This window comes from Pipistrellus hanaki (genome assembly GCF_964339955.1).
Source record: "Pipistrellus hanaki genome assembly, chromosome: 9".
In the NCBI taxonomy this organism is placed as follows: Eukaryota; Metazoa; Chordata; class Mammalia; order Chiroptera; family Vespertilionidae; genus Pipistrellus; species Pipistrellus hanaki.
In genome coordinates, this window is record NC_140511.1 from 76,261,527 (window position 1) to 76,399,988 (window position 138,462).

The window sequence follows — 138,462 nt, forward strand, 5'->3', positions numbered from 1 at the left end:
CTCACTGCGGTCAGGGTCCCGGGAGGGACCACTCACAGAAGGAAAAACGTTGGCCCTGAAGTGACTGTAACCCCATTCAGTCTGCCTCCTTTTATTTTATTTATGTTTTTACAGAGAGGAAGAGAGAGGGATAGAGTGTTAGAAACATCAATGAGAGAGAACCATCAATCCGCTGCCTCCTGCACAGCCCCCACTGGGGATGTGCCCACAACCAAGGTACATGCCCTTGACCAGAATCAAACCTGGGGCCCTCCAGTCTGCAGGCCGATGCTCTATCCACTGAGCCACACCGGTTTCAGCAGTCTGCCCCCTTTTAAACAAACCCAATCAGGCTGGGGTGACTAGAGCGAGGTCGGAGTGATTCAGACAATGCTACTGAAAGGAAAGGGAGGTTGAAAAGGGACGACTGTGCAAAAACGCAGGCAGACAGAGGGATGTTCACAGCAAAGAGGGAGCCACGCAGACGCCCCCAGGAAGGACCAGGGAACAAGGAGCTTTACATATTAGCTGGTGTGCAGCGCGATCCAGACATGTGGTCTGAGTGAGTCTGTGACATGGGAAGACACGCAGGATGTACCGTAAAAGAAAAAGCAGGCCACACACACACACACACAGGGGCCAAAGGAGGTTTACAATTGTGAGTACACAAGACAGAGTCTATTCTTGTATTATTTATTATTGTCTTATTTCCCACACAGACAACTGTAAACCTCCTTTGCCCCATCCTGCACACCTCTCTATATCTTAGCTATAAATGGGCATATACATCCTTTAAACATAGATGTATGTCATATGTGTAATACTCATTTTGACCCAAAGCATGATCGTAATTATAACTAGAAGAAGAATGAAAAAAATTCCCTAATGTGTTGGCGGCGGTCATGTCGAACCGTGGGATTGTGGGTGGTGTGTGATACTCTCGGCAATAGAGAGTTTAAATTTTAAAAAGAGATCGGGGCGGTTGAGTTTCCCGCTCTCTGTTTTCGCTGTTTTCCCGCCAAGCCGGCCTCTCTGCTTTGCTGAGGAAACCCCGGTAAGGCGGCCGTGCTGCACCAGCCGAGCCCGGGCCTTCGTCACAGAGGCCAGGCCCCTCCAGGGCGCCCCGCACAGGAGCGGCGCCGCTCTTGGAGAAGCCAGCGGTGCCGAACGCCCTGCCCAAGCAAACGCCCCGCCAGCCTCACCCCCCCAGCCTCGCGGCCTCCTCGGTGGAGTCCACCCCCCCCCCGCCCCCCCACCGGTGACCAGGCCTCGGAAGAAGCCTGTGGGTGAACACGTTTTGTCTGACATTTCTGTTCGTCGTGTTTTGTTTGACGGCACTGAGGCCGCTGCACCCGGAGGGTCCTCAACGCCTGTGTCTCCGAGCAGAACGGCCCCTCCCGTCAGTGCCCTCCCCCCCTCCGGGTCCGACTCCGAGGGAGCGGGGGCCACCATCTGCCTTTGCCCGGCCTCCCCCTTCTCGTCGTCCCTCGGGGCCTCAGGCCGGGACATGGCCGGCCCCGGGGGAGAGAACTCCCTAACGGTCACTCTGCGGACGGGCCTCTGAAGCAAACGTGCTCCTGCCAGGCGGTCCTTCCGGAGAGGCCTGCCCATGTTCCCGCTCTGGGGAGCGGTGTTTGTTAAGATCTCATCTCAACTCCCAGGGTGGGGGGTCTCGGGGACCCACAGGGGCCGTCCCTTTCCTTCAGAGGTAAACTGAGCCGGGAGAGACCCGCCGGCCTCGGCCCGGAGCCGGCGAGGGCGAGGGGCTGTCAGGACCGATGCCCGGGCTCCCCAACTCCAGGCCCTTCTCACCCCGAGTCACACGGTTATCGCAGCAACACAACCCGGAAGCCCATCCCCCTGCCAAACCGGCAAACGCCTACTCACCCTTCGAGCCTCAGCCTGACGCCACCACCTCCAGGAAGCCTTCCTGGCTCTCCCAGGAGATGGATCAGATGCACCCCCTGGGCTCCCTCAGGCCCAGCTCCCTCGTGCAGGTCCCAGCTGCCTGCGGGGTCTTCCCGGGCCTGGGAGCCCAGCGCTGGAGAGGAGGGGGAGACAGGGTCTGTCCGTCCGTCCATGTGCTCGTGCCAAAAGCTCCCTGCCATTCGTTCGTTCATTCATTCATTCATTCATTTTAGAAGGAGCAGGTGCTGGGTGCCGGGTGCTGAGTGCTGGGTGCTGGGTGCTGGGTGCTGGGTGCCGGTGCCGGAGGGCGGAGGCTTGGGGTTGGGTAAGGAAAGAAAGAAGCCAGAGCGGGGAGATTCCAACAGCCCCGGGGCGTTAGAGACGGGCCCCTCCGGACAGGCCCCTGCCCCGTTGACAGGGAGCCGAGGCTCTGAGCGCTGGCTGTGGGGCCAGGACCCAGAGAGGCTGCGCTGAGAAAGGGGGGCCCAGAGGCCGGGGGCCTGGGGGTTCAGTCCCCACCGCAGGGCCGGTGAGCCGCGTGCTGGGGAATTCACCTCACCGCCCCCCCTCTGTCCTGCATCTGTGAAATGGGCCCGGCCAGGTCGGCCCTGCGCCCCCTGCTGGTGGCTCCTCTGCTCAGTCAGCACCAGCTCCGGCCGAGCGGGTCCAGCCTCAGTTGCAGAAGCAGCAGAAGAGAAATCATGATTCACACGCGCGTGGGGCTGTGGGGCAGTGGGGCTGTGGGGCCCTGGGCCGTGGGGCCCTGGGTGTGGGAGGCCTGCAGCAGGCCCGTGGCGGGGGGAGTGCAGGGGGTTCATTCAGGGCAGCTGCTGGGCCTCCAGGCTCAGCCCCAGGGAGGAGGCTGTGGGGAGGGGAGGCCGGAGCTGACCCGCCCTCACACTCTGGGGGGACCCTGAGATTCACATGCCCCTCACGACGCTTTGGTGGAATCTTCCGGAAGCCTGCAGTGCACACACCATCTTAGAGGGAGAGGATCAGGCCCAGGAGGGGAAATGACCTGCCCAAGGTCACCCGCCTCGTCAGACTGGAGAGCCGCTGCCGGCCTCCCCCTGCCCGCCCACCGGAGATGTCTGTCATTACACAGGCGGGGCTACGGCTACGGTTACGGTTACGGTTACGGTTATAACTATGGTGCCTGGAGCCCTCACTCTCAGCCCTGCTTGTGCTCGCTCCGCCCCTGCTGCTCTGTCCGCCCTGCCTGCTGACACCACAGCCCCAGCTCCCAACAGCGAGGGGCTCAGGGGCTCAGGGGGGCCAGGACAGCGGGGAGGACAGGCCCTGGAGGAGGCCCCACCCCCTGGGACGCGGGGACGTGGACACACTGAGCCACAGGGGAGCCAGGGCCCTGCCCAGTGCCCCTCCCCCCATCCCCCAGAGCCCTGGCATCGGCACCACCGCATTCAAGAGACCCTCCAGGTCCCGGAGCAGAGAACCCCACCCCCTCCCGTGTGAACCCCACCCCCTCCATGTGAACCCCACCCCCTCCATGTGAACCCCACCCCCTCCATGCCACAGTGAGGCTGGGGGTGGGGTCCCGGAACAGGAGCACTGGCTTGGGGTCACCGGCCCCTCGGTACAGACAAGCAGCTGAGGCCTGAGGGCCACGTGTGCTGTGGGCTGAGTGGGCCCTCGGCCGCCTGCTGGCCCCTCCGCTGCCCGTCCAGGTCCATCCAGTGCTCGCCCCTCCTTCCCCTGCCCAGCGCCCGCCACGATCTGAGGAGCAGGAGCACGGCTGGGGAGGGGTGCTGCACGGCCTGCTCCCCGCAGGGGCCCCACCCCGGCCCGGCCGTCACTGAGTCGGTCAACAAACTCTCCACGGCTCCTCCTGCCCGTCTCCAGGCAGAGGCACATCCTGGGGCCGCCGGGCACCCAGTCTCTGGGGACCATCCACACATCCGCTCACTCATTCATCATTCATTCATTCAGCAGTCACTGAGGTCCGACTATGCCCCAGTCACATGCAGGGTCTCCTCTCCTCCCCACATGCCTCCCTCTCTTCCTCCCTCCCTCTGTCAGCTCCCCCCGTCCCCCCTTAGCCCTGTGGCCCCTTTGCCCAGGCAAAGATGGGGTGCTGGGGCGTCAAGGAGCCCAGAGGCACCGAGGCCGCGGTGGGTGTCCCACGGACAGACGCACACGCCCCGCGGTTACCTGTGTGGCCAGGGCAGCCGAGCCGCCTCTCCAGCGGAGGCCCAGGAGCACTGGCACGGCCCTGGGGGCTGCCAGGCCCCCGCCCCCCGCCTGTGGCCTCCACCCGGCCGGGCGCATGGAAAACCCAGCCCGGCTCAGCTGACTTCCTCTCGTGTCATGGAAAGTGAGGTGACGACGGCGGGAAACTCCCGCCAGGGTCTGGGGTCTGAGTGGGGACAGGGGGCCTGGGGCCTGGAGGGGGGAGAGGGGTAACTGAGGGGTGTGGGCTGCAGGGAGGGGGGCTCGAGGAGGCAGAGGAGGGGGTCTGGGGGCTGCTGGAGGGGGAGGCTTGGGGGGGGGCAGTGCCCCATCCAGGGGGACAGGCAGGGACCAGCCCGAGGCCGAGGCGGGGACAGCAGCCCAGGCCCGGCTGCCTCAGTTCTCCAGGGACAGACAAGGGAGAAGCCGAGAAGCCGAGGCCTCGCCCGTGGGAGACCTGGAGGCCACAGGAGGCAGAGGCTGCGTTTGGTGAGCGGAGGGCGGAGGGTGGAGGGCGGAGGGCGGGGCCCGGGCTGTGGATACAGAGACGGGGCTCAGACCTCCGTGCTCACGCTGCAGGCCAAGGGGGTCCCTGCTGGGCCTCAGTTTCCTCATCTGTGACAGGAGAACGCCACCCCCTCCTCAGGGCGCTGGGAAGACGGGGAGGCGCCCCAGGCTCTCCCGGGGGCTCAGCACCAGCTCTTCGCCCTCAGACGGTGGTGGGAGCCATGGCGTCACCTGTGGCCGCTCCCGGCAGCTGGTGTGGCGCGGCTGGTGGGGCCAGCGAGTGCTCCTCCTACCCTGAACTCCCCCCCCCCTGCTCCCCCCCATCGCCAGGAGGGGGATCGTGGGGGGTGGGGGTGGGGGAACGGGTGTGCCTGGCGCTTGGCCTGGGACAAAGATGCGCCGCCAAATTAATGAATGAACAAATGAATGAAAATCCTGGGATTTCCAGGGTCCAGGACAGAGGGACGGAAGGACGGCCGTGAGGGCGGGACCGGTGCAGGGGGGAGTGGCGGGGGGGGGGGGGAGGCGCTGGCTCCAGGCCGCGGCAGTGTCACCTCCAAACCCTGCGAGGTGGGGCGTGTGACCCCAATCACACCGGGTAGGAGGGTCCCACTCCCTGAGCCCAGGCCTCCCCCGAGGAACAGACACCCCAGGCCGCCCCCCTGGCACGGCGGCAGGAAGCCGGCAGAGCCGGGCGGCCATGGAGCGGGGACAGGTGGTTTCACCGGGAGGAAGTTGACAGTTCAACCCTGCCCACGCGGCCGCCCCGCCCCTCCGAGGGAGACACGGCGGCCTCACCACTGAGCTCAGGCGGAGTCAGGAGGAGCCCTGCCATGGAGTCCCAGCCGCTGGCCGCCCTCTGCCTGCTGGCCGTGCTGGGTGAGTGCCCCGGGCTCGGGGTGCAGGGAGGAGGTGCCGTGCGCCCCTGGGTCTGACTCCCAGGCCCGCACGCACCTCTCTGGAGAGTCACCCGGCGTGGGGGGGGGTCCCCCCAGATCCCCGTCTGAGCCCCAGCCCGGCCTGCGCCGCCTGGAGCCCGGCCGGCCCTCCCTGCCCTGTGGCACTTCCCCCACCCCCTGAGGCCATGGGGGAAGGGCAGGTGGGCCCGTGCTAACGGGCTCTCAGCACGGAACAGGCCCGAGGCCCTCCTCCCCGCGGCTCCCCGCGCTGCCTCCCTGCCGGCGCACCGCGGGCTCGGACGGGACGGGCCATCGGCCTGATGGGGCGGCCGCCGGGCTCGGACGGGGACGGGCCATCGGCCTGATGGGGCGGCGGTGGCTGGGCCGGCGGGATGGCCGCCGAGTGCGCTGAGCGGTGTGAAGAGGCACCTCAGGCCGGGCCCTCCGGGTCAGGCCCGGGCTCAGCCAGCCCGCCGGCCAGGCCCGGCCCCGGCCCCCGAAGGCCCTGTGGGGACAGCCGGGCCTCCGTCTGCGGCGGGGGGTGGGGAGGCTTGGGAGTGGGGTCGTTGGCTCCGACCATGGCCTGCTGCGGGGCCGGCGCCGGCTTCTGAGCACGTGCACCGGGATGGCCCGAGGCTCTCCCCCGCCGCCTCCCGTCCGTGCAGTGCGAGGGGGTGCGGGGTGGGGGGTGGGGGAGCCGGCCGAGGTGTGTGTGCTTCTCGGGATTTGGAAGGAGCGGGGAGAGAGGTGGTGGGAGTGGAGGGAGCCAGCCGCTTCCGCGTTAGGGCCGTCCCGGGAGACAGTGCTGCTGAGAAGCTGGTGAGCAGGTGTGAGCAGGTGTGCGAGTGTGTGTGAGTAGGGGTGTGTGTATGTATGTATGTGTGTGTGTGTGTGTGTATGTGAGTGCATGTGTGAGTGTGTGCATGTGTGGGGTGTGTGTGTGTGTGTGTGTGTGTGTGTGTTTTCATGGACCAGACGTGCCTGCAAACGCTGTCTCACTGCTCACTAGTCAAACGCCGTCGCACCTTCCCCCGCTGCTGTACATGGAGCCGCAGGAGACACAGAAGCCTCTGTCCCGGGCGGAGGTCTGGGGCGCCTTCTGCCGCCCGGGGCCTCTGAGGAGCTGCTGCGGCCTCCGTGGGTCCGGGGAGTCCTAGGCCTGAACCCCACCTGCCCTTCCCCGTGGCCTCTGACCCTGCCGAGCAGGGGGTGGGGGGTCCTGCCTCATGGCCTCCCTCCACCTGATCCCGTCGTGGGAGGTCCTGGCAGGACGCAGGGCCACGGCCGAGGGAGCCACAGTTAGAGACCAGAGGCAACGCCTTCACCCTGAATTCGACAGGAACCGTCCGGGACACCAGAGCATGTGGTCTTGGTGTGTGTGTGTGTGTACACATGTGTGCATGCATGTGTGTGCACGTGTGTGTGTATGTGCTGGTGGAAAACAAACATTCCCGTTGCTCCGTGGGCCACAGCTTAGGAAATGCCTTTGAAGCCATTTCACTCTGTAAGCTCTCAGTGGACTGAAGTAGGTCAGCCCGCCGTGCCCATTTCACAGGGGAGAAGACTGTGGCCCAGAAAGTCAGGTGGCCAGCCCAGGGCGAAGCAGCTAGTGAGCAGCAGCTGACCAGCCGACCGGGCCCGTCACGGCTGCTCTGAGGGAGGCCCCTCTGGACCCGGAGCTGAGGGCGGAGGCCACAGGGCTGCTCCGCCAGGAGCGAAATGGCTGCAGACACCACTGCCACCCGCAGGTTTGCAGCCGCCAAGGCCTGGGTGCCAGGTCCAGGGCCGGAGCCGCGGCAGCAGCACAGGCCCATGGAGCCAGGCCGGCTGGGCCGTGCCCGTGACTTAGGGACCGTGGACAGGCAGATGCCCGTGGCCTGGTTGGGGTGACAGCGACATGGCTTCCCGCGGCTGCTCCCCTCGGCCACTGCCCCGAGCCCTAACCTGCCTGGGGCTCACCCGCTGGGGTGGGGGTGACCCTCAGGGTGGGCAGGCCCGGCCCCCAGGCCTCCAGAAGCCAGCTCGGCGGGAAGGGCCTGGCCCCGCAGTGCGGACTTGGGCCCACCAGGTGGGCTCGGGGTCTGTCAGCGTCGGTCCCCGCAGACGGGGTGCAGCGCCCGGCCTTGTGCAGCGCGCCAGGGCTTAGCTAGGGTGCACGCCGCGGGTGAGGAAGCAAGTCTGCGGGAAGGAGAGGAAGAGCTCCAGACGCTCGATCACAGTGACCACCATTATCCTCATCCCTGTCGTCAGTGAGAAGCGAGGTGAGGAGGGACTCAGAGGGAGGGGCCGGGCCCGTGCTGGCCTGGCCACACTCCTCCCAGCCCACCTGCCTGCTCAGGCTGCTCGAGCGTGCTCTCACCTGCACGTGTTTATTGAGCACCTACTATGTGCCCAGCTCTGTGCAAAGCAGAACGGGACGGATGCCTCCCCTCATGGGCCTGGAGCCGGGCCCAGGCTGACAGGGGAGCCCCGTTAGAGACACAGGAAGTGAGCCCCGATGCTCACAGCTATGGTGACAAGGAAATGGCATCGGCGGGGAGAGCGGCCGAGTTCATGAGGGGCAGCCTGGCATCCCAGCGAGGAGGGCGCGGGCTCCAGCTGCCAGCAGGCCTCCCGGCGCTGTCCGGCTGCAGAGCGGGGCCCTGCTGGCACTGGGCACAAGGGATCGGGCCCCCTCGAGGGGCGGAGGGACCAGGGGCTGTTCAGAGGGGTTTTCTCCAGTGGGACCAGGGAGGGATTCAACTCCGCCTGGCAACACTGACTGAACACCTACTGTGTGTGTGTGTGGGCGCACACGCATACATGTGGGTGCATGTGCACATGTGGCGTGCATTTGTGCTGTGGGCTGTGTGTGCAGGTGTGTGGTGTGCACATGGCTCAGGCTGTGGGGCTTGGAGCAGCGCGGATCTGGGTCTGATTTCCGGGTGGCCAGGCACAGCTGGCAGGGACACGTCCCGGGGGCTGGTCTGACAGTGGGGCACCCCGGCCGCCTGGGAAGGCTCGGAGCCATCACCCCTAACCGTCGGGCAGCCACTCAGACAAGTGTGGGCTGAGCCCCACTGTGCGCCAGGCACCGCTCCCAGCGCCGGGGACGAGGGCCCTGCCTGGTGGGTCCGACCTTGCAGTTGGTGTGATGGGGGCCAGACACAGACCAGTGGCCGGTGACTGCGGGGAGCGGGGGTCGGCGTTCGGAGTCCTGAGCGGCGGGGTCATGGGGCTGGGAGTGCCTGGGGCCCTGCTGTGCCTGGGAGGGAGCCGGGCCTCACGGGGAGATGGTGGAGGAAATCTGGCAGGGAGGGCGCCGTGCTGGGGTGCGGCCAGCCTGGGGGACCCCTGGCCGAGGGGCTTCGGGGAGGACGAGGCCGTTCTCCCCGCAGAGCTGGGCGGCGGGAGAGTGTGCTGAGCGCCCGTCTGTCCGGGACACAAGCCCCTGGCTGAACCCCGGCAGCCGCTTGGGGGTTCAGGTTTTGCAGGGGTAGAAGGTAAATGCCCGGTGATCCCCGCCAGCCAGGACTGCGGCGGGAACCCACACCCAGGGAGCTGGAGGCCCCAGACCCGCAGAGAAGCGGTGGGAGGGTCAGGGTCTGCGTTCTGAATGGCAGCTGCGGGCTGTGGCCGCTTTCTCTGTAACCATCGTCACCGTGAACCCCCTCGGGCTGGCCTCCCACAGGCACCCAGCACCCCGTTCCCTCTGGGGCCACAGCACTTCTCGGCCTCAGTTTCCCCTTCCTGACCCGCAGGGCGAGCAGGCTCTGGGGTCTCCCCGGGGTAGATGCCCATGGGGCCCTGTCAGGTGACGGTGACGGCTTTTCTGTCTTGAGTCCGCCATGAGCTGTGTGACCTCAGAAAAGTCACTCAGCCTCTCTGAACCCCGGTTTCCTGATCTTAAAGTGGGGTGAGCCTGGTCCCTTCGGCACGGGAACATGGGGGGGAAGATGAGCCGCCGTGTGACCGAGCCTCGGGATATGTGAAACTCTGAACAGAGAGGGGGACAGTGGGACACACGTGAGACACGAAACTCCTGCAAATCCAGTTAGCAGCCCGGCCACCGGGAGAGAGCCAGGGCGGATGGTGGAGGCCGCTCTGCCCACCGGCTGGCTCTCTGGCCGCGGGCACAGGCCCGGTGAGCGGGGAGAGGCCCGAAGCCGCTGCCCCCTCCGCGGGCTCCGGTCCTCACGCTCCCCAGCAGGAGCCCCATGTGATCCTCTGCGTGTTTCACACATGAAAAAGCTCCTAATCAGACACCCATCCCTTCTTCTGGGCTCGGCCGGGACACAGGACCGGGGCCCCGGACCCCTGTTCCCCAAGGCGTTGGCACAGACGCAGGTTGGACGCGGCTCCCTGCCTGGGGTCCGCCGGGAAAGGGGGTTCCTGACCTTCCAGAGGGCGGGAGAAGGCAGATCCAGGACGCCCACAGGCCGCCGGACAGATGGGGTTCACTGGAAATCCAGAGGGCCATGGATCATTGCTTTTTGTTGTTATTGTTTTTTATATATATATTTTTTATTTTATTGATTTTTTACAGAGATGAAGGGGGAGGGATAGAGTTAGAAACGTTGATGAGAGAGAAACATCGATCAGCTGCCTCCTGCACACCTCCTACTGGGGATGTACCCACAACCAAGGTACATGCCCTTGACCGGAATCGAACCTGGGACCTTTCAGTCCGCAGGCCGACACTCTATCCACTGAGCCAAACTGGTTAGGGCAAGTTGTTTATATTTTTTTTTATTGATTTCAGAGAGGAAGGGAGAGGGAGAGAAAGACAAAGACATCAACGATGAGAGAGAATCATTGATTGCTGCCTCCTGCACGCCCCACACTGGGGATCAAGCCCGCCACCTTGTCCAGAATCAAACCTGGGACCCTTTGGTCCACAGGCCGACGCTCTAGCCAATGAGCCACACCAGCCAGGGCGAAGGGATCACTGTGGATGGGAAATGGGCCATCTGACTTCCGTCCACACGACAGCAGGCGGCCGGTGGCCTTGTCTGGGAACAGTGATGCCGGCCCCACGGGATGAGGCCACCAGGGTTTCCGGGTGAGCGCTCCCCGCCCAGGCCCGAGCTGTGCCGGACGGCCGTTCCCGCAGGCCAGGCGGGCTGTGGGCCCGGCTCCCTCGCCAGCAGGGGCACAGCCGTGGCCAGTCCCTGTCCTGGAAGTCTGAGCCGGGCTGTGCCCCCGGGAGCCAGGAGCCGCGAGAGACAGTGGGCCCTGGTGTCTGCCCGGGGCACCGGGAACGGCCATCCCGGTTCCCTGGGGTCACGGAGGTTAAACCGTTTGGACTGAAAGCAGCAAACGGGACATTTCTGCATCGCAACCCAAGGCCCCAAAGCGTCGCTACCCTCACCGCGCGCAGAGCGTTCCGACGGCCTCCGTTCCGGTCCATCTCATTTTAAACAAATCGATGCTTTCGATACTGCTCATCGCTGCAGGGGGAGAGTGGGGGGGTGAGGAGAGAGTGGGGGGACGTCTGGGGATGAAACTGCCGCAGGCCACGGCTGCGCTGGTGACCGTGACCTACAGGGTGTCGACATTCACGGGCTTGTGCGCGGAGGAAAGTCCATCTCACTGGCGTCCATTTATAACAAAGTTTTAGGACGAGGAAGAAGGTGGCGGCCGGCTTCACGGCCCCCGAGGGTGCCCCAGGCCGCGGGAAAAGCCTGCGCCTCGGCCATCGCTCAGGGGAGGGAGCTGCCCTCCCTCCCCTGGCTCTGTCCGTCCCTCACCTGGCTCTGTCCCTCCCTCACCTGGCTCTCTCCCTCCCTCACCTGGCTCTGTCCCTCCCTCACCTGGCTCTGTCCCTCCCTCACCTGGCTCTGTCCCTCCCTCACCTGGCTCTGTCCCTCCCTCACCTGGCTCTGTCCCTCCCTCCCCTGGCTCTGTCCCTCCCTCACCTGGCTCTGTCCCTCCCTCACCTGGCTCTCTCCCTCCCTCACCTGGCTCTGTCCCTCCCTCACCTGGCTCTGTCCCTCCCTCACCTGGCTCTGTCCCTCCCTCACCTGGCTCTCTCCCTCCCTCACCTGGCTCTGTCCCTCCCTCACCTGGCTCTGTCCCTCCCTCACCTGGCTCTGTCCCTCCCTCACCTGGCTCTGTCCCTCCCTCACCTGGCTCTCTCCCTCCCTCACCTGGCTCTCTCCCTCCCTCACCTGGCTCTGTCCCTCCCTCACCTGGCTCTGTCCCTCCCTCACCTGGCTCTCTCCCTCCCTCACCTGGCTCTGTCCCTCCCTCACCTGGCTCTGTCCCTCCCTCACCTGGCTCTCTCCCTCCCTCACCTGGCTCTGTCCCTCCCTCACCTGGCTCTGTCCCTCCCTCACCTGGCTCTCTCCCTCCCTCACCTGGCTCTCTCCCTCCCTCACCTGGCTCTGTCCCTCCCTCACCTGGCTCTGTCCCTCCCTCACCTGGCTCTCTCCCTCCCTCACCTGGCTCTCTCCCTCCCTCACCTGGCTCTGTCCCTCCCTCACCTGGCTCTGTCCCTCCCTCACCTGGCTCTCTCCCTCATCTCGCTCTCTCCCTCCCTCACCTGGCTCTGTCCCTCCCTCACCTGGCTCTCTCCCTCCCTCACCTGGCTCTGTCCCTCCCTCACCTGGCTCTCTCCCTCCCTCACCTGGCTCTGTCCCTCCCTCACCTGGCTCTCTCCCTCATCTCGCTCTCTCCCTCCCTCACCTGGCTCTCTCCCTCCCTCACCTGGCTCTCTCCCTCCCTCACCTGGCTCTCTCCCTCCCTCACCTGGCTCTGTCCCTCCCTCACCTGGCTCTGTCCCTCCCTCACCTGGCTCTCTCCCTCCCTCACCTGGCTCTCTCCCTCCCTCACCTGGCTCTGTCCCTCCCTCACCTGGCTCTCTCCCTCCCTCACCTGGCTCTCTCCCTCCCTCACCTGGCTCTCTCCCTCCCTCACCTGGCTCTGTCCCTCCCTCACCTGGCTCTGTCCCTCCCTCACCTGGCTCTGTCCCTCCCTCACCTGGCTCTGTCCCTCCCTCACCTGGCTCTCTCCCTCCCTCACCTGGCTCTGTCCCTCCCTCACCTGGCTCTGTCCCTCCCTCACCTGGCTCTGTCCCTCCCTCACCTGGCTCTGTCCCTCCCTCACCTGGCTCTCTCCCTCATCTCGCTCTCTCCCTCCCTCACCTGGCTCTGTCCCTCCCTCACCTGGCTCTCTCCCTCATCTCGCTCTCTCCCTCCCTCACCTGGCTCTGTCCCTCCCTCACCTGGCTCTGTCCCTCCCTCCCCTGGCTCTGTCCCTCCCTCACCTGGCTCTCTCCCTCCCTCACCTGGCTCTGTCCCTCCCTCACCTGGCTCTCTCCCTCCCTCACCTGGCTCTCTCCCTCCCTCACCTGGCTCTGTCCCTCCCTCCCCTGGCTCTCTCCCTCCCTCACCTGGCTCTCTCCCTCCCTCACCTGGCTCTGTCCCTCCCTCCCCTGGCTCTCTCCCTCCCTCACCTGGCTCTCTCCCTCCCTCACCTGGCTCTGTCCCTCCCTCACCTGGCTCTGTCCCTCCCTCCCCTGGCTCTGTCCCTCCCTCCCCTGGCTCTCTCCCTCCCTCACCTGGCTCTCTCCCTCCCTCACCTGGCTCTGTCCCTCCCTCACCTGGCTCTCTCCCTCCCTCACCTGGCTCTGTCCCTCCCTCCCCTGGCTCTCTCCCTCCCTCACCTGGCTCTGTCCCTCCCTCACCTGGCTCTCTCCCTCATCTCGCTCTCTCCTTCCTGCAGTCACCGCCACCACTGCTGGCCATGGAGTGTCCTCCTGGTTGGAACTAGGTAAGGAAGAGCCGCTGGGGCCTGGGTGGCAGGGGAGGGAGCAGGGCTGTGCCAACTAAGAAATCGGTACCTCCGCCAGGGTGACCCCCCAGAGAATGAGAGAGAGAGAGGGTCCCCTACACATGCGCGCGCACACACACACACACACACACACACACACACACACGCTCGCGCGCACACACACACTCACTGAACATGCCCGCCGCACACGAATGTGCTCCATGGCTATGAGGCACCGCACACATGCTCGTTCTCATGATCATTGTTGTGACTCCCTCCCGTGTGCAGAAAGCACGCCCGTTCACGCACTTGCCAAGCCCCGTTTCCCGCCCGGTCCCGCCGATGCTTCCCGCTCTAGGACCTTTGTAACAGCGACCCCAGACCGTACCGCGGCCGACGGTCCTGCTTTAGCTCCAGAGGCCGGTGTTTCCCGGACAGGGGAACCTCGTGCTGGGTTCGACCTGTACCCGGGCCTCATAAAGGCTCTGAGAAGGCCTGCAGCAAAGAACGCTGTGAAACATTTTTTTAAGTCACCAGTCGCCAGACGCGTGTCCCTCAGACCTCTCTCTGCACATTTCCTGAGGCAGCGTCATGCTGAATGCACTTGGGGAACAATGTGGCTGAGGGTCCCACGAAGCCACCAGGAACAGAGGGCCGCAGGGGCCTTGGCGGGCTGGGGACTCGGCCCTGGAAGCACGTGGCACCCCAGCTCCAAGCTCCAGCAAGCCGCCGGGCCTCTGAGCCGCTTGGCCCCACCGGTAAAATGGGGAGAAAACCCTTCCTGGGTCCGGCTTCGGTGGCCAGCGCACTGGGCTGTGTCCACATCAGCTGTGGGACGAGCCCCCTTTGCTCCAACGAGCCACGTGGCCTGGGCCAGCCCCAGCCCCGTGCTCTGGGGCCCGGGTGCCCTCATCGGTGGGCAGAAAAAGGCAGCCTCCCCCAGAACAGGGAGGGCCCCACCTCACGCCCACGGACCACCTCTTCGCCTTTAAGAAAATATTTCTGGAAGGTGATGACGTTGCGTGGCTCGCGCCCTCACACGCAGGAAAGATGGCAGGGGAGAGCCTCCTCTCCATCTCTGACCCCGGCTCTCCCCTCCCCCGGCAGGCCCCGCGCACTCCTTCCCGCAGAGCTTTCCTGACTCGTATGCAAATGCAAGCATGGTCCTTCCTGCTTCTTCACGGAGCCTCAGGGAACCACACAGCGTGTCCCTACCTATGACCCGCAGCTCCATGTCCAGCTGTTCCCCTGAGAAAGGGGAACCCTCAGAGACAGGAGGGGTACAGGATGCTCTCAACCGCCCACACCGGGAAGCAACCCAAATGGCGGAGGGATACACGAGCTGTGGCCTCGCCCCACGGTGCACAATGCCACGGATGAGCCAGCCACACGCAGCCACACGCAGCCACAATGAGATGCCGCGTGAGGAAGCCAGGCGGGAACACACACACACACACACACACACACATGTGCCGCATGACCCTGCTTCCAACCTTCTGGAGCCGGCAGGCTGATCTGTAGTGACAGGAAGCAGATCGGTGGTGGCCCGGGGCTGGGTGGGGTGATGGAAATATTCTATTTCTAGAGCAGGTGGTGAGGGGGCACGCACACATGTACCTAATGCCACTGAGCACGTGCCCTCTCCAATGAGTGCATTTCACTGTCTATAAATCGCACCCCATAAAATTTATTTGAGAGAGAGAGAGAGAGAGAGAGAGAGAGAGAGAGAGAGAGAGAGAGAAAGAGAGAGAGAGAGAGAGAAAGGAGAGAGAAGCAGGCGCCCGGCCTCTCTCGGGTCCGTGGAGACGTCCCCGATCGGGCGATCCCGCTGGCCTGGTGCCCAGGGCCCTGCCCACTGACCGAGTCACCTTGGCTCAGAGGTCAGCACCCCAACCTTCCGACCCCGGCTTCGGGGGTCGCCTGGGCCAGGAGCAGCCCCAGCCTGAGTCATGGGGAGTCCCTGCTGTGCCCCAAAGGACGCGCTCACAGGGGCTGGCAGGCAGCCTGGGGGCAGGAGCCTGGCTGGATGGGGGGCCAGGCGGAGAGCAGGGCATAGGGTAGTGAGGGGCCCTTCCCAGCCTGACCCGCCCCTCTTTGACCCCTAGGGCTCCCGGTGAAATTGAACGGCGCCAGCTCCCCGTGCCACGGCCGCATGGAGGTCTTCCTGAAGGGCCTGTGGCACACAGTGGACAGCCGGAGCTGGGGCTGGAGCCCGGGCCGTCCGTGGCCCCCCAGCGTGGCCGCCCCAGTCTGCCGGCATCTGGGCTGCAGGGAAGCCTTGCTCCTCGCCCCCATCCCTTACTACAGCAGCCTCCCCAAAGCCTGGAACCACGTCACCTGCCACGGAAGGCCGGGCTCCTTCTCCCACTGCAACGCCAGCGAGGCCCACCAGGGGGAGCCCCTGAGCCTGGTCTGCGTAGGTGGGTTCCCTTGGCCTGGGCACGCCGAGGCCACCCAGGGCCTGTGTCCTGGGGCCCCAACAGGCGGGTGGAAGGGGGTCCGGTGGGGAACTGGAAGGGGAAGGCGAGGGATTCTGGCTCCTGTTCAAAAGGATGGAAAAGGCTGAGGACCTGCTAACTCCACTGCCTCCTCCTAACCTCCGTTTTCCCAACTGTAAAAGGGGCTGGTACCGCCACTCACGGGAGACTTAGAGACAACGTGTGGGACAGGTGGTATTTACAGCATGAGTTCCAGGTCCTGCTCACCACTGCCTGCTGCCCTCCGCCCCCCACACCCCCCTCTTCCCTCCTCCCAGATCTTCTCCCTCCCGGGCCCCTGCCCCTCCCTCACCCGTGTCTCCTTGCAGAGCCACTGAAGACGGCCCCTCCTCCCACAAGGCCTCTGCCCACAACCACCCCCGAGCCCACAGGTAAGAGGTTCTGAGGCCCCGGGGGAAAGGGTGTCGGATTTAGCGATTAAACACAGGGGGTGCCCAGTTAGATGCGAATCTGTCTAGTGGAACATTCGGGCCCTCACACTTCCCAGGGCCACTGGCCAGTCGTTCCTTTGTCCCAGTGTTGGAGCCAAGGGTCCAGGAGCAGGGGGGCCCATTGCCGGAGGCCCTGGCGCTCAGACGCACCCTCTGCCCTCCCCAGCTCCTCCCCGGCTGCACCTGGTGCCGGGGCGCGGGGGCCTGCGGTGCGCGGGCGTGGTGGAGTTCTACAGCGGCCGCCTGGGCGGGACGGTGGCCTACGAGGACCAGGACAGCACCGAGGCCCTGGGGGACCGCATCTGCCAGGCCCTCCAGTGCGGCTCCTTCCTGAAGCACCTGCCGGAGCCCGAGGCAGCCGAGGCGGCCGGGACCCCGGCCCCAGAGGCGCGCAGGCCCTTGCCCATCCGATGGAAGGCCCAGAACGCCAGCTGTGCCTCCCTGGAGCAGTGCTTCCGAAGAGCCCAGCCCTGGGAGGCCGGCCGAGCCCTCGCCCTCGTCTGCTCTGGTGAGTGAGACGGGCATCCCCAGATGATCGCCAGGCACCTCGCGATCCCCAAAGCCTGCCACACACAGGGCAGGGAGGCGCACTGTGAACAGGAGGGCGGCAGGGGGCACCGTCTGCCTCTGAGTGAGTGAGTGTGTGTGTGTGTGTGTGTTGGAGGGATGGAGGGTGGAGGGGTAGAGGGTGGAGGGTGGAGGGGGCTGTGGGGTCACTGTCCCTCAGCCACACCACCTCCATCTCCGCGGGAGGCCCTCTGGGGACGGCTCGGCACTCTCTCTGCCTGCGGCTCCCGGGCCTCCCGCTCCCACTGTCGCTGCAACCCCGTCCGTGTTGGGGCTGCCAAACTCCCCTCCCGGGAGGCTCGTCCTGCTCCGGCCCCAGCACAGCCACGCTTCCCGCTAGAACCTTCCCTCCTTCCCTCCACCCGCTCCACCCGCTCCACCCGCTCCCTCCTTCAAAACCCTCCAGGAGACCAGCCTCCTCCTGGCAGTTCCAGTCCCGAGGGCCGCCTGCCCCTGTGCCAGGGGTCAGGCCGTCTGCTCTGCTTTGCAGAGATTCCCATGGCCCGGGCTGTGACTTCGGGGGGGGGGGGCCCTCCTCCACCCTCCACCCCTCCACCCTCTCCCCTCCACCCTCCACCCTCCACCCCTCCACCCCTCCACCCTCTCCCCTCCACCCTCTACCCCTCCACCCTCCACCCTCTACCCCACAGCCCCCTTCGGGCAGCAACCTGCCAACCACACCCAGGGCCCGGCCTTTGACAGTCGTTCGAAGGAGGAGATGCACCAGGGCTTTGAAGGCAGATGTTGCCATGGAAACTGGCCAAAGCTGGTGCGATCACGGCTCCTCCAAAGGGAGCAGTGGGGCCCCGCCCTGAGAGTGAGCAGGAGGGTCCGCCTGCCCCTCCTCCGCGCAGGGCCTTCCTGGCTGCTGTCCCACCTGCCATCGGCCAGGACTTGGGCCTCAGTTTCCCTTTCTGAAAAGGCACAGAGGAGAGGGAGCGGACATGTCCACCTCCCCTGCTCTCCCCTCAGCGCCACGTGGGCAGGGCCAGCTGCTGGCAGCTGCCAGAGAGGATGCCCGGCGCAGGGAAGGGCAGAAGGTCGTCCCACAGCATGCCCAACCCCTGTGAGGTGGCCCCCGGCAGCCGGCCTGCGGGCCCGGGCCAGGGGCTTCCTGCAAAGCCGCCAACTCTCCTCCTTGCTTCCTCCCCCAGATTTCCAGCCCCAGGTGCAGAGCCGCCTGGTGGGGGGCCGCGGCGTGTGTGAGGGCTCCGTGGAGGTGCGCCAGGGCCAGGGCCGGCAGTGGGAAGCCCTGTGCCACAGCCCCTCGGCCAAGGGCGCGGCGCGCTGGGCGGAGGTGTGCCGGGAGCAGCAGTGCGGGCCCGTCAGCTCCTACCGCGTGCTGGAGGCCGGCGAGAGGGCCACGCGGGGGCTCCTCTGCCCCGAGGAGAGGCTGTCCCAGTGCCACCAGCTCCAGGAGCGGAGAGCCCACTGCAAGCGGGTGTTCGTCACGTGTGAGTGGGCCACAGCCCTGCGGGCGGAGGGCGGTCCTGGGCTCCCCCTTAGGGCCCGGTCAGGAGCACGTTTCCGAAGAACAGGCCCCCCAAAAGGAGATGGCAAACGGGGGGCAGAGGGGGCAGCAGTGCTCAGATGCAGTGAGCGGTGAAGAAGGTGGAGTCAAGCAGGGGACAGAGGGAGCGGATTAGCTGCAGGAGCAGTAACCGGGTAACAGGTTAGAGAGAAGTCACTATCGTATATGACCACGTGCTGGGGCCATGTACAATGGCGAGGGGTAGAAAGCTCAATAATTGGTTACGGAAGTGGCAAGTGACAGCTGTCAGGTGGTGAAAGGTCGAGGGGTGAATGTGTAGCCAGAATCCCAGAGGTAGCAGAGAGGCAGCCAGACAGATGCATGGGCTGGGGACTCCCTGGCAGAAGCCAGCCAGCAGCCACCCCCCGAGTGGACAGGTTTGATAGAGGGATGGGCCGCCCTGACTCCTCTGCCCCCCCTCTGCCCCCCAGGCCAGGACCCCAACCGGGCGGGCCTGGGCACCGGCACGGTGATGAGCATCATCCTGGCCCTGGTGCTGCTGGCTGTGCTGCTGGTCATGTGCGGGCCCCTCGCCTACAAGAAGCTGAAGAAATGTAGGTGCAGGTGCCCCCGCGACCCCCCTCAAGGCCCTGTGTGGGGGGATGAGGAGGGTCCCACCTCTGCTCCCCCCACACACCTTCCCCCTCACTCCCCCCTCCTCCCTCGCCCACCCCTCCCCCCTTCCCCACTGGCCTTTTTCTGCCCAAAGTGGCAAACAGGAAGTCAGGAAGCTGTAGTTGCTGATTCACCCACGTGGGGGCCCAGCTGAGACCCACTCCCGGCCAAGGGAGGGCGGGCCATTCTTTAGGGGTAACAGGCCCTGAGGGGCGCCTGCACAGCCTGACCTCAGGAGACAGGTGTCCTAGGCCGAGCTGCCCCCCGGTGTGCACGATGGTGACCAGCCCCCTCCTCTCTGAGCCTCAGTTTCCTCAGCTACCGAACGGTGGCTGCTCCCCGTGAGGCACGTACACAGCGGGCCGTGCTCCCTGACCTGCAGAATGCAGAAGCTCAGACGGCGTGAGGTTGAGGGGCTGCGAGGGCAGGCCGAGGCGCAGGCCGGCGGGTCCCCCCCCAAATCCCCCGACCCCCACCCGCTCCCAGGTCTTCCTTCTGGTGCGGAACGCTGAGCGGACAAACAGCGCCTCTAGTGTGAGAGGAGTGCAGCTTCCTGCCCAGCGAGTCAGAAATCAGAGGCCCCCCGAGTCCAGCAATGCCCCCGCCCCTCCCTCCCCCCCCCCTTCATCTACCGTCTGACGTGCTTTCCGGTCTGCGCCCAGGCCGACAGAAGAAGCAGCGCCAGTGGATTGGCCCGACGGGGCTGAACCAGAGCAGTAAGTGCCCGGAGGCAGGTCCCGGGGTCCGCAGGAACGGGTGGCAGGGATGGGGCTCAGGTGCAGCTGGCTGGCCCACCCAAAGCTGCCGTAGGTCTGAGCCCGTCCGAGGAGCATGGCAGAGGGGGGCAGGCTGGGGAGCGTGGGAGCAGGAGTCAAGCTCTGGGCCCCACTGGGCAGAGCAGCAGGTAACGGCGCCGCCTGTCTGTCTGTCCGTCCGCTCAGTGTCCTTCCACCGCGATCCCGGGACCACCGTCCGCCGGTCGCAGGTGGAGAACCCGGCCGCCTCGCACCTGGAGAACGAGTACAGCCAGCCTCCCAGGAGCTCCCAGCTCTCCGCGTACCCAGGTGGGCGCGGGGCGTCCCGCCAGCCGGGCACAGGGCACGGGCCGGGGCAGAGGTCACGGGGCCGGGCACAGGGCCGGGCAGAGGTCACGGGGCCAGGCACAGGGCCGGGCAGAGGTCATGGGGCCGGGCAGAGGTCACGGGGCCGGGCAGAGGTCATGGTCGCCCGAAGGGAAGGCGTCTGGGGAGAGGGGGGCCGGCCTGCCCAGCGCTCACGGCCGGGGGTGGAGGGATCCGGCCCACAGGCCACTCAGCCTGAGAGGCCACAGCGCAGGCTGTGCCCATAGCCCGTTCTCTGGGGCCTCACAGCCGGGTGGTCACCAGGCAGAGCAGCCGCCATGGCTGAGGGAGCCCTGTGAACAAGCTCCCTGACCTCCTGACCCCAAAGCCAGGGGTCCCCGCACTGCAAGTTCCCTGACCTCCTGAGCCCAAAGCCAGGGAGCCCCGAGTTCAGCATCCTTAGTCAACATTTCGCTGATTTGATCAAAACAGACCCAGGCCCTCTGATCTTCCATACCCATGGGCTGGGCTCGGGGCTCTGGGCTGGTGGGGGGCTCTGGGCTGGTGGGGGGCTCTGGGCTGCTGCGGGGCTCTGGGTTCCGGGGTGCTCTGGGATCTGGGCCCCGAGGGCTCTGGGCTGGTGGGGGGCTCTGGGTTCCGGGGTGCTCTGGGATCTGGGCCCCGAGGGCTCTGGGCTGGTGGGGGGCTCTGGGTTCCGGGGTGCTCTGGGATCTGGGCCCCGAGGGCTCTGGGCTGGTGGGGGGCTCTGGGCTGGTGGGGGGCTCTGGGTTCCGGGGTGCTCTGGGATCTGGGCCCCGAGGGCTCTGGGCTGGTGGGGGCTCTGTCGGTGTAGCTGGTGGGTCAGCCCCGAGGTGGCCTTTCTGCCCGCAGCTCTGGAGGGCGCCCTGCATCGCGTGTCCGCCCAGCCCGATAACTCCTCCGACAGCGACTACGACCTGCACGGGGCTCAGCGGCTGTGAGAGGTGAGCGCCCCCGCTGGCACCGCCCCCCCCGCCCCCGGATAGGCAGCAGCACTGGGCCCCTGCCTGCCCACCCACGACAGGGCTCCCAGCCTTGGCTCACGTCAGGGAAAGAATGAACATCCAGGGTGAGGGAGTGACCTGGCAGGCAGAGCGGGGACTCGCGACCTCCACACCACCTCCCTCCCTCTGTCCGGAGCCCCCCCGCCCCCGAAGGGTCGCCCTGACCCTGACAGTGAGCCCATCTTGGGGTGAGGTCCCGTCTCTGACCCGTGTCCTTCTCACCCACAGACCCAGGAACGGAGCGACATCGGGAGCCAGCCCGGGTCCGAGAATGCCCTGCCCTGCCTCTGCCGCTTGAAACACGTCCGACTCCTCCCCGCGGCCATGGACGAGGCCGGCCTCCCCCACCAGCCTGCCCGCCCCGCAGAGCCGCCCGGGGGAGCCCGCAGGACCGCTGGCAGCCTGGCAGCTGAGGGCAGAGCCCACCAACAAGCAGCCCCCCGAGTAGAGACGGGGGGGGAGGGGGGAGGCCCTGGGAACCCCACCTGGCCTGTGGGAAGCTCCTCACACGGCCCCGCGAGGGAGGACTGACGGAAGCACACACAGGGCCGGTGTGGGAGCCGAGGTCTCTGTGTATTTAACATGCTCTTTGTACATAACGGCTTTCCCGCTTCCTGAGGACCGAGTGCCCAGCTCCTCCGTCCCTGCAAGGCGAGCAGCCCTTGTGGTCAGAGCTGCCCCCGGACCCGGACAGCCTAGCAGGCCGAGGCGGCGGGAGCAGGGCGTGGTGTGGGCACCCCGACTCCACGTGGCCACCTCACCCAGCGCCCCAGCACCCGCATCCATGGCTCCCCGACAGCCCTGCTTCCAGAGCTGGCTGTCACAGCCCAAGGCCCAGGGCCCCCTCAGACCCTGCACAGGGGGCACCTGGCAAACCTGAGCCGACGTGGGGAAGTGCCAGGCTGCAGGGGTCACGGTCACCTCCTGCTGCAGTGAGAGCCGGGGCTGCGCTGTCCTGGGGCCAGAGAGCTGCTCCCAGGAAGTCTCTCCGTCAGCGGGGCCGGCTCCCAGCGAGTCCTGCAGTCCTGGGGTTCCTTAAGGAGAGAGGGGGGCGGGCGGGCCTCGCTGGCCCCGGGCATCAGAACCCCCGGGCACGGGCAGCAGCCTGAGGACGCCGTGGGTCTGGGCCCGCCCCCAGGGCCCAGCCATCCAGCCACCCTGGGGAGCAGCAGGAGCAGGGTGACTATTCGACGCTGGGGAGAGGGATGCCCTCAGTGCCAGGCCAGAGCTCTGCCCCACAACACCCTCCCCCAGTGCCCCAGCCCAGGACAGCCTGGGCCCATCCAGTGCTGGGCGGGGGAGGGTCCTCAAAAGGGAGGGGGGCCACTCGGGGCGGCAGAGGGTGTGCAGCAGGTGCCCACCACAGCCTCTTCGCCGGAAGCTCCTTCATCTCCTGCTTGGCCCATGCAGCCCGGCCTGAACCCCTGCCCCAGAGCTGCCCGGGGTAGACGCCTCCTTAGAGACCGCTTTCTGAGGGCAGCAGGTGGTGAATCCCAAAAGGGTCTGCCTAAGGCCCCGCCGGGAGCCCCCTCAGTTCCAGCCTTGGCGGGTGGGCCCAGCCCCCAGCCCCAGCCCCGGTCAGGATGACGCCAATCGGCAGGGAGCGCTCCCAGGGGCTCCTCGGCCCTAAAGGCGGCCTCCAGTGACCCGGCGCCTCCAGTGACCCGGCGCCTCTGGGTCCACTCCTCCTCACAGCCGCTGCCCGGCCAGAGCGGGGAGCCCTCAGCCAGAGAGGGCAGTGCTCCCTGTGCGGCCGGCTCCCCTAAACCGCGCTTCCACCCGGGCAGAGGCAGGCGCTCGTGCGCCTGATTCCAGCACAGCCTCCTCCTGTGAAGCCAGGGAAACGGAGCACCGGAAGCGAAGCCCTGGCTCCCCAGCACGTCTGGCTTCACTCGGCCAGGCCTGGGGCCTGGGTGTGCGGCTGGGAGGACCCCGCAGCCAAGGACACCGGATGGCCTCGCCCCAGCTCGCTCAGCCACGTCCTTGCTCACTCTGATCCCACCTCTTTCCCTCTCAAGCCTGCCATGTCCACGTCGCAGGTGTGACATTAAGGCAGAGAGGCAGGGGACCTCCGAGGCTCTAAACTTGACCTCAGGGTCCTCTGGCAGCCCGCTCTGCGCAGGAGGCCCACGGGCCCGCTGCGGTCTGGCGGAGAACTCTGTGATTTCCGTGGTGCATGCCGGTGGGGAGGGCTGCAGAGAGCTAGACTTGGTGTGGGAGAGCCGGGGCCAGAGGGGTGCCAGGCGCTGAGTGACCGGGGAAGCAGCTCTGACCCAAGTCCTTTCTCAGAAAGCGGCACTTCCCTCTGCATCCTCTGCCCCCCTCAGAGCAAGTGCCCTGCCACCAGGTGGCCAGCTCTCCAACCAGCCCCGGGCATTTGCGAGGCCAGGCCGGAGTCCAGGAGGCAAAGGCGGGACATGTGGGGCCCGGAGGTCTCCAGTGTGGGCTCTGACCCCGGGGCTGTGGTACCACAAGGCATGGAGGGGCCCCTGAGGCAGACAGAGCTGGGTGCCACTCCCGCCCGCACCCTTAGGCTGTGCACCCCCATCACTGAACCTCCGCCCTTGTTTAAAATGGGGGAGGGGCATAGGGCTGCTGAGAGGACCCAATCAGACAGGCACAATGACACATCACACCCACACAGCCCGGCTTTCAACAGGCTGACCGCGCATCCGCCCTCGTCACCTGGCAGGGCAGAGCGGAAGGCCCAGCAGAAACCTGGTCTCCGGGCTCCCGGAAGCCACTGTTCTCCCAGAAGGCCTTGCGATAACCCGCTGAGCTCAGGGGTGCTGGGTGACGGAGGGAGGGGGAAGGGGACAGGGCCCGTGGCAGGGACCACCCGCCTCCTCAGCCAGCTTAGCGGCCCGCTGCCCCTCGGTCCCCGTGAGAAACTGGGCAGCAGACAGCCCCGAGCGGGCTCCTGGACGGGCCGACAGCAGGTGTCACCACCCCGCAGGCAGGCGCCGGCCTCCCCTCGCACAGCCCGGCTGTCCCCCAAGGACAAGGACAGACAAGGACAGGCAGCTGCAGGCCCGGCGTGGCCGTGCCGGAGGGAGGTCGCAGGAGGGAGAGCAATGCTCAGAGCCAGGCCCGGAGGGAGGGCAGCGGGAGATAAACCAGAACAGTGGAGCTCTGGGCCCGGAGTTGGGAGGCCCTCAGGTGGCGGAGAAATCGTGCGCCCGCCCCCCAGCCTCTGCACTTCACCCCCGGAGCCACAAGGCCACACAGAGCTCAGTTTATTGGCAATTGTTTAGACAACACACACGTGGCCGTTGTCTAGGTCCACGCCGGGACCCCGGAGTCCATTAGTGATTCCTCTTCATAAATAACAGCAGCGAGAGCCTGGGAGGCCACGGGGAGAGCGGGCTCTGCCGCGCCCCCTGCTGCCCGCGGGCTGGAGCGCAGGCACCAGGAGAGCGGGTTTCCCTGACCGCCGGTGTGGGCAGTGGACATTTCAAGGCACATAGGACCCCCCACATAGCAGCTCCGGGTCTGCCTCAGGCCTGGCTCACTCAGACCCACCACGCCCGCGCTGTGTGCACCCCCGCGGTCTGTGGTCATGACTGAGCGCGCTGCCCCGTGTGCTGTGCCAGCCGGGGGCTGCGTGTGGCTCTACATTCTGAGGACGAGACATGCAGACCCGACTCCCACATGGCACCGGTGTCCTCGCACCCCTGGGGGGCACTGTCAGGGAGGGGGGGTGTGGGGGGCATTCCATCCAGGGAGCCAGAGGGAGGGATGAGGACGGGGCTGCTTCCAACGAGACTCAAGGCACTGACGAGTGGACAGCTGGGTGGGCCTTGGGAAAGGTCAACCGGGAGAGAGGGTGGCAGGGAGGCCATGAGCTCCTGGGCCAGATCTGCTCCCTCCCGTCCAGCCAGAGGGCCCACGGCACCCCCAGGCGAGGTCCGGGCCCCCTTCCCCGTCCGTCTTCCCGCTGCGCTGGCTCGGCAGCTGTCACTCAGCACACAGCACGCGTTTTCTCCGACACTAGCCCACCAATTATGGCTTTTTGACTTAAAAATAAAAAGGGTTTTTCCTAACTGTTCTCCCTGGAACCCAACTCTGACGATGGTGTGTGGGGCGGGCCATCCTCGAATGGGCGAGAGACACAAAGAGCTACACCCCGTGGGGTGGGCACCACATGGAAGATGCCAAACCAGAGGCGGGGTGAGCAGGGGCCCAGACCAGCTGCCCCAGAGCCATCTGTACTGTTCGGGGAGCGGAGGCAGGCACAGCCCACAGTCGCGGCTGCACAGCGACTCCTGCAGACGCCACGGGGGGGCGCTGGACCCCCACCTGGCAGCACCGGACAGGCGAAGGCAGGCAGCGCTCTGATCGCTCTGTGTCCTTCCGGGGTCTGCAGGCCCCCAGCCAGGCCCCAAGTCCAGGGGGGAGCCAACCCCACTTCCAGTCTAACCTCAAATCTCAGCATGGGGGGGGCCAAAGTGTGGCTCAGGCGGGAGGGGAGGGCCGAGGCCAGGGTCCTAATACCTAGGCCAGGCAGGACCCTGAGGTGGCGGGAACCCATAGGGAGGGGCCGGCCCTTGGGGGTAGGGAGGCTGAGGGGGGCCTGTGGGCTGGGGCTGGCCCGGGAAGGCGGGGAACTGGGGCTGTGTGGGGTAAGGGGGTTTCCCTCCCGCCGCGGGGTAGGAGGGCTGTTGAGGATAGCCAGGACTGCGAGCCCGGCCGCCCGCCAAGGGGTACCCGGGGCCAGAGGCACCAGGGGCGGACGCGGGATAGCCAGGCCGGGGCGGTGTGCTCCGCTGCGGGGACCAGGAGTAGCCCCCCGCAGCCCGGGGCCCCGGCTGGGCTGAGGGGAAAGGGGGGCCCAGGGGCCCGCTGTAGGAGAAGGAGGGCTGGGACATGACGGGGAAGGGCGCCGGCGGCAGCGCGCCCTGGGCGGTGGGGCCCATGGGCAAGCCGGGAGACGGGCTGTAGGGCAGCGGGTAGGGCAGCCCTGCCGCCTGCGGGGCCGGGGGTGGCTGCTCCTCGGCCGCAGGGGGGGTCGCCTGGGGGGCCGGGCGAGATGGGGGAGGCGGGCGGAGAGGAGGGGTGCTGGTGCCCGCGGGCTCCTGGGAAGCTCTGGGCTTCCTCACCACGTCCTGGAGCTTCTCCACGCGGACCCGGCGCAGGTGCGACAGCCTCCGCATGGCCGCGAAGTCCTCCAGGAACGTCTCCAAGGGCACCTCGCCCTCCAGGAACTTCTCAGCCATGGCCTGGGCACAAGGTGGGCGACAACCGGGGCTGCTGGGACCGAAGCCGCCCCTTTCCCCAACCCCCATGCCCCGCCAAAGGTGAGCTGTGGCCTTCCCCCCTCACTCCCCCTCCTCCACGTTCCCCACCTCCCCGGGCGCATCCCTGCTGACACACCCCCATGTGCTCCTTCTGTCTCCCACTGAGAGTCAGCTCGGGGCAGGGGCTGCTGGTCAAGGCCCCACGGCCCGGCCCTGGCCCTGTGGGGCCCAGCGGCTGCTGCAGGGACGTGCTGAGGGAGTGGTGGGCACTGGCTACTGGGTCTAGTGCAGCCGGCCCGGGGCTGGCAGGGCCTGGCAGCTTCCTCCCAGCGCACAGAGACAGAACGCTCAGAGGGAGCAGGAGAGGCTGGCCAGGCCCAGGTGGTGGTGGGGGGTGCCCCAGTCCTCGGGGGCTCCTGCTGCTCTGTCCTCAGTCTGTCCCAGTTGGCCAGCTGCCCACGACCTTGCAGTTGCTCACTCATTTCTGCTTCAGCCAGGGAGCCAGGGTTCCTGCTCTGAGTGTCCCAAAGACCCGCCCCTGGGACAAAGGGTGGGACTCATCTGTGCCACCTGCAGACACTGGCGCTCATGTCAAAGGTCACTCACCTCAGACTCCTCTTCGATCTTCATGCCTTCGATCTGCAGCAGGTCTAACAAGGCCCCCGGCTGCAGTGCCCCCGAGAATTTCTCTGCAACAGAGGGCGCAGGGGTCGGCATCTCGGCAGTGCCTCCGAGGCAGGTTTCGGCCCTGTGTGCGCCCGGCCAGGCCTCTGGTGGCTAAGGAGCTCAGCGGGCCCAGCCCTGCCCTGTCTCTCTGGGGAGCCACTGCACTGTCTGAGCTGAGCCTCACCTTCAAGGCCAGGACACGCCTCCCAGCCTCCCCGACGGGGTCTCCGGACGAGAGAGCCTCACGGGCTCTGAGGAGCACCGAAGCAGAGCTGGCCCAGCAGCCTCCCGGTCCCCCCTATGAAGTGAGTCACAGCGGACCACCCTCAGGGCACGGTGAGGAATGCAGGGCTGGGAGTGGGCCGAAGTCACTGGGCCCCCTGCCCTGGAGGCGAGCGGGCTCCCCTCTCAGCAGCTCGCCAGCCCCCCCTGACCGGGACCCCTCGGTCAGCCAGCCTACCCAGCTTGGCCTTCTGCTCCTGGCACCGCTCCACGAGCTTCCGCAGCTCCTGGTACTTGTCCGAGAGGTTGGAGCGGCTGATCTCCAGGGGCCCTTGGAACTCCAGGTTCCGCTCGGCCAGGCTGCGGTTGGTGGCCAGCGCCATCTCCCGCTCCAGCTGCAGGTCCTGGACCTGAGGGGGGGACACCTGGCTGAGGACCACCCCACTCAGCAGGCGGCAGGCTGGCCCAGGCCTCGGGGGAACCGCAGGCCTCAGCCCACGGCGAGAGCCGAAGGACCTGAGACAGCCTCCGACCGGCACCTCCCGAACAGACCATCGGCCGGTGGTGGGGACACGGGGACACTGGCGCAGGCCACAGCTGGCCCCAGGCCGGGATGGCGCACCATGGACTGAGCAGAGCAGGGGAGCGGGGGAGGGGGGGAGGGAGTGGGGAGGACCAATTTATAGGAAAAGCCGCAGGCTTTGCAGGAGGGAAGGGACCAAGAGCCCCAACCACTTTCCACAGGATTCAGAGTCAAGAGACCCACTCTGAGGTGGACCAAGGTGGCCCAGGCCAGACCACCGGCCCCAAAGGGTGAGCGAGCCAGGGACAGAGCGGGCACTGACTCAGGAGACGCTCCTGCCTCCTGGGCAGCGTGTCCTGCAGAGAACTGCGCATGAGCTGACAGAGGGGCCCCCCGGAACTGGGCTGACATTTCAGGGGAGTCTCTGGTTGGGTCCCAACCAGGGGAAGACCACAGAAAGGGAGATGAACTTGACCCCAACTCCCAGCCAGCATGCTCTCGAGCGCCCGGGACCCTCTGTCGGCCTTCACCAGCCCGCGCCAGCCCGCATTACCTCCGGGGCCTCCTGGGCCAGCCGGTCGATGGCCTCTGGGTCATTCTGCATCTCCTCCAGCTCCTGCAGGGTCTTGTCTTTCAGCGTCTCCATCGCTCCCTGTGGACACAGTGCCGTGTGACTGAGGGCAGAAGCCGGGGGAAGAGCCGTGTTATCCGTGCAGACTAACGAGCTTCCTGAGGATGCTCCCGCTAGGGCGGCTCCGGGGGTGGAGGGGTCCCCCTTCCTGCGTTCCTGCCGCCCTGCCCAGCCCTCTCCCCAAGGAGACCAACGCCCTCGGCAGCCAGAGGAAGCACAGATGGTGCTCCCCGAGGAGCCGGTGGGAGAGGCAGGCGGGGAGCGCCCCGCGGCCAGGGACGGAGGAGAAGCCGGCCCCGGGCGACACCAGCACCCACTCTGGCAGGCGCCGATCTCCATCGGAACCAGGATGCGTCCCCCTCACCGGACCTGGTGGGCTGCACCACCGCCGCCTCCAGTGCTGCTGCTGGTTGTGTTTAGGGCACCGCAGCCTCAGGCCCCCTCGGGGGACTCTAAAACTGTCGTGGACAGGGCAGGCTTAGGAGGGAAGCCGACGAGAAAGCAGAGGCGGCGGGATCAGAGGAAGTGCTACTTCCAGTCCCACTGTGGCCGGTGACATCGCACCTGAGAACGCGCTGCCCGGCCAGGGGCCGCCTCCGTTTCCCCTTCTGTCACAGAAAGGGAGAGGCGCCTCCGGGGGCCACAGCAGGTGAAGAGAGAAGCGGAGAGGCCTGACCGCACCCCCACTGGCCAGGAGAGACCCGCTTTCCCGCCGTGTCCCCGCGTAGTCGTGAGCGAGGGCCCTGTCCAGGCGCACAAACAGCCCCGTTTCGACACATCCCAGGCAGACCTCGGAGATACGCGGTTTGGTCCCAGGACTCCTCCCCCCGCTGCTGGAGGGCCTTGCCTTTGTCTGTAAGACACACACCCCTGAAACTCGACGGAGCAGGGTGCCTGTGCACAGCCCCCCCCCCCCCACCTGTTTATAGAGCCACCCAGGCAGGGTCACATGGCGGCTGCTATCTACAGAGGCTGGCGGATCCCCAGGTTTGCGGGAAGGACGTGAGTCTCTGGGGTGCACCCGAGCCCCGGAGACACTTGCCAAACATGCAGGTGCCTGTCAGGGTGCCAGGCGGGCCCGACGGTCTCTCCAAGAGGTGCTGCCGTAGCCCGAGTCTGACATGCGCTGTCCCTCCCACCCTGCCAGAGTAAATTCACACCGCACCTTGCCCACACTCCCCTGCTGCTCCCAACCCGGGCTAACCGCTGGCAGGCACAGCGGCTGCAAGGCCCCAAAGGAGCTGGGCTCGGAGGGCGCGTGAGGTGACGCTGCACAAGTGACCCCCAGGAGGGGACAAGCACTTCGGAAACACGCTGGGAAAGGGCTCGGGGAGACAGACGCAGGCCGGGTCCCGGGCCCTGCCCCTCACCAGCTGCAGGACCTCGCCCATGTGTGGATCCTCATCTGTGAGATGGGCTGGCACAGGTTCAGTGAGAAGAGGCAGGCAGTGCCGGCTTAGCGTGAGGCCTGCCCTGGAACAAATGCCAGCGGAAGACTCCACCGCCACAGACCTCGGCGTTCCTCAGGCTCCAGGATGGCCCTGGGTCCCCGCGGCCCAGCGCCAGCCCTGCTCCACCCGGGGACCTGCTGGGACAGGCGTCCGCTCGCTCCACCGTCAGGCTGAGCACGGGGCACGCGGCTGAGAGGAAGCTCGGCAGGGACAGTGGGCAGCTGGCCAACCGCACGCAAGCAGCACGGTGGGCGGTGTTACCAGCTCAGGCCCGGGGGTCCAGGCGCATCCTCACATTGGGGAAGTCTCCGTGCACCCACCCTGGCAGAGCCACGATTCCCTAGGGCACCCCCCCCCCGTGTACTCCCCCGGGGGGTGTCATGATCTGGGTTTTCGCTGTCAATGCACCTCTGCCGGGACAGCACGTTCTCAATTGCGATGTCACTGGCCACAGTGGCACTTCCTCTGATCCCACTTCCTCTGCTTTCTCCATTGTCTTCCCTCTCAAGCCTGCCATGTCACCTGCCTGTGTGACCTCGGAGGGGACACTGGCCTGGCACCCTGCCTGTGGCCTGCTGCTCCTGCTGCCAGGCGACACCCCATCGCCTCCTCTCCCGGCCTCACAAGGCCCTCCTGGCATGGGGGTGCTCAGGACCCCTCACCCAGATGCCCACACTCTTTCCTAGGGGCTCCCCTGTCAAATGGGTAAGCAGCCCCAAAGGTCACTGTCCTCTGAGGTCAAAGCGCTTGGCAAACTCCACCCTCCTCACCTCACAGCGCACACTAACCGCTGGCCTTCTGCGAGGCACACCAGCACTCCGTACACTTTGCTGACGTGACAGAAATACGTGTAATTCTGATTCATTCACTCCGCTGGCCGCTGTGCCGGCTGCTGCCTTCATTTCCCAATCGCAGGGAGGAGAGGCAGGCCCTGACGCAAGAGTGAGGTGTGCGCGTTTGAGAAGCTGTTGCGGCACACCGGCTGGAAAGTCACCGGCTTACACAACCCGCCAGTGAGTAAGGGGAGCGCGAGGCTCAATGACCCTCACCCAGGTGAAAGTGAGACCAGGAAGAACAAGAGCAAGTACTGCCAAAGGGCCCACAGGCCCTCTGCCTCCATCTCTGTGGCCGCTGAGCAGTCAGGAGAGGAGCCGGAGATGCTGAGCTGGCAGGTCTGACAGCCCGCCCGCCCCGTCCTCTGACATCTCAAACCCGCAGGCACAAGCCTGTCTGGTGAGCAACGTGGTCCCTGGAAGCTGCGGGGCCTTCCTTCCCGAGCCAGAGCGCCAGTGAGCCCAGGGCAGCGAGCACTTCTCTGGTCCTTAACTGGGAAAAGGAGCCAGGGGCACGGCGATACTCTGCCCTGAGGCTTGGCAGCAAAATCCCAACCAGCGTGCGACTCAGCGGCCGCAGCCTCCAGGGACGTCCCAGTGCAGAGGGCGGGGTGCAGGGCCTTTGTGGCTGGAGGCCCAACAAGCCCAATGGCCTCGCCCCTTGGCACCCAGGCCCAGCAGGACCCCCCTCCACCTACCAAGGTGCCCAGGCGGGCGCTGGGTTTGGGGGTGTGCGGTGTCTGACTCTGCTGCCTGGAAGGAGGGAACAGAAAGGGAGAGGGAGGCGAGAAGAGACCACAGGCAGGAAGGTGGCCTGTTCACCCTGCTATTCCTGGCAGCGCCCAGAGGGCCCCTAACAGCACCTGCAGGAGACAGACGGGCAGGGGGGGACGGGACAGGGGGACCAGCATCTCCGGTGGGGACAGAACAGATATCATGTCCAGCCATTCTGCACCAGAACCCAGAGAGAGGAGGAGGATAAATGGGGCAGAGGGTCGAAAATAATGTTTACTCTGCGCCAGACTCGGCCTTAAATATCAAAACCGATGCAATTCTCCGAACTGAGTTTGGTTTTAAAAGCAAAACAGTTCACAACGACCTGGGGAGAGGGGCCGTGCCAGCGGCGTGAGGAGGGGGCGTGGACAGGGCCGAGGACCCCCAGGCCCCCTGAAGGGGCTGCTTGTGCTGGGAGGAGGCCCAGGGCCCAGGGCAGAGGCTGTGGGGCCATGTGGGCTGCATGGCGGGAGAGGGAGAAGGCTGGTGGGGAAAGGGGGGCAGGCACAGCGAGAAGACACCTCTTTGTGGGGGGGGTGTGACACCACCAACTCAAAGGAGGTCTGGCGAGAACAAGGCAGAAAGGCAAGGAAGGCGCTGAGCTATGTTCCCTCCGTCGCCGCCAGAAAACATCACTGCTCCTGAGACAGGACCCCAGGAGGGAAAAGCTTTCTTCTCTGTCTCTACCTTTTTCCCTTTTTAAAAATGTATTCTTATTGATTTCAGAGAGGAAGGGAAAGGGAGAGAGAGAGGAACATCAGTAAGAAGAGAGAATCATTGATCAGCTGCCTCCTGCACACCCCACACTGGGGATTGAGCCCCAAACCAGAGCATGTGCCTTGATAGGGAATTGAACTGTGGCCTCCTGGGTCATGGGTTGACGCTCAACCACTGAGCCACACTGGCCTTGAGCCACGCGGGCCGGGCCTTTTCCTTTAGTTGTTTGTTTTGCCTCCTCTGGAGCCCACCTCCACCGGATCTCCTTAGCCACAAGCCTGAGCCCACCGGCTGAGCCTGATGCGGGAGTGCGTCCCCCTGGAGGGCTCGGCCTCCAGCCCAGCCGGGCACCTCCTGCAGGCAGAGGGCGGCCACTCTGCCAGACCTGCCAGGTTCCCCGGGAAGCTAGGAATCTGAAGCCACATGCTACCCCTCTCTGTAAAGGTCAGCAGCCCATTCAAAGTTGTCAAAGACACTGGAGGGTGAGGTGTTAACTGAAATCCACATGCCCTCCCAGACAGACAGGGCCAGGGGGGCAGATCCCACAGGCCAGGGGGAGGGCAGAGGGCCAGGCACACTGGGGGGGGCCTGCCCTGCACAGGGGCTGCCCGGCCTTTGCAATGCATGCTGGGACGAGGGAGGACAAGGGTCTGGCCGCTTGCCTCCCTGGGTCACAGCTTCTATCTGTCTCTGTGTCTTGCCTGACTCAACCTCACATGCCTGGCCCACGGGGAACATGACTGGGCGGCAGACTCTGGGCCCGAGGAGACTGCACTGAATCTGTGCCTTGGGGCGAGAGGCAGTATCTTTCTCGCCGGGGGGGGGGGGGGGGGGGGGGCGCGCGGGGCTGCAGAATGTCCAGGTGCAGAGGTGATGCTGGGAAGAGCCGAACTCAGGGCAGCCTGCCACCCTGTCCTTACAGGGAAAAGAGGAAAAGCAACCTTTGCCAGATGTTGCGCAATGAGGGTCGTTGCCAGGACTGCTCAGGTCAAAAAACAGTTTCAACTCATGTCAGATCCTTTAAAGAATAAACTCGGGGTAGGGGGTTGGGGGGTGGGGGGGACAGAAAGCAAAACTCGGCACCTGCTAAGCTCGAGCAGCTGGGGTCAGAGTGAGGCTTGCAGCCCTAGAGTTGGTGGGGGCAGCCCTCGCCCAGAGCAGTCAGGTCCGCTCTCCCCCAGAAAGCGAGGGAAGCACAGGACCTGGGAGCAGATGCCCTGGCTCCGCACTCCGGCCCCCAGCTGCTCAGCAGTGTGACCTGGGCCCAGGCCCGTGCCGCAGCTTCCTCCGAGGGACAATGGCAGCTGCTGAGCGCCCGGCCGGGGCTGGGCGCAGGTGAGCGGGCTCTGCAGGCTCCTGAGCACTGAGCAGATACTCATCCTTCTGCCTCTTGGCGGTCAGCTGATCCTTAGGGGCGGCTCCTGACACCCCTGAGCTCAATAGTGAGTCAAGCAAAAGGACGGCTCTCACTGTGACTGCTGTCCCTGCGCTGTGACTGCTGTCCCCGCCGGTCCCCTCCTCGGCATTATAGTCAACACTTCTTTGCCCGCTACTTCCAACCTGAACTCACAGGGCCAGGAGGGCTGTAAAGGCCCTGGGCCACTTGTAAACGTCCCACCTCCACCAGGAGAGCAGAGGAAGTCGTTACCATAGCCACCTGCCCCGTTCAATCCAAGGGTGTTATAGAGTCTGGCCCATCCCACCCCTCAGGCCAAGAACACCTGTGGTCCCCTGAGACACCTCCCAGCCCTGCTTCTCAGGAGGAAATGCAGGTCGACCTTATCTGCTTTTTCTTTTCCAGAAGGACTGCAGCCCAGCAGCCAGGATTCAGGCTGCCGAGTCCCTGGCTGCACTCAGGAGGCAACGACACATCCAACCACAGCGCCAGCCTCCCAGGGCCCAACACCACCACATTCACAGGCCCGCGATGCTGACAGTTGGCAGAAGGGAGCCTTCCAGCGCTAGGGAGGCCCCTCCGACACCCACACTGAAGGGTTAAGACAGTGTGGGAGGCGGTGGAAAGAGGTCAGGGCTCCGGACGGTTCTGTTTAAACCCCAGGGTGACCTTTTACTAGCTATTTGACATCTGTTTCTCACTGGGAAAGGGGGGCTGACCCATCATGGCCATGGGGTGCTGTAAGGGTTCCCTGGGAATTAAACAGAGAACCTGCGGAGGTGCCGATGAAGCACAGAGCGGGCTGGGCGCTGGGAGACGGATCACACACTCACGCCGCGTTGTGTGAATGAAGCCTGACAACCCTGCCAGGCCCCACGGGCGGCAAAGGGTGCGACTTTCTGAAGCAGGCTCCCCGAATCGGAGCCCAGGCCCTGGGACAGGCTTCCAAAGGAGACGGGGCCGACAGAACTCTGTCCGACCCCCCTCTTCCCAGAGGCAGGCCCACAAGGGAGAGGACCCAGAACTGATGAGCCCAGCTACCATGCCAATGGGGGAGGGGCACTCTCATCACCTATCTGTTCTCCCCAAACTAGAAACCCCTCCCAACCGCCCTCCACCTCTGCTCCATCAGCACCCCACTTCCAGCCCTCCAGAGCACAGGCCTCCCGAACCTCTGACGTCCAATCGCCCGGTTTTATCTAGTCCACATGTGTCAAACACAAGGCCCGCGGGCCAAATCCAGCCCGCCAGGCCTTGCAATGTGGCCCGCACCGCACTGTCATCACTGCACTCCGCTGTCAGTTTATGACATTGTCAGTTTATGACTGTTCAGTAAACCATTCGGCCCGCGATTTAGGCTGGATTTTAGATTTTGGCCCCTTCTCTGATTGAGTTCGACACCCCTAATCTAGTCACTGAGGGCTTCCATCCCTGTCCTGCAAACTCCACATGCGCGCTCCCACCGCCAGGGTTTCTCCCTTCCAACCATCGGGGTCAATTCTTTCTAACAGCCCCCCCCCCCTTCCCGACAGCTAGTCACCCCGGCCCCTCCGCCCCCAGCACCCCTCCGGCGGAGCATCAGGACAGGCTGCAGGCTGCCTCCTCCACCCTTTCCCACGCGGCGAACCCCTCCTGTTGTTCCCCCAAACCAGGGGTCCTCAAACTTTTTAAAGTGGGGGCCAGATCACGGTCCCTCAGAGAGCTGGAGGGCCGGACTATATGAACTACTAATTCCTACTGTAACACCTCGGCTGCGCTCACTGCCCAAAAAACCTGGCGGGCTGGATCAGACTCCTCTGCGGGCCGCATGTGGCCCGCGGGCTGTAGTTTGAAGACCCCTGCCCCAAACCTTTGCAACCGTTTTCCCAAAGGAGAATACATTGCTTTTTTTCAAACATTATCCCAAAAGGCTCCATGCAGAGCACAAACCAGAGGCCACTCTGGGCAAAGAGGTCGAGAGAGAGCCCTCTGCCCCGAAGTCTCAAGGGGGCCCCCCAGGCACTTCCCCGGAAAGCGGTTTGAAAAGCACTATCCTAACCCTCCCTGCTCATCCCAACCCGCCCTGCCTGACCCCCACCCAAGCCCTCCTCTGCGCCCTTTCAGAGGCCGTGTCTCACCGGAAGGCGAGGCGGAAGGAGGGCTCTGCATAGGCAACGCTACCCGGCACCCCTGGTACCTGCAGAGCACGTGTGTGTGTGTATGTGTGTGTGTGGGGGGGTGGTGGTGGGGGTGGCACAGGATGAAGTCTTTGGAGAAGGAGCAAGGAAAGCGTCACAGAGGAGCTGACAGCCAGGGAGCCGGCGCTCTGAGAATGGAGGAGGCGCAGGAAAGAGGGTTCAGGATGCGGGAAGGGAAGGCGGAGCAGAGGGGGGCAGAGCAGGGTGCTGTGAGGGTGGACCACGCTTTACCACCTCCCGCTGCTCCCCTCTCCCAGCCTCGGGGTCCCACTTCTAAAACAGAAAGGTGGCAGTGCCAGGAGCCACTGTGCACCAAGCACCGCGAGCTCCCTCAGCTCATGTGGCCCTCACAACGGGTTTTCCTCCTTTGACAGACAAGAGCAGCGTCAGAGGGAGGCTGCGGAGCCCGGACTTCACCCCGGGCGTTCCCCAGGGCGGTCCGTCCCCCAGGGCGCTCCGGCTTCGGCGGCTGCACACTGCACCTGCCGCCTCTTAGTCATTCAGGGGTGTGTCTCTCCTCTCTGCCATCCTGAGCCCTGGGGCCACGCCATCAGCCCAGCAAACCTGTTTGGTACTTGCTCCCGTTCTCACAGAAACCCGTGGGAGGGGAAGGCGTGAGTGGGGCGAGAAATGCGTGGAGGAGCGCCTGCCTTCACCGTACAGCTGCTACAGAGGTCTCTCTAATGAGGCAACGCTCCAGGAACAAACCGGAACCTTCGGGAAACTCCAGACCCTCAGCAGAAGCTAAGAGAATTCCCAAACAACAAAGTCTTCATTGACCTGATTATGTGATTCTGGAAAAACCCTACTGGTCCTGGCCAACAGTGTCCAAAGACGATTCATATGGCTAGTTACCCCAACGCACCCCCCACCCCCTTTTAAAAAATATATTTTTATTGATTTCAGAGAGGAAGGGAGAGAGCGACAGAAACATCAATGATGAAAGAGAATCATTGATTGGCAGCCTACCCTACACCCCCTACTGGGGATCAAGCCCACAACCCAGGTGTGTGCCCTTGACAGGAATCAAATCTGGATTGACCCTTCAGTCCGCAGGCTGACGCTCTATCCACTGAGCCAAACCAGCTGGGGCCCCAATGCCTTTTTAAAGGCAGACTTAGGTCTGATTAGCCAATTTCACAGCAATAAGAAAAGGAAAAACAGGATACCCGGGGGGAAAAATCGCACGTCCAAGCTCAGCAAGCTTACGAAGTCCTGGAGGTAGTGCTTCCCACACCTGCCTCGTAAGAACCACTCACTCCGTCCACATGTTAGCGACACAGGTTCCCGAGGCTGACGGACAGCCTAAGCGAGGCTCTCCAGAGCGTGGCTGGGTTCTTAATGAGCGGCACAGGGACTCCTAAGGCCCAGCAGGCCACCTTCGCTGTGAAATGAGACCAGCAGGTCACAAACCCCAACCGGGCCGCCGGCTGGCTCTGTGGGAGCCTGGCCAATTACCTGCCACCGCTGGCTCTCCTTTCATCTGTAGAAAGGGGTCAGCACGTACCCCGAAGTGTTCTCAGAGTTCGCCAGGATCACGCAGCCCCTCAAGCAGTGCCAAGGGCACGTGCAGCCACCTGAAGACCCCCCAGCAGCTGCCCTGGTGAAGAACCCCGCAATGGAAATGTCCCGCCGGATGGCAGTCACCGAGGCACCCAACCAGATCCCCAAGATAATGCGGGGAAGCTTCTCTGGGCCCCGTGACCGCCGAGAACAGCCGCTCACTTCAGTGTCCGGTATTCCGCCCCAAGTTCCTCGCTCCCACCCAGAAGCAGAGCGCAGGCCTGTACGTGGCTGCAGCTCTGGGAAACAGCCACACACACACCAAAGGCCTTCCTTCCCCAATCCCTCTATCACCGTCTCCTCCAGCGCTAGGGCTGACACAGTCACGGACCTGGGAGTCGGGCGGCAGCATTGTGGGTGAACCAGTGGGGCATGGGACTCCGGGATAGGAGGCTGGGAGTCCCTGGACCTGCTGGGTGAAAAGGGCATGGGGGTGTGTGTGTGTGTGTGTGTGTGTCTGTCTGTGTGCCTGCTTCTCCCGGGTCTAAGGGCAGTGTGGGGCGTGAGGCCACCCTGGCAGGGGTCGGCCAGGAGGACAGGGCGCCCGCTGCAGCCAACCTACCGCGTTCCACTTTATGATGGTGCGAAAGTGACAGGCATGATCAATTACAGGGGCTGCTCTACAGTTCATTACAGAATAGGTTTTGTGTTAGATGACTGTGCCAAACCACAGGCGATGTCAGTGCTCTGAGCTCACTGAGGGTGGGGAGGTTAAGCTGTAGGTTAGGGGTAGGGTAGTAAATGGATTTTGTATTATTTTCAGTTTACGATGGATTTGTCAGGAGCAAGCTTGTTGTGGGTCAGGGAGCATTTATCTATCGCTATCGTGTAACTCTATTTGTAGATACCTACCCATACACACACACACACACACACACACACACACACACACACCAACGCCCTATTGCCTGGCAGGTCCAGGAATAAGGACTGGTTAGTGCTTCGGGTGGTCCTAGTCTGGGTCCAGGAAAAAACAAGAGTCAAGACATAAAGCCCACCCAGTCACTGCCCTGGAGAAAGGGCAGGTGTCAGGGAGGCAAAGATCAGGGACCCTCGACCCCACTCTGCCACTCCTCCCGCTGCCCTCCGCAGTCAGACTCCGCCTGGGCCCGTTTCCCCGCCGGTGCAATGGGCGAGCTGCCTCGAACGTCTCCAAACCGAGACCAGCAAAAACGCTAAAACGTGGGGTGGAGGGTGGTGGGTGGAGGGTGGAGGGCGGTGGGAGGCGGGGCTGGAGGCCGGACCTGCGGAGGAAGCCGCCGGCGCCCGCGCCCTCCCTCCCTCCCGCGGCGAGGGGCCGGGGAGCCGACCTCGGCGGCGGTCACGCGCCCCTCGCACCCAATCACCGGCCTCCGCCGGAGTGAGGCGGGAAGGAGGGGGCGCGCTGGCGGCCGCCGCAGCACCACCCCGTCCTCGCCCCTCCCCGGGCCCCCGCTCACCTGCCGGGGCCGCAGCCGCGCCGCCACAGCTGCGGGTGAAACCACAGCCTACGCCCACACTTCCGGGTCCGGAGGCCCGCCCCCTCCTGCCGGATGTGACAACTCTCAACTTCCGGGTCTGGGCGCGGGATCCACGCTGCTCATCCCGCTACCACATTGTGTGTCCTGCGTGCCTCTGAGTCACGGCACTGGCCCACCCTCCGCACCAGACACACTCACGGCCACGCGGGGCCGCACCCGCGGGCTCCTGGCCCCGCCCCCACAGGCTCCTGGCCCCGCCCCCGGGAGGGACACCGCCCAGGAGGCGGGAACTAGGCCGCCGGGGGAGAGTGCGCCTGCGCAGAGCGGGCGTCCCGGGGGCTGGCGTCTCACTGAGCTCAGCCTGCGGGCGGCTCCCCAAAGCAGCCCTGGAGGGGTTGAGAGAGCGAATGGACCCCCAGGAGGTAGAGGACGCCCCAGGTGGGCTGAGCTCAGACTGCGGACTGCTCCCCCGCCATTCCCCTCTAACCGAACGCCCGCTTCCGTGACACCGTTTGGCCTCTAGACTAGGTGACCGCAGAACTCAGTGTCCCCGGAGGAACATCAGTGCCTGTCAGTCCGGGAGGCTCCGCAGGGATGGGGAGCCGAGTGCTTTGTCATTGCTCTGCCTTCATCTCGGGCTACTGAGGCTGCTCCGCCCCTACCATCACTGGCTCCCCGCTGGCGGGAGCTGGAGAAGGGAAGCATGAAGGCAGCGAGAGTCGTCGGTCGTCCTTCCACCGCATCCATTGCTTTAAGGAAGCCACAGGGCACGGAGACGGAAGGGAGGCTGGGACACGACCCGCGGAGCGGGGTGGGTCTGACGGCTTGATCGCAAAGGGCAGAAGGAGACCATGGCAGAATGTGCCCTCCTGTGTCAGCGAACACACGCTGAGCTGCGCACATCGGGAAGACGCACAGCCCCAAACGCCAGTGTTTCCACAGCGAAGGCTCCTTTCCCATCCACGTCCTGCACAGGCTGGCAGTGAGCCCTGCTCCTGCCACTGAGGGAGGAGCTGGTGGCAAATGGACTCTGGTTGTTATAGTTTTTGTGTTGTTGTTTTTTGTTTTTTTGTTTTGCTTGGTTTTTTTTCACTTAGTAACAGCCTAGTGTATGTCTTTTCATACAATCTTATCCAAATCTCTATCTAGGGGCCAAGAAAGGCCGCCAGGCAGGGTGGGGAGGTCCAAGGCAGAATAAATCCCAGGCATGAGAAGAAATGGTGGCATTGTCGGCACGTCCCCTCCCACACCCACTCCCCCACCAGGTTTGCCAAGACTGTGGAGATGCTTTGGCACATGGCCTGTAGCAGAGGGATGTGTGGGTTTTGTTTTTTTTTTTTAATCTTCACCCAAGGATCCCCCCCCCCCCCCCCTTGATATTTTTAGGGAGAGTGGAAGGGAGGGATGGGGGGCGGGAGGAGAGAAACATCGATGTGAGAGAAAAGCATCCATCAGTTGCCTCTCTTGCGCACCCCTACTGAACCTGAAACCTAGGTATGTGCCCTGACGGGATTGAACCGCAACCTTTTGGTGTACAGGGTGACGCTCAACCAACTGAGCCACCGGGCCGGGCAGGTGGAAGGAAGACATTAAGAAAGCATGTTTATAATCACAATTTTGTATTTATACAAGAGTACATGCATATGTGGGTTATGCATACATTTAATTAAACGATAAAGGAAAGAAATTCATAAGATGTAAATGTGTGTTCAAAACCCAACAAAATAATAACATAAAGCTGTACCATATTAAGTACATGGTATATGAGGTTTAAGTTTGGGTGCAAGTTACAAGAAGCCTAAAGAATCAGAACTTAAGAAAAAACGTGACTTTTTTCTCCCACGTAAAACAAATGTGGAGGTAGGCCATCAGAGCTTGAACGAGAGGGAAATGCAATTGCGTTTTATTTCAACCTCCGTTATTCAGGCGTTGGCTCTAGCCGCTGAGCCTGCCCCCAATGCCTAACCTGTGCTTCCTGTCTTAACTGGCGGGTAAAGAGCTCTGCTTCCACGGGCTTAGGGTCGGTGAGGTCTCGCCTCCGGGGCCTGTGTCCAGGGGGCTTTGGGAAATGAGGCCAGGACAAAGCGCGTGGCAGGGACACTCCTGGAGCCCCGGGGAGGGAAGCTGACCTGGTCGGGTGCCTGAAGCAGGGGCCGTCTTAGGCCAAGCTTCCCTGAAGTCGCCCCAGAGCTGCGTTCTCACTTGTCACTGACTTATTTCAGAGTGGCTCAGAGGCAGCAGGAGGGAGGAGGGAGGAGGCCAGCAGGGTGGTTTCATTCACAAAGGACTCTGGGGCGCTAGAAATGGAACCTCAGAAGTGCCGAACCCCAGACGAGGGCGCTGGGCTCTCACGCTCCCCACCATTGGTTGGGGTCCCCTGTGCGATTGCAGACGTCCACCAGGTACCACGAGAAGCGAGAGCCCATAGAAGGAGAGGGGAAGGCAGCCACAGAACATACAGTGCTCTGCACCCCTCTGCTGTCTCCGGCATCTGTCAGGAACACCCCCCCCCCCAAGGCTTCAGGGAAAGCTGCTTCAAGCCTGAGAGGCCCAGGAGCCCTAAATGTAGGGGAAGCAGGAGTGCATTCTGCCCCAGCTGCGCCCACAGCACCCAAATCTCCCCCTGCCTCTCCTCAGTCCCCTCCCCACACAGACGCAGGCAAGTGTTTTAAGAGCAAGATGCGAGGAGTGCTGTGACTGCTGATGGGGTGCTCAGCCAGGACAGCCCCCAGGAGCCTTCCCCAGGCTCCCAGCCCCAATAACCATAGGGTCCCGGGAAGTCACACCCATCTCCAGGAGGAGAGGACAGCGCCCCCCTCTCCCTCCCCACCAGGTGGCCCGGGCCAGCGGGAAGGCAGCCACTGCTTCTCCTGGTCAGGCCTGGAGCCCCCAGCAGCCTGCTCACCCCTCAGCCAGACAGCCGCGAGGCAAAGCTCACACAGCTCCCTGAGCCCAGGTCTGGCTCTGTCTCTAAATGACCTTGGTCTAGGTCGACCTTTCCCAAGCCCCTTCTCTCTGGGTCTCTTTCCATCTGCAAGGCCAGAGACTCAAGCAGATGGTCCCTCGAAATATGTCATTACTTTAAGAGGCAGCTCCCTCGTAACGTCCACATCCCAGACAGGCTCCCCAGGTATAACAGGTATAAAACCAATCCAAATACATGATTGATTTTTAAAATATTTTTATTGATATCAGAGAGAAATGGAGGAGAGGGAGACAGAAACATTAATGATGAGGGAGAATCATTGGTCAGCTGCCTCCTGTACGCCCCACACTGGGAATGGAGCCCACAACCTGGGCATGTGTCCTGATCAAGAATCAAACCGTGACCTCCTGGTTCACAGGTCAACAGTTAACCACTGAGCCACACCGTCCGGGCCATGGCTGATTTTATGCAAGACACACACAGCACTTCCCAAGTGTCTAAGCACCCTCCACACACTAATGCATCAGGTCCTGTCACTCTCCATCTGACGATGGGGCCTGAGGCACACAGAGAGAAAGCCACTGCTCAGGGTCACACAGCTACCCTGTTTCCCCGAAAATAAGACTGTTTTATATTAATTTTTGCTCCCAAAGATGCGCTAGGTCTTATTTTCAGGGGATGTCTTATTTTTCCATGAAGAAGAATACAGTACACATTTATTGTTAAATGAAAATAAAGGAAATTTATGACCTGTATACGGTACAGTAGTACGGTAGTTGTCAACACAAACCAGACAAACTGCGAATCCTACAGTATCAAGAATTTACTCATTTATTCAATGACAATCATGTCATCATCTTCTGGAACATCATCATAACAATCCAATTCCTGAATTTCCTGGTGAATTTCTTGTGACTCCATTTCTTTCAGAATCAGTGGACCAAATCTCTCATGTTTAGCCTTGGGGGGGCCTTATTTTCGGGGGGATGCCTTATATTTTCACTCAGAAGGAAACCTGTAAATAGGTCTTATTTTCAGAGGATGTCTTATTCTCGGGGAAACACGGTAGTAAGTGGCCAGGCTAGGATCTGAGCCCAGCTCTGGGTTCCTAAGTGCTGGGCTGTGCCCCCTCAAGGTCACGGCCCTGTATTTCCTTAACTTAAGTCCAGTCTCCACGGAGCCTCCTGTAGGCCAGCGAGTGCGTGCATCCACCCAGAGACTTCGGGCTATTTAGCTCCAGACAAGATAAAGGGGGGCCTGGGGTCCAGAAACCATGGTGCTCACCTTCAGAGCCACAGCCCCCTGGCCACAGGGGACATGCCTTGCCCTCTGTGCCCCGCAGGTGGCAAAGGTGCCCCTCCCAAGGCGAGGCCAGAGCCAGGACCAGTCCTAGGGGGTCCCACCCCCTCTTCTCACAGGAACAAGCTCAGTAGTCAGGTCATGGCACCCACTCCCTACAGTCGGAAGTTCTGCCCCTTTCGGCAGAAAAACTTACCCTCCAGGAGGCTGCAGGCTAAGGGCACAGCTCAGCAATGGGCACCGACAAGACTCGGGCACCTTCCCCTTCCCTGGCAGAAACATCAATGATGAGAGAGAACCATTGACTGGCTGCCTCCAGCATGTGCCCTGATTGGGGACTGACCCATGACCTTCTGGTTCATAGGTTAGTGCTGAGCCTGTCTCCAGGTCAGCAGACTGGACTCGGTCCACACTGAGTGTCAGTGATGGGCAGACACTTGGTGGCCGGGCCCTGAGGGCCTGGTGCTGCCGCCCTGGAGTGGGATGGGCTGGCAGACCAGGTCACGTGTACCTGCTACCATGAGCGGGGGAGCCCTGGGCCTGCCCTGTGGACAGCTGCCACGTGCTTTGTTGGGCTGGACAGGGTCATCATACAGAGGGGCTACCAACTGGAGGGGGCTCTTCAATAGAAACCCATGCTGCCCAGGCATGGTGGCCAGTGGTTGAGCATTGACCTTCGGACCAGGAGGTCACGGTCCAATTCCTGGTCAGGGCACATGCCCGGGGTGTGCAGGAAGCAGCCAGTTGATGACTCTCTCTCATCACTGATGTTTCTCTCTATCTCCCTCCCTTCCTCTCTCAAATCAACAAAAATATTTATGAAAAATGAAACCAAACCATGAAACCCAAGCTGGGCTGAGGGATCGCCTCTGCTAACGGGGTGGATTCCAACAGCAGGGCTCCGGTCCCAGCCTACAGGAAGGCGGGAGCAAGGAGGCACGGTTTTAAATGCTCACTGATCTGCCGACCCCTCCATGTCCAGCACAGGGGGCCCAGCACAGGCACCCAGCACAGGGACCCAGCACAGGGACCCCGCACAGGGGGCCAGAGGTGCAGTGGCACTAGGAAGTGAGCCCATCCTGCCCAGACCTCTTTCCCAACCAGGCCCAGGGCCAGGCGAGCAGCCTTCTCTGTTACTCAGCTCTGCACCTCCCCTTCCCAGGCGAGCAGCCTTCTCTGTTACTCAGCTCTGCACCTCCCCTTCCCTTGCAAGTCCCCGGTGTGTCAGCTGCTACCAGGCCTATGCCTTCCCCTGAGGCAAAGGCGAGGCAGCGATTTCCCTCAGCGTTTCCTCATTCCTCCACCTCCAGGCCCTGAGGTGGCTCCCACTTCTCAGCTGGACCACAGCGCAGCCCTGGGGGTGGCGGGTCCGGTTCAGGAGGAGCAGGAAATGGGCAGGTGAGGCTCGAGGACTGGCCCTGGAGGCCGCCTCTTCCAGGACTCTTGGGCCCCTCAGGGCATCGATACAGACAGAAGCTCCAAATGACAGTGTTTAAGCCTCTTGTCCCTTCAAACACAGCAGCTTTCCAAAGAGTATCATGAGGCTTTATTTCATCATTTAGCATCAAACGGACAATCTTTCTCTCCACCCAGGCAGTGAGCCATGCTGCCTGGGCCAAGATGGGCATCAGCTGTGTCTCTCATTGTGGGGGGCAGGGGCAGGGGCTGGGGCAGGGGCAGGCACCTTCGTGACCTCACCTCAATGGAGTCACCTCCCGGGGCCCCATCGCCATGTCCCATCCTATGGGGAGTGAGGCTCCAACTTATGACTCAGAGGGGGACACTGTTCCATGCACAGCAGCTATGCAAACCCGTTTCCTCCAGCCCCGCACTGACAGGCCTTCCCTTCATTCCTGGGTGCGGTGATAGTACAAGCAGAGGTATCACTTCACAAAATACACAGGTGGCCCCCAACATGGACCACAGGCTTTGGATAACGATACACCCAGTGGTTATTAAAGTGCATTTCATTTTCACAACGGAGCTAGCAGCAGGTGACGGGTGCATACATTTTTGGGGGGCACTGTGTGCAGGCCCACAATTCTCTGTTACCCTAAACAAAATTAACTCCAATCTCACCTAAGATCTAGTCCCTGCTGAAATCTAACTGACTCTCTCACTAAATGCCTTAAAACAGCTTATTTATTCAAATCAGGATCTAAAAAATGGACATGTGTTGTTTCTTAAGATTTATAATAAGTAACAGCCTCCCGCCCACACACCTTTTTATGGCCTTTACTTGTTTGACAGGTGAGGGGGTGGGGTTGTTTGACCTGAAGGATGTCTCAAGGAATAGTTATAAACGATTGCTTCCTGGTGCCTTTATCTGTGTCAGCGATTTTCAACAGGCACCACAAGAACGTGATAATGTGCAGCCCCCCAAAAAAGCACAGAACCTGACTAACACCGCCATTTCGGGAGCACGGACCCCTTTTCCTTCAGTGTTTCCCAAAGTGTGGTACGCGTACCCCCAGGGATACGGGAAGAGTTTGGGGGGTACGCGTTGCACCGAGTTTGGTGCGGATATGCACTGCACCGTGCTTAGCTGCGCCTAATTCTACGTCCTCATGAGTACGAGGGGTACCCAGCGTTACAAAAATTATAGAAGGGGTACACACAGGTCAAAAGTTTGGGAAACACTGTAAGATGGTCAGATTACAAAACAACAACAGCCAACACAATAGCCGTCGCTGCGAACGGGGCACAATCACACCTACTTTCCTATGTCAGATCAGCACACGTACATGTCCCCGGTGTGCCGCGGAGTGTGGGGATCAGTGTACGCGCCATGGGAAGAGAGGGGCCGACCACGGCTGAGCTGAGGGTCCCTGAAAACGGTCCGAGAGGCCAGGACGTGATGGGACCGTTTGTGGACTGCCTCTCGGTGGAGCCACACGTTTCCCACCGCATGGCTTCCAGAGGCACAGCCTCCCCGGCGCCGCCTGACAGGTGCTGGGCGTGGGCCGCGGGTCCCGGTGAGGCCCGCTCACCCATTCAAGGCGAACCTCCTTTGGCTGCCAACCTGGGCTTAGCGCCTGCTGATGGTCTGGGCCCTGCCCCCAGCCTCCCTAGGGGTGCAGGACAGGGTCTTCCCAGGCTGCCGCGCCCTCTGCATTTAACTGAGGGCGTTCTTCCATGTGCCCCCTCCACCAGCTGTTCGATCCGCAGCTCTGAGAACCCCGATCCTCTGGCCTTGGAGATGGGGCTCATGCTGTGGCCCGGGGCCCGGACCCCCTGCCGTCTCCCAAAGCCCGGCGCCCTCCGGCAGAAAAGTGAGGAGGCTGGAGCCCAGCCTCCGGGGGCTCCCTCTGAGTCCCGGGCTGGGAAGTAGATATTTTTAGAACAAAAGGAGTGAGCACAGACATGTCCAATTCAGGCCTAAGATGCGGGGTTTCCTGCTTGGGTTTGACACCTGCATCTCTTTCCCTGAGCGTCCTGGCTGGCCTGCCTGAGCCCGCAGCACCCTGTAACCGGGGCAGCGCCACCGCCAGGGGCCGCGGGGCGGGCTCAGGTTTCCCGCGTGTCCTTGTCTTTGGTTTGTGTGTGTGTTTGTCCCTAGAAAACACCTGCCTGTGAACGGGGTCACCTGGAAGCCGCAAAGGGCTCTTTGCTCTGCGTGCTGTGTGCCAGGAGGCCGTGGTTCAGTGTGTCCGCCATGGGAGGCTGTGGGGCTTTAATTTCTGAGTTGTTCATATATCCAGAGAGCGATGTCATCACTCACACAGTCCGTTTCCTGGTGCAAGAATGGAGGTCGTTGGCAAGCCTTAGGTCTCCCAGTTAGGAACACAGGCCACTGGAATTCATCCCAAAGGAATGCCTTAGACCCCCACCCCCCACCCCCCACCCCCTGAGAACCGCTGGCCTCCCTTGTCTCACATCTCTCCGGGGAGCGGTTTCCTCTCCTGGGGGGCGGGGGGGACCTGAGTCTGCCTCTGAGGCCACAGCAAACCTGCAGAAGGCGCCCCCAGGGCCCACGGGGTGCCCCTGTGTGAAGGCGCCGACCCTCAGCCAGGCCAGGCGGCTGAGGTTGGGGCAAAGCCCCAAAAACTAGGAGGCTCTTTTCTCCTCCACCCGCCCTTCCTGGCCTCGGGGTGGGGGCGGGGGTAAGAGGGTGGGGGGATCCGTGTTTGTTTGATTCCCTAGCACATTTACACTGCTGCTAAGTCGAACATAAAACCAGAAAAGCCCCATTCTACCCTGGCCCTCGCCTGAAATTGAAATTGTTATTAGTGTTTTGGATTATTCCTCCATGGTTCCTGATTGAAAACATACATGTACGTGTGTACGTCTAGGTGTGTGTAAAAGCAGCGTGTCACAAACACTGTTCTGCCTCTTTTTCTTTTTTTGTTAATCTTGACCTGAGGATATTTTCCCATTGATTTTCTACAGAGTGGAAGTGGGGTGTGGAAGAGAAGGGGGGGGGGGGCGGGGAGAAAGAGAAGAGGAGAGAGAAACATCAACATGAGAGAGACACAGCTATTGTTTGCCTCCTGCATGCACCCCAACTGGAACCAGGGGTCTAACCTGCAACTGAGGTACATGCCCTTGACTGGGAATAGAACCCTCGACCCTTTGGTGCTCAGGCTGACACTCTAACCACTGAGCACATCGGCCAGGACTGTCCCCGTTTAAAGAATGAATCAATATGCCCTTGAGATCCGGCCCATTCATTCCTCTTTCCATCTGCATTATACCCAGGTGGGTCGTCGCATCCCCTCCATGGGGGTCAAATCCACAAACTGACTTCTCATGTGCCATGGGGAGGGGGCGGGCACAGGGCCCCACCCCATCTGCCACTCAGCCTGGGGCTAGGCCAGCCTCCGTGCTGGGGACAGACCTGGACGCCGTCCCGCGGGCCCCGAGGCCTGGAGGCCTGGGAGGAACCACACGCTCCCCTCTCCTGCCCGGCCGGAAGCATGGCAGGTGCTGGGCAGCCTGTTCTCAGGCGGAGCCGGGGTGTGGGCCTGCCTGTGCCTGCTCGGATGGCTGAGACCCTTTAAAAGGGGCGAGTCCTTCCTGGTCTGCTTGGGCAGACAGACTGGCTCCAAGGCCTGGGCCCTGCCAGGGGCCCACTCAGGGGCTCGTGGGGGCAGCATTCCGCCCGGGTGTGTCTGACGCTGGGGCTGTTCTCTCGCCCGCAGAAGGAAGGTTGACTTGGCGGGCTGACTTCCGACTCTTCGCCACTCGGCCATGAATGCAACACGCCCCTCCACCCACCTCTGCCGGGACAGAAGAGCTGCGCCGCCGGCCAGCCGCTCCAGCCCACAGCTGTGGATTTGGGAAAAAATTTTAAATTAGTTTAAATTAGTTGCTGTCATTTAAAATCAAGGGAGAGAAGAGTCCACTTCAACATCCAGACTTCAGACTCCCCAGAAAGCGTGGCCGACCGTCCCACCCCCTCGCTGTCTGCGCTGAGCCGGCTGCCCTTGGACGGGCCTGTGCTGCCCTGAGCCCACGTGGCCCGCCCAGCCCTGCCTTCCTTCCCCTTTGCTCTGGGCCTTGAGCTCACGGGCCCTGGCCCGGCCTGCCAGCTCCCTGGAGGCTAGGACCACGGTGCCTTCTGACGTTCTCGCACCCAGCCCGGCTGTCCTCATGCAGGAAGGTCGCACGGAGGTCATGCTGCTCCAGCCCAGGTTTCTGAGTAGATTGGACCGGAAGCACCCAGATTTGTACCGTCCATCCCATCACTTAAATCCACTCCTATATCCACGGGCTCCCCACCGCCTTCCTCTGCCAGGTGACCCCCATTCCTCCCAGCACGCTCCTCCCCAATGCGGACAGCAAAGGATAGCTCACGGGGTGGGTAGAGGAGAACACGAGACAGAGGACGGCAGGCATGGCCCCCAGCACTTGCTTTTATGACACGATTGGCGGCTTTATCTCCAAGCCAGCTGGGCCTCCCCACACCTGCAGAGCTCATGTGCTTTGGGTTTGTCCCCAAGCCATGTTCCAAGAAGAGATTACGATAGAGATCTCTGTATTCCCAACTTTTTCTAAGTTTTCCACGAGCCACGCGACCCAATCCAAAATGCTGATAGGAATAAAGATTTTATCGGGAGGCTTGCAGTGCTGAAGGGAATATCGATCTTATCAGGAGGCTTGTAGTGTTTTATCGGGGCCATCAGCAGCCCTCCCAGCGCATCATGAGCGCAGGTCAGAGCGTATATATCTGCATCGCTGGTCTATCCCCGCACGCTCCAAACCCGAGCCTTCCGGAGGACATCACGCAGGGGAGCACGCACGATGTGGTGGATCGGGCTCCTCAGCCTGGTGGCCCTCTCTGAGGGCCTGGTCACGTGAGTATCCCCGGCCTCTCGCTCACTGTCCCCTTATCTCTCTCCCGGCCTCTCTCTCACTGTCCGCTTATCCTTCCTTCCACCGCTCAGGGGTGGACAAGGATAAGCCATCATTCCCTGTCCCAAAGTCCGCGTCTCCCTGTATTTTTTAATTTTAATTTTTAATTCCCACCCTAGGATGTTTTCCCATTGATTTTTAGGAAGAGTGGAAGGGAAGGGGAGAGAGAAGAAACATTGATGTGGGACAAATACATCAATTGGTTGCCTCCTGCACGAACCCTGCCCTGAGCCTGGGCCAGGGAGGATCTTGAAACTGAGGTTAAAGCCCTTGAATGATTTTAAACCCGGGACCTTTAAGTCCACATGTGTATTCTCTAACCACTGAACAACACTGGCCAGGGCCACATCTCCATGCAATGATGAGTAGCTAGCCACCTGCACTGGGGGACAGGGGACTGGGGACAGGTCTGGGGACTGCCCCTGTGTGGATGGGGCCCAGGATTCCTCATGGCACCACCTGAGCAGCTGTGTGGGTGGTCTCATTGGGTGATGTTTTCTTCCCCATCTCCGGGCTCCCTCACCCACCTCCAGCCTCCCCTGTGCTTGACCCTGCAGAAGGGCACAGAGGGTCCCCGGGACCCAGTTTTGCCTTAATGAGCAGGGGGCCACAGCCAGGTCACTATTACCCTGCCTTTCAGGTTCCTCCTGTAAACGTAGTGATCCCCACCCCGCTCCCTCTAGGGCTTCTTAGAGAGGGAGTTGGTCAGATGACAATAGAGACAGACTGGCTCAGGGTCAAGGTCCCTCGGTCAGGGGCCTCGGTCCATCCCCTCCCTCAAAGCCCCAGACACCCCGCGGGAGGCCTGTCCTCACCCCACTTCTTTAGGATGGGGAAAGGGAGGCTGGGCACGGGCCTGGGGCTTCCCCGGGGCTGCAAAAGGCCCTGCGCTCAGGCCTGGGCCATCGTCCGGCCTTTGCCTGCGTTAGTGGGGGCTGGCCTCATAAGATGGCCCCTCATAACATCCTCGGGGAAGACTGGGTGTGGCTCCAGCGCCAGGCATGGCGGCCACACTGAACCGCGAGGTGGGGAGCTGCTGTCTTATCTGTTGTCTTTCCTGGGAAAGCATCCCTCTGACGAAGATCAAGTCCATGAGGGAGAGCTTGCGGGAGAAGGACCTGCTGAGAGACTACCTCCAGCGGCACCCCTACAGCCATGGCTACAAGTTCCTGAGCAAGAAGGGCGTCACCAAGGAACCCATGAGGAACTACCTGGACGTGAGTGTGCGGGGCCCAGCCCGCAGCCTTCACTGGTGCTGGGCCAGGTCTGGGGTCACACAGGGCTGGGAGCCTGGAGGGGAAGGGGCTCCTGCAGGCAGCGAAGCTGGGATGCCTGGGCCCCTCCTCGGGGAGAAGACACTCCCCCTTGGCTCTTGGTCTGTGGTGACCGAGTCCAGCCATGGTCAGGCGGCAGGCACACATCCATCTTGGGCCAAGGAGACATCGCTGGGCCCTGCGGACTAGGTGCTGGTTGGGCAGATTCTGTCCTTCTGAACAAGGCACCGCTGTCTCCACGGGGACTCCAGTTTGACACCCAGGCAGAGGACGGCCCGAGAATGACCCCAGCAAAGAGTCCCTGAGCCCCTGTAGTGTGGAGGCTATAACACACCAGCAGGGTGCTATGGCTGCCGAGAACAGAGGGTCTGGCCTGGTCTGCAAGAACATTAAGGCCAAACCAAAGGGCAGCCTGTTATAATGGCATCACTGGCATTGAGTTGGGAGACAGAGGCCTGGGTGACCTGGGAGGGCTTCCCGGAGGAGGGAGCAGGCAAGCTGGGCCTTGAAGGCTGGAGGATTTACAGAGCTGCAGGGGAACGTGGGAAACTTTCAAATGAAGGCACCGCCTGAGCTGCGGCTGTGCGGTGGGCTGGTGGGAAGGCGATTCCAGGAGACAGGGACAGCCTGATCCAGGCTGGCCTCTCGGGGATCAGGTGTGACCGGGCAGCCAGGCCTGGCCCAACTGCCCTCTCCTGCCCGACAGATGTACTATGTTGGCACCATCAGCATTGGAACGCCCCCTCAGGAGTTCAGGGTCATCTTTGACACGGGCTCTGCTGACTTGTGGGTGCCCTCCGTCTACTGCTCCAGTCCTGCCTGTGGTGAGTGTCTGTGCCCCTCATGGTCCCTGTCCCCGCCCCCAGCCTGGGCTCTGGCCACTGAAGGACACTGGCTCTTCATCCGCAGTGACACACAAAGCCTTCAACCCACGGCAATCCTCCACCTTCCGGAGAACGGCCAGGTCCTTCCGGCTTCTGTATGCGTCTGCCAGCATGACCGGGCTGCTGGGCTACGACGACGTGCGGGTGAGTGGGAGCGGGGCTGCGGCAGGGCGGGGCCTGGACCTCTGCTCACTGCTCAGGGCACCAGATGCAGGGTCAGCTGGACGCACCGTCTCCCCCAGAGTCCCCCAGCGGCTGGCCATCTGCCTTGGGGAGACAGTGCTCTGCGGACAAGCCCCCGAGTGGCCAGACCAGCGAGCGGTCATGGCAGGAGAGGCGGGCATTTGCAGCTCTTGCCCGTGGTGAGCTCGAGGCTGGTTTTGCGGGGAGCAGGGAGCGGTGAGGGCAAACCCGTTTTTATTTATTTTTTAAATATATATTTTTGTGAATTTTAGAGGAGAAGGCAGAGGGAGAGATAGAAACATAAAAGATGCGAGAGATTCACTGACTGGCTGCCTGCTGCAAGCCCCTCTGGGGATGGAGCCCACAAGCCTGGCATGTGCCCTTGACCGGAATGGAACCCTGACCTCCTGGTTCATAGGTGGACGCTCAGCCACTGAACCACACCAGCCGGGCGGAAAACCCATGTTTATATTCCCAGATTGTGCCAGGCACTGTGCTGGGCACGTCCGTGGTAAGAATGACTCTAATCCCACAACAAGCCCACGGGGCAGGCGATCCTGCACACAGAGGAGGGACCTGAGGGACAGGGGGCGGGCCTGCCCAAGGCCCGCACCTGGAGCAGCACAGCTGGGGTGCGAGTCAGGGCTCGGCAGCTGTGGGGGATTTTCCGGGAGAGGGCAGAATGCATCTGGGGGTCCGGGGCTGCCGAGCGCTCCAGACACCAGGGCAGGGGAAGCAGGGCCACGGGTGCAGGACGGCCCTGCGCAAAAGGTCTTACTTTGGGGGTCTTTGAGAGTCTGAAAAAACTGGGCTTCCTGCCCAAAGTGCCTGACACACACACCTATGCACACATGCACACACTCAGACACATAAAAGGCACACACATACACGCACACACAGACATACACACACGTTTCCCAGGAAGCCTTTTTTTTTTTTCATTGATCGCAAAGTGGCAGGGAGAGGAGAGGGAGAGGGAGAAACATCCATGGTGACAGAGAATCATTGTTCTGCTGCCTCCGCAAGCCCCCTACTGGGATCCAGGAACAACTGGTGACCAGAGTCGAACACGGGACCCTTCAGTCCGCAGGCTGACGCTCTATCCACTGAGCAAAGCTGCCAGGACCCCAGGCAGTCTTTTCACAAGAACTCGGCGGCCCTGTGTACACCTGGGGTGCAAACCCACAGGGAATCGCAGCAAATTCACTCGGTTTCTGCCACCAGATCCCGGGAATGCCAAAAACAAGACGCTCCTGCTCACTGCTCATTGGGTTCTTAGGAGGGAGCTCTTGGCCCCCTCCCCAGTGGCCCCACCGAACAGGGGACTGGGGGTGTTTTACTGCCTGGGGTGCTGCTAGCAGGAAAAAGGACGAAGGTCGGACTCCTCGGCAATGCACGGTGCGTGCTGCTCCGGCACCTCCAGCACAGCCGCACCTCAGCTGATGCCTGGGGTGCAGGTGGCATCATCTCTCACGGCCGCCCCCCTGGCCCAACCCCAGCTCCACTTCCCACCCCTTCACCTGAGACCACCCTCCCCCCCCACAGGTCGGGGACCTTGAGTGCAAATCCCAGGCATTTGGCCTGAGCAGGACGGAGTCCAGCAAGTCCTTGGAATACGCAGCCTTCGACGGCATCCTGGGCCTGGGCTACCCCTCCATCGCCCTCAGAAACACCACCCCCGTCTTCGACAGCATGTGGAAGCAAGGGCTCATATCTGAGAACCTCTTCGCCTTCTACCTGAGCAGGTAAGCCTGGCTGGCCAAGCCCCTCCCTCGGATGACTTTAGGCGTCTGAGAAACAGTAGACAACTGGCCCCGTGTATCATGAGGGCAGTTTAGTCCAGGGGTCAGCAAATAGTGGCCCTTGACCACATGTGGCCCGCAACCTGATTTTATAATAAAGTTTTATTGGAACACAGCCCTGCTCCTTCAATCACATCCTGGCTGCATCTGCTTCTGCCTTACAATGGCAGCATCCAGCAATTGTGATAGAGATCGCACTGCCAGTGAAGCCCGAAATATTGACAATCTAGCATTTTTACTTTTTTTTAACTTTTTGATAATCCTCACCTGAGGATTTCCCCCCCACTGATTTTTAGAGAGAGTGGAAGGGAGGAGGGGAGACACACAGAGAGAAACATTGATGCAAGAGAGACACATCAATTGGTTGCCTCTTACATGCACCCCAACCAGAGCCGGGGTCCAATATGAGATCCGTCAGTGCCCAGGCCGATGCTCTATTCACTGAGCCAAAATAGCTAGGACATAATCAGGCATTTTTAAAAGTTTGCCGACCCCTGTACTTCTAGTCCCTTCTTGGATGAACAGGGAAACTGAGGAACTGAGGCTCAGAGAGGAGCTTTGCACAGAATTGCCCGGCCACACACTGGTAGTGGTGGGACTCGAACACTGGTGCGGGGCTGACCTCTCTGGCGGGTGGTCAGGCCATCAGCAGGTCTCCAGTCACCGGGCGGCACTGGAAAAGCTACCCTCCCTTCAGGCTGAGGGTCTGGAACCGCTGGAGGGAGCAGCACAGGCTGAGGGGACCCGACGGGCAGACCATGGATAAGGCTGTGGGCTCCGTGGGGGCCTGAGGTCTAGGCTCAGCAGCATGTGCTGAGCCTCTGGGGTGTTTGTACCGAATCAAGGAGGTGAGCCGTTTAACAAATACCCATGGAGAACCTACTACGTGCTGGGTACTCTCTGTGCACGTGACACGGACAGATGAGAGGGAGAAAAGGCAGACAAGAAGCGTGTAAATAGATAAGAGGAAAAGGTAACACATGCCAGGTGGTGGCTGCTTCTGGGAAAGCGGTAAAATGTGGTGACAAACCACAGAGATGAGAGCGTGGTTTCAGACGGGCAGTGCGAGGACCTCTCTGAACGAGGCCAGGCCATGGGGGAGAGGAAGCCCAGGCCCAGCAGAGGACCAGCAGGGCAGTGTGGCTGATGGGCAGGCAGGGAGGGAGGGAGGGGCAGGCCGAGGTGGGTGTGGAGTCTGAGGGGCAGGCAGGGGCAGGGCCGCCCAGGCTTTGTTTTAGGTGAGAGAGGAGGCTTCTGGCAGGGGCCTAGGCAAGTAGAACACATGGTCCCACCTATGTTTCTGAAAGCTCCCCCCAGGCACTGGCTGGACAATGAAGGACCAGACAGGAGGCAGGGAGGCCAGGGATGAGGCTGCTCAGCCTCTTTGGAGAGAGAGAGCAGGAGCTCAGACCAGGGAGGCAGGGAAAGGGGGAGCCCTTGAGGAGTCAGGACACGGGGGAAGGGAAAGGCCACGGGATGTGCTGATCGATTGGACGCAGCCGGAGGGGGAGGCGGGCAGGGTGTTTCCTTCCCCTCAGCCATGGCTCCCCTGAGCCCAGGACCGGTGACTGCATTGCAGGAAGGGGTGCCAAGTGAAAATGTGGGGCCTCATTGAAAAACTACGAGGGATTTCAGGACGGGGCAGCGGCCATGGGGGCCCAGGGAGAGTGTGCGCCATTGGTGGCCTGTTGCAGGCCCGTGAGCCAGCCTGGGGGAGCCTGAGCGCCCACCCGGGCCCCTCCGCACAGCAGCCTCTCACGTGCCTCGAGCTCTGGGGCTGCAGGGGGGACTGACCGGCTTCAGAGAGGTGGGTGGCCAAAGCCCAGCCAGAATCTCAAGTTCAAACCTCGGCTTTGGTCCTCAGAGGCCACGGGACTGACCTTGGGCTGTGCTCAGCCCTGCAGCCCAGTTCCCATCGGAGCAGTGGGGGTCCCAGCAGTGCCTGCTCTGCGGGGCCCTGCAGTGTGGCTGGGTGGTTGTTGGTCAGTGCACACCTCGTTCACTTAACTTAAGAAACGCCACCCACCGTCCGCCCCTCACGTGAGCCCCTCCCCCAGCAACGCGGAGAAGGACAGCGTGGTGATGTTCGGCGGCGTGGACCACTCCTACCACCGGGGCGAGCTCCAGTGGGTGCCGGTGAGCAGGCGGGGATTCTGGCAGGTGACTATGGACAGGTAAGCTCCCCCTCTTCCAGCTGAGAGCCACGCCAGGGACAGCCGTACCTGCACATGCGGACACAGACTCAGACTGACACAGATACAGGCAAAGGCACGCACACCAACATGGGTTCATAACCGCTCCTACCAGGGTCCTGACCAGAGATGGGATTGGCCCGCATCTCAAAGCACCAGGAGGAGGGCCAGGCATGGGGCCCAGGCCTCAGGTCGGCGGCTGGGGTGGCGTGGGAGGGCTGCACCCCCAGACTGGGGCAAGCGCAGTGAGAAGGGGTCAAGGAGGATTCCATCGTCTGAACAGGGACATCCCTGGTGGCTGGCCCGGAGGGGTTCCTGGCACACGGGGCGCCAGGTGTAAACACGGGAGCTAGGCAAGTGGATGGCCGCTCCACCGAAGGCTATGGCTGGCAAACTCATTAGTCAACAGAGCCAAACATCAACAGGACAGCGATTGAAATTTCTTTGGAGAGGCATCTTTTAAACTTAAAGTATGTAGGTAGGAACACTGTTATTAACTTAATTAGGGTATTTCTAGCTGGCTTTTGCTAAAATCTCAAGAGGCCAAAAAGGCACATGAGGCTCGAGAGCCGCAGTTTACTGACCACTGGCCTAAAAAGAACCCTACCAGGCAGGAGAAACACCATCCTAGGGCCTGATGGCAAATCACACAGAGGGAACCCCACCCACCCACCTGGGTGCCAAGGGGCAGGGATGTGACTGAGAGCATCGGGAAGGACTCGGGTGGCTGAGAATCGGGGGCGATCACTGAGGCGGTGCATGTAAGAATCAGAAGCTTAAACCGTGCTTTGGGGTCCATGACCAGCATTCTGGGCCAGCTCAGGCGTCGCCTAACCAGGCGTCTGGGGAGAGGGGGCGAATCAGGGGGGAACAACACACCCTCCCACCTTTCTGAGCATCTGTGTCCAGGGAACCTCTGTCTTTACCGTGTGGCCTTCATGACTGGTCGGACACCAGGTCGTGTCTCCAGTTGACCTCATTCCTACACGCGCCCCGTCATTCCCTCGGCAAACACCATGGAGCATGCGCTGTGCGCTGGGCACGGGCGCTGGAGGGGCAGAGCACACAGCTTACTCTCCGACTAGGACGGCAGACACGAATGAGTGACCGCATCACAGCAAACAGGGTTCCCACCACCATGCATGCTGGAAACCAGGAAGGCTCTGCCTGTCTCCGCTGGAGGAGGAGAGGGTCCTGATCTAATCTGTGGGGACACTTCCCTGAAAAAGTGGTGACTGATCTGCACCCTGAAATACAGGAGAGATCAGCCAGACAAAGGGGCAGGGGAGGGTCTAGGAAGGGTGACAGCACGTGCAAAGGCCCTGGGGCACAAAGAGCACAATGCCTTCCAGACCTGAGAGGAGGCCCAGGAAGGCAGTTTGGCCAGACCAGGGACACAGAAGCTGGCGGGAGCTGCAGGCTGTTCTCAGGTGGCAGCTAGGGGTTGAGGTGGGAGAGGACATGAGTGACCCTGGTGCCTGCTCTGTCCCTCAGTATCTCCATGAACGGCAAGGTCGTGGCTTGTCCCAGCGGCTGCCAGGCCATTATAGATACCGGAACCTCGCTGGTGATTGGCCCAACCTACCCCATCCTCAACATTCTGAGGAGCATCCGTGCCCTGACCACCAACACAGGCGAGGTGAGGGGTCACACCCAGGGTCACCCCGGTCTCCCCACACACGGAAGCACCAACTGAGCCAACCTCCCTCGCCCTCTCTCTCTGACAGTACGTAGTCAACTGTGCTGCCATCCCGAGCTTGCCTGACATCGTCTTCACCATCAATGGCGTCGCGTACCCAGTGCCAGCCAGCACCTACAACCGGAGGGTGAGAGGCCCCTCCTGGGGCTGCTCTCAGATCTGGAACTGGAGGGACCCTTGGGGCCATGGCTCAGAGAGGCCCCCTGGAGGCCGGACTGTGCCATTGCAGATGCTGCCCAGCAGCCCTGGCTGGGAGGGCACTTCCCACAGCACAGCCTCTTGATAGAAGGGGGTCTGGGCACCCATCACCCTGGGGGAACTCTGAGCAGCACCCTGTGCTGGCTCGGGGCCAGGCTCCAGGAGAGGGCGCACTAATGGCCTGGCCCTCACAGAGGGTCAGTTCAGCCCGGGCATCGGACCGATGGACAGGGAACGTAGGTGGAACCCGGAGACAGGCAAAGAGTAGGGACAGGGGGGCTGGCTGGGGACATTCCCCATGTCCCCCCATAATCAGGAACTGTATTCCCTCCCATCTCCAAGTGTCCTGACTTGGGTGATAGATCATATGGTCACCCTAGTCCTAGAGTGCAAATGCCCTCTGTAGACCCCAATTCCCTGTCTGTGAAATGGGGACCAAGCCCCCTTTGTGGGGTGGTGAGAAGCTGACATGAACAAAGATGTGCAGTGATCAGGCAGTGCCTGGCACATACTCGAGACTCAAGAAGTGCTGGTTCCCAAAAATGTGCCGAGGAGGTTGGGGCAGCCCTCAGAGAGAGAAACTGAAAATCTCTCAGCCCGAACCCTGGAGGCACCCCGGGAGCCAGGCCAGGGGCACCCTGTAAGCCCGTGTGCTGAGGCTGAAGACACTGGGAGCCCCGGGGAAGCCTCCCCACCCAGCCAGCAGTGCCAAGGAGGGGGCAGGGGCACGGGAAGGCTGCCCAGGCGCTGGGCTTGGTCTTAAAGGACGAGCGGGTGAATGGGGAGCAGGCGGAGAGTCTCTCAGAGCAAACAGGCGAGCGGAGGGTCCAGGGGAAGGTGAGATAAAGCTGCCGCCCAGGCGTGAAGGGTGGTTGTTATGGTGCCTGAGGGTTGTGCTTTCTCCCCTGCAGGACCAGACCGGCATCTGCTACCCCAACTTGGACACCAACATCTCTGACAGCTCCAACTTCTGGGTCCTGGGGGACGTCTTCCTGAGGTTCTATTTCACCGTCTTCGATCGGGCCAACCACAGGATCGGCTTGGCTCCTGCGATAGCATAGACGTGGGCGCCCTGCTGGAGGCCGCAGGACCGCCCCTGGACTCACACACTCCCTGCATCCCCACACAGGGGACCTGCTACATCTGTGTCTGGGGCTTTGCCAAGCACTAGTCTCAGTGGAAAAGGAAGGACTGCTCTGCACCCAGCCAGTGTGGCTCAGTGACTGCACCTCATCCCATACCCTCAAACGTCACCAGGTCCATTTCTTGTCATACTGTATGCCCTGGGGGTTGCAGGTTCGATCCCCAGGAGAGGGCATGCAATAGGCAGTCCATCAATGCTTTTCTCTCATCAATGTTTCTCTCTCTCCTTCTAACAAGTTATAAAACATTGATGTTTAAAAAAACATTGATTTTTAATAAAGTGTCATTTTCAATGGCGCTCATATGAACGGTGCCTCTGCTTGGGTCTGGGAAGTGCGGCACAGGCAGGCAGGGCTCTGGAATCTCCTCTGGACCAACAGGGAGGAAACCTGACTCCAAGTGGCACAATTGGAAAGGACCCCAACCAGGACGCCCCAAACCCAGGATGCGGAACCAGAGCAGGACCCCACAGCTTGGTGGCTGCACCCAAGAAATCAAAACTCACCAGCACACTTTCTCCCTCTGGCCTCTGCCCTTACGACTCCTTTGATTCCTCTGCTGCCAGCCTTCCCCTGGCAGCCTCCTCCAGGCCAAGGGCTCTGCCTCTCCCAGCCCAGCCTTTCACCTCCTGAAGGCTAGGAAATAAGCAGAGCACCAGGGAGGGGTCTGATTGGTTCGCCTCAGGTCATGTGTCCAGCGTTGGACCAATCATGTGGAAGGACATACAGCACTATGATTGGGTCCACTTGCACACATGGCCCCTGCTGGATGGTGATTGACAGTTTCCTCTAGAACCACTGGCTGGAGCTGGGCAGAGTGGTCCCCAGAAGTGCAGACATGCTGTAGGACTCGGGGTTCACCAGTCTTTGGGCTTCGGGAACCACCAGTGGCCCCTCCCAGGAGGTTGGCGACGGCTGCTGTGGGTGACAGAAGAATTTGTGGCTGCCCTCCAACACCACCACACCTCACAGCCGTGTTTTAGAAGCAGGTTGAAAGCTATGAGAGCATTCTATTAGGACATTAGGAGAAAAGGGCAGAACCTGAAACAGCAGGGAGACAGGTTCTGGAAGGGCCTGGAAGACAGGGCTGCCCAGGGCACGCCAGCACAGCCCAGGGCTGTCTGGTGGGGGTTCAAGTCCCAGTTCTGACCTGTCCGTCCCAGGCATATATGAGGGCCTCAGTAAGTACAGTCCGGTGACCAGTCCTGTGACCTTAGGTCAGCTCACTCTGGACGTTGGTTTTCTATTCTGTAATTCTGCGGTAAGAACAGCTCCTCCCTCATTAATCATCAGGAAAACGCAAATGCAAATGACAATGAGCTATCCCTCCACACCTGGGAGTGGCCACCGCCAAGACACACTCGCCAGCACTGGTCAGTGAGACGTGCAGCCTGTGCACGGTTCCTGTGAGTGTCACGTGGTGCGGCCACTGTAGGAGACGATGTGGCGGTGACTCGGAAAATTGAACATACAAGTTTTATAAAACCCCAGGCAACCCCACTTCTGGATTTTTCTCCCAAAGAATTAAAATGTGGATGTGGAAAAGAGCCACACCACGGATCCTTTATAGCACTGTTCACAATAGCCAAGACGTGGAAGCAGGCAAGCGCCCATCACCTGGTGCCGGGATGAGCAATCCGAGGTACTGCTGTGCGATGGAACATTACTCAGTCACGAGAAGAAAACCCTGCCAGTTGCACAGGCTGAAGCCTGGGGCTTACGCTGAGGGAGGTAAGCCAGTCCCAGAAGGAGGGGTCCTGTGTGCGCCCACACATCTAAGGGGACATCCATCCTCAGGCTCACCGAAGCAGAGTGACGCCTGCTGGTTGTCAGGGACCAGGGGAAGGGGCAGTGGGGAGTTGCTATTCAACAGGAATATTTTAGTAACGCGGGTTATGCAGGGTAAGTACGTCTAGGGCTCTGTTATGTAGCACTGCACCTATAGTTAGCAATACTCCATTGTGCACTTGAAATTTTGTTGAGTCCTGCCCAGTGTTCCTCAGTGGTTAGAGTGTTGTCCTGCACATTGATGGGCCACAGGTTAAAGAGGCAACAAAATGATGGTTCTCTCACATCAGTGGTTCTCTGACTCTCCCCCTCTCTTCTTCCCCTACTTCCACTCTCTCTAAAAATCAATGGAAAAAATATTCTCTGGTGAGAATAAGAAAATTTATAATAGGTAGATCTCATGTTAAATGTTCTGACTGCAATAAAAAATACTCTACACTAATAAAAGAAAAATATGCACATTGACTGTATGTCCGTGACGACCTACAGCCTATCCTGAGTATGCAAATTAACTCAACAAATATGGTGGGTTAATTTGCATACGTACGCGGGCAGCAGTGGGCAGAGCAGGACACCTGCTATGAAGGGAAGGGTGGTGGACAGAGGGACATACAGGAGCGGCTCTCTAGCCAGGATTGGGGACGTGCAGGCTCCCGGGCAGCCAGGAGGGAAGCCAGGGGAAGGAAGACTGATTCTTGCTCAAATCTCCATGCCGCGGGCCTCTGGGTAATCAAATGCGAATCTTCTCTTGTGGTTGGGGGCAAGGGCAGGGATGGAAATGAAGGTTGGCTGTTAATGTGTGTGGCATTGCTCTTTGGAGTCTCAAAAATGTTCTAAAATTAAATCATGGGATGGCCGTACAGCTCCATGAATACCCTAAATCATAGCAAACTACATGCCTGAAATGGTGGCTTTTATGAGGTGTCTGCCCAGCCCGAGTGGCTCAGGGTTTGAGCACTGACCTAGAACCAGGAGGTCATGGTTGGATTCCCTGTCAGGGCACAAGCCTGGGTTGTGGGCTTGGCACCAGTGGGGGCGCCCAGGAGGCAGCTGATCAATGATTCTCATCATTGATGTTTCTCTCTCCCTCTCTCTTTCTCTCTGAAATCAATTTAAAAACAACAAAGAGCCGAAACCGGTTTGGCTCAGTGGAAAGAGCGTCCGTCTGGGGAATGAAAGGTCCCAGATTCGATTCTGGGCAAGGGCATGTACATTGGTTGCGGGCACATCCCCAGTAGGGGGTGTGCAAGAGGCAGCTGATCGATGATTCTCTCTCATCGATGTTTCTAACTCTCTTCCTCTCTGTAAAAAATCAATAATATATATATATATATATATATATATATATATATATATATATATATATATATTAATGAAAACAACAAAGAGTGTTCATTCAAAGAATGGATAGTTTTCATGGACGAAACCCCCCTTATCAGTGACCCCGGCATCTCCCATCCCTCCTCCCGCTCTCTCCTGGGCATAACCTCCTGGCCCCCCAGCCCCAAGCTGCAGCGTGGTCCAGAGCAGGAAATCTGTGGGCAGACCTGTGTCCACCTCCCAGGCACTCACTGGCCATATGTCCCCAGCCTCGGTTTGCTCATCTGTAAATTGGGGATATTTTCACTCCATAGGGCTCCCATGCAAAGCACTTGGGAACATGCATTCCGTGTCTCTGGGCTCCTCAAATGAGTGAAGGTCTGTGCCCGGGGACCATCGTGGCCAGGGCACACCTCACCGAGGAGGGGCAGTGCAGAAGGACAGCTGAATATGAAGAAGGAGCCAGCCATGCAGAGCGCTGGGAGAAGAACGTGCCAGGCGGGGAACAGCAACTGCAAAGGCCCACAGTAACCAAGCCCAGTAAATTGTTACTCGTCCAGTGGTCCTTCCACACTGGACTCACTGGGCATCCAGGCCACAGGCACCCTCACGGTGACCTCATCAAACATTGGCCAGTGAGTTACCAGCAATGAGTCACCCCTCCCAGAAGAGCGGCCTCTGTGCTGTGTGCAGCCTGAAAGAGAGCAGGGCTGTCAACAGCAGGAGTGTCTCCTGGGCCCGGGGCGCGGAGAAGCTGGAGGCCCAGCCCCACCGCGCCCGCAGCACCGGGGATAGCTCACTGATGACTGGCCTCCTGCTCTGGCTCCTGGCGAAAGCCCGGCACCCACAGGACCAGGGTGCTGTGCCCTCTCCCCGGGTGGTCCTGGGCCCAGGAGTGGCCGTTTCCGGACAGAACCTGGTTCCTCTCTTCCTTCCTAAAGGGTGGCCACGGGCATCAGCAGGAGCACCTGACCCTGAGGCCGGACCTCAACCTGCTGTTAGCGGGGACCCAGGTGATGCCCAGCCTTGTCCATATGCCCCGGGCACTCGCTCTCTCTCTCTCTGTCCTCCCTCTCTGAAATAATTTATTTATTTATTTATTTATTTATTTATTTATTTATTTATTTCAGAGAGGGCGAAAGAGGCCGAAATATCAATGATGAGAGAGAACCATTGATTGGCCGCCTCCTGCATGTGCCCTGTTTGGGGACTGACCCATGACCTCCTGGTTCATAGGTCTCCAGCCTGTCTCCACGTCAGGAGACTGGACTTGCTCCACACTGAGTGTCAGGGTCGGCCATTCACCCGGTGGCCGGGCCCTGACGGCCTGGTGCTGCCGCCCTGGAGCAGGATGGGCTGGCAGACAAGGTGGCATTTAATTGCCACTATGAGCAGGAAAGCTCTGGGCCTGCCCCGTGGACAGCTGCCCCGTGATTCGTTGGCCTGGACAGGGTCATCATACGGAGGGGCTACCAACTGGAGGGGGCTCTTCAATAGAAACCCATGCTTGGGCCCATCATGGTGGCCAGTGGTTGAGCTTTGACCTTCGGACCAGGAGGTCCCGGTCTGATTCCTGGTCAGGGCACATGCCTGGGGTGTGCAGGAAGCAGCTAGTTGATGACTCTCTCTCATCACTGATGTCTCTCTCTTCTCTCCCTTCCTTTCTCAAATCAACAAAAATATTTATGAATAATGAAACCAAACATGAAACCCAAGCTGGGCTGAGGGATCGTCTCTGCTAATGGCATGGATGCCAACAGCAGGGCTCCTGTCCCAGCCTGCAGGAAGGCAGGAGCAAGGAGGCACGGTTTTAAATGCTCAATGATCTGCCGACCCCTCCATGTCCAGCTCAGGGGGCCTCAGCACAGGGACCCCAGCACAGGGGGGCCCAGCACAGGGGGCCAGAGGTGCAGTGGCATTAGGAAGTGAGCCCATCCTGCCCAGGTCTCTTTCCCAACCAGGCCCCGGCTGGCGGCCTTCTCTGTTACTCAGCTCTGCACCTCCCCTACCCTTTAAAGTCCCCGCGGCTCACCACGTGGTGTGGAGGCTGCTACCAGGCCTGTGCCTTCCCCTGAGGCAAAGGCGAGGCAGCGATTTCCCTCAGCGTTTCCTCATTCCTCCACCTCCAGGCCCTGACGTGGCTCCCACTTCTCAGCTGGACCACAGCGCAGCCCTGGGGGTGGCGGGTCCGGTTCAGGAGGAGCGGGGAAACGGGCAGGTGAGGTTCCCGGACTGGCCCTGGAGGCTGCCTCTTCCAGTACCCTTGGGCCCCTCAGGGCATCGATACAGACAGAAGCTCCAAATGACCGTGTTTAAGCCTCTTGTCCCTTCAAACACAGCAGCTTTCCAAACAGAGTATCATGTGGCTTCTTTTCATCATTTAGCATCAAACGGACAATCTTTCTCTCCACCCAGGCTGGGGGGCCGGAGGCAGGGAGCCCTGCTGCCTGGGCCCAGCTGGGCATAACCTGTGTCTCTCATTGTGGGGGGCAGGGGCAGGGCTGGGGCAGGGGCAGGCACCTTCGTGACCTCACCTCAATGGAGTCACCTCCCGGGGCCCCATCGCCATGTCCCATCCTATGGGGAGTGAGGCTCCAACTTATGACTCAGAGGGGGACACTGTTCCATGCACAGCAGCTATGCAAACCCGTTTCCTCCAGCCCCGCACTGACAGGCCTTCCCCTTCATTCCTGGGTGCGGTGATAGTACAAGCAGAGGTATCACTTCACAGAATACACAGGTGGCACCCAACATGGACCACAGGCTTTGGATAATGATACACGCATGCTGGAAACCAATCATTGTCTCACTAATAGAAAGAGGCTGGTCAACCTTGAAGCTCTGAAAGGTCAGAGCCAACCACACCCTATCTGAGACAATAGTAACTGAGGTAACTTCCCCATCTTGTAATCATGTAAATCCTTACTCATATGATAATCTGCTTATTACCTGCCTAAGGGCTATGGGTGTTTTCCAAAGCTGCTTAAGGGTCATGGGTGTATCCCTAGCAGCCTCAATAAAAGGGATAGCAAGGCCAGAGCCTAGTCTTCCCATTAGACATTGACCCCGCCTGGCCCCCCATTTGTCCCAAATTAACTCTTTTCTAGTCTCTCTCTTCATTTCAGTGTGTGGCCTCCTCCAGAAGCTGGACCCTGAGTGGGCCCGAATCACGCAGGTCATGTTAAGGGTTCCCACACACTCAGTGGTTATTAAAGTGCATTTCATTTTCACAACGGAGCTGCCAGCTGGTGACACGTGCATACATTTTTGAGGCGCCTTGGGCATAGGCCCACAATTCTCTGTTACCCCAAACAAAATTAACTCCAATCTCACCTAAGATCTAGTCCCTGCTGAAATCTTTCTGACTCTCCCACAAAATTCCTTAGAACAGCTCATTTATTCAAATCAGGATTGAAAAAGGACATGTATGTTGAAACTAGTGACCCGGTGTATGAAATTCATGCACACTGAAAGGTGATTAATTAGAGGGAATATTTTAGTATTGTTATTTGCCCATTCTCTATAATACAAGTGTCAGAGATGAAAGAAAATTAGTAAAATGAATATGAAAACCTTCCTCCTGTCAGAGTCTGGGGCTCACCCCAGGACCCAGAGTCATGTCCCCACCCATCGACATCACCTCAAAATCACGTTAGACCCAGACTCTGCCGCACCTCCCCCCCTCATTGGGCTAGATCCAGACCTGAGGAGCCCCTTCTTTGTCAAGCCCTGCCAGACAGGGGGTGTAGCCTCAGATCCCCTGGCCCTGGGCTGGGTGGGGGAGTGGCCTGAAGTCTCCCAGCCCAGATCTGGGTGGGGTGCGGGCCTTGAGGTCCTCAGTCAAACCCCTTCCTCATGATGGTCAGTGGTGTGGCCTAAGTTCCCCTACTCAGCACTTGGGGTTCAACTTGAGGTTCCCTGTCAATCTCTGCTGGATGGGGAGCACAGCCTGAGGTCCACTGTCAAGCCCAGCTGGTCAGGGGGCCCAGACTCAGGTCCCCAGGCCTGGTGCTGGGAGCAGCCTCGGTCCCCTAGCCCAGCAGCAGGAGGGGAAGCATACCCAGAGGTCCCCTGTCAAGCCCTACCGGGTGGGGGACAGAGCCTGAGGTCCCCTGTCAAGTCCCATGGGGATAGAGGTGGGCGAAGCCTCAGGTCCCTGCTGATTGCTCCTTAAGAATCCTTATGGAGTGGACTGATGATTCTTAGGGAAAAGAGGAGTGGGGGGTGTGGGAAGATACAAAACATAAACTGTGCACCTATGGATGAGGACAATTTGGGGTGGGGAAAGGGCAGAGGGTGGGGTAGGAACCTGGTGGAGGGGGGGGAAAATGAGGAACTTTTGTAATATGAACAATAAAGGTTTATTAAAAAAAATAATAAAGGTAGCTATATAATGTATTATTCTACCAATGAAACCTTGAAATGAGACACTGTAAGGGCTGAAAAAATAGAATATTGGGGACAAACTATGGTTATGGTAAATATTAATCTTAACCAAATTGTGTTGTTTAAAAAAAGGACATTCTGACCTGGCTGGGAGTTGTAAGGCCCAGGACCTGAGGGTCAATCTTGGACCAGGGAGTCAACCTTGGATTTGGGTCCATTCTCACTCAACAATTGCCTATTTTAAAAAGGTTACCAACCATGTTGCCCAAACAATGGAGTCCCATTAAAAAAAAAAAAAAAAAAAGAATCCTTTTGGGAACCAGCCTCAGCTGTGGGTGCAGTCATTTTGTGAACCGGTGATGGTCACTTAGCATAGTCCCTCTTCATGGGATAGGATTGGCGGCTTTACCTCCAAGTGAGCAGGGTCCCCCCACTCCTCTGGGGGTCATGTGGTTTGGGATTGTCCCCTAGCCATGCCCCAAGGAAGAGATCTCCGTATTCTGAACTTTTTCTAAGTTTTCTCTGTGCCTCGCGCCCCAATCAGGAACGCTTATGGGAATAAAGATCTTATCAGCAGGTTTGCAGTGCTGATGAGAATAAAGATCTTATCGGGAGGTTGGAGTGTTTTATCGGGGCCATCAGCAGCCCTCCCAGGGGATCACGAGGGCAGGTCAGAGTGTATAAATCGGCATCGCTGGTCCATTGTCTCCCGCTCCAAACCCCAGCCTTCCGGAGGACACAGCAAAGGGAAGAACGCACGATGTGGTGGATCGGGCTCCTCAGCCTGGTGGCCCTCTCCGAGTGCCTGGTCACGTGAGTATGGGACAGCTCTCTCCCGGCCTCTCTCTCACTGTCCCCTTATCCTTCCTTCCACCGCCCAGGGGTGGACAAGGGAAAGTCATCATTCCCTGTCCTAAAGTCTGCATCTCCCTGTAATTTTTTAATTTTTATTTTTAATTCTCACCCAAGGATGTTTTCCCATTGATTTTTAGGGTGAGAGGAAGGGAAGGGGAGAGACAGAGAGAAACATTGATGTGAGAGAGACACATCTATTAGTGGCCTCCTCCATGAGCATTGACCAGGGTCCTGGCAGAGGAGGAGCCTGCAACCAAGATATGTGACTTTGGGCAGGCTCAAACCTGGGACCTTTCAGTCCACAGGTGTATCCTCTATCCACTGAGCAACACAGGCCAGGGCTACACCTCCATGCACTGATGAGTAGCTAGCCACCTGCACTGGGGGACAGGGGGCCGGGGACAGGTCTGGGGCTGCACAACGCCAGGCTGTCCCTGTGTAGATGGGGCCCAGGATTCCTCATGGCACCACCTGAGCAGCTGTGTGGGTGGTCTCATTGGGCGATGTTTTCTTCCCCATCTCCGGGCTCCCTCACCCACCTCCAACCTCCTCTCTGCTTGACCCTGCAGAAGGGCCCAGAGAGTCCCCGGGACCCAGTTTTGCCTTAATGAGCAGGGGCCACAGCCAGGTCACTATTTCCCTGCCTTTCAGGTTCCTCCTGTAAACGTAGTGATCCCCACACCGCTCCCTCTAGGGCTTCTTAGAGAGTGAGCAGGTCAGATGACAATGGAGACTGACTGGCTCAGGGTCAAGGTCCTTCAGTCAGGGGCCTTTTGTCCTTCCTCTCCCTCATAGCTCCAGACACCCCGCGGGAGGCCTGTCCTCAGCCCACTTCTTTACGATGGGGAAAGGGAGGCTGGGCACGGGCCTGGGGCTTCCCCGGGGCTGCAACAGGCCCTGCACTCAGGCCTGGGCCATCGTCCGGCCTTTGCCTGCGTTAGTGGGGGCTGGCCTCATAAGATGGCCCCTCATAACATCCTCGGGGAAGACACGGTGCGGCTCCAGCGCCAGGCATGGCGGCCACCCTGAACCGCGGGGTGGGGAGCTGCTGTCTTATCTGTGTCTTTCCCGGGGAAGCATCCCTCTGACGAAGATCGAGTCCACGCGGGAGAGCCTGCTGGAGAGTGACCTGCTGAGAGACAATCTCCAGGGGCACCCCCACAGCCAGGCCATCAATTTCGTGCGCAAGAAGGGCGTCACCAAGCACCCCCTGAGGAACCACCAGGACGTGAGTGTGTGGGGCACAGCCCACAGACTTCCGTAGCTGCCGGCCCAGCACTGGGGTTCACCCAGGGCTGAGAGCCTGGAGGGGAAGGGGCTCCTACAGGCAGCAAAGCTGGGGAGCAGGGGTCCCTCCCTGGGGAGAAGGCACTCCCCCTTGGTTCTTGGTCTGTGGTGACCGAGTCCAGCCATGGTCAGGCGGCAGGCACACATCCATCTTGGCCCAAGGACATGCCACTGGGCCCTGCGGACCAGGTGCTGGTTGGGCAGATTCTGTCCTTCTGAACAAGGCGCACCGCTGCCTTCATGGGGACTCCAGTTTGACACCCAGGCAGAGAACGCCCTGAGAGTCCCTGAGCCCCTGCAGTGTGGAGGCTATAACACACCAGCAGGGTGCTATGGCTGCCGAGAACAGAGGTCTGGCCTGGTCTGCAAGAACATAAAGGCCAAACCAAAGGGTGGCCTCTGATAGTGGCATCACCGGCGTTGAGTTGGGAGACAGAGGCCTGGTGATCTGGGAGGGCTTCCCGGAGGAGGGAGCAGGCCAGCTGGGCCTTGAAAGCTGGGAGGATTTACAGAGCTGCAGGGAACGGCTGTGCAGTGGGCTGGTGGGAAAGCTATTCCAGGAGACAGGGACAGCCTGATCCAGACAGGCCTCTCGGGGATCAGGACTGACTGAGCAGGCAGGCCTGGCCTAACCGCCCTCTCCTGCCCGGCAGCTGTACTACGTTGGCACCATCAGCATTGGAACGCCCCCTCAGGAGTTCAGGGTCATGTTTGACACGGGCTCATCTGACTTATGGGTGCCCTCCATCTACTGCCTCAGTCCCATCTGTTGTGAGTACCTGAGCCCTCATGGCCCTTGTCCTCACCCCTGTCCCGGCCCCCAGCCTGGGCTCTGGCCACTGAAGAACACTTTCTGTGCAGCTGCAGGGTCACACAGAACCTTTGACCCTCCGGCGTCCTCCACCTTCCGGAATACGACCCAGCGCTTTGACATCAAGTACGGGTCCGGCAACGTCAGCGGGGTGCTGGGCTACGATGACGTGCGGGTGAGTGGGAGCGGGGCTGTGGCAGGGCGGGGCCTGGACCTCTGCTCACTGCTCAGGGCACCAGATGCAGGGTCAGCTGGACACACCGTCTCCCCCAGAGTCCCCCAGCGGCTGGCCATCTGCCTTGGGGAGACAGTGCTCTGCGGACAAGCCCCCGAGTGGCCAGACCAGCGAGCGGTCATGGCAGGAGAGGTGGGCATTGGCATCTCTTGCCCGTGGTGAGCTCGAGGCTGGTTTTGCTGGGAGCAGGGAGAGGTGAGGGCAAACCCGTTTTTATTTTTTACATATATATTTTTATTAATTTCTGAGAGGAAGGGAGAGGGAGTGAGAGACAGACATATCAATGATATGAGAGATTTGCTGATGGCTGCCTGCTGCAAGCCCCTCTGGGGATCGAGCCCACAAGCCTGGCATGTGCCCTTGACCGGAATGGAACCCTGACCTCCTGGTTCATAGGTGGACGCTCAGCCGCTGAGCCACGCCAGCCGGGCGGAAAACCCATGTTTATATTCCCAGCTTGTGCCAGGTGCTGTGCTGGGCACGCCCCTGGTAATAATGAGTCTAATCCCACAACAAGCCCACGGGGCAGGCGATCCTGCTTTCTGCACACAGAGGAGGGACCCGAGGGACAGGGGGCGGGCCTGCCCAAGGCCCAGACCTGGAGCAGCACAGCTCGGGTGCCAGTCAGGGCTCGGCTGCTGTGGGGGATTTTCCAGGAGAAGGCAGAACGCATCTGGGGGTCTGGGGCTGGCGAGTGCTCCAGACACCAGGGCAGGGGAAGCAGGGCCAGGGGTGCAGGACGGCCCTGAGTAAAAGATCTTACTTTGGGGGCCTTTGAGAGTGTGAAAAAACTGGGCTTCCTGCCCCAAGTGCCTGACACACACACATGCACACACACTCAAACACATATAAGGTATATGCACACATGCACACCCATTCACATATACACGAGCACACACATGTGCACACACATTCACACACATTTCCCAGGAAGCCTTTTTTTTTCATTGATTGCATAGAGGAAGGGAGAGGAGAGGGAGAGACATCCATGATGAGAAAGAATCATTGATTGGCTGCCTCCTGCACACCCCCTACTGGGATCCAGCCACAACCAGTAACACAGGAACCTTCAGTCCGCAGGCTGATGCTCTATCCACTGAGCAAAGCGGCAAGGACCTCTTCACTCGGTTTCTGCCACCAAATCCCGGAAACGCCAAAAACAAGATGCTCGTGTCTGCTCATTGGGGCCCTAAGGGGGGTTGCTTGGCCTGCTCCCAGTCACCTCTCCGTGCAGGGGGATGGGGGTGTTTTACTGCCTGGAGTGCTGCTAGCAGGAGGGTGGGCGAAGGTCAGACTCCTCAGCAATGTATGGTGCGTGCTGCTCTGGCACCTCCAGTGCAGCCGCACCTCAGCTCATTCCTGGGGGGCAGGTGGCATCACCTCCCGTGGTAGCCCCTCTGGCCCAGCCCCAGCTCCGATTTCCAAACCTTCACATAAGACCACTCTCCCCCTCACAGATCGGAAACCTTGTGTGCAAATCCCAGGCATTTGGCATGATCTGGTCTGTATCCGTGACGGCCTTGGGAATATTGCCCTTTGACGGCATCCTGGGCCTGGCTTACCCCTCCCTCGCCATCAGAGGCACCACCCCGGTCTTCGACGGTATGTGGAACAATCGCCTCGTATCTCAGAACCAATTTGCCTTCTACCTGAGCAGGTAAGCCTGGGTGGCCAAGCCCCTACCCCGAATGGCTTCAGGTGCCTCTGAAATGGTAAACAACCCGGCACTGTGTTTCCCGAGGGCAGTCTACTCCGGGGGTCAGCAAATAGTGGCCCTGACAACAAGTGGCCCGCCATCTGATTTTATGAATAAAGTTTTATTGAAACTCAGCCCTGCTCCTTCAGTCACATCCTGTCTGCGGCTGCTTCTGCGCTACAATGGCAGCATCCAGCACTTGCAATCTAGCATTTTTACTTTATTTTACTTTTTGATAATGCTCAGCCAAGGATTTTTCCCCATTGATTTTTGGAGAGAGTGGAAGGGAGGAGAGACACACAGAGAGAAACATTGATGCAAGGGAGACATTTTGATTGGTTGCCTCTTATGTGCCCCCCAGCCAGGATGAGGGATCCAATATAGGACCCTTCAGTCCCCAGGCCGATGCTCTATTCATCGAGCCAAAACAGCTCGGGCATAATCTAGCATTTTTATTTTATTTTATACTTTATTGATTTTTCACAGAGAGGAAGAGAGAGGGATAGAGAGTTAGAAACATCAATGAGAGAGAATTATCGATCGGCTGCCTCTTGCACAACCCCTACTGGGATGCGCCCGCAACCAAGGTACATGCCCTTGACTGGAATCGAACCCGGGACCTTACAGTCCCCAGGCCGACGCTCTATCCACTGAGCCAAACCAGTCCCGGCATAATCTAGCATTTTTTAAAGTTTGACCACCCCAGTATTTCTAGTCCCTCCTTGGATGTTTGGGAAAACTGAGGAATGAGGTTCAGAGAGAAGCTTTGCACAGAATAGCCCAGCCACACTCTGGTAGCAGTGGGACTCAAGCTCGGCTGTTTGGCGGTCCGCTCCGGTGGGTGGTGAAGCCATCAGCAGGTCTCCAGTCACGGGCCGGCACTGGAAGAGCTACCCTCCCTATTGGACTGAGGGTCTGGAGCGGGTGGAAGGAGAAGCACAGACCAGAGGGGACCCGGCAGGCAGACTGTGGATATGACGCAGAGTGTGGGTGAGGCTGTGGGCTCCGTGGGGGTCTGAGGTCCAGGCTCTGCAGCATGTGCTGAGCCTCTGGGGTATTTGTACCGAATCAAGGAGGTGACCCGTTTAACAAATATCCATGAAGCACCTACTATGTGCTGAGTAGTGCTCTGTGCACATGACACGGACAGATGAGAGGGAGAAAAGGCAGACAAGAAGCGAGTAAATAGAAATAGGGAAAGGTAACATATGCCAGGTGGTGGCTGCTTCTGGGAAAGTGGTAAAACGTGGTGACAAACCACAGAGATGAGAGCGTGGTTTCAGACGGGCAGTGCGAGGACCTCTCTGAACGAGGCCAGGCCATGGGGGAGCGGAGGCCCAGGCCCAGCAGAGGACCTGCAGGGCAGTGTGGCTGCGGGGCGGGCAGGGAGGGAGGGAGGGGCAGGCCGAGGTGGGTGTGGAGTCTGAGGGGCAGGCAGGGGCAGGGCCGCCCAGGCTTTGTTTTAGGTGAGAGAGGAGGCCTCTGGCAGGGGCCTAGGCAAGTAGAACACATGATCCCACCTATGTCTCTGAAAACTCCCCCCGGGCACTGGCTGGCCAATGAAGGACCAGAGAGGAGGCAGGGAGGCCAGGGACGAGGCTGCTCAGCCTCTTTGGAGAGAGAGAGCAGGAGCTCAGACCAGGGAGGCAGGGAAACGGGGAGCCGTGGAGGAGTCAGGACATGGGGGAAGGGAAAGGCCACGGGATGTGCTGATCGATTGGACGCAGCCGGAGGGGGAGGCGGGCAGGGTGTTTCCTTCCCCTCAGCCACGGCTCCCCTGAGCCCGGGACCGGTGACTGCATTGCAGGAAGGGGTGCCAAGTGAAAATGTGGGGCCTCATTGGAAAAGTACGAGGGATTTCAGGACGGGGCAGCGGCCATGGGGGCCCAGGGAGCGTGTGCGCCATTGGTGGCCTGTTGCAGGCCCGTGAGCCAGCCTGGGGGAGCCTGAGGGCCCATCCTGGCCCCTCCGCACAGCAGCCTCCCATGGGCCTTGAGCTCTGGGGCTGGAGGGGGGACTGGCCAGCTTCAGAGAGGTGGGTAGCCAAAGCCCAGCAGAATCTCAAGTTCAAACCTCGGCTTTGCTCCTCAGAGGCCATGGGACTGACCTTGGGCTGTGCTCAGCCCTGCTGCCCAGTTCCCATCGGAGCAGTGGGGGTCCCAGCAGTGCCTGCTCTGCGGGGCCCTGCACTGTGGCTGGGTGGTTGTTGGTCTGTGCACCGCTGGGTCACTGAACTGGAGAAACGCCACCCACTGTCCTCCCCTCACATGAGCCCCTCCCCCCCAGCAATAAGGAGAATGGCAGCGTGGTGATGTTCGGCGGCGTGGACCCCACCTATTACCAGGGCAGGCTCCAGTGGGTGCCGGTGAGCACGCAGGGCCACTGGAAGATTAATATGAACAGGTAAGCCTCCCCACTCCCCGCTGAGAGCTATGCCAGGGTCAGCCACACCACCACAGTCACACGCACATGCAGACACACAGACTCAGACAGACACATAGACACACACAGGCACATTCACCAACATGGGTTCATAATGGCCCTGACCAGAGACAGGATCGACCAATGTCACAGAACACCAGGAGGAGGGACAGGCATGGGGCCCAGCCCTCAGGTCGCGGCTGGGGCAGCGTGGGAGGGCTGCACCCCCCAGGCAAGTGCAGTGATAAGGGGTAAGGAGAATTCCATTGTCTGAACAGGAACATCCCAGGTCACCAGACCAGAGCGGTTCCAGCACTCGGGGTGCCAGGTGTAGGCAGCAGAGCCAGCAAAGTGGGAGGCTGCCACACCTACAAGAACCCCCCACCCCCACCCCACCCCACCGCCCTGGGCTGGAGACAGGAGGGAGCCGTCCTGGGGTCTGAAAGCAAATCACATAGAGGGATCCCCACGCACCCAATCTGGGTGCCAAGAGGCAGGGTTGTGACCAAGAGCATCGGGAAGCAAGGACCCGGGTGGCTGAGAATCAGGGGCGATCACTGAGGGTGTGCACGTAAGAATCAGAAGCTTAAACTGTGACTCGGGCCCACATCCTGTCCCCTGGGCTGGATCAGGCGTCACCTGGCCAGGGGCCTGGAGAGAGGGGGCGAGGCAGGGGTGGGGAACAACACTTTTTTCCACCTCTCTGAGCGCCTGCGTCCGGGAACCTCCGTCTTTACCATGTGGTCTTCATAACTGGTCGGACAGCAGGTCGTATCTCCAGGTGACCTCATTCCTTTATGCCCCCCGTCATTCCCTCGGCAAACACCATGGAGAATGTGCTGTGTGATGGGCACAGGTGCTGAAGGGGCACAGAGCACACCTTGCTCTCCTGAGCAGGAGGGCATACGCACATGAGTGACTGCATCGCAGCAATTGGGTTTCGCACCACCATGCACGCTCGAATCAGGAAGGCTCTGCCCATCTCCTCTGGGGGAGGAGAGGGCCCTGATCTAATCTGCGGGGACACTTCCCTGAAAAAGTAGTGATTGATCTGCACCCTAGAGGACAGGAGAGATCAGCCAGACAAAGAGGCAGGCGAGGGTAGAGGAAGGGTGACAGCACGTGCAAAGGCCCTGGGGCACATAGAGCACAATGCCTTCCCGACCTGAGAGGAGGCCCAGGAAGGTCAGTGTGGCAGAACTCAGGGACACAGAGGCTGGCGGGAGCTGCAGGCTGTTCTCAGGCAGCAGGTAGGGGCCGAGGTAAGGGAGGCCATGAGTGATCCTGGCCCCTGCTCTGTCCCTCAGCATCACCATAAACCGCAAGGTCGTGGCCTGTCCCAGCGGCTGCCAGGCCATTATGGATACCGGGACCTCTATGCTGGTTGGCCCAACCAACGACTTCGTCAGCATAATGAAGAGCATCAATGCCCAGAAGAAGAGATCGGGCTGGGTGAGAAAAACACCCAGGGTCACCAGGGGCTCCCCACACACAGAAGGACCCCCTTGGCCAACCTCCCTCTCCCTCTCTCTCTGACAGTTCGTCAATTGCGCAGCCATCCCGACCCTGCCTGACATTATCTTCACCATCAATGGCCTCCGGTACTCAGTGCCACCCAGCGCCTACATCAGGAGGGTAAGGGGCCCTTCCTGGGGGCTGCTCTCAGATCTGGGGCTGGAGGGACCCTTGGGGCCATGGCTCAGAGAGGCCCCCTGGAGGCCGGGCTGTGCCATTGCAGATGCTGCCCAGCTGGGAGGGCACCTCCCACAGCACAGCCTCTTGATAGAAGGGGGTGTGGGCACCCATCACCCTGGGGGACCTCTGAGCAGCATCCTGTGCTGGCTCGGGGCCGGGCCCAGGAGAGGGTGCGCTAATGGCCTGGCCCTCACAGAGCGTCAGTTCAACCCGGGCATCGGACCGATGGACAGAGAACATAGGCAGGAACCTGGAGACAGGCAAAGAGTAGGGACAGGGGAGCTGGCTGGGGACATTCCCCATGTCCCCTCTTAATCGGGAACTGTATTTCCTCCCATCCCCAGGTGTCCTGACTTGGGTGATAGATCATATGGTCACCCTAGTCCTAGAGTGCAAATGCTCCCTGCAGGCCCCAATTCCAGTCTGTGAAATGGGGACCAAGCCCCCTTTGTGGGGTGGTGAGAAGCTGACGTGAACAAAGGTGTGCAGTGACTGGGCAGTGCCTGGCTCATAGTCGAGGCTCAAGAAGTGCCGGTTCCCCATGGTGTGCCGAGGATGTTGGGGCAGCCCTCAGAGGGAGCAACTTAAAATCTCTCAGCCTGAACCCTGGAGGCACTCCGGGAGCCGGACCAGGGGCACCTTGTAGGCCGGTGCACTGAGGCTGAAGACACAGGGAGCCCCGGGGAAGCCTCCCAGCCAGCTGGCACTGCCAAGGAGGGGGCTGGGGTCTGGGAAGGCTGCCCAGGCGCTGGGCTCGGTCTTCGAGAATGAGCGGGATAAAGGGGGGCAGGTGGGGAATCTCTCAGAGCAAACAGCTGCGCGGAGGGCCCAGGGGAAGCGGGATAAAGCTGCCGCCAGGCCTGAGGGGTGACAGTGGCAAGGACGGCTGAGGTCTGTGCTTCCTCCCCTGCAGGAGCGGAGAGGCGTCTGCTACCCCAACTTGCTGGGCTCAGTCAGAAACGACTATTGGACCCTGGGGGATGTCTTCCTGCGGCTTTATGTCACCGTCTTCAATCGGGCCAAGAACAGGATCGGCTTGGCTCGCGCGAGGCCATAGAGGCGGGCGCCCTGCTGGAGGCTGCCGGCCCACCCCTGGACTCACAACTCCCCGCATCCCTACTACAGCTGCGTCTGGGGATTTGCCAAGCCCTCTTCTCAGTGGAAAAGGAAGGACTGTGTTTATGCCCAGCGGTGTGGCTCAGTGATTGAGCCTTGTCCCAAGCACTCACAGGTCACTGGCTCCATTCCTGGGCAGGGCGCATGCCCTGGGTTCCATCCACAGAGGGAGAATGTAATAGTCAGTCCAGTGATGTTTCTCTCTCATCTATATTTCTCTCTCTCCCTTTCTCTCCCTCTAAAAAATCATAAACACGCTGATGTTTAAAAAAAAACATTGATTTTTAATAAACGTTCTCATTTTCAATGGCGCTCATACGAATGGTGCCTCTGCTTGGGTCTGGGAAGTGCGGCACAGGCAGGCAGGGCTCTGTAATCTCCTCTGGACCAACAGGGCGGGGACCCGACTCCAACCAGCTTAATTGGAAAGGACCAGAATCGGGAAGCACAGGGCCCCGAATGCAGAACCAGAGCAGGTCCGCACAGCGTGGTGGCTGCACCAAGAAATCAAAACCCACCAGCCCACTCTCTCTCTTCCCTCTGGCCTCTGCCCTTCCAACTCCTTTGATTCCTCTCTTGCCAGCCTTCCCCTGGCAGCCTGCTCCAGGCCAAGGGCTCTGCCACTCCCAGCCCAACCTTTCACCTCCTAAAGACTTGGAAATGAGCAGAGCACCAGGGAGGGGTCCGATTGGTCCGCCTCAGGTCATGTGTCCAGCCCTGGACCAATCATATGGAAGGGCATAGGGCACTATAATGGCTCCACTTGCACAGGTCCCCTGAGGATGGTGATTGACAGTTTCCTCTAGAACCACTGGCTGGAGCTGGGCAGAGTGGTCCCCAGAAGTGCAGACATGTTGTAGGACTCAGGGGTCGCCAGTCTTTGGGCATCAGGGACCATCAGTGGCCCCGGACAGGAGGTTTGCAACAGCTGCTGTGGGTGACAGAAGAATTTGTGGCTGCCCTCCAATGACGCCATGACTCACAGCTGTGTTTTAGAAGAAGGTTGAAAGCTATGAGAGCATTCTATTAGGACATTAAGAGAAAAGGGCAGAACCTGAAACAGCAGGGATACAGGTTCTGGAAGGGCCTGGAAGACAGGGCTGCCCAGGGCACTCCAGCACAGCCCAGTGCTCTATGGTCCGGGTTCAAGTCCCAGTTCTAACCTGTCTGTACCAGGCGCATATGAGGGCTTTAGTAAGTACAGTCCTGTGACCAGTCCTGTGACCTTAGGTCAGCTCACTCTGGACATCGGTTTTCTATTCTGTAATTCTGCGGTAAGAACAGCTCCTCCCTCATTAATCATCAGGAAAACGCAAATGCAAATGACAATGAGCTATCCCTCCACACCTGGGAGTGGCCACTGCCAAGACACGCACGCCAGCACGGGTCAGTGAGACGTGGAGCCCGTGCACGGTTACTGTGAGTGTCACGTGGTGCGGCCACTGTAGGAGACGATGTGGCGGTGCTTCCAAAAGTTAAACATACCAGTTTTATTCGACCACAGACAACCTCACTTCTGGATTTTTCTCCCAAAGAATTAAAATCAGGATGTGGAGAGAGCCGCACCACGTACACCTTACAGCGCTGTTCACAATAGCCAAGACGTGGAAGCAGGCAAGCGCCCATCACCTGGTGCCGGGATGAGCAATCCGAGGTACGGCCAAGAAGAAAACTCTGCCAGTTGCACAGGCTGAGGCCTGTGCCTTACACTGAGTGAGGTAAGCCAGTCCCAGAAGGAGGGGTCCTGTGTGCGCCCACACATCTGAGGGGCCTTGCATCCTCAGGCTCACAGAAGCAGAGTGTGGCCTGGTGGTTGTCAGGGGCGAGGGGAAGGGACAGTGGGGAGTTGCTATTCAACAGGAATATTTCAGTAACGCAGGTTATACAGGGTGAGTATGTCAAGGGCTCTGTTATGTATCAATGGGCCTATAGTTAGCAATACTCCATTGTGCACTTGAAATTTTGTTGAGTCCTGCCCAGTGTGGCTTAGTGGTTAGAGTGTTGTCCTGCACATTGATGGGCCACAGGTTAAAGAGTCAACCAATTGATGGTTCTCTCACATCAATGGTTCTCTGACTCTCCCCCTCTCTACATCCCTTACTTCCTCTCTCTCAAAAAAAAAAAAAAAATATTCTCTAGTGAGAATAAGAAAATTTATAATGAGAGTAGATCTCATGTTAAATGATCTGACTGCAATAAAAAAAAAATCTACACTAAAAAAAGAAAAATAAGCACATTGTGCATCCATGATGACCTACAGGCTATCCTGAGTGAGTATGCAAATTAACCCAACAAATATGGTGGGTAATTTGCATATGTAGGCAGGCAGCAGTGGGCAGAGCAGGACACCTGCTATGAAGGGAAGGGCGGTGGACAGAGGAACAGACAGGAGCGGCTCTCTAGCCAGGATTGGGGACGTGCAGGCTCCCGGGCAGCCAGGAGGGAAGCCAGGGGAAGGAAGGCCTATTCTTGCTCAAATCTCCATGCCGCGGGCCTCTGGGTAATCAAATGCAAATCTTCTCTTGTGGTTGGGGGCAAGGGCAGGGTTGGAAATGAAGGTTGGCTATTAATGTGTGTGGCATTGCTCTTTGGAGTCTCAAAAATGTTCTAAAATTAAATCATGGGATGGCCATACAGCTCCATGAATACCCTAAATCATACCAAACTACATGCCTGAAATGGTGGCTTTTATGAGGTGGGAAACAAATGTCAATCAGGCTGTACCAGTACTACACCCAAAGCACGACGGGAAAAACCAGTCCCACCTTCTGGTCTGTGGTGAAGATTCCATGCGGAATCTACAGAAAACCTTCGGGGCAGTGTCTGTCCCACAGCAGCATGAACTACTGCTAACGCCACACGTACGGCACAAAAAGACCAATGTATATGTGGCAACAGTCATATCCGGGAGGAAGCACATGGGTGATTGCTCCTCTCATCTTATGCTTTCATTATGATGTTTTCAGTGATAGCTTTTAAGAGCAGGAAAATGCCAAGCATTATTCTCTAAAAAACAGAGGTGTTTGCCCAGCCAGAGTGGCTCAGGGGTTGAGCACTGATTTAGGAACCAGGAGGTCATGGTTCAATTCCCCGTCAGGGCACATGCCTGGGTTGTGACCTTGGCATCAGTGGGTGGCACACAGGAGGCAGCAGATTAGTGATTCTCTCTAATCATTGATGTTTCTCTCTCTCTTTCCCTCTCCCTTCCTCTCTGAAATCAATTTAAAAACAACAAAAAGTGTTCACTAAAGGAATTAATAGTTTTCATGGAGAAGAGCCTCTTATCGTGACCCCGGCATCTCCCATCACTCCTCCCGCTCTCTCCTGGGCATCACCTACTGGACCCCCAGCCCCAAGCAGCAGCGTGGTCCAGAGCAGAAAATCGGTTGGGCAGACCTGGGTTCACCTCCCAGGCACTCACTGGACTTATCTCCCCAGCCTCGGTTTGCTCATCTGTAAACTGGGGACATTCTCACCTCATAGGGCTCCAATGCAAAGCACTTGGGAACATGCATTCGGTGTCTCTGGGATCCTCAAATGAGTCAAGGTCTGTGCCCGGGGACCAGCGTGGCCAGGGCACACCTCACCGAGGAGGGGCAGTGCAGAAGGACAGCTGGATATGAAGAAGGAGCCAGCCATGCAGAGCGCTGGGAGAAGAACGTTCCAGGCGGGGAACAGCAACTGCAAAGGCCCACGGTAACCAAGCCCAGTAAATTGCTACTTGTCCAGTCGTCCTTCCACACAGGACTCACCAGGCATCCGGGACACAGGCACCCTCACGGTGTCCTCATCAGACGTTGGCCAGTGAGTTACCAGCAATGAGTCACCCCTCCCAGAAGAGCGGCCTCCGTGCTCTGTGCAGCCTGAGGGAGAGCAGGGCTGTCAACAGCAGGAGTGTCTCCTGGGCCAGGGGCGCGGAGAAGCTGGAGGCCCAGCCCCACCGCGCCCGCAGCACCGGGGACAGCTCACTGATGACTGGCCTGCTCTGGCTCCTGGCGAAAGCCCGGCACCCACAGGACCAGGGTGCTGTGCCCTGTCCCTGGGTGGTCCTGGGCCCAGGAGTGGCCGTTTCCGGACCGAACCTGGTTCATCTCTTCCTTCCTAAAGGGTGGCACGGGCATCAGCAGGAGCGCCTGACCCGGAGGCCAGACCTCAACCTGCTGTTAGCGAGGACCCAGGCGATGCCCAGCCTTGTTCATATGCCTGGGCCCACTCGCTCTCTCTCTTTCTCTCTCTTTCTCTCCTCCCTGTCTGAAATCATTTATTTATTTATTTATTTAATATTTCAGAGAGGGAGAAAGAGACAGAAACATCAATCATGACAGAGAATTATTGACTGGCTGCCTGTTTGGGGATTGATCCTTAACCTCCTGGTTCATAGGTTGGCACTCAGCCTGTCTCCAGGTCAGGAGTCTGGACTTGCTCCACACTGAATGTCAGTGACGGTAGACCCCCAGTGTCCGGGCCTTGACCGCCTGGTGCTAACGCCCTGGAGCAGGATGAGCTGGCAGACAAGGTGGCATGTACCTGCCACCATGAGCAGGAGAGCCCTGGGCCTGCCCCGTGGACAGCTGCCACGTGATTCCTTGTGCTGGACAGGGTCGTCATACGAAGTGGCTACCAACTGGAGGGGGCTCTTCAATAGAAACCCGCGCTGCCCAGGTGTGGTGGCCAGTGGTTGAGCATCAACTTTCGGACCGGGAGGTCACGGTCCAATTCCTGGTCAGGGCACATGCCGGGGGCTTGCAGAAGCAGCCAGTTAATGACTCTCACATCACTGATGTCTCTCTCTTTCCCTCACCCTTCCTGTCTCAAATCAATAAAAATATTGATGAAAAACAAAACCAAACACCTTTCCCGTTAAAGTCCCGGCGGCTCACCACGTGGTGTGGAGGCTGCTACCAGGCCTGTGCCTTCCCCTGCGGCAAAGGCGAGGCAGCGATTTCCCTCAGCGTTTCCTCATTCCTCCACCTCCAGGCCCTGACGTGGCTCCCACTTCTCAGCTGGACCACAGCGCAGCCCTGGGGGTGGCGGTCCGGTTCAGGAGGAGCGAGAAACGGGCAGGTGAGGTTCCCGGACTGGCCCTGGAGGCCGCCTCTTCGAGGACTCTTCAGCCCCTCAGGGCATCGATACAGACAGAAGCTCCAAATGACAGTGTTTAAGCCTCTTGTCCCTTCAAACACAGCAGCTTTCCAAACAGAGTATCACGAGGCTTTTTTCACCATTTAGCATCAAACGGACAATCTTTGTCTCCACTCACGCTGAGGAGGCCGGAGGCTGGCATCCCTGCTGCCTGGGCCGAGAGAGGTGGGTATCAGTTTGTCTCCCATTGGGGGGGGGGGGGTCAGGGACAGGCACCTTCGTGACCTCACCTCAATGTCCCATCGCCATGTCGCATCCTATGGGGAGTGAGGCTCCAACTTATGACTCGGAGGGGGACACCATTCCATGCACAGCAGCTATGCAAACCCGTTTCCTCCAGCCCCGCACTGACAGGCCTCCCCCTTCATTCCTGGGTGCGGTGATAGTATAAGCAGAGGTATCACTTCACAGAATACACAGGTGGCCCCCAACATGGACCACAGGCTTTGGATAACGATACACCCAGTGGTTATTAAAGTGCATTACATTTTCACAACGGAGCTACCAGCTGGTGACCCGTGAGTACGTTTTTTGGGGGCCTTCTGCATAGGCCCACAATTCTCTGTTACCCCAAACAAAATTAACTCCAATCTCCAAAGATCTAGTCCCTGCTGAAATCTTCCTGACTTGCTCACTAAATGCCTTAAAACAGCTTATTTATTCAAATCAGGATTGAGAAAGGACATGTATGTTGAAACTAGTGACCTGTTGCACAAAATTCATGCATATTAAAAGGTGATTAATTAAAGGAAATAATTTAATATTGCTATTTGCCCATTCTCTATAATATAAGTGTCAGAGATGAAAGAAAATTAGTAAAATGAATATGAAAACCTTCCTCCTGTCAGAGTCTGGGGATCACCACAGGACCCAGAGTCATGTCCCCACCCATCGACATCACCTCAAAATCAAGTTAGACCCAGACTCTGCCGCACCTCCCCCCCTCATTGGGCTAGATCCAGACCCGGGTAGTTCCTCCTTTGTCAAGCCCTGCCAGATGGGGGTGTAGCCTCAGGTCCCCTGGCCCTGGGCAGCACAGGGGCGTGGCCTGAGGTCCCCCAGCCCAGATTGGGGGGGGGGGGTTGAGCCTTGAGGTCCTCAGTCAAACCCCTTCCTCATGATGGACAGCGGTGTGGCCTAAGTTCCCCGACTCAGCACTTGGGGTTCAACTTGAGGTCCACCAACTTGAGGTCAATCTCTGCTGGATGGGGAGCACAGCCTGAGGTCCACTGTGAAGCCCAGCCAGTGAGGGGGCCCAGACTCAGGTCCCCAGGCCTGGTGCTGGGAGCAGCCTCGGTCCCCTAGCCCAGCAGCAGGAGGGGAAGCATACCCAGAGGTCCCCTGTCAAGCCCTGCCGGGTGGGGGACAGGGCCTGGGGTCCCCTGTCAAGTCCCATGCGGGTAGAGGAGGGTGAAGCCTCAGGTCCCTGCTGATTGCTCCGTAAGAATCCTTATGGGAACGTGCCCTCAGCTGTGGGTGCAGTCATTTTGTGAACTTGATGGTCACTTAGCATAGTCCCTCTTCATTGGATAGGATTGGCGGCTTTACCTCCAAGTGAGCGGGGTCTTCCCACTCCTCTGGGGGTCATGTGGTTTGGGATTGTCCCCCAGCCATGCTCCAAGGAAGAGATTATGATAGATTTCTCAGTATTCCAAACTTTTTCTAAGTTTTCCCTGAGCCACGCCCCCAATCAGGAATGCTGATGGGAATAGAGATCTTATCAGCAGGTTTTCAGTGCTGATGGCAATAATGATCTTATCAGGAGGCTTATAGTGTTTTATCAGGGTCATCAGCAGCCCTCCCAGCAGATCACGAGGGCAGGTCAGAGCATATATATCGGCATCGCTGGCCCATTGTCTCCCGCTCCAAACCCCAGCCTCCCGGAGGACGCTGTGAAGGGAATAACGCACGATGTGGTGGATCGGGCTCCTCAGCCTGGTGGCCCTCTCCGAGTGCCTGGTCACGTGAGTATGGGGACAGCTCTCTCCCGGCTTCTCTCTCACTGTCCCCTTATCCTTCCTTACAATGCCCAGGGGTGCACAAGGGAAAGTCATCATTCCCTGTCCTAAAGTCTGCGTCTCCCTGTATTTTTTTATTTTTATTTTTAATTCTCACCCTAGGGTATTTTCCCATTGATTTTTAGGGAGAGAGGAAGGGACGGGGAAAGACAGAGAGCAACATCGATGTGAGAGAGACACATCTATTGGTTGCCTCCTGCATGAGCACTGACCAAGCTCTGGTTGGGGTGGAGCCTGCAACCGAGGTTCGCGCCTTTGGACAGACTCAAACCCGGGACCTTTCAGTCCACAGGTGTATCCATTGAGCAACACAGGTCAGCGCCACATCTCCATTCATTGATGAGTAGCTAGCCACATTCACTGAGGGGGAATGGGTTGGAGGACGGGTCTGGGGCTACAAAACACCAAGCTGTCCCTGTATGAATGGGGCCCAGGATTCCTCATGGCACCACCTAAGCAGCTGTGTGGGTGGTCCCGTTGGGTGATGTTTTCTTCCCCTCTTTGGGCTCCCTCGCCCACCCCCAGCCTCCCCTCTGCTTGACCCTGCAGAAGGGTCCAGAGGGTCACCGGGACCCAGTTTTGCCTTAATGAGCAGGTGGCCACAGCCAGGTCACTATTACCCTGCCTTTCAGGTTCCTCCTGTAAACATGGTGATCGCCACCCCGCTCTCTCCAGGACTGCTTGGAGAGGGATAGGTCAGATGACAATGGAGACAGCACTGGCTCACGGTCAAGGTCCCTCGTTCAGGGGCCTGGGTCCATCCTCTCCCTCAAAGCCCCAGACACCCCGCGGGAGGCCTGTCCTCAGCCCACTTCTTTACGATGGGGAAAGGGAGGCTGGGCACGGGCCTGGGGCTTCCCCGGGGCTGCAACAGGCCCTGCGCTCAGTCCTGGGCCATTGTCCGGCCTTTGCCTGCGTTAGTGGGGGCTGGCCTCATAAGATGGCCCCTCATAACATCCTCGGGGAAGACCGGGTGCGGCTCCAGAGCCAGGCATGGCGGCCACACTGAACCGCGGGGTGGGGAGCTGCTGTCTTATCTGTGTCTTTCCCGGGGAAGCATCCCTCTGACGAAGATCGAGTCCACGCGGGAGATCCTGCGGGAGAGTGACCTGCTGAGAGACAATCTCCAGCGGCACCCCCACAGCCACGCCTACCAGTTCCTGCGCAAAAAGGGCGTCACCTACGAACCGCTGAGTAACCACAAGGACGTGAGTGTTCGGGGCCCAGCCCACAGCCGTCCTGCTGCTGGCCCAGCACTGGGGTTCACCCAGGGCTGGAAGCCTGGATGGGAAGGGGCTCCTGCAGGCAGCAAAGCTGGGGACCAGGGGTCCCTTCCCGGGGAACAGGAAATCCTCCTTGGTTCTTGGTCTTTGGTGACTAGTCCAGCCATGGTCAGGCGGCAGGCACACATCCATCTTGGCCCAAGGACACATCGCTGGGCCCTGCGGACCAGGTGCTGGTTGGGCAGATTCTGTCCTTCTGAACAAGGCGCACCGCTGCCTCCACGGGGACTCCAGTTTGACACCCAGGCAGAGAACGCCCTGAGAGTCCCTGAGCCCCTGCAGTGTGGAGGCTATAACACACCAGCAGGGTGCTATGGCTGCCGAGAACAGAGGGTCTGGCCTGGTCTGCAAGAACATAAAGGCCAAACCAAAGGGCGGCCTCTGATAGTGGCATCACCGGCGTTGAGTTGGGAGACAGAGGCCTGGTGATCTGGGAGGGCTTCCCGGAGGAGGGAGCAGGCCAGCTGGGCCTTGAAAGCTGGGAGGATTTGCAGAGCTGCAGGGAACGGCTGTGCAGTGGGCTGGTGGGAAAGCTATTCCAGGAGACAGGGACAGCCTGATCCAGACAGGCCTCTCGGGGATCAGGACTGACTGGGCAGGCAGGCCTGGCCTAACCGCCCTCTCCTGCCCGGCAGCTGTACTACGTTGGCACCATCAGCATTGGAACGCCCCCTCAGGAGTTCAGGGTCATGTTTGACACGGGCTCATCTGACTTATGGGTGCCCTCCATCTACTGCCTCAGTCCCATCTGTTGTGAGTACCTGAGCCCTCATGGCCCTTGTCCTCACCCCTGTCCCGGCCCCCAGCCTGGGCTCTGGCCACTGAAGAACACTTTCTGTGCAGCTGCAGGGTCACACAGAACCTTTGACCCTCCGGCGTCCTCCACCTTCCGGAATACGACCCAGCGCTTTGACATCAAGTACGGGTCCGGCAACGTCAGCGGGGTGCTGGGCTACGATGACGTGCGGGTGAGTGGGAGTGGGGCTGTGGCAGGGCGGGGCCTGGACCTCTGCTCACTGCTCAGGGCACCAGATGCAGGGTCAGCTGGACACACCGTCTCCCCCAGAGTCCCCCAGCGGCTGGCCATCTGCCTTGGGGAGACAGTGCTCTGCGGACAAGCCCCCGAGTGGCCAGACCAGCGAGCGGTCATGGCAGGAGAGGTGGGCATTGGCATCTCTTGCCCGTGGTGAGCTCGAGGCTGGTTTTGCGGGGAGCAGGGAGAGGTGAGGGCAAACCTGTTTTTACTTATTTTTCAAATATATATTTTTGTGAATTTTAGAGAGGAAGGCAGAGGGAGTGATAGAAACAGCAAAGATGTGAGAGATTCACTGATGGCTGCCTGCTGCAAGCCCCTCTGGGGATGGAGCCCACAAGCCTGGCATTTGCCCTTGACCGGAATGGAACCCTGACCTCCTGGTTCATAGGTGGACACTCTGCTGGTGAGCCACGCCAGCCGGGGGGAAAACCCATGTTTATATTCCCAGCTTGTGCCAGGCGTTGTGCTGGGCATGCCCCTGGTAATAATGAGTCTAATCCCACAACAAGCCCACGGGGCAGGCGATCCTGCTCCCTGCACACAGAGGAGGGACCAGAGAGTTAGGGGGCGGGCCTGTCGAAGGCCCACACCTGGAGCAGCACAGCTGGGGTGCCAGTCAGGGCTTGGCAGCTGTGGGGGATTTTCCGGGAGAGGGCAGAACGCATCTGGGAGTCCGGGGCTGCCGAGCACTCCAGATACCAGGGCAGGGGAAGCAGGGCCAAAGGTGCAGGACGGCCCTGAGTAAAAGATCTTACTTTGGGGGCCTTTGAGAGTCTGAAAAAACTGGGCTTTCTCCCCAAAGTGCCTGACACACACACACACACACACACACACACACACGCATACCCATTCACATACGCACAGGCACATACACACCCACACCCAGATAAACACCAACAAACATGCACATGTGCAGAAATACCCGCATACACACATATGCACAGACACACACACACACTCACACACACAAACAAGTGCGCGAGTGCGCCTATATCCCTTTAAACCTTTTTTTCATTGATCACAGAGAGGAAGGGAGAGGAGAGGGAGAGCGAGAAAATCCATGGTGACAGAGAATCATTGATCTGCTGCCTCCGCACGCCCCCTACTGGGATCCAGCCACAACCCGTGACCAGAATCAAACATGGAACCCTTCAGTCCGCAGGCTGACGCTCCATCCACTGAGCAAAGTGGCGAGGACCCCAGGCAGTCTTTTCACAAGAACTTGGCGGCCCTGTGTACACCTGGGGTGCAAACCCACAGGGAATCGCAGCGAATTCACTCGGTTTCTGCCACCAGATCCCGGGAATGCCAAAAACAAGACGCTCCCGCTCTCTGCTCAATAGGGACTGTAGGGGGGTGTGCTTGGCACGCTTCCCACTGGCCCCACCGTGCAGGGGAATGGGGTGTTTTACTCCCTGGAGAGCTGCTAGCAGGAGGGGTGCAAAAGGTCGGACTCCTCAGCAATGCACAGTGCGTGCTGCTCTGGCACCTGCAGCGCAGCCGCACCTCAGCTGATGCGTGGGGTGCAGGTGGCATCACCTCCCACGGCCGCCCCCCTGACCCAACCCCAGCTCCGCTTCCCAACCCTTCACCTGAGACCACCCTCCCCCCCCCCCCCCCCCACAGGTAGGGGACCTTGTGTGCAAATCCCAGGCATTTGGCCTGAGCGTGTCTCAGTTTGGTAAGGTCTTCGAATCCTCGGCCTACGACGGCATCCTGGGCCTGGGATACCCTTCCCTCGCCCTCAGAGGAACAACCCCGGTCTTCGACAGCATGTGGAAACAAGGGCTCATATCTGAGAACGTCTTCGCCTTCTACCTGAGCAGGTAAGCCTGCCTGGCCAAGCCCCTCCCCCGGATGCCTTCAGGCACCTCTGAAATGGTAGACAACTTGACCCTGTGTCTCCTGAGGGCAGTGAACTCCAGGGATCAGCAAATAGCGGCCCCTGACCACGTGTGGCCCGCCACCTGCTCTTATGAATAAAGTTTTATTGGAACAGAGCCCTGCTCCTTCAGTCACATCCTGGCTGCGGCTGCTTCTGGACTACAATGGCAGCATCCAGCACTTGCAATCTAGCATTTTTACTTTATTTTACTTTTTGATAATGCTCAGCCAAGGATATTTCCCCATTGATTTTTGGAGAGAGGGGAAGGGAGGAGGAAAGACACACACAGAGAAACATTGATGCGAGGGAGAGATATCGTTTGGTTGCATCTTACATGCGGCCTGGCCAGGGACATGGATCCAATACAGAACCCTTCAGTCACCAGGCCGATGCTCTATTCACTGAGCCAAAACAGCTAGGGCTTAATATAGGATTTTTTAAAAGTTTGCTGACCCCTGTACTTCTAGTCCCTCCTTGGATGAACAGGGAAACGGAGGAACTGAGGCTCAGAGAGGAGCTTTGCATAGAATTCCCAGCCACACACTGGTAGTGGTGGGACTCGAACACTGGTGCGGGGCCGACCTCTCTGGCGGGTGGTCAGGCCATCAGCAGGTCTCCAGTCACCGGGCGGCACTGGAAAAGCTACCCTCCCTTCAGGCTGAGGGTCTGGAACCGCTGGAGGGAGCAGCACAGGTTGAGGGGACCCGACGGGCAGACCATGGATAAGGCTGTGGACTCTGTGGGGCCTGAGGTCTAGGCTCGGCAGCATGTGCTGAGCCTCTGGGGTGTTTGTACGGAATCAAGGAGGTGAGCTGTTTAACAAATACCCATGGAGAACCTACTACGTGCTGGGTACTTTCTGTGCACGTGACACGGACAGATGAGAGGGAGAAAAGGCAGAGAAGAAGCGAGTAAATAGATAAGAGGGAAAGGTAACACATGCCAGGTGGTGGCTGCTTCTGGGAAAGCGGTAAAACGTGGTGACGAACCACAGACATGAGAGCGTGGTTTCAGACGGGCAGTGCCAGGACCTCTCTGAACGAGGCCAGGCCATGGGGGAGTGGAGGCCCAGGCCCAGCAGAGGACCAGCAGGGCAGTGTGGCTGCGGGGCGGGCAGGGAGGGAGGGGCAGGCCAAGGTGGGCGTGGAGTCTGAGGGGCAGGCAGGGGCAGGGCCGCCCAGGCTTTGTTTTAGGTGGGAGAGGAGGCCTCTGGCAGGGGCCTAGGCAAGTAGAACACATGATCCCACCTATGTCTCTGAAAGCTCCCCCGGGCACTGGCTGGACAATGAAGGACCAGAGAGGAGGCAGGGAGGCCAGGGACGAGCTGCTCAGCCTCTTTGGAGAGAGAGAGTAGGAGCTCAGACCAGGGAGGCAGGGAAAGGGGGAGCCGTGGAGGAGTCAGGACACGGGGGAAGGGAAAGGCCACGGGATGTGCTGGTCGATTGGACGCAGCCGGAGGGGGAGGCGGGCAGGGTGTTTTCTTCCCCTCAGCCAGGGCTCCCCTGAGCCCGGGACCGGTGACTGCATTGCAGGAAGGGGTGCCAAGTGAAAATGTGGGGCCTCATTGAAAAACTACGAGGGATTTCAGGACGGGACAGCGGCCATGGGGGCCCAGGGACCATGCGTGCCTTTGGTGGCGTGTTTCAGGCCCATGAGCCAGCCTGGGGGAGCCTGAGCGCCCACCCGGGCCCCTCCGCACAGCAGCCTCCCACATGCCTCGAGCTCAGGGGCTGCAGGGAGACTGGCCAGCTTCAGAGAGGTGGGTAGCGAATCCCCAGCCTGAATCTCAAGTTCAAACCTTGGCTTTGCTCCTCAGAGGCCACGGGACTGACCTTGGGGTGTGCTCAGCCCTGCTGCCCAGTTCCCATCAGAGCAGTGGGGGTCCCAGCAGTGCCTGCTCTGCGGGTCCCTGCAGTGTGGCTGGGTGGTTGTTGGTCAGTGCACCCCTGGGTCACTGAACTGGAGAAATGCCACCCACTGTCCTCCCCTCACGTGAGCCCCTCCCCCCAGCAATGAGAAGAACGGCAGCGTGGTGATGTTCGGCGGCGTGGACCACTCCTTCCACCGGGGCGAGCTCCAGTGGGTGCCGGTGAGCGAGCAGGTCCACTGGCAGGTCACTGTGGACAGGTAAGCCTCCCCATCCCCCGCTGACAGCTTTGCCAGGGACAGCAGCACCGGCACAGGATCCTGACCAGGATCCTGACCAGAGACGGGATCGGCCCACGTCTCAAATCACCAGGAGGAGGGACAGGCATGGGGCCCAGGCCTCAGGGTGGCGGCTTGGGCAGCGTGGGCGGGCTGCACCTCCAGACCGGGGCAAGCACAGTGAGAAGGGATCAAGGAGAATTCCATCATCTGAACAGGGACATCCCAGGTCGCCAGACCAGAAGGGTTCCCAGCACACGGGGTGAAAATGAGCAACTGAAGTGGGAAGCTGATACACCTACAAGAAGCTCCCGCCCCCTCACCACCCTGTGCTGGGGACACATGGGGCCGTCCTAGGGTTTAAAGCAAATCAAATAGAGGGACCCCCACCCAACCCACTTGGGTGCCAAGTGGCAGGGCATGTGACTGAGAGCATCGGGAATCGGGGACCCGAGTGGCTGAGAACTGGGGGCGATCACTGAGGGGGTGCGTGAAAGACTGTCAGACAGAAGCTTAAACTGTGACTCAAGGTCTGTGTCCGGAGTCCTAGGCCGGCTCAGGCGTCGCCTGTCCACGGGTCTGGGGAGAGGGGGTGAGGCAGGGGGGAACAACACTCCCTCCTACCTCTCTGAGCACCTGCCTCCGGGAACCTCCGGCTTTACCGTGAGGCCCTCTTAACTGGTCGGACAGCAGCTCGTGTCTCTAATTGACGTCATTCCTTCACTTGCCCTGCCTTTCCTTCAGTAAACACCATGGAGCATGCGCTGTGCGGTGTGCGCTGGGCACGGGCTATGGTGGGGCAGAGAGCACAGCTTACTTTCCAACTAGGACGGCAGACACACATGAGCGACTGTATCACAGCAAACAGGGTACCACCAGGATGCACTGTGGAAACCAGGAAGGCTCTGCATGTCTCCTCTGGGGGAAGAGAGGGGGCCTGATCTAATCTGGGAGACACTTCCCTGAAAAAGTAGTGACTGATCTGCACCCTGAAGTACAGGAGAGATCAGCCAGACAAAGGGGCAGGGGAGGGCAGAGGAAGGGTGACAGCATGTGCAAAGGCCCTGGGGCACAAAGAGCACAATGCCTTCCAGACCTGAGAAGAGACCCAGGAAGGCCAGTGTGACTGAACACAGGAACACAGAGGCTGGCGGGAGCTGCAGGCTGTTCTCAGGCGGCAGGGAGGGGCGGAGGTGGGAGAGTCCATGAGTGACCCTGGCACCTGCTCTGTCCCTCAGCATCTCCATGTACGGCAAGGTCGTGGCCTGTGCGAACAGCTGCCAGGCCATTTTGGATACCGGGACCTCGCTGGTGACTGGCCCAACCAACCCCATCCTCAACATTTTGAGGAACACCGGGGCACAGAAGACAAGATCTGGCAGGGTGAGGGGTCATGCCAAGGGTCACCCGGGATTCCCCCCACACAGAAGGACCCACTGGGCCAACCTCCCTCGCCCTCTCTCTCTGACAGTACGTCGTCAACTGTGCTGCCATCCCGAGCCTGCCTGACATCGTCTTCACCATCAATGGCATCGCGTACCCAGTGCCAGCCAGCGCCTACTTCCGGAGGGTGAGGGGCCCCTCCTGGGGCTGCTCTCAGATCTGGGGCTGGAGGGACCCTTGGGGCCGTGGCTCAGAGAGGTCCCCTGGAGGCCAGGCTGTGCCATTGCAGATGCTGCTCAGCAGCCCTGGCTGGGAGGGCACCTCCCACAGCACAGCCTCTTGATAGATCAGGGAGAGGGGGGCTGGCTGGGGACGTTCCCCATCCCCCCATAATCAGAGACTGTATTCCCTCCCATCTCCAAGTGTCCTGACTGGGGTAACCCGAGTCCTATGGTGCAAATGCTCCCTGCTGGCCCCAATTCCCAGTCTGTGAAATGGGGACCAAGCCCCCTTTGTGGGGTGGTGAGAAGCTGACATGAACAAAGGTGTGCAGTGACCGGGCAGTGCCTGGCTCATAGTCGAGGCTCAAGAAGTGCCGGTTCCCCAAGGTGTGCCGAGGAGGTTGGGGCAGCCCTCAGAGGGAGCAACTTAAAATCTCTCAGCCTGAACCCTGGAGACAACCCAGGAGCCGGGCCAGAGGCACCTTGTAGGCCTGTGCACTGGGGCTGAAGACACAGGGAGCCCCGGGGAAGCCTCCCAGCCAGCCGGCACTGCCAAGGTGGTGGCAGGGCTGGTGAAGGCTGCCCAGGCGCTGGGCTCGGTCTTGGAGAATGAGCGGGTAAAGGGGGGCAGGTGGGGAATCTCTCAGAGCAAACAGCCAAGCGGAGGGCCCAGGGGAAGCGGGATAAAGCTGCCGCCCAGGGCCGATGCGGTTGAGACAAGATGGCTGAGGGCTGTGCTTCCTCCCCGGCAGAAGGAGTCGGGCAGGTGCTATAACAACTTCTCCCCCGCATCATTCACAAACGGCCGCTGGGTCCTGGGGGACGTCTTCCTGCGGCTCTATTTCACCGTCTTCGATCGGGCCAACAACAGGATCGGCTTGGCTCCTGCCAGGGCATAGAGGTGGGCGCCCTGCTGGAGGCCGCCGGCCCTCCCCAGGACTCACACACTCCCTGCGTCCCTACTACAGCTGCGTCTGGGGCTTTGCCAAGCCCTCTTCTCAGTGGAAAAGGAAGGACTGTGCTTATGTCCAGCGGTGTGGCTCAGTGATTGAGCCTCGTCCCAAGCACTCACATGTCACTGGCTCCATTCCTGGGCAGGGCGCATGCTCTGGGCTCAATCCCCAGCAGGAGGCATGCAATAGGCAGTCCATCGATATTTCTCTTTCATCGATAATTTGCTCTATCCCTTTCTCTCCCTCTAAAAAATCATAAACCAACTGATGTTTAGAATAACATTGATTTTTAATAAACGGTCTCATTTCCAATGGCGCTCATACGAATGGCGCCTCTGCTTGGGTCTGGGAAGTGCAGCACAGGCAGGCAGGGCTCTGGAATCTCCTCTGGACCAACAGGGACAGGACCGGCCTCCACAGGCTTAGAAAGAAGGGACCTGAACTGTTGGAGACCGGGTGTAAGCTGACAGGGTCCTTGCACTTGAAGGGGTAGCAGGGCTGGCCCCCTACCCACACAGATTTCCCTGACTTGTTTGGATGGCGACTATCAGTAGAATGAGAGAAACCTTTCATGGCTGGCCAAGAAGTCTGTAACTATTTACTGACATTTCCTGAACCGATAATTTGTCCTTCTGCTCTGTCTCTCCCTTAGAGATTAAGAGGAACAAAGAATACATTCCTCTTCACAGACCTGCTATTCAGTGTTTTGTGTATAAAAAGCATTGCGCAGTTAATAAATTTGCTACAGTCGGTCAATGGCTACCTGTAGTCCTTTCGACTCCGCTTTTCTTTCTTTATTTTCTCAATTGCCACCTCCCTACCTCAGCCCAGTTCAACCTCTCAGGCTGGCCCCGGTACTGAACTTGGTTGCCTGGGGCCTGGATGAAGAACCAGAGCAGGTCCACAGAGCATGGTGGCTGCATCCAAGAAATCAAAACCCACCAGCCTCTCCTCCCTCTGGCCTCTGCTCTTCCAACTCCTTTGATTCCTCTCCTGCCAGGCTTCCCCTAGCAGCCTGCTCCAGGCCAAGGGCTCTGCCACTCTCAACCCAGCCTTTCAGATCCTAAAGGCTTAAAATGAGCAGAGCACCAAGGAGGGGTCTGATTGGTCCACCTCAGGTCATGTGTCCAGTCATGGACCAATCATATGGAAGGGCATGGGGCACTATGATTGGCTCCACATCTACACAAGACCCCCCCACCCCCTCCGCTGGATGTTGATTGACAGTTTCCTCCAGAACCACTGGCTGGAGCTGGGCAGAGTGGTCCCCAGAAGTGCAGACATGCTGTAGGACTCAGGGGACCCCAGTTTTTGAGCATCAGGGACCACCAGTGGCCCTGGACAGGAGGTTGGCGAAAGTTGCTGTGGGTGACAGAAGAATTTGTGGCTGCCCTCCAATGCCTCCACACAGCCCGATTTTAGAAGCAGGTTGAAAGCTATGAGAGCATTCTATTAGGACATTAGGGGAAAAGGGCAGAACCCCAAACAACGGGGATACAGGTTCCAGAAGGGCCTGGAAGACAGGGCTGCCAAGGGCACGCCAGCACAGCACAGGGCTCTCTGGTGGGGGTTCAAGTCCCAGCTCTGAGGGGTATGTACCAGGCGCATATGAGATCATCAGTAAGTATAGTCCTGTGACCAGTCCTGTGACCTTAGGTCAGCTCACTCTGGATGTTGGTTTTGTATTCTGTAATTCCACGGTAAGAACCTCACCTCTCTCATTAATCAGCAGAAAAATAAAAATGCAAATGACAATGAGCTATCCCTCCACACCTGGGAGTGGACCCACCAAGAAACACACGCCAGCACGGGTCTCTGAGACGTGGAGCCCGTGCACGGTTCCTGTGAGTGTCACATAGTGCGGCCACTACAGGAGAGGATGTGGCGGTGCCTCCGAAAATTAAACATACCAGAAAATAAGAATCCAGGCAACCCCACTTCTGGATTTTTCTCCCAAAGAATTCAAATCGGGATGTGGAAGAGAGCGGCACCGCATACCCCTAACAGCGCTGTTCACAACAGCCAAGATGTGGAAGCAGGCAAGCGCCCATCACCCGGTGCCGGGACCAGCAATCCGAGGTACGGCCGTGTGATGGAATGTTACTCAGCGACAAGGAGAAGAAAACCCTGCCAGTTGCACAGGCTGAGGCCTGGGGCTTACGCTGAGGGAGGTAAGTCAGTCCCAGAAGGAGGGGTCCTGTGTGCGCCCACACATCTGAGGGGCCTTCCATCCTCAGGCTCACAGAAGCAGAGCGACGCCTGCTGGTTATCAGGGACCAGGGGAAAGGGCAGTGGGGAGTTGCTATTCAACAGGAATATTTCAGTAATGCAGGTTATACAGGGTGAGTATGTCAGGGGCTCTGTTATTTAGCATTATGCCTATAGATACCAATACTCCATTGTGCACTTGAAATTTTGTTGAGTCCTGCCCAGTGTGGCTCACTGGTTAGGGTGTTGTCCTGCACATGATGGGCCACAGGTGCAAGAGGCAACCAATCGATGGTTCTCTTACATCAGTGGTTCTGACTCTCCCTCTCTCTTCCTCCCCTACTTCCTCTCTCTCTCTCAAAAAAAAAAAAAAAAAAAAAAGAAAAAAATTGTCTCTAGTGAGAATAAGAAAACTTATAATGAGAGGAGATCTCATGTTAAATGTTCTGACTGCAATAAAAAACAATCTACACTAATAAAAGAAAAATATGCACATTGACTGTACATCCATGATGACCTACAGCCTATCCTGAGTGTGCAAATTCACCCAACAAATATGGTGGGTAATTTGCATATGTAGGCGGGCAGCGGTGGGCAGGGCAGGACACCTGCTATGAAGGGAAGGGCGGTGGACAGAGGGACAGACAGGAGCGGCTCTCTAGCCAGGATTGGGGACATGCAGGCTCCCGGGCAGCCAGGAGGGAAGCCAGGGGAAGGCAGGCCTGTTCTTGCTCAAATCTCCATGCCGCGGGCCTCTGGGTAATCAAATGCGAATCTTCTCCTGTGGTTGGGGCAAGGGCAGGGTTGGAAATGAAGGTTGCTTATTAATGTGTATGGCATTGCTTTTTGGGGTCTCAAACAGGTTCTAAAAATTAAATCATGGGATGGCCGTACAGCTCCATGAATACCCTAAATCATAGCAGACTACATGCCTGAAATGGTGGCTTTTATGAGGTGGGAAACAAATGTCAATCAGGCTGTACCAGTACTACACCCAGGAAAAACCAGTCCCACCTTCTGGTCTGTGGTGAAGATTCCATGTGATAACCTACAGAAAACCTTTGGGGCAATGTCTGTCCCACAGCAGCATGAACTACTGCTAACGCCACACGTACGGCACAAAAGGACCAACGGATATGTGACAACAGTCATATCCGGGAGGAAGCACATGGGCGATTGCTCCTCTCATCTCATGCTCTCATTATGATGTTTTCAGTGATAGCTTTTAAGAGCAGGACAATGCCAAGAATTATTCTCTAAAGGACAGAGGGTCTGCCCAGCCTGAGTGGCTCAGGGGTTGAGCACAGACCTAGGAACCAGGAGGTCATGGTTCCATTCCCCATCTGGGCACATGCCTGGGTTGTGACTTTGGCATCAGTGGGTTGCACACAGGAGGCAGCAGATCAGTGATTCTCTCTCAACATTGATGTTTCTCTCTCTCTCTCTCTCTCTCTTTCCCTCCCTCCCTCCCTCCCTCCCTCCCTCCCTCCCTCCCTCCCTCCTTTCCTCTCTGAAATCAATTTAAACAACAACAAAGAGTGTTCACTATGAGAATGGACAGTTTTCATGGACGAGACCCCCTTATCAGTGACCCTGGTATCTCCCATCCCTCCTCCTGCTCTCTCCTGGGCATCATCTGCTAACACTCCAGCCCCAAGCTGCAGCGTGGTCCAGAGCAGGAAATCTGTGGGCAGACCTGGGTTCACCTCCCAGGCACTCACTGGCCATATATCCTTAAGGCAGTTTAACTCCCCCAGCCTCGGTTTGCTCATCTATAAATTGGGGACATTCTCACCCCATAGGGCTCCCATGCAAAGCACTTGGGAACATGCATTCCGTGTCTCTGGGCTCCTCAAATGAATCAAGGTCTGTGCCCGGGGACCACCGTGTCCAGGGCACACCTCACTGAGGAGGGGCAGTGCAGACGGACAGCTGAATATGAAGAAGGAGCAAGCCATGCAGAGCGCTGGGAGAAGAACGTTCCAGGCGGGGAACAGCAACTGCAAAGGCCCACGGTAACCAAGCCCAGTAAATTGCTACTTGTCCAGTCGTCCTTCCACTCTGGACACACCCGGCATCCGGGACACAGGCACCCTCATGGTGACCTCATCAGACGTTGGCCAGTGAGTTACCAGCAATGAGTCACCCCTCCCAGAAGAGCGGCCTCTGTGCTGTGTGCAGCCTGAGGGGGAGCAGGGCTGTCAACAGCAGGAGTGTCTCCTGGGCCCGGGGCGCCGAGAAGCTGGAGGCCCAGCCCCACCGCGCCCGCAGCACCGGGGACAGCTCACTGATGACTGGCCTCCTGCTCTGGCTCCTGGCGAAAGCCCGGCACCCACAGGACCAGGGTGCTGTGCCCTCTCCCCAGGTGGTCCTGGGCCCAGGAGTGGCCATTTCCAGACAGAACCTGGTTCTTCTCTTCCTTCCTAAAGGGTGGCCACGGGCATCCGCAGGAGCACCTGACGCTGAGGCCGGACCTCAACCTGATGTTAGCGGGGACCCAGGCGATGCCCAGCCATATCCATATGCCCCGGCCCACTCGCTCTCTTGCTCACTCCCTCATTCTCTCTCTCTCTCTCTGAAATAATTTATGTATGTATTTATTCATTTGTTTCAGAGAAGGAGAAAGAGACAGAAACATCAATGATGAGAGAGAATCATTGATTGGCTGTCTCTTGCATGTGCCCTGATCAGTGATTGACCCATGACCTTCTGATTCATAGGTCAGCGCTCAGCCTGTCTCCAGGTCAGGAGACTGGACTTGCTCCACACTGAGTGTCAGTGACGGTAGACCCCCGGTGTCCGGGCCTTGATCACCTGGTGCTGCCGCCCTGGAGCGGGATGAGGTGGCAGACCAGGTGGCCAATACCTGCCACCACGAGCAGGAGAGCCCTGGGCCTGCCCCATGGACAGCTGCCACGTGATTCCTTGTGCTGGACAGGGTCGTCATACGAAGTGGCTACCAACTGGAGGGGCGTCTTCAATAGAAACGCACGCTGCCCAGGTGTGATGGCCAGAAGTTGAGCACAACTTTCGGACTGGGAGGTCAAGGTGCAAATTCCTGGTCGGGGCACATGCCCTGGGCGTGCAGAAGTAGCCAGTTAATGACTCTCTCATCACTGATGTCTCTCTCTCTCTCTCTTTCCCTCACCCTTCCTGTCTCAAATCAATAAAAATATTGATGAAAAACAAAACCAAACACCTTTCCCGTTAATGTCCCCGCGGCTCACCACGTGGTGTGGAGGCTGCTACCAGGCCTGTGCCTTCCCCTCCAGCAAAGGCGAGGCAGCGATTTCCCTCAGCGTTTCCTCATTCCTCCACCTCCAGGCCCTGAGGTGGCTCCCACTTCTCCGGCTGGACCACAGCGCAGCCCTGGGGGTGTCTGGTCCGGTTCAGGAGGAGCGGGAAACGGGCAGGTGGGGTTCCCGGACTGGCCCTGGAGGACGCCTCTTCCAGTACTCTTGGGCCCCTCAGGGCATCGATACAGACAGAAGCTCCAAATGACAGTGTTTAAGCCTCTTGTCCCTTCAAACACAGCAGCTTTCCAAACAGAGTATCACGAGGCTTTGTTTCATCATTTAGCATCATAAGGACAATTTTCTCTCCACTCACACTGAGAAGGCCTGAGGCAGGGAGCCCTGCTGCCTGGGCCGAGATGAGCATCAGCTGAGTCTCTCATTGGGTGGGGGGGCAAGGGCAGGGGCAGGGGCAGAGGAAGAGGCAGGGGCAGGGGCAGGGGCAGGCACCTTCGTGACCTCACCTCAATGGAGTCACCTCCCGGGGCCCCATCGCCATGTCCCATCCTATGGGGAGTGAGGCTCCAACTTATGACTCGGAGGGGGACACCGTTCCATGCACAGCAGCTATGCAAACCCGTTTCCTCCAGCCCCGCACTGACAGGCCTTCCCCTTCATTCCTGGGTGCGGTGATAGTACAAGCAGAGGTATCACTTCACAGAATACACAGGTGGCCCCCAACATGGACCACAGGCTTTGGATAACGATACACACAGTGGTTATTAAAGTGCATTTCATTTTCACAACAGAGCTAGCAGCAGGTGACGGGTGCATACAAATTGGGGGGGCACTGTGTGCAGGCCCACAATTCTTGTTTCCCCAAACAAAATTAACTCCCATCTCACCTAGATCTAGTCCCTGCTGAAATCCTCCTGACTTGCTCATTAAATGCCCTAAAACAGCTTATTTATTCAAATTAGGATTGAGAAAGGACATGTATGTTGAAACTAGTGACCTGCTGCACAAAATTCATGCATATTAAAAGGTGATTAATTAGAGGAAATAATTTATAATAATATTGCAATTTGTCCATTCTCTATAATGTAAGTGTCAGAGTTGAAAGAAAATTAGTAAAATGAATATGGAAACCTTCCTCCTTTCAGTCTGGGGCTCACCACAGGACCCAGAGTCATGTCCCCACCCATTGACATCACCTCAAAATCAAGTTAGACCCAGACTCTGCCGCACCTCCCGCCCTCATTGGGCTAGATCCAGACCCGAGGAGTCCCTCCTTTGTCAAGCCCTGCCAGTCAGGGGGTGTAGCCTCAGGTCCCCTGGCCCTGGACAAGCAGGAGCGTGGCCTGAGGTCCCCCAGCCCAGATTGGAGTTGGGATCGGGCCTTGAGGTCCTCAGTCAAACCCCTTCCTCATGATGGTCAGTGGTGTGGCCTAACTTCCCCTACTCAGCACTTGGGGTTCAACTTGAGGTCCCCTGTCAATCTCTGCTGGATGGGGAGCACAGCCTGAGGTCCACTGTCAAGCCCAGCTGGTCAGGGGGCCCAGACTCAGGTCCCCAGGCCTGGTGCTGGGAGCAGCCTCGGTCCCCTAGCCCAGCAGCAGGAGGGGAAGCATACCCAGAGGTCCCCTGTCAAGCCCTGCCGGGTGGGGGACAGGGCCTGAGGTCCCCTGTCAAGTCCCATGAGGGTAGGAGAGGGTGAAGCCTCAGGTCCCTGCTGATTGCTCCTTAAGAATCCTTATGGGAACGTGGCCTCAGCTGTGGGTGCAGTCATTTTGTGAACCGGTGATGGTCACTTAGCATAATCCCTCTTCATTGGATAGGATTGGCGGCTTTACCTCCAAGTGAGCAGGGTCCCCCCACTCCTCTGGAGGTCATGTGGTTTGGGTTTGTCCCCCAGCCATGCCCCAAGGAAGAGATTATGATAGTGATCTCGGTATTTCAAACTTTTTCTAAGTTTTCCCTGTGCCACGCACCCCAATAAGGAATTCTGATGAGAATAGAGATTCTATCAGCAGGTTTGCAGTGCTGATAGGAATAATGATCATATCGGGAAGCTTGTAGTGTTTTCTCGGGACCATCAGCTGCCCTCCCAGGGGATCACGAGGGCAGGTCAGAACGTATATATCGGCATCGCTGGCCCATTGTCTCCCGCTCCAAACCCCAGCCTTCCGGAGGACGCTGTGAAGGGAAGAACGCACGATGTGGTGGATCAGGCTCCTCAGCCTGGTGGCCCTCTCCGAGTGCCTGGTCACGTGAGTATGGGAACAGCTCTCTCCTGGCTTCTCTCTCACTGTCCCCTTATCCTTCCTTCCACCGCCCAGGGGTAGACAAGGGAAAGTCATCATTCCCTGTCCTAAAGTCTGCATCTCCCTGTATTTTTTAATTTTAATTCTCACCCTAGCATATTTTCCCATTGATTTTTAGGGAGAGAGGAAGGGAAGGGGAGAGACAGAGAGCAACATCGATGTGAGAGAGACACATCTATTGGTTGCCTCCTGCATGAGCACTGACCAAGCTCTGGTCGGGGAGGTTCCTGCAAACGAGCTAAGTGCCTTTGGACAGACTCAAACCCGGGACCTTTCAGTCCACAGGTGTATCCACTGAGCAACACAGGTCAGTGCCACATCTCCACGCACTGATGAGTAGCTAGCCACCCGCACTGGGGGACAGGGGTCCGGGGACAGGTCTGGGGCTGCACAACACCAGGCTGCCCTTGTGTGGATGGGGCCCCCAGGATTCCTCATGGCACCACCTGAGCAGCTGTGTGGGTGGTCCCTTTGGGCGATGTTTTCTTCCCCATCTCCGGGCTCCCTCGCCCACCTCCAGCCTCCCCTCTGCTTGACCCTGCAGAAGGGCCCAGAGGGTCACCGGGACCCAGTTTTGCCTTAATGAGCAGGTGGCCACAGCCAGGTCACAAACGCCCTGCCTTTAAGGTTCCTGATGTAAACGTGGTGATCCCCACCCCGCTCCCTCCATTGCTTCTTGGAGAGGGAGCCGGTCAGATGACAATGGAGACAGACTGGCTCAGGGTCAAGGTCCCTTTGTCAGGGGCCTCAGTCCATCCTCTTCCTCAAAGCCCCAGACACCCCGCGAGAGGCCTGTCCTCAGCCCACTTCTTTACGATGGGGAAAGGGAGGCTGGGCACGGGCCTGGGGCTTCCCCGGGGCTGCAACAGGCCCTGCGCTCAGGCCTGGGCCATCGTCCGGCCTTTGCCTGCGTTAGTGGGGGCTGGCCTCATAAGATGGCCCCTCATAACATCCTCGGGGAAGACACGGTGCGGCTCCAGAGCCAGGCATGGCGGCCACACTGAACCGCGAGGTGGGGAGCTGCTGTCTTATCTGTGTTTTTCCTGGGGAAGCATCCCCCTGACAAAGATCGAGTCCACACCGGAAAGCCTGCGGGAGAGTGACCTGCTGAGAGACAATCTCCAGCCGCACCCCCACAGCCACGCCTACCACTTACTGTGCAAAAATGGCATCACCTTGGAACCCCTGAGGAACTACAAGAATGTGAGTGTTCGGGACCCAGCCCACAGCCTTCCCTGATGCTGGGCCAGCTCTGGGGTCACACAGGGCTGGGAGCCTGGAGGGGAAGGGGCTCCTGCAGGCAGCGAAGCTGGAGAGCCTGGGACCCTCCTCGGGGAGAAGACACTCCCCCTTGGCTCTAGGTCTGTGGTGACTAGTCCAGCCATGGTCAGGCGGCAGGCACACATCCATCTTGGGCCAAGGACACGTTGCTGGGCCCTGCGGACCAGGTGCTGGTTGGGCAGATTCTGTCCTTCTGAACAAGGCACCGCTGCCTCCACGGGGACTCCAGTTTGACACCCAGGCAGAGGACGCCCCGAGAATGACCCCAGCAGAGTCCCTGAGCCCCTGCAGTGTGGAGGCTATAACACACCAGCAGGGTGCTATGGCTGCCGAGAACAGAGGGTCTGGCCTGGTCTGCAAGAACATAAAGGCCAAACCAAAGGGCGGCCTCCGATAGTGGCATCACCGTGTTGAGTTGGGAGACAGAGGCCTGGTGATCTGGGAGGGCTTCCCGGAGGAGGGAGCAGGCAAGCTGGGCCTTGAAGGCTGGGAGGATTTACAGAGCTGCAGGGGAACGTGGGAAACTTTCAAATGAAGGCACCCCTTGAGCCGCGGCAGTGCTGCAGGCTGGTGGGAAGGCGATTCCAGGAGACAGGGACAGCCTGATCCAGGCTGGCCTCTCAGGGATCAGGGGTGATCAGGCAGCCTGGCCTGGCCTAACCGCCCTCTCCTGCCCGGCAGATGTACTACGTTGGCACCATCAGCATTGGAACGCCCCCTCAGGAGTTCAGGGTCATGTTTGACACGGGCTCAGATAACTTGTGGGTGTCCTCCGTCTACTGCTCCAGTCCTGCCTGTGGTGAGTGTCTGTGCCCCTCATGGTCCCTGTCCCCGCCCCCAGCCTGGGCTCTGGCCAGTGAAGGACACTGGCTCTCCATCCGCAGGGACACACAGAAAGTTTGACCTTCGGTTGTCCTCCACCTTCAGGATCACAGCCCAGCTCTTTAGCATCAAGTACGGGTCCAGCAACGTCAGCGGGGTGCTGGGCTACGACGACGTGCGGGTGAGTGGGAGCGGGGCTGTGGCAGGGCGGGGCCTGGACCTCTGCTCACTGCTCAGGGCACCAGATGCAGGGTCAGCTGGACACACCGTCTCCCCCAGAGTCCCCCAGCGGCTGGCCATCTGCCTTGGGGAGATAGTGCTCTGCGGACAAGCCCCCGAGTGGCCAGACCAGCGAGCGGTCATGGCAGGAGAGGTGGGCATTGGCATCTCTTGCCCGTGGTGAGCTCGAGGCTGGTTTTGCGGGGAGCAGGGAGAGGTGAGGGCAAACCTGTTTTTACTTATTTTTCAAATATATATTTTTGTGAATTTTAGAGAGGAAGGCAGAGGGAGTGAAAGAAATATCAAAGATGTGAGAGATTCAGTGATTGGCTGCCTGCTGCAAGCCCCTCTGGGGATGGACCCCACAAGCCTGGCATGTGCCCTTGACCGGAATTGAACCATGACCTCCTGGTTCATAGGTGGATACTCTGCTGGTGAGCCACGCCAGCCGGGGGGAAAACCCATGTTTATATTCCCAGCTTGTGCCAGGTGCTGTGCTGGGCACGCCCCTGGTAATAATGAGTCTAATCCCACAACAAGCCCACGGGGCAGGCGATCCTGCTCCCTGCACGCAGAGGAGGGACCTGAGGGCGAGGGGGCGGGCCTACCCAAGGCCCACACCTGGAGCAGCACAGCTGGGGTGCCAGTCAGGGCTCGGCTGCTGTGGGGGATTTTTCGGGAGAGGGCAGAACGCATCTGGGAGTCCGGGGCTGCCGAGTGCTCCAGACACCAGGGCAGGGGAAGCAGGGCCATGGGTGCAGGAAGGCCCTGCGTAAAAGGTCTTACTTTGGGGGCCTTTGAGAGTCTGAAAAAAACTGGGCTTTCTCCCCAAAGTGCCTGACACACACACACACACACACACACACACACGCACGCATACCCATTCACATATGCACAGGCACATACACACTCACACCCAGACACACACCTACAAACATGCACATGTGCAGAAATACCCGCATACGCATATATGCACAGACACACACACACATACGTGCGCGAGCGCTCATATTTCCCTTTAAACCTTTTTTTCATTGATCACAGAGAGGAAGGGAGAGGAGAGGGAGAGCGAGAAAATCCATGGTGACAGAGAATCATTGATCTGCTGCCTCCGTAAGCAACCTACTTGGATCCAGCCACAACCGGTGATCAGAGTCGAACACGGGACCCTTCAGTCCGCAGGCTGACGCTCCATCCACTGAGCAAAGCAGCGAGGACCCCAGGCAGTCTTTTCACAAGAACTTGGCGGCCCTGTGTACACCTGGGGTGCAAACCCACAGGGAATCGCAGCAAATTCACTCGGTTTCTGCCACCAGATCCCGGGAATGCCAAAAACAAGACGCTCCTGCTCTCTGCTCATTAGGGACTATAGGGGGGTGTGCTTGGCACGCTTCCCACTGGCCCCACCGTGCAGGGGAATGGGGTGTTTTACTCCCTGGGGAGCTGCTAGCAGGAGGGGGGGCAAAAGGTCGGACTCCTCAGCAATGCACAGTGCGTGCTGCTCCGGCACCTGCAGTGCAGCCCACCTCAGCTGATGCCTGGGGTGCAGGTGGCATCACCTCCCACAGCTGCCCCCCTGGCCCAACCCCAGCTCCACTTCCCACCCCTTCACCTGAGACCACCCTCCCCCCCGCCCCACAGGTCGGGGACCTTCTGTGCAAATCCCAGGCATTTGGCCTGAGCGTTTCTCAGTTTGGTAAGGTCTTCGAATCCGCGGCCTACGATGGCATCCTGGGCCTGGCCTACCCCTCCCTCTCCCTCAGAAGACCCACCCCGGTCTTCGACAGCATGTGGAACCAAGGGCTCATATCTGAGAACGTCTTCGCCTTCTACCTGAGCAGGTAAGCCTGCCTGGCCAAGCCCCTCCCCCGGATGCCTTCAGGTGCCTCTGAAATGGTAGACAACTTGACCCTGTGTCTCCTGAGGGCAGTCTACTCTAAAGATTAGAAAATAGTGGCCCCTGACCACGTGTGGCCCGCCACCTGCTCTTATGAATAAAGTTTTATTGGAACACAGCCCTGCTCCTTCAGTCACATCCTGGCTGCGGCTGCTTCTGGACTACAATGGCAGCATCCAGCACTTGCAATCTAGCATTTTTACTTTATTTTACTTTTTGATAATTCTCAGCCAAGGATTTTTCCCCATTGATTTTTGGAGAGAGGGGAAGGGAGGAGGAAAGACACACAGAGAGAAACATTGATGCGAGGGAGAGATATCGTTTGGTTGCATCTTAAATGCGGCCTGGCCAGGGCCATGGATCCAATACAGAACCCTTCAGTCACCAGGCCGATGCTCTATTCACTGAGCCAAAACAGCTAGGGCATAATCTAGGATTTTTTAAAGTTTGCCGACCCCTGTACTTCCAGTCCCTCCTTGGATGAACAGGGAAACGGAGGAACTGAGGCTCAGAGAGGAGCTTTGCATAGAATTGCCCAGCCACACACTGGTAGTGCTGGGACTCGAACACTGGTGCGGGGCCGACCTCTCTGGCGGGTGGTCAGGCCATCAGCAGGTCTCCAGTCACCAGGTGGCACTGGAAAAGCTACCCTCCCTGATGGGCTAAGGGGATCGGGGGAAACTTTGAAAACTCGGGAGCCGGTGGAGGGAGCAGCACACACCAGAGGGCAGCCGAGAGGCAGACTGTGGGTGTGACACAGAGTGTGGGTGAGGCTGTGGGCTCCATGGGGGCCTGAGGTCCAGGCTCTGCAGCATGTGCTGAGCCTCTGGGGTGTTTGTACCGAATCAAGGAGGTGAGCCATTTAACAAATATCCATGGAGCACCTACTATGTGCTGGATACTGCTCTGTGCACAATACACGGACAGATGAGAGGGAGAAAAGGCAGACAAGAGAGAGTAAATAGATAAGAGGGAAAGGTAACACATGCCAGGTGGTGGCTGCTTCTGGGAAAGCGGTAAAACGTGGTGACAGAACCACGGAGATGAGACCGTGGTTTCAGACGGGCAGTGCCAGGACCTCTCTGAACGAGGCCAGGCCATGGGGGAGCGGAGGCCCAGGCTCAGCAGAGGACCAGCTGGGCAGTGTGGCTGCGGGGCGGGCAGGGAGGTAGGGGCAGGCCGAGGTGGGCATGGAATCTGAAGGGCAGGCAGGGGCAGGGCCGCCCAGGCTTTGTTTTAGGTGGGAGAGGAGGCCTCTGGCAGGGGCCTAGGCAAGTAGAACACATGATCCCACCTATGTTTCTGAAAGCTCCCCCCGGGCACTGGCTGGACAATGAAGGACCAGAGAGGAGGCAGGGAGGCCAGGGACGAGGCTGCTCAGCCTCATTGGAGAGAGAGAGCAGGAGCTCAGTCCAGGGAGGCAGGGAAAGGGGGGGGAGCCAGGACATAGAGGAGTGAGGACACAGGGGAAGGGAAAGGCCATGGGATGTGCTGATCGATTGGACGCAGCCGGAGGGGGAGGCGGGCAGGGTGTTTCCTTCCCCTCAGCCACGGCTCCCCTGAGCCCGGGACCGGTGACTGCATTGCAGGAAGGGGTGCCAAGTGAAAATGTGGGGCCTCGTTGAAAAACTACGAGGGATTTCAGGACGGGGCAGTGGCCATGGGGGCCCAGGGAGCGTGTGCGCCATTGGTGGTGTGTTGCAGGCCCGTGATCCAGCCTGGGGGAGCCTGAGCGCCCACCCGGGCCCCTCCGCACAGCAGCCTCCCATGGGCCTTGAGCTCTGGGGCTGCAGGGGGGACTGGCCGGCTTCAGAGAGGTGGGTAGCAAATGCCCAGCCAGAATCTCAAGTTCAAACCTCGGCTTTGCTCCTCAGAGGTCACTGGACTGACCTTGGGCTGTGCTCAGCCCTGCTGCCCAGTTCTTATCGGAGTAGTGGGGTGTTCCAGCAGTGCCTGCTCTGCGGGGCCCTGCAGTGTGGCTGGGTGGTTGTTGGTCAGTGCACCCCTCATTCACTGAATTGGAGAAATGCCACCCACTGTCCTCCCCTCATGTGAGCCCCTCCCCCCAGCAATGAGAAGAATGGCAGCGTGGTGATGTTCGGCGGCGTGGACCACTCCTACCACCGGGGCGAGCTCCAGTGGGTGCCGGTGAGAGATCAGGTCCACTGGCAGGTCACTGTGGACAGGTAAGCCTCCCCACCCCCCGCTGACAGCTATGCCAGGGACAGCCGCACCGGCACAGGCACATGCAGACACACAGACTCAGACTGACACAGGGACACGCACAGTCACACTCACCAACATGGGCTCATAACCATCCTGACCAGGATCCTGACCAGAGATGGGATCAGCCCACGTCTCAAATCACCAGGAGGAAGGACAGGCATGGGGCCTAGACCTCAGGGTGGCGGCTTGGGCAGCGTGGGTGGGCTGCACCCCCAGACCGGGGCAAGCACAGGGAGAAGGGGTCAAGGAGAATTCCATCGTCTGAACAGGGACATCCCAGGTCGCCAGACCAGAAGGGTTCCCAGCACACGGGGTGAAAACAGGAGCAACTGAAGTGGGAAGCTGATACACCTACAAGAAGCTCCCGCCTCCTCACCACCTTGTGCTGGGGACACGTGGGAGCCGTCCTAGGGTTTAAAGCAAATCAAATAGAGGGACCCCCACCCAACCCACTTGGGTGCCAAGTGGCAGGGCATGTGACTGAGAGCATCGGGAATCGGGGACCCGAGTGGCTGAGAACTGGGGGCGATCACTGAGGGGGTGCGTGTAAGACTGTCAGACAGAAGCTTAAACTGTGACTCGAGGTCCGTGTCCGGAGTCCTAGGCCGGCTCAGGCGTCGCCTGTCCACGGGTCTGGGGGGAGAGGGGGTGAGGCAGGGGGAAACGACACTCCCTCCCACCTCTCTGAGCACCTGCCTCCCGGGAACCTCCGGCTTTTCCGTGTGGCCCTCTTAACTGGTCGGACAGCAGCTCGTGTCTCTAATTGACGTCATTCCTTCACTTGCCCTGCCTTTCCTTCAGTAAACACCATGGAGCATGCGCTGTGCGGTGTGCGCTGGGCACGGGCTATGGTGGGGCAGAGAGCACAGCTTACTTTCCAACTAGGACGGCAGACACACATGAGCTACTGCATCACAGCAAATAGGGTACCACCAGGATGCACTCTGGAAACCAGGAAGGCTCTGCCTGTCTCCTTTGGGGGAGGAGAGGGGCCTGATCTAATCTGGGAGACACTTCCCTGAAAAAGTAGTGACTGATCTGCACCCTGAAATACAGGAGAGATCAGCCAGACAAAGGGACAGGGGAGGGTAGAGGAAGGGTGACAGCAGGTGCAAAGGCCCTGGGGCACAAAGAGCACAATGCCTTCCAGACCTCAGAGGAGGCCCAGGAAGGCCAGTGTGGCTGAACACTGGGACACAGAGGCTGGTGGGAGCTGCAGGCTGTTCTCAGGCGGCAGGGAGGGGCTGAGGTGGGAGAGGCCATGAGTGACCCTGGCACCTGCTCTGTCCCTCAGCATCTCCATGTACGGCAAGGTCGTGGCCTGTGCGAACAGCTGCCAGGCCATTATGGATACCGGGACCTCGCTGGTGATTGGCCCAAGAGACCCCATCGTCAACATTTTGAGGAACACCGGGGCACAGAAGACAAGATCTGGCTGGGTGAGGGGTCACGCCCAGGGTCACCCAGGACTCCCCCCACACAGAAGGACCCACTGGGCCAACCTCCCTCTCCCTCTCTCTCTGGCAGTACGTCGTCAACTGTGCTGCCATCTCGAGCCTGCCTGACATCGTCTTCACCATCAATGGCGTCACATACCCAGTGCCAGCCAGCGCCTACTTCCGGAGGGTGAGGGGCCCCTCCTGGGGCTGCTCTCAGATCTGGGGCTGGAGGGACCCTTGGCGCCATGGCTCAGAGAGGCCCCCTGGAGGCCATTTCAGATGCTGCCCAGCAGCCCTGGCTGGGAGGGCACCTCCCACAGCACAGCCTCTTGATGGAGTAGGGAGAGGGGGGCTGGCTGGGGACGTTCCCCATCCCCCCATAATCAGAGACTGTATTCCCTCCCATCTCCAAGTGTCCTGACTGGGGTAACCCGAGTCCTATGGTGCAAATGCTCCCTGCTGGCCCCAATTCCCTGTCTGTGAAATGGGGACCAAGCCCCCTTTGTGGGGTGGTGAGAAGCTGACATGAACAAAGATATGCAGTGACCGGGCAGTGCCTGGCTCATAGTCGAGGCTCAAGAAGTGCCGGTTCCCCAAGGTGTGCCGAGGAGGTTGGGGCAGCCCTCAGAGGGAGCAACTTAAAATCTCTCAGCCTGAACCCTGGAGGCAACCCGGGAGCTGGGCCAGGGGCACCTTGTAGGCCGGTGCACTGGGGCTGAAGACACAGGGAGCCCCGGGGAAGCCTCCCCACCCAGCAGCTCTGCCACGGAGGGGGCTGGGGCTGGTGAAGGCTGCCCAGGCGCTGGGCTCGGTCTTGGAGAATGAGCGGGGTAAAGGGGGGCAGGCAGGGAATCTCTCAGAGCAAACAGCCAAGCGGAGGGCCCAGGGGAAGCGGGATAAAGCTGCCGCCCAGGGCCGACGGGGTTGAGACAAGGATGGCTGAGGGCTGTGTTTCCTCCCCTGCAGAAGGAGTTGGGCAGGTGCTATAACAACTTCTCCCCGGCATCAAACACAAACGGCCGCTGGGTCCTGGGGGACGTCTTCCTGCGGCTCTATTTCACCGTCTTCGATCGGGCCAACAACAGGATCGGCTTGGCTCCTGCGAGGCCATAGAGGTGGGCGCCCTGCTGGAGGCTGCCGGCCCGCGCCCCTGGACTCACACACTCCCTGCGACCCTACTACAGCTGCATCTGGGGCTTTGCCAAGCCCTCTTCTCAATGGAAACGGAAGGACTGCGTTTATGCCCAGCAGTGTGGCTCAGTGATTGAGCCTCATCCCAAGCACTCTCAGGTCACTGGCTCCATTCCTGGGCAGGACGCATGCCCTGGGCTCAATCCCCAGTAGGAGGCATGCAATAGGCAGTCCATCGATATTTCTCTCTCATCGATATTTCGCTCTCTCCCTTTCTCTCACTCTAAATGATCATAAACCAACTGATGTTTAGAATAACATTGATTTTTAATAAACGGTCTCATTTCCAATGGCGCTCATACGAATGGTACCTCTGCTCTCTCTGGGAAGTGCGGCACAGGCAGGCAGGGCTCTGGAATCTCCTCTGGACCAACAGGGACGGGACCCGACTCCACAGGCTTATAAAGAAGGGAACTGAACTGTTGGAGACCGGGTGTAAGCTGACAGGGTCCTTGCACTTGAAGGGGCTAGCAGGGCTGGCCCCCTACCCACACAGATTTCCCTGACTTGTTTGGATGGCGACTATCAGTAGAATGAGAGCAACCTTTCATGGCTTGCCAAGAAGTCTGTAACTATTTACTGACATTTCCTGAACCGATAATTTGTCCTTCTGCTCTGTCTCTCCCTTGGAGATAAAGAGGAACAAAGAATACATTCCTCTTCACAGACCTGCTATTCAGTGTTTTGTGTATAAAAAGCATTGCGCAGTTAATAATTTTGTACAGTCGGTCAATGGCTACCTGTAGTCCTCTCGACTCTGCTTTTCTTTCTTTCTTTTCTCAATTGCCACCTCCCTACCTCAGCCAAGTTTAACCTCTTAGGCTGGACCAGGCAATGAACTTGGATGTCCGGGTCTCTAATGAAGAACCAGAGCAGGTCCACACAGCGTGGTGGCCGCACCCAAGAAATCAAAACCCACCAGCCCACTCTCTCTCCTCCCTCTGGCCTCTGCCCTTCCAACTCCTTTGATTCCTTTCCTGCTAGCTTTCTCCTGGCAGCCTGCTCCAGGCCAAGGGCTCTGCTACTCTCACCCCAGCCTTTCACATCCTAAAGACTTGAAAATGAGCAGAGCACCAAGGAGGGGTCTGATTGGTCCACCTCAGGTCATGTGTCCAGCCTTGGACGAATCATGTGGGAGGGCATAGGGCACTATGATTGGCTCCACTTGCACACATGTCCCCTGTGGATGGTGATTGACAGTTTCCTCCAGAACCACTGGCTGGAGCTGGGCAGAGTGGTCCCTGGAAGTGCATAGATGCTGTAGGACTCAGTGGTCGCCAGTCTTTAGGCGTCAGGAACCACCAGAGGCCCCGGACAGGAGGTTGGCGAAGACTGCTGTGGGTGACAGAAGAATTTGTGGCTGCCCTTCAACACCACCACATCTCACAGCTGTGTTTTAGAAGCAGGTTGAAAGCTATGAGAGCATTCTATTAGGACATTAGGACAAAAGGGCAGAACCCGAAACAGCAGGGATACAGGTTCTGGAGGGCCTGAAAGACAGGGCTGCCCAGGGCACGCCAGCACAGCCAGGGCTCTCTGGTGGGGATTCAAGTCCCAGCTCTGAGGGGTATGTACCAGGCACGTATGAGGGTTTCAGTAAGTACAGTCCTGTGACCAGTCCTGTGACGTTAGGTCAGCTCACTCTGGACATTGGTTTTCTATTCTATAATTCTGCTATAAGAATCTCTCCTCCCACATTAATCGTGAGGAAAATGCAAATGCAAACGACAATGAGCTACCCTCCACACCTGGGAGTGGACCCACCAAGACACACACGCCAGCATGGGTCGCTCAGACATTGAGCCCGTGAATGGTTACTATGAGTGTCAGGTGGTCCGGCCAGTGTAGGAGACAATGTGGCCATGCCTCCGAAAATTAAATATACAAGTTTTATAAGCCCTCAGGCAACCCCACTTCTGGATTTTTCTCCCAAAGAATTAAAATCAGGATATGGAAGAGAGCCGCACCGCGTACCCTTACAGCGCTGTTCACAACAGCCAAGACATGGAAGCAGGCAAGCGCCCATCACCCGGTGCCAGGATCCGCAATCCGACGTACGGCCTTGCGATGGAATGTTACTCAGTCACAACGAGAAGAAAACCCTGCCAGTTGCACAGGCTGAGGCCTGGGGATTACGCTGAGGGAGGTAAGTCAGTCTCAGAAGGAGGGGTCCTGTGTGCGCCCACACATCTGAGGGGCCTTCCATCGTCAGGCTCACAGAAGCAGAGCGTGGCCTGGTGGTTGTCAGGAGCGAGGGGAAGGGACAGTGGGGAGTTGCTATTCAACAGGAATATTTCAGTAACGCAGGTTATGCAAGGTGAGTACGTCTAGGGCTCTGTTATGTAGCACTGGCCCTATAGTTAGCAATACTCCACTGTGCACTTGAAATTTTGTTGAGTCCTGCCCAGTGTGTCTCAGTGGTTAGAGTGTTGGCCTGCACATTTATGGGCCACACATTCAAGAGGCAACCAATCGATAGTTCTCTCACATCAATGGTTCTGACTCTCCCCCCCCTTCCTCCCCTACTTCCTCTCTCTCTAAAAAAAAGGAAAAAATATTCTCTAGTGAGAATAAGAAAACTTATAATGAGAGTAGATCTCATGTTAAATGTTCTGACTGCAATAAAAAATAATCTACACTAATAAAAGAAAAATATGCACATTGACTGTACATCCATGAAGACCTACAGCCTATCCTGAGTGTGCAAATTCACCCAACAAATATGGTGGGTAAATCTGCATATGTAAGCGGGCAGCGGTGGGCAGGGCAGGACACCTGCTATGAAGGGAAGGGCGGTGGACAGAGGGACAGACAGGAGCGGCTCTCTAGCCAGGATTGGGGACGTGCAGGCTCCCGGGGAGCCAGGAGGGAAGCCAGGGGAAGGAAGGCCTATTCTTGCTCAAATCTCCATGCTGCGGGCCTCTGGGTAATCAAATGCGAATCTTCTCTTGTGGTTGGGGCAAGGGCAGGGATGGAAATGAAGGTTGGCAATTAATGTGTATGGCATTGCTCTTTGGAGTCTCAAAAATGTTCTAAAATTAAATCATGGGATGGCCATACATCTCCATGAATACCCTAAATCATACCAGACTACATGCCTGAAATGGTGGCTTTTATGAGGTGGGAAACAAATGTCAATCAGGCTGTACCAGTACTACACCCAAAACACGAGAGGAAAGACCAGTCCCACCTTCTGGGTCTGTGGTGAAGATTCCATGCGATAACCTACAGAAAACCTTTGGGGCAGTGTCTGTCCCACAGCAGCATGAACTACTGCTAACGCCACACGTATGGCACAAAAAATACCAACGGATATGTGACAACAGTCATATCCAGGAGGAAGCACATGGGCGATTGCTCCTTTCATCTTATGCTTTCATTATGATGTTTTCAGTGATAGCTTTTAAGAGCAGGAAAATGCCAAGCATTATTCTCTAAAAGACATAGGGTCTGCCCAGCCTGAGTGGCTCAGGGGTTGAGCACTGACCTAGGAACCAGGAGGTTATGGTTCAATTCCCCGTCAGGGCACATGCCTGGGTTGTGACTTTGGCATCAGTGGGTTGCACACAGGAGGCAGCAGATCAGTGATTCTCTCTCAACATTGATGTTTCTCTCTCTCTCTCTCTCTCCCTCTCCCTTCCTCTCTGAAATCAATTTAAAAAAAACAAAGAGTGTTCACTAAGAGAATGGACAGTTTTCATAGACAAGACCCCGGCATCTCCCATCCCTCCTCCCGCTCTCTCCTGGCCATCACCTGCTAACACTCCAGCCCCAAGCTGCAGCGTGGTCCAGAGCAGGAAATCTGTAGGCAGACCTGGGTTCACCTCCCAGGCACTCACTGGCCATATATCCTCAAGGTAGTTTAACTCCCCCAGCCTGGGTTTGCTGATCTGTAAACTGGGGACATTCTCACCCCATAGGGCTCCCATGCAAAGCACTTGGAAACATGTATTCGGTGTCTCTGGGCTCCTCAAATGAGTCAAGGTCTGTGCCCGAGGACCATCGTGGCCAGGGCACACCTCACCGAGGAGGGGCAGTGCAGAAGGACAGCTGGATATGAAGAAGGAGCCAGCCATGCAGAGCGCTGGGAGAAGAACGTTCCAGGCGGGGAACAGCAACTGCAAAGGCCCACGGTAACCAAGCCCAGTAAATTGCTACTTGTCCAGTCGTCCTTCCACACCGGACTCACCGGGCATCCAGGCCACAGGCACCCTCACGGTGACCTCATCAGACATTGGCCAGTGAGTTACCAGCAATGAGTCACCCCTCCCAGAAGAGCGGCCTCCGTGCTGTGTGCAGCCTGAAAGAGAGCAGGGCTGTCAACAGCAGGAGTGTCTCCTGGGCCCGGGGCGCCTAGAAGCTGGAGGCCCAGCCCCACCGCGCCCGCAGCACAGGGGACAGCTCACTGATGACTGGCCTCCTGCTCTGGCTCCTGGCGAAATCCCGGCACCCACAGGACCAGGGTGCTGTGCCCTCTCCCCAGGTGGTCCTGGGCCCAGGAGTGGCCGTTCCGGGCAGAACCTGGTCCTCTCTTCCTTCCTAAAGGGTGGCCACGGGCATCAGCAAGAGCGCCTGATGCTCAGGCCGGACCTCAACCTGCTGTTAGCGGGGACTCAGGTGATCCCCAGCCATATCCATATGTCCCAGCCCACAGGCTATCTTGCTCATTCCCTCATTCTCTCTCTCTCTCTGAAATAATTTATGTATGTATATATTTATTCATTTATTTCAGAGAAGGAGAAAGAGACAGAAACATCAATGATGAGAGAGAATCATTGATTGGCTGTCTCTTGCATGTGCCCTGATCAGTGATTGACCCATGACCTCCTGGTTCATAGGTCAGCGCTCAGCCTTTCTCCAGGTCAGGAGACTGGACTTGCTCCACACTGAGTGTCAGTGACGGTAGACCCCCGGTGTCCGGGCCTTGATCACCTGGTGCTGCCGCCCTGGAGCGGGATGAGGTGGCAGACCAGGTGGCATGTACCTGCCACCACGAGCAGGAGAGCCCTGGGCCTGCCCCTTGGACAGCTGCCACGTGATTCCTTGGATGGGGTTGTCATACGAAGTGGCTACCATCTGGAGGGGGCTCTGCAATAGAAACCCGCGCTGCCCAGGCGTGGTGTCAGTGGTTGAGCATCAACTTTAGACCGGGAAATCAAGGTCCAATTCCTGGTCAGGGCACATGCCCGGGGCTTGCAGAAGCAGCCGGTTAAAGACTCTCTCGCATCACTGATGTCTCTCTCTCTTTCTTTTTCCCTCACCCTTCCTGTCTCAAATCAACAGAAATATTGATGAAAAACAAAACCAAACACCTTTCCCTTTAAAGTCGCCGGGGCTCACCACGTGGTGTGGAGGCTGCTACCAGGCCTGTGCCTTCCCCTCCAGCAAAGGCGAGGCAGCTATTTCCCTCAGCGTTTCCTCATTCCTCCACCTCCAGGCCCTGAGGTGGCTCCCACTTCTCAGCTGGACCACAGCGCAGCCCTGGAAGTGGCGGGTCCGGTTCAGGAGGAGCGGGAAATGGGCAGGTGAGGTTCCCGGACTGGCCCTGGAGGCCACCTCTTCCAGTACCCTTGGGCCCCTCAGGGCATCGATACAGACAGAAGCTCCAAATGACAGTGTTTAGGCCTCTTGTCCCTTTAAACACAGCAGCTTTCCAAACAGAGTATCATGAGGCTTTGTTTCATCATTTAGCATCAAACGGACAATCTTTCTCTCTATCCAGGTTGGGGGGCTGGAGGCTGGGAGCCCTGCTGCCTGGGCCCAGCTGGGCATAAGCTGTGTCTCTCATTGTGGGGGGCAGGGGCAGGGGCAGGGGCAGGGGCAGGCACCCTCATGACCTTACGTCAACGGAGTCACCTCCCAGGGCCCCATCGCCATGTTGTATCCTATGGGGAGTGAGGCTCCAACTTATGACTCAGAGGGGGACACCATTCCATGCACAGCAGCTATGCAAACCCGTTTCCTCCAGCCCCGCACTGACAGGCCTTCCCCTTCATTACTGGGTGCGGTGATAGTATAAGCAGAGGTATCACTTCACAGAATACACAGGTGGCCCGCAACATGGACCACAGGCTTTGGATAATGGTACACCCAGTGGTTATTAAAGTGCATTTCATTTTCACAACAGAGCTACCAGCTAGTGACGCATGCATACGTTTTTTGGGGGCCTTCTGCCTAGGCCCACAATTCTCTGTTACCCCAAATAAAATTAACTCTTATCTCCTAAGATCTAGTCCCTGCTGAAATCTTCCTGACTCGCTCAATAAATGCCTTAAAACAGCTTATTTATTCAAATCAGGATTGAGAAAGGACATGTATGTTGAAACTAGTGACCTGCTGCACAAAATTCATGCATATTGAAAGGTGATTAATTAGAGGAAATAATTTAATATTGCTATTTGCCCATTCTCTATAATATAAGTGTCAGAGTTGAAAGAAAATTAGTAAAATGAATATGAAAACCTTCCTCCTGTCAGAGTCTGGGGCTCACCACAGGACCCAGGGTCATGTCCCCACCCATCGACATCACCTCAAAATCACGTTAGACCCAGACTCTGCCGCACCTCCCGCCCTCATTGGGCTAGATCCAGACCCGGGGAGTCCCTCCTTTGTCAAGCCCTGCCAGATGGGGGTGTAGTCCCAGGTCCCCTGGCCCTGGACAGCACAGGGGCGTGGCCTGAGGTCCCTCAGCCCAGATTGGAGAGGGGTTCGGGCCTTGAGGTCCTCAGTCAAACGCCTTCCTCATGATGGTCAGCTGTGTGGCCTAAGTTTTCCGACTCAGCACTTGGGGTTCAACTTGATGTCCCCTGTCAATCTCTGCTGGATGGGGAGCACAGCCTGTGATCCACTGTGAAGCCCAGCCAGTCAGGGGGCCCAGACTCAGGTCCCCAGGCCTGGTGCTGGGAGCAGCCTCGGTCCCCTAGCCCAGCAGCAGGAGGGGAAGCATACCCAGAGATCCCCTGTCAAGCCCTGCCGGGTGGCGGACAGAGCCTGAGGTCCCCTGTCAAGTCCCATGAGGGTAGGGGAGGACGAAGCCTCAGGTCCCTGCTGATTGCTCCGTAAGAATCCTTATGGGAACGTGGCCTCAGCTGTGGGTGCAGTCATTTTGTGAACCGGTGATGGTCACTTAGCATAGTCCCTCTTCATTGGATAAGATTGGCGGCTTTACCTCCAAGTGAGCAGGGTCTCCCCACTCCTCTGGAGGTCATGTGGTTTGGGTTTGTCCCCCAGCCATGCCCCAAGGAAAAGATTATGATAGAGATCTCCGTATTCTGAACTTTTTCTAAGTTTTCTCTGTGCCTCGCGCCCCAATCAGGAACGCTTATGGGAATAGAGATCTTATCAGCAGGTTTGCAGTGCTGATGAGAATATCAATCTTATCGGGAGGTTGTAGTGTTTTATCGGGGCCATCAGCAGCCAGCGGATCACGAGGGCAGGTCAGAGCGTATAAATGGGCATCGCTGGCCCATTGTCTCCCGCTCCAAACCCCAGCCTCCCGGAGGACGCTGTGAAGGGAATAACGCACGATGTGGTGGATCGGGCTCCTCAGCCTGGTGGCCCTCTCCGAGTGCCTGGTCACGTGAGTATGGGGACAGCTCTCTCCTGGCCTCTCTCTCACTGTCCCCTTATCCTTCCTTCCACTGCCCAGGGGTGGACAAAGGAAAGTCATCATTCTCTGTCCTAAAGTCTGCGTCTCCCTGCATTTTTTTTTTTAATCCTGCCCGGAGAATATTTTTCCATTGATTTTTAGAGAGAGAGGAAGGGAAGGGGAGAAACAGAGAGAAACATCAATGTGAGAGAGACACATCTATTGGTTGCCTCCTGCATGAGCAATGACTAGGGCCCTGGCCGGAGAAGAGCCTGCAACCGAGGTACACACCTGTGGGCAGACTCAAACCTGGGACCTTTCAGTCCAGAGGTGTATCTGCTGAGCAACACAGGTCATTGCCACATCTCCATGCATTGATGAGTAGCTAGTCACCTGCACTGCGGGACAGGGGTCCGTGGACAGGTCTGGGGGCTGCACAATGCAAGGCTACCCCTGTGTGGATGGGGCCCCCAGGATTCCTCATGGCACCACCTGAGCAGCTGTGTGGGTGGTCCTGTTGGGTGATGTTTTCTTCCCCATATCTTGGCTCTCTCACCCACCTCCAGCCTCCCCTCTGCTTGACCCTGCAGAAGGGCCCAGAGGGTCCCATTGTCGGGCCTTTGCCTGCGTTAGTGGGGGCTACCCCTCATAAGATGGCTGGGAACATACTCAGGGAAGATGTGGTGCGGATCCAACACCGGGCATGGCGGCCACACTGAACCGCGGGGTGGGGAGCTGCTGTCTTATCTGTTGTCTTTCCCGGGGAAGCATCCCTCTGACGAAGATCAAGTCCACACCGGAAAGCCTGCGGGAGAGTGACCTGCTGAGAGACAACCTCCAGCAGCACCCCCACGGCCACGCCTACAAGTTTCTGACCAAAAAGTGTGTCAGCAAGGAACCCCTGAGGAACTACAAAGACGTGAGTGTTCAGGGCCCAGCCCACAGCCTTCCCTGGTGCTGGCCCAGCACTGGGGTTCACCCAGGGATTTGAGCCTAGAGGGGTTGGGGCTCCTGCAGGCAGTGAAGCTGGGATACCTGGGACCCTCCCCGGGGAGGAGGCACTCCCCCTTGGTTCTTGGTCTGTGGTGACTAGTCCAGCCATGGTCAGGCGGCAGGCACACATCCATCTTGGGCCAAGGACACTTCGCTGGGCCCTGCGGACCAGGTGCTGGTTGTGCAGATTCTGTCCTTCTGAACAAGGTGCACCGCTGCCTCCACGGGGACTCCAGTTTGACACCCAGGCAGAGGACGCCCCGAGAATGACCCCAGCAAAGAGTCCCTGAGCCCCTGCAGTGTGGAGGCTATAACACACCAGCAGGGTGCTATGGCTGCCGAGAACAGAGGGTCTGGCCTGGTCTGCAAGAACATAAAGGCCAAACCAAAGGGCGGCCTCTGATAGTGGCATCACCGGCGTTGAGTTGAGAGACAGAGGCCTGGGTGACCTGGGAGGGCTTCCCGGAGGAGGGAGCAGGCAAGCTGGGCCTTGAAGGCTCGGAGGATTTACAGAGCTGCAGGGGAACGTGGGAAACTTTCAAATGAAGGCACCGCCTGAGCTGCGGCTGTGCGGTGGGCTGGTGGGAAGGCGATTCCAGGAGACAGGGACGGCCTGATTGAAGCTGGCCTCTTGGGGATCAGGGCTGACAGGGCAGCCCGGCCTGGTCTAACCGCCCTCTCCTGCCCGGCAGATGTACTACGTTGGCACCATCAGCATTGGAACGCCCCCTCAGGAGTTCAGGGTCATCTTTGACACGGGCTCGGCTCCATTGTGGGTGCCCTCCATCGGCTGCTCCCGTTCTATGTGTGGTAAATGCCTGCGCCCCTCATGGCTCCCACCCCAGTCCTGTTCCTGTCCCTGACCTCGCTCTGACCACTGAAGGACACTGGCTCTCCATCCACAGGGAAACACAAAATCTTTGACCCTCGGGCGTCCTCCACCTTCCAGAGCACGAGCCAGTACTTCGACCTGTCGTACACGTCCGGCAGAGTGATCGGGCTGCTGGGCTACGACGACGTGCGGGTGAGTGGAAGCTGGGCTGCGGCAGGGCGGGGCCTGGACCTCTGCTCACTGCTCAGGGCACCAGATGCAGAGTCAGCTGGACCACCGTCTCCCCCAGAATCCCCCAGCGGCTGGCCTTCTGCTTTGGGGAGACAGTGCTCTGCGGACAAGCCCCTGAGTGGCCAAAGCTTTGGAGAGGCGGGCATTTGCAGCTCTTGCCCGTGGTGAACTCGAGGCTGGTTTTGCAGGGAGCAGGGAGAGGTGAGGGCAAACCCGTTTTTATTTATTTTTTAAATATATATTTTTGTGAATTTTAGAGAGGAAAGGAGAGGGAGAGATAGAAACATCAAAGATGTGAGACTCACTGATTGGCTGCCTGCTGTAAGACCCACTGGGGATTGAGCCCAAACGATTGGCATGTGCCCTTGATCGGAATGGAACCCTGACCTCCTGGTTCATAGGTGGACGCTCAGCCACTGAGCAACACCAGCCGGATGGAAAACCCATGTTTATATTCCCAGCTTGTGCCAGGCAGAGTGTTGGGCACGCCCGTGGTAATTATGACTCTAACCCCACAACAATCCCACGGGGCAGGCGATCCTAATCCCTGCACGCAGAGGAGGGACCTGAGGGACAGGGGGTGGGCCTGCCCAAGGCCCACACTATGCACAGCTGGGGTGCCAGTCAGGGCTCAGCAGATGTGGGGGATTTTCCAGGAGAGGGCAGAACGCATCTGGGAGTCCGGGGCTGTCGAGCGCTCCAGACACCAGGGCAGGGGAAGCAGGGCCAGGGGTGCAGGACGGCCCTGCATAAAAGGTCTTACTTTGGGGGCCTTTGAGAGTCTGAAAAAACTGGGCTTCCTGCCCAAAGTGCGATGCACACACTCAAACATATAAGGCACACATACATGCACACAGAGACATACACACACACACACACACACACACACACACACACACACATGCTTCCCAGGAAGCCTTTTTTTCAATGATTGCAAAGAGGAAAGGAGAGGAGAGGGACAGGGAGAAACATCCATGGTGACTGAGAATCATTGATTGGCTGCCTCCTGGGATCCAGCCACAACCTGTAACACGGGAACCTTCTGTGTGCAGGTTGACGCTCTATCCACTGAGCAAACCCCTAAGGACCCCTTCACTCATTTCTGGCCCCAGATCCCAGGAACGCCAAAAACAAGATGATCCCTCCTCTCTGCTCATTGGGGCCTGTACCAGGTGCAGGGGCACTTTGCCCCCAGTCACCCTGCAGTGCAGGGGAATGGGGGTGTTTTAGTGCCAGGGGTGTTACTAGCAGGAGGGTGGGCTAAGGTCAGACTCCTCGGCAATGCACGGTGGGTGCTGCTCTGGCACCTAAAGTGCAGCCGCACCTCAGCCCATTCTTGGGGTACTGGTGGCATCACCCCCCACGGCTGCCCCGCTGGCCCTGCCCCAGCTCTGCTTCCCAAATCTTCACATGAGACCACCCTACCCCCCACAGGTCGGGGACCTTGTGTGCAAATCCCAGGCAGTTGGCCTGACCAGGTTTGACTTCGGCAAGGCAATGAAAATATCGGGCTTTGACGGCTTCCTGGGACTGGCCTACCCCTCCCTCGCCCTACAAAACACCACCCCGGTCTTCGACAGCATGTGGAACCAAGGCCTCCTATCTAAGAACCTCTTCGCCTTCTACCTGAGCAGGTAAGCCTGGGAGGCCAAGCCCCTCCTCCGGATGCCTTCAGGCATCTAAGAAATGGTAGATGATCCGGACCTGTGTTTCCTTGAGGGCAGTCTATTGCAGGGGTCAGCAAATAGTGGCCGTGACCATATGTGGCCCACCACCTGATTTTATGAATAAAGTTTTATTGGAACACAGCCCTGCTCCTTCAGTCACATCCTGGCTGCGGCTGCTTCTGCACTACAATGGTAGCATCCAGCACTTGCTATCTAGCATTTTTACTTTATTTTACATTTTGATAATCCTCAACCAAGGATATCCAAATCCCCTTTGATTTTTGGAGAGAGTGAAAGGGAGGAGGAGAGACACACAGAGAAACATTGATACAAGGGGGACATTTTGATTTGTTGCCTCTTACATGCGCCCCAGCCAGGGATAGGGGTCAATGTGGGACCTTTCAGTCACCAAACTGATGCTCTATTAACTGAGCCAAAACAGCTAGGGAATAATCTAGCATTTTTTAAAGTTAGCCCATCCCTGTACTTCTAGTCCCTCCTTGGATGTTTGGGGAACCTGAGGAATGAGGCTCAGAGAGAAGCTTTGCACAGAATTGCCCGGCCACACTCTGGTAGCAGTGGAACTCAAGCTCGGCTGTTTGGCCGTCCTCTCCGGTGCGTGGTGAAGCCATCAGCAGGTCTCCAGTCACGGGCCGGCACTGGAAGAGCTCCCCTCCTGATGGACTGAGGGTCTGGAGCGGGTGGAAGGAGATGCATAGGCCAGAGGGGACCCGGCAGGCAGACTGTGGGTATGACGCAGAGTGTGGGTGAGGCTGTGGACTCAGTGGGGGATGGAAGTCCAGGTTCTGCAGCATGTGCTGAGCCTCTGGGGTGTTTGTACCAAATCGAGGAGGTTACTCGTTTAACAAATATCCATGGAGCACCTACTATGTGCTGGGTACTGCTCTGTGCACATGACACGGACAGATGAGAGGGAGAAAAGGCAGACAAGAAGCGAGTAAATAGATAAGAGGGAAAGGTAACACATGCCAGGTGGTGGCTGCTTCTGGGAAAGCAGTAAAACGTGGTGACAAACCACAGACATGAGAGCGTGGTTTCAGACGGGCAGTGCGAGGACCTCTCTGAATGAGGCCAGGCCATGGGGGTGAGGAAGCCCAGGCCCAGCAGAGGACCAGTTGGGCAGTGTGGCTGAGGGGTGGGCAGGGAGGGAGGGAGGGGCAGGCCGAGGTAGGTGTGGAGTCTGAGGGGCAGGCAGGGGCAGGGCCGCCCAGGCTTTGTTTTAGGTGGGAGAGGAGGCCTCTGGCAGGGGCCTAGGCAAGTAGAACTCATTGTCCCACCTATGTTTTGAAAGCTCCCCGCGGGCACTGGCTGGACAATGAAGGACCAGAGAGGAGGCAGGGAGGCCAAGGAGGAGGCTGCTCAGCCTCTTTGGAGAGAGAGAGCAGGAGCTCAGACCAGGGAGGCAGGGAAAGGGGGGAGCCGTGGAGGAGTCAGGACACGGGGGAAGGGAAAGGCCACGGGATGTGCTGATCGATTGGACGCAGCCGGAGGGGGAGGCGGGCAGGGTGTTTCCTTCCCCTCAGCCACGGCTCCCCTGAGCCCGGGACCGGTGACTGCATTGCAGGAAGGGGTGCCAAGTGAAAATGTGGGGCCTCATTGGAAAAGTACGAAAGATTGCAGGACAGGGCAGTGGCCATGGGGGCCTAGTGAGCGTGCCCGCCGTTGGTGGAGTGTCTCAGGCCCATGAGCCAGCCTGGGGGAGCCTGAGCGCCCACTCGGGCACCTCAGCACAGCAGCCTCCCACACGCCTTGAGCTCTGGGGCTGGAGGGGGACTGGCCGGCTTCAGAGAGGTGGGTGGCCAAAGCCCAACAGAATCTCAAGTTCAAACCTTGGCTTTCCTCCTCAGAGGCCACAGGACTGACCTTGGGCTGTGCTCAGCCCTGCAGCCCAGTTCCCATCGGAGCAGTTGGGGTCCCAGCAGTGCCTGCTCTGGGGGGCCCTGCAGTGTGGCTGGGAGGTTGTTGGTCAGTGCACCCCTGGGTCACTGAACTGGAGAAACGCCACCCACTGTCCTCCCCTCATGTGAGCCCCTCCCCCCAGCAATGAGAAGAATGGCAGCGTGGTGATGTTCGGCGGCGTGGACCACTCCTACCACCGGGGCAAGCTCCAGTGGGTGCCGGTGAGCGAGCAGGGCCACTGGCAGGTCACTGTGGACAGGTAAGCCTCCCTACTCCCCTCTGACAGCTATGCCAAGGACTGCTACACCGGCACAGGCAAACAACATGCAAACACACAGACTCAGACAGACACAAAGACACTTACACTAGCACACCAACATGGGTTCATAACTGCCCTGACCAGGGTCCTGACCAGAGAAATGGGATCGGGCCAGGTCACGGAACACCAGGAGGAGGGACAGGCATGGGGCCCAGGCCTCAGGTCGGCAGTTGGGACACCATGGGCGGGCTGCACCCCCCAACTGGGGCAAGCACAGTGAGAAGGGATCAAGGGGAATTCCATCATCCGAACAAGGACATCCCTGGTTGCCAGACCTGAGGGGTGCCCAGCAAACCGGGTGCCACGTATAGGCAGCGGAGCCAGTAAAGCCACACCTACAAGACCCCCCACCCCACCTCCCTGGGCTGGAGACACCAGGGAGCAGTGCTGGGGTCTGAAAGCAAATCACTTAGAGGGATCCCCACGCACCCCATCTGGGTGCCAAGGGGCAGGGTTGTGACCGAGAGCATTGGGAAGCAAGGACCCAGGTGGCTGAGAATCAGGGGCGATCACTGAGGGGGTGCATGTAAGAATCAGAAGCTTAAACTGTGCTTCAGGGCCCACATCCTGTGTCGGCTAAAACGTTGCCTGGCCAAGGGTCTGGGGAGACGGCGTGAGGCAGGTGGAGAACAACACTCCCTCCCACCTCTCTGAGCGCCCGCATCCAGAAAACCTGCGTCATTACCGTGTGGCCTTCATAATTGGTTGGACAGCAGGTCATGACTCCAGTTGACCTCATTCCCTCAAATGATTCGGTAAACACTGTCAACAATACACGGTGCGCTGGGCACCGGTGCTGGAGGGGCAGAGGACACAGCTTGCTCACCCGAAATGGAGGACAGACACGCATGAGCGACAGCATTGGAGCAAACAGGGTTCCACCTGGATGCACTCTGGAAACAAGGAAGGCTCTGCCCGTCTCCTCTGGAGGACGAGAGGGGCCTGATCTAATCTGGGGGGACATGAAAAAGTGGTGACTGATCTGCACCCTGGAGGACAGGAGAGGTCAGCCAAAGGGGCAAAGGATGGTGACAGCACATGCAAAGGCCCTGGGGCACAAAGAGCACAATGCCTTCCAGACCTGAGAGAAGTCCCAGGAAGGCCAGTGCGGCCCAACACAGGGACACAGAGGCTGGCGGGAGCTGCAGGCTGTTCTCAGACGGCAGGGAGGGGCAGCGATGGGAGAGGCCATGAGTGACCCTGGCACCTGCTCTGTCCCACAGCATTTCCATGGACGGCAAGGTCGTGGCCTGTACAAACAGCTGCCAAGCCATTTTGGAAACCGGGACCTCGCTGATGTTTGGCCCAACCATCCCCATGCTCAACATTCTGAGGAAGATCAGCATCGGAAAGACGAGAACCGGCTGGGTGAGGGGTCATGCACAGGGTCACATCAAGCTCCCCACACACGGAAGGACCCACTGGGCCAACCTCCCTCTCCCTCTCTCTCTGACAGTACGTCGTCAATTGCACGGCCATCCCGAGCCTGCCTGACATCGTCTTCACCATCAATGGCGTCGCATACCCAGTGCCAGCCAGCTTCTACATCCGGAGGGTGAGAGGCCCCTCTTGGGGCTGCTCTCAGATCTGGGGCTGGAGGGACCCTTGGGGCCATAGCTCAGAGATGCCCCCTGGAGGCCGGGCTGTGCCATTGCAGATGCTGCCCAGCAGCCCTGGCTGGGAGGGCACCTCCCACAGCACAGCCTCTTGATAGAAGGGGGTCTGGGCACCCATCACCCTGGGGGAACTCTGAGCAGCATCCTGTGCTGGCTCGGGGCCAGGCTCCAGGAGAGGGCGCGCTAATGGCCTGGCCCTCACAGAGCGTCAGTTCAACCCGGGCATCAGACCACCCAAAGAGTAGGGACAGGGGGGTGACTGGGGACATTCTCCATGTCCCCCCTTAATCAGGAACTGTATTCCCTCCCATCTCCAAGTGTCCTGACTTGGGTGATAGATCATATGGTCACCCTAGTCCTAGGGTGCAAATGCCCCCTGGAGGCCCCAATTCCCTGTCTCTGTAATGGGGACCAAGCCCCCTTTGGGGTGTGGTCAGATAAAGACCGGGCATTGCCTGGCACATAGTCGAGGCTAAAGAAGTGCCAGTTCCCCACAGTGTGCCTAGCAGGTTAGGGCAGCCCACCGAGGGAGCAACTGAAAATCTCTCAGCCCGAAGACTGGAGGCACCCCAGGAGCCTTGCCAGGGGCACCCTGTAAGCCGGAGTGCTGAGGCTGGAGACACAGGGAGCCCTGGGGAAGCCTCCCCACCCAGTTGGCACTGCCAAGGAGGGGGCAGGGGCACGGGAGGCTGCCCAGGCGCTAGATTTGGATTTGGAGGATGATTGGGGTGAAGGGGGCAGGCGGGGAATCTCTCAGAGCAAACAGCCAAGCGGAGGGTCCAGGGGAAGGGGATAAAGCTGCTGCCCAGGCCTGACTGGATTGGGACAGGATGGCTGAGGGCTGTGCTTCCTCCCCTGCAGGAGGAGACGGGCAGCTGCCTCACGAACTTGTATGGCTCAGACTTCACCAGCTCTTGGGTCCTGGGGGACGTCTTCCTGCGGCTCTATTTCACCGTCTTCGATCGGGCCAACAACAGGATCGGCTTGGCTCCTGCGAGGCCATAGACGTGGGTGTCCCTCCTGGAGGCTGCTGGCCCGCCCCTGGACTCACACACTCCCTGTGACCCTACTACAGCTGCGTCTGGGGCTTTGCCAAGCCCTCTTCTCAGTGGAAAAGGAAAAACTGCGTTTATGCCCAGCGGTGTGGCTCAGTGATTGAGCCTCATCCCAAGCACTCACAGGTCACTGGCTCCATTCCTGGGCAGGGCGCATGCCCTGGGCTCGAACCCCAGGAGGAGGCATACAATAGGCAGTCCATTGATGTTTCTCTCTCAACGATGTTTCTTTCTCTCCCTTTCTCTCACTCTAAAAGATCATAAACACACTGATGTTTAGAATAACATTGATTTTTAATTAACGGTCTCATTTTCAATGGCGCTCATACGAATGGCGCCTCTGCTCTCTCTGGGAAGTGCGGCACAGGCAAGCAGGGCTCAGGAATCTCCTCTGGACCAACAGGGAGGGGACCGGACTCCACAGGCTTAAAAAGAAGGGACCTGAACTATTGGAGACCCAGTGTAAGCTGACAGGGTCCTTGTACTTGAAGGGGCTAGCAGGGCTGGCCCCCTACCCACACAGATTTCCCTGACTTGTTTGGATGGCGACTATCAGTAGAATGAGAGCAACCTTTCATGGCTTGCCAAGAAGTCTGTAACTATTTACTGACATTTCCTGAACCGATAATTTGTCCTTCTGCTCTGTCTCTCCCTTAGAGATTAAGAGGAACAAAGAATACATTTCTCTTCACAGACCACCTATTCAGTGTTTTGTGTATAAAAAGCATTGCGCAGTTAATAAATTTGCTACAGTCGATCAATGGCTACCTGTAGTCCTCTCGACTCTGCTTTTCTTTCTTTCTTTTCTCAATTGCCACCTCCCTACCTCAGCCCAGTTCAACCTCTCAGGCTGGCCCTGGCACTGAACTGGGATGCCTAGGGCCTGGATGAAGAACCAGAGCAGGTCCACACAGCGTGGCGGCTGCACCCAAGAAATCAAAACCCACCAGCCTGTCCTCCCTCTGGCCTCTGCCCTTCCAACTCCTTTGATTCCTCTCCTGCCAGCCTTCCCCTGGCTGCCTGCTCCAGGCCAAGGGCTCTGCGACTCCCAGCCCCAGGCTTTCACCTTCTGAAGGCTTGGAAATGAGCAAAGCACCAAGGAGGGGTCCGATTCGTCCACCTCAGGTCATGTATCCAGCCCTGCACCAATCACGTGGAAGGACATGGGGGACTATGATTGGCTCCACTTGCACACATGTCCCCTGTGGATGGTAATTGACAGTTTCCTCCAGAACCACTGGCAGGAGTTGGGTAGAGTGGTCCCCAGAAGTGCAGACATGCTGTAGGACTCAGGGGTCGCCAGTCTTTAGGCGTCAGGGACCACCAGTGGCCCCGGACAATAGGTTGTAAAAAGAATTTGGGTGATAGAAGAATTTGTGGCTGCCCTCCAATGACCCCAGGACTCACAACCGTGTTTTAGAAGCAGGTTGAAAGCTATAAGAGCATTCTATTAGGACATTAGGAGAAAAGGGCAGAACCCCAAATAGCAGGGATACAAGTTCTGGAAGGGCCTGGAAGACAGGGCTGCCAGGGCACACCAGCACAACCCAGGGCTCTCTGGTCCTGGTTCAAGTCCTAGCTGTGAGGGGTATATACCAGGTGCATATGAGGGCCTCAGTAAGTACAGTCCTGTGACCAGTCCTGTGACCTTAGGTCAGCTCACTCTGGATGTCGGTTTTCTATTCTGTAATTCTGCGGTAAGAACAGCTCCTCCCTCATTAATCATCAGGAAAACGCAAATGCAAACAACAATAAGATATATCTCCACACCTGGCAGTGGCCACCGCCAAGACACACACGCCAGCATGGGTCGGTGAGCCTGTGCACGGTTCCTGTGAGTGTCACGTGGTGCGGCCACTGTAGGAGACGATGTGGCGGTGACTCGGAAAATTGAACATACAAGTTTTATAAGACCCCAGGCAACCCCACTTCTGGATTTTTCTCCCAAAGAATTAAAATCAGGATGTAGAGAGCGGCACCGCGTACCCCTTACAGCGCTGTTCACAATAGCCAAGACGTGGAAGCAGGCAAGCGCCCATCACCAAGTGCCTGGATCAGCAATCACAGGTACGGCCTTGCGATGGAATGTTACTCAGCGACAAGGAGAAGAAAACCCTGCCAGTTGCACAGGCTGAGGCCTGGGGCTTACGCTGAGGGAGGTAAGCCAGTCCCAGAAGGAGGGGTCCTGTGTGCGCCCACACATCTGAGGGGCCTTCCATCCTCAGGCTCACAGAAGCAGAGTGTGGCCAGTTGATTGTCAGGGGCGAGGGGAAGGGGCAGTGGGGAGTTGCTATTCAACAGGAATATTTCAGTAACACAGGTTATGCAGGGTAAGTACGTCTAGGGGTCTGTTATGAACCAATGGGCCTATAGTTAGCAATACTCCATTGTGCACTTGAAATTTTGTTGAGTCCTGCCCAATGTTGCTCAGAGGTTAAGTGTTGTCCTGCACATTGATTGGCCACAGATTCAAGAGGCAACCAATCAATGGTTCTCTCACATTAATGGTTCTCTGACTCTTCCCACTCTACATCGCCATCTTCCTCTCTTTCTAAAATAAACAAAATAAAAAAGGAAAAAATATTCTCTAGTGAGAATAAGAAAACTTATAATGAGAGTAGATCTCAGGTTAAATGTTCTGACTGCAATAAAAAAATCATCTACACTAATAAAAGAAAAATATGCACATTGACTGTACATCCATGATGACCTATAGCCTATCCTGAGTGTGCAAATTAATGCAACAAATATGGTGGGTAAATTTGCATATGTAGGCGGGCATCGGTGGGCAGGGCAGGACACCTGCTATGAAGGGAAGGGCGGTGGACAGAGGGACAGACAGGAGCGGCTCTCCAGCCAGGATTGGGGACTTGCAGGCTCCTGGGCAGCCAGGAGGGAAGCCAGGGGAAGGAAGGCCTATTCTTGCGCAAATCTCCATGCCGAGGGCCTCTGGGTAATCAAATGCGAATCTTCTCCTGTGGTTGGGGGCAAGGGCAGGGATGGAAATGAAGGTTGGCTATTAATGTGTATGGCATTGCTTTTGGGGGTCTTAAACATGTTCTAAAATTAAATCATGGGATGGCTGTACAGCTCCATGAATACCCTAAGTCATACATAACTATATGCCTGAAATGGTGGCTTCGATGAGGCGGGAAATAAATGTCAATCAGACTGTACACCCAAAGCACGACAGGAAAAACCAGTCCCACCTTCTGGTCTGTGGTGAAGATTCCATGCGATAACCTACGGAAAACCTTTGGGCAGTGTCTGTCCCACAGCAGCATGAACTACTGCTAACGCCACACGTACGGCACAAAAAGACCAACGTACATGTGACAACAGTCATATCCGGGAGGAAGCACATGGCCGATGGCTCCTCTCATCTTATGCTCTCATGTTTTCAGTGATAGCTTTTAAGAGCAGGAAAATGCCAAGCATTATTCTCTAAAGGACAGAGGTGTTTGCCCAGCCTGAGTGGCTCAGGGGTTGAGCACTGACCTAGGAACCAGGAGTTCATGGTTCGATTCCCTGTCAGGGCACATGCCTGGGTTGTGGCCTTGGCACCAGTGGGGTGCACACAGGAGGCAGCAGATCAGTGATTCTCTCTCATCATTGATATTTCTCTCTCTTCTCTCCCTCTCTCTTCCTCTCTGAAATCAATTTAAACAACAACAAAGAGTGTTCACTAACAGAATGGACAGTTTTCATGGACAAGACACCCTTATCAGTGACCTCGGCATCTCCCATCCCTCCTCCCGCTCTCTCCTGGGCATCACCTCCTGGCCCTACAGCTCCAAGCTGCAGCGTGATCCAGAGCAGGAAATCTGTGCACAGACCTGGGTTCACCTCCCAGGCACTCACTGGCCATATGTACTCAAGGCAGTTTAACTCCCCCAGCCTCGGTTTGCTCATCTGTAAACTGGGGACAATCTCACCCCATAGGGCTCCCATGCAAAGCACTTGGGAACATGCATTCCGTGTCTCTGGGCTCCTCAAATGAGTCAAGGTCTGTGCCCGGGACCATCGTGGCCAGGGCACACCTCACCGAGGAGGGGCAGTGCAGAAGGACAGCTGGATATGACGAAGGAGCCAGCCATGCAGAGCGCTGTGAGAAGAACGTTCCAGGCGGGGAACAGCAACTGCAAAGGCCCACGGTAACCAAGCCCAGTAAATTGCTACTTGTCCAGTCGTCCTTCCACACTGGACACACCCGACATCCGGGACACAGGCACCCTCACGGTGACCTCATCAGACATTGGCCAGTGAGTTACCAGCAATGAGTCACCCCTCCCAGAAGAGCGGCTTCCATGCTGTGTGCAGCCTGAGGGAGAGCAGGGCTGTCAACAGCAGGAGTGTCTCCTGGGCCCGGGGCGCCGAGAAGCTGGAGGTCCAGCCCCACCGGGCCTGCAGCACCGAGGACAGCTCACTGATGACTGGCCTCCTGCTCTGGCTCCTGGCGAAAGCCCGGCACCCACAAGACCAGGGTGCTGTGCCCTCTCCCCGGGTGGTCCTGGGCCCAGGAGTGGCCGTTCCCGGACAGAACCTGGTTCCTCTCCTCCTCCCTAAAGGGTGGCCACGGGCAACAGCAGGAGCGCCCGACCCTGAGGCCGGACCTCAACCTGCTGCTAGCGGGGACCCAGGCGATGCCCAGGCTTGCCCATAGTGCACTGGCCCCCTAATTCACAAGCGCGCTCGCTCTCTCTCTCTCTCTCTCTCTGAAAAGATTTATTTATTTATTTATTTATTTATTTATTTATTTCAGAGAAGGAAAAAGAGACAGAAACATCAATGATGAGAGAGAATCATTGATTTGCTGCCTCTTGCATGTGCCCTGATCAGTGATTAACCCATGACCTCCTGGTTCATAGGTCAGTGCTCAGCCTGTTTGCAGATTTGGAAACGACTTGCTCCACACTGAGTGTCAATGACGTCCAGACATCCGGTGTCCGGGCCTTGACCATCTGGTGCTGCCGCCCTGGATCGGGATGGGGTGGCAGACCAGGTGGCGTGTACCTGCCCTCAGAGAGGGGAGAGCCCTGGGCCTGTGCCGTGGACAGCTGCCACGTTATTCTTTGGGCTGACAGGGTCGTCATAGCGAGGGACTACCAACTGGAGGGGGCTCTTCATTAGAAACCCGCGCTGCCCAGGTGTGGTGGCCATTGGTTGAGCATCAACTTTCGGAACAGGAGATCACAGTCTGATTCTTGGTCGGGGCACATGTCCTGGGCGTGCAGAAGCAGCCACTTAATGCCTCTCTCTCATCACTGATGTCTCCCTCTCTCTCTCTTTCCCTCACCCTTCCTGTCTCAAATCAATAGAAATATTGATGAAAAACAAAACCAAACACCTTTCCCTTTCAAGTCCCTGCGGCTCACCACGTGGTGTGGAGGCTGCTACCAGGCCTGTGCCTTCCCCTGCGGCAAAGGCGAGGCAGCGATTTCCCTCAGCGTTTCCTCATTCCTCCACCTCCAGGCCCTGAGGTGGCTCCCACTTCTCAGCTGGACCACAGCGCAGCCCTGGGGGTGGTGGGTCCGGTTCAGGAGGAGCGGAAAACGGGCAGGTGAGGTTCCCGGACTGGCCCTGGAGACCGCCTCTTCCAGTACCCTTGGGCCCCTCAGGGCACCGATACAGACAGAAGCTCCAAATGACAGTGTTTAAGCCTCTTGTCCCTTCAAACACAGCAGCTTTCCAAACAGAGTATCATGAGGCTTTGTTTCATCATTTAGCATCAAACGGACAATCTTTCTCTCCACCCAGGCTGGGGGGTCGGAGGCAGGTAGCCCTGCTGCTGGGGGCCCAGCTGGGCATCAGCTGTGTCTCTCATTGTGGGGGCAGGGGCAGGGGCTGGGGCAGGGGCAGGCACCTTCGTGACCTCACCTCAATGGAGTCACCTCCCGGGGCCCCATCGCCATGTCCCATCCTATGGGGAGTGAGGCTCCAACTTATGACTCGGAGGGGGACACCGTTCCATGCACAGCAGCTATGCAAACCCGTTTCCTCCAGCCCCGCACTGACAGGCCTTCCCCTTCATTCCTGGGTGCGGTGATAGTACAAGCACAGGTATCACTTCACAGAATACACAGGTGGCCCCCAACATGGACCACAGGCTTTGGATAACGATACACCCAGTGGTTATTAAAGTGCATTTCATTTTCACAACAGAACTACCAGCTGGTGACGCATGCATACGTTTTTTAGGGGCCTTCTGCATAGCACCACAATTCTCTTACCCCAAACAAAATTAACTCCAATCTCCTAAGATCTAGTCCCTGCTGAAATCTTCCTGACTCGCTCACTAAATGCCTTAAAACAGCTTATTTATTTAAATTAGGATTGAGAAAGGACATGTACGTTTAAACTAGTGACCTGCTGCACAAAATTCATGCGATTAAAAGGTGATTAATTGAAGGAAATAATTTAATATTGCAATTTGCCTATTCTCTATAATATAAGTATCAGAGATGAAAGAAAATTAAAATCTTCCTCCTGTCAGAGTCTGGGGCTCACGACAGGACCCAGAGTCATGTCCCCAACCATCGACATCACCTCAAAATCACGATAGACCCAGACTCTGCCACACTTCCCACCCTCATTGGGCTAGATCCAGACCCGGGTAGTCCCACTTTTTCAAATCCTGCCAGACAGGGCGTGTAGTCAGAGGTCCCCTGGTCTTGGGCAGCACAGGAGAGTGGCCTGAGGTCTCCCAGCCCAGAACAGAGAGGGTTTCAGGCCTTGAGGTCCTCAGTCAAATCCCTTCCTCATGATGGACAGTGGTGTGGCCTAAGTTCCATGACTCAGCACTTGGGATTCAACTTGAGGTCCCCTGTCAATCTCTGCTGGATGGGGAGCACATCCTGAGGTCCACTGTCAAGCCCAGCCGATCAGGGGGCCCAGACTCAGGTCCCCAGGCCTGGTGCTGGGAGCAGCCTCAGTCCCTTAGCCCAGCAGCAGGAGGGGAAGCATACCCAGAGGTCCTCTGTCAAGCCCTGCCGGGTGGGGGACAGGGCCTGAGGTCCCCTGTCAAGTCCCATGCGGGTAGGGGAGGGTGAAGCCTCAGGTCACTGCTGATTGCTCCTTAAGAATCCTTATGAGAACGTGGCCTCAGCTGTGGGTGCAGTCATTTTGTGAACCGGTGATGGTCACTTAGCATAGTCCCTCTTCATTGGATAGGATTGGCGGCTTTACCTCCAAGTGAGCGGGGTCTTCCCACTCCCCTGGGGGTCATGTGGTTTGGGTTTGTCCCCCAGCCATGCTCCAAGGAAGAGATTATGATAGAGATCTCCGTATTCTGAACTTTTTCTAAGTTTTCTCTGGCCTGGTGCCCCAATCAGGAACGTTTATGGGAATAAAGATCTTATCAGCAGGTTTGCAGTGCTGATGAGAATATCAATGTTATCGGGAGGCTTATAGTGTTTAATCGGGGCCATCAGCAGCCCTCCCAGCAGATCACGAGGGCAGGTCAGAGCGTATAAATCGGCATCGCTGGCCCATTGTCTCCCGCTCCAAACCCCAGCCTTCCGGAGGACGCTGTGAAGGGAATAACGCACGATGTGGTGGATCGGGCTCCTCAGCCTGGTGGCCCTCTCCGAGTGCCTGGTCACGTGAGTATGGGGACAGCTCTCTCCCGGCCTCTCTCTCACTGTCCTCTTATCCTTCCTTCCACCGCCCAGGGGTAGACAAGGGAAAGTCATCATTCCCTGTCCTAAAGTCTGCGTCTCCCTGTATTTTTTTATTTTTAATTTTCCCCTGAGGATATTTTTCGTATGATTATTAGGGAGAGAGGAAGGGTAGGGGAGAGACAGAGAGAAACATCGATGTGAGAGAGATGCATCTATTGGTGGCCTACTGCATGAGTACTGACCAGGGACCAGGCAGGGGAAGAGCCTGCAACCAAGGTACACACATTTGGGCAGACTCAAACTCGGGACCTTTCAGTCCACAAGTGTATCCACTGAGCAGCACAGGTCAGCGCCACATCTCCATGCATTGATGAGTAGCCAGCCACCCACACTGGGGGACAGGGGTCCGGGGACAGGTCTGGGGCTGCACAACACTAGGCTGCCCCTGTGTGGATTGGGGCCCCCAGGATTCCTCATGGCACCACTTGAGCACCTGTGTGGGTGGTCCAGTTGGTTGATACTTTCTTCCCCATCTCTGGGCTCTCACACCCACCCCCAGCTTGACCCTGCAGAAGGGCACAGAGGGTCCCCGGGACCCAGTTTTGCCTTAATGAGCAGGTGGCCACAGCCAGGTCACAAACGCCCTGCCTTTAAGGTTCCTGATGTAAACGTGGTGATCCCCACCCCGCTCCCCCCAGGGCTTCTTGGAGAGGGAGCCGGTCAGATGACAATGGAGAAAGACTGGCTCAGGGTCAAGGTCCCTCGGTCAGGGGCCTGGGTCCATCCTCTCCCTCATAGCTCCAGAACCCCGCGGGAGGCCTGTCCTCAACCCACTTCTTTACGATGAGGAAAGGGAAGCTGGGCACGGGCCTGTGGCTTCCCCGGGGCTGCAAGAGTCCCTGCACTCAGGCCTGGCCATTGTTGGCCTTTGCCTGCGTTAGTGGGGGCTGCCCCTCATAAGATGCCTGGGGACATCCTCGGGGAAGACGCTGTGCGGCTCCAGCGCCAGACATGGCGGCCACACTGAACCACGAGGTGGGGAGCTGCTATCTTATCTGTTGTCTTTCCCGGGGAAGCATCCCTCTGACGAAGATCGAGTCCACACCGGAAAGCCTGCGGGAGAGTGACCTGCTGAGAGACTACCTCCAGCAGCACCCCCGCAGCCACGCCTACAAGTTCCTGAACAAAAAGTTTGTCAGCAAGGAACCCCTGAGGAACTACAAGGACGTGAGTGTTCGGGGTCCAGCCCACAGCCTTCCCTGGTGCTGGCCCAGCACTGGGTTTCACCCAGGGCTGTGAGCCTAGATGGGTTGGGGCTCCTGCACTAGGCTGGGGAGCCTGGGACCCTCCCTGGGAATGAGGCACTCCCCCTTGGTTCTTGGTCTATGGTGACTAGTCCAGCCATGGTCAGGCGGCAGGCACACATCCATCTTGGCCCAAGGACACGTTGCTGGGCCCTGCGGACCAGGTGCTGGTTGGGCAGATTCTGTCCTTCTGAACAAGGCACCGCTGCCTCCACGGGGACTCCAGTTTGACACCCAGGCAGAGGACGGCCCGAGAATGACCCCAGCAAAGAGTCCCTGAGCCCAGGCAGTGTGGAGGCTATAACACACCAGCAGGGTGCTATGGCTGCCGAGAACAGAGGTCTGGCCTGGTCTGCAAGAACATAAAGGCCAAACCAAAGGCCGCCTCTGATAGTGGCATCACTGGCGTTGAGTTGAGAGACAGAGGCCTGGGTGACCTGGGAGGGCTTCCCAGAGGAGGGAGCAGGCCAGCTGGGCCTTGAAGTCTGGGAGGATTTACAGAGAGCCACAGGGGAACGTGGGAAACTTTCAAATGAAGGCACTGCCTGAGCTGCGGCTGTGCGGTGGGCTGGTGGGAAGGTGATTCAAGGAGACAGGGACGGCCTGATTGAGGCTGGCCTCTTGGGGATCAGGGCTGACCGGGCAGCCTGGCCTGCTCTAACCGCCCTCTCCTGCCCGGCAGCTGTACTACGTTGGCACCATCAGCATTGGAACGCCCCCTCAGGAGTTCAGGGTCGTCTTTGACACGGGCTCGACTCTCTTGTGGGTGCCCTCCATCGACTGCCCCCATCGCCTGTGTGGTAAACGCCTTCGACCCTCATGGCTCCCACCCCAGTCCTGTTCCTGTCCCTGACCTCGCTCTGACCACTGAAGGACACTGGCTCTCCATCCACAGGGAAACACAAAATCTTTGACCCTCGGGCGTCCTCCACCTTCCGGAGCACGAGCCAGTACTTCGACCTGTCGTACGGGTCTGGCAGAGTGGTCGGGGTGCTGGGCTACGACGACGTGCGGGTGAGTGGGAGCGGGGCTGTGGCAGGGCGGGGCCTGGACCTCTGCTCACTGCTCAGGGCACCAGATGCAGGGTCAGCTGGACGCACCGTCTCCCCCAGAGTCCCCCAGCGGCTGGCCACTGCGGACAAGCCCCCGAGTGGCCCGAACAGCGAGCGGTCATGGCAGGAGGCGGGCATTGGCATCACTTGCCCGTGATGAGCTCGAGGCTGGTTTTGCGGGGAGCAGGGAGAGGTGAGGGCAAACACGTTTTTACTTATTTTTTAAATATATATTTTTGTGAATTTTAGAGAGGAAAGGAGAGGGAGAGATAGAAACATCAAAGATGTGAGACTCACTGATTGGCTGCCTGCTGAAAGACCCGCTGGGGATTGAGCCCAAAAGACTGGCATGTGCCCTTGATCGGAATGGAACCCTGACCTCCTGGTTCATAGGTGGACGCTCAGTCACTAAGCCACACCAGCCGGTCGGAAAATCCATGTTTATATTCCCAGATTGTGCCAGGCACTGTGCTGGGCATGGCCGTGGTAATAATGACTCTAAACACACAACAAGCCCACGGGGCAGGCGATCCTGCTCCCTGCACGCAGAGGAGAGACCGAGGGACAGGGGGCGGGCCTGCCCAAGGCCCAGACCTGGAGCAGCACAGCTGGGTTGCGAGTCAGGGCTCGGCAGCTGTGGAGGATTTTCCGGGAGAGGGCAGAACGCATCTGGGAGTCCGGGGGTGCCGAGCGCTCCAGACACCAGTGCAGGGGAAGCAGGGCCATGGGTGCAGGACGGCCCTTCGTAAAAGGTCTTACTTTGGGGGCTTTGAGAGTCTGAAAAAACTGGGCTTCCTGCCCAAAGTGCCTGACACACACACCTATGCACACATGCACACACTCAAACACATATAAGGCACATACATACATGCACACACAGAAACACACACACACACATGTTTCACAGGAAGCCTTTTTTTCAATGATTGCAAAGAGGAAGGGAGAGGAGAGGGACAGGGAGAAACATCCATGGTGACAGAGAATCATTGATTGGCTGCCTCCTGGGAACCTGTAACATGGGAACCTTCAGTGTGCAGGATGATGCTCTATCCACTGAGCAAACCGCTAAGGACTCCTTCACTCATTTCTGGCCCCAGATCCCAGGAACGCCAAAAACAAGATGATCCCTCCTCTCTGCTCATTGGGGCCTGTACCAGGTGCAGGGGCACTTTGCCCCCAGTCACCCTGCAGTGCAGGGGGATGGGGGTGTTTTAGTGCCAGGGGTGTTACTAGCAGGAGGGTGGGCTAAGGTCAGACTCCTCGGCAATGCACGGTGGGTGCTGCTCTGGCACCTAAAGTGCAGCCGCACCTCAGCCCATTCTTGGGGTGCTGGTGGCATCACCCCCCACGGCTGCCCCGCTGGCCCTGCCCCAGCTCTGCTTCCCAAATCTTCACATGAGACCACCCTACCCCCCACAGGTCGGGGACCTTGTGTGCAAATCCCAGGCAGTTGGCCTGACCAGGTTTGACTTCGGCAAGGCCATGAGAATATCGGGCTTTGATGGCTTCCTGGGACTGGCCTACCCCTCCCTCGCCCTCCAAAATACCACCCCGGTCTTCGACAGCATGTGGAACCAAGACCTCCTATCTAAGAACCTCTTCGCCTTCTACCTGAGCAGGTAAGCCTGGGTGGCCAAGCCCCTCCTCCGGATGCCTTCAGGCGCCTCAGAAATGGTAGATGATCCGGACCTGTGTTTCCTTGAGGACAGTCTATTGCAGGGGACAGCAAATAGTGGCCGCTGACCACATGTGGCCCATCACCTGATTTTATGAATAAAGTTTTATTGGAACACAGCCCTGTTCCTTCAGTCACATCCTGGCTGTGCTGCTTCTGCACTACAATGGCAGCATCCAGCACTTGCTATCTAGCATTTTTACTTTATTTTACTTTTTGATAATCCTCAGCCAAGGATATTTCCCCATTGATTTTTGGAGAGAGTGGAAGGGAGGAGGAGACACAAACAGAGAAACATTGATGCAAAGGGGACATTTTGATTTGTTGCCTCTTACATGCGCCCCAGCCAGGGATAGGGGTCAATGTGTGACCTTTCAGTCACCAGACTGATGCTCTATTAACTGAGCCAAAACAGCTAGGGCATAATCTAGCATTTTTTAAAGTTAGCCCATCCCTGTATTTCTAGTCCCTCCTTGGATGTTTGGGGAAACTGAGGAATGAGGTTCAGAGAGGAGCTTTGCACAGAATTGCCCGGCCACACACTGGTAGTGGTGGGACTCAAGCTCGGCTGTTTGGCCGTCCTCTCCGGTGGGTGGTGAAGCCATCAGCAGGTCTCCAGTCACGGGCCGGCACTGGAAGAGCTCCCCTCCTAATGGACTGAGGGTCTGGAGCGGGTGGAAGGAGATGCATAGGCCAGAGGGGACCCGCAGGCAGACTGTGGGTATGACGCAGAGTGTGGGTGAGGCTGTGGACTCAGTGGGGGCTGGAAGTCCAGGCTCTGCAGCATGTGCTGAGCCTCTGGGGTGTTTGTACCAAATCGAGGAGGTGAGCCGTTTAACAAATATCCATGGAGCACCTACTATGTGCTGGATACTGCTCTGTGCACGTGACACGGACAGATGAGAGGGAGAAAAGGCAGACAAGAAGCGAGTAAATAGATAAGAGGGAAAGGTAACTCATGCCAGGTGGTGGCTGCTTCTGGGAAAGCGGTAAAACGTGGTGACAAACCACAGAGATGAGAGCGTGGTTTCAGACGGGCAGTGCAAGGACCTCTCTGAACGAGGCCAGGGCATGGGGGAGCGGAGGCCCAGGCCCAGCAGAGGACCTGCACCGCAGTGTGGCTGCAGGACAGACAGGGAGGGAGGGAGGGGCAGGCCGAGGTGGGCGTGGAGTCTGAGGGGCAGGCAGGGGCAGGGCCGCCCAGGGCTTTGTTTTAGGTGGGAGAGGAGACCTCTGGCAGGGGCCTAGGCAAATAGAACACATGGTCTCACCTATGTTTCTGAAAGCTCCCCGCGGGCACTGGCTGGACAATGAAGGACCAGAGAGGAGGCAGGGAGGCCAGGGACGAGGCTGCTCAGCCTCTTTGGAGAGAGAGAGCAGGAGCTCAGACCAGGGAGGCAGGGAAACGGGGACCGTGGAGGAGTCAGGACACGGGGGAAGGGAAAGGCCACGGGATGTGCTGGTCGATTGGACGCAGCCGGAGGGGGAGGCGGG

At 58.8% G+C, this 138,462-nt stretch overlaps 7 protein-coding genes across 9 annotated transcripts in view; 6 read left to right on the forward strand and 1 right to left on the reverse strand.

Annotated features, from left to right (window-relative positions):
- The first annotated feature begins 5,360 nt into the window (after positions 1–5,360).
- On the forward strand, positions 5,361–21,575 carry CD5 (CD5 molecule). Of its 2 annotated transcripts, XM_084893872.1 has the most exons (11): positions 5,361–5,460; positions 13,185–13,232; positions 15,338–15,652; positions 16,039–16,101; positions 16,328–16,669; positions 17,883–18,182; positions 18,691–18,813; positions 19,537–19,590; positions 19,816–19,938; positions 20,827–20,918; positions 21,207–21,575. In XM_084893872.1, the coding sequence occupies exons 1-10, from the start codon at positions 5,415–5,417 to the stop codon at positions 20,913–20,915; spliced, it is 1,503 nt and encodes a 500-aa protein (XP_084749998.1). In that variant the 5' UTR covers positions 5,361–5,414; the 3' UTR covers positions 20,916–20,918; positions 21,207–21,575. The 2 variants fall into 2 exon arrangements, with proteins under 2 accessions (XP_084749998.1, XP_084749999.1); XM_084893873.1 differs by lacking the exon at positions 13,185–13,232 and having other exon boundaries at positions 5,413–5,460.
- Positions 21,576–24,197: 2,622 nt separating this feature from the next.
- On the reverse strand, positions 24,198–38,815 carry VPS37C (VPS37C subunit of ESCRT-I). Of its 2 annotated transcripts, none has more exons than XM_084894008.1 (5): positions 38,608–38,815; positions 28,180–28,300; positions 27,342–27,513; positions 26,822–26,904; positions 24,198–26,197 (listed from the first exon to the last, which is right to left on the reverse strand). In XM_084894008.1, exons 2-5 carry the CDS (start codon positions 28,270–28,272, stop codon positions 25,466–25,468), a joined length of 1,080 nt encoding a protein of 359 aa, XP_084750134.1. In that variant the 5' UTR covers positions 28,273–28,300; positions 38,608–38,815; the 3' UTR covers positions 24,198–25,465. The 2 variants fall into 2 exon arrangements, with proteins under 2 accessions (XP_084750134.1, XP_084750133.1); XM_084894007.1 differs by having other exon boundaries at positions 28,180–28,278; positions 38,608–38,814.
- Positions 38,816–49,096: 10,281 nt separating this feature from the next.
- Positions 49,097–58,500, forward strand: LOC311627223 (pepsin F-like; the record flags this gene model as incomplete). Its single annotated transcript, XM_084893552.1, has 9 exons — positions 49,097–49,149; positions 50,274–50,424; positions 51,188–51,305; positions 51,391–51,509; positions 53,094–53,293; positions 55,408–55,524; positions 57,037–57,181; positions 57,270–57,368; positions 58,351–58,500. The coding sequence occupies 9 exons, from the start codon at positions 49,097–49,099 to the stop codon at positions 58,498–58,500; spliced, it is 1,152 nt and encodes a 383-aa protein (XP_084749678.1).
- An 8,335-nt stretch (positions 58,501–66,835) lies between these two features.
- On the forward strand, positions 66,836–76,132 carry LOC311628485 (pregnancy-associated glycoprotein-like; the record flags this gene model as incomplete). Its single annotated transcript, XM_084895702.1, has 9 exons — positions 66,836–66,888; positions 68,008–68,158; positions 68,871–68,988; positions 69,079–69,203; positions 70,721–70,920; positions 73,246–73,362; positions 74,688–74,832; positions 74,920–75,015; positions 75,989–76,132. The coding sequence occupies 9 exons, from the start codon at positions 66,836–66,838 to the stop codon at positions 76,130–76,132; spliced, it is 1,149 nt and encodes a 382-aa protein (XP_084751828.1).
- A 7,112-nt stretch (positions 76,133–83,244) lies between these two features.
- Positions 83,245–92,203, forward strand: LOC311628486 (pepsin F-like; the record flags this gene model as incomplete). Its single annotated transcript, XM_084895703.1, has 10 exons — positions 83,245–83,297; positions 84,409–84,559; positions 85,270–85,387; positions 85,478–85,602; positions 87,297–87,496; positions 89,566–89,682; positions 90,939–91,083; positions 91,172–91,270; positions 91,769–91,921; positions 92,057–92,203. The coding sequence occupies 10 exons, from the start codon at positions 83,245–83,247 to the stop codon at positions 92,201–92,203; spliced, it is 1,308 nt and encodes a 435-aa protein (XP_084751829.1).
- A 7,712-nt stretch (positions 92,204–99,915) lies between these two features.
- Positions 99,916–109,019, forward strand: LOC311628487 (pepsin F-like; the record flags this gene model as incomplete). The annotated part of the gene is made up of 9 exons (XM_084895704.1): positions 99,916–99,968; positions 101,075–101,225; positions 101,985–102,102; positions 102,188–102,306; positions 103,986–104,185; positions 106,311–106,427; positions 107,762–107,906; positions 107,995–108,093; positions 108,873–109,019. 9 exons carry the CDS (start codon positions 99,916–99,918, stop codon positions 109,017–109,019), a joined length of 1,149 nt encoding a protein of 382 aa, XP_084751830.1.
- Positions 109,020–116,623: 7,604 nt separating this feature from the next.
- LOC311628488 (uncharacterized protein) overlaps positions 116,624–138,462 on the forward strand; it is a gene marked incomplete at both ends in the record, with an annotated part of 25,222 nt that continues 3,383 nt past the window's right edge. The window contains 14 exons of the mRNA XM_084895705.1: positions 116,624–116,676; positions 117,454–117,604; positions 118,371–118,488; positions 118,584–118,702; positions 120,176–120,375; positions 122,471–122,587; positions 123,871–124,015; positions 124,104–124,202; positions 125,125–125,245; positions 130,791–130,878; positions 134,014–134,164; positions 134,924–135,041; positions 135,137–135,255; positions 136,713–136,912. Of these exons, the coding sequence (XP_084751831.1) occupies positions 116,624–116,676; positions 117,454–117,604; positions 118,371–118,488; positions 118,584–118,702; positions 120,176–120,375; positions 122,471–122,587; positions 123,871–124,015; positions 124,104–124,202; positions 125,125–125,245; positions 130,791–130,878; positions 134,014–134,164; positions 134,924–135,041; positions 135,137–135,255; positions 136,713–136,912 (1,799 nt within the window). The remainder of the gene's footprint in view (positions 116,677–117,453; positions 117,605–118,370; positions 118,489–118,583; positions 118,703–120,175; positions 120,376–122,470; positions 122,588–123,870; positions 124,016–124,103; positions 124,203–125,124; positions 125,246–130,790; positions 130,879–134,013; positions 134,165–134,923; positions 135,042–135,136; positions 135,256–136,712; positions 136,913–138,462) is intronic.

Bases quoted from the DNA above. Each gene is read 5' to 3' on its own strand.
- CD5 (XM_084893872.1), top strand. From the start codon at position 5,415: ATGGAGTCCCAGCCGCTGGCCGCCCTCTGCCTGCTGGCCGTGCTGG. The intron at 16,670-17,882 runs GTGAGTGAGACG...TTCCTCCCCCAG, and splicing joins CCTCGCCCTCGTCTGCTCTG to ATTTCCAGCCCCAGGTGCAG. The intron at 19,939-20,826 runs GTGGGCGCGGGG...TTCTGCCCGCAG, and splicing joins CCAGCTCTCCGCGTACCCAG to CTCTGGAGGGCGCCCTGCAT.
- VPS37C (XM_084894008.1), bottom strand. From the start codon at position 28,272: ATGGAGACGCTGAAAGACAAGACCCTGCAGGAGCTGGAGGAGATGCAG. The intron at 27,514-28,179 runs GTAATGCGGGCT...TCCCCCCCTCAG, and splicing joins TGGCCCAGGAGGCCCCGGAG to GTCCAGGACCTGCAGCTGGA. The intron at 26,198-26,821 runs GTGAGTGACCTT...CCTTGTGCCCAG, and splicing joins AGATCGAAGAGGAGTCTGAG to GCCATGGCTGAGAAGTTCCT.